The sequence below is a fragment of the Silene latifolia genome, unplaced genomic scaffold (genome assembly GCF_048544455.1).
Source record: "Silene latifolia isolate original U9 population unplaced genomic scaffold, ASM4854445v1 scaffold_160, whole genome shotgun sequence".
Lineage (NCBI taxonomy): Eukaryota > Viridiplantae > Streptophyta > Magnoliopsida > Caryophyllales > Caryophyllaceae > Silene > Silene latifolia.
In genome coordinates this window covers 27,132-169,765 of record NW_027413144.1, presented here as the reverse complement: position 1 = coordinate 169,765, position 142,634 = coordinate 27,132, and the positions used below count along the sequence as shown (strand labels likewise).

The window sequence follows — 142,634 nt, the reverse complement described above, 5'->3', positions numbered from 1 at the left end:
TCCTTGGCACTTTTTGATTACTGTAACTTGTGCAATTTATCTGTAACTTTGAGTTTTTGTCGAATTTATCGAAGTTTGAGGTTGAAATTCTTCTGTGGCTTTGTTATCTTGTTTCTGATATTGTTGTGGAGGGAATGCCAGCAAGTAAAGCTTTGTTATAGCTAAGTTTAACGAAGACGGAGTTATGTTGTAGAATCGGAGTGGTTTAGACTTTAGAGCAATTTATATGATAGAAAAACATTACCCTGGTGCTACAATGGTTCCTGCTAATGACAAGGTAAAGGAATCGGATGTCGTCTCACAGTGCATCAAATGATTGCTGGTCAACCAATTTTCTGAGCTTGTTTTGCTTTATTATATCATAATCTGAAACCAAAGAATAGAAAATCGGTCAGCACATCAGATCTGATTCACATTATGCTTCCATGCTTCCTCAGCTAGTCTAATGTTAGGAAGTTGACTACTCACTGTCAAATTGTTGCATTTGCTCTAGCTGTTTTTTTCGAATTTATTTTTATTCGAGTTTTCACAGTGTAGTGTATTTCAAAGTTTAATTCCCTTTCTGTAGCTGTGATTGTTTAGCCGCAAGCATGCTTCATCTGTTGAGCTAGGCAGATCCTAGGATCTTCCGTAGTTTTACAAGTGTTAAGTCAGGGAGCTAATATTTTGTCGACAACTGGTTTGGCGATTTCTGTTTATATTCATTGGACATTTTCTATAATAATGAAGAGCCTATCCATATGCCTGTTTAAATGGGTTAGAACACACGCTAGTTTGTAGGTTAAATTCTTGATGATGCGAACAGACAAATAATCGATGCAATGTGCATGTTTATTTCAGCCAAGAAATGTTCTTGATGCAGGACTGTTCTTTCTTTGAAAATATTGTAATTTTGAGTCTACATCAAATTTATCTTAGATCGAGGGTTTGTTAGCAGGATCCAAATTGCTGTCTTTTATTCGGCTTCATCTCTTTCTCTTGAAGTCGTTATCTAGCCTTTTTCTGCAACATTTTTGTTTCATTTACAAGCTTTTCTTATGAAAGATGCTCAAATAGAATTGTTTTGCATTAGGTTAAACCAATTTTTAGGTTTCTGAGCTGCTGAATCATAATTTTTTTTACGGGAACGTATGCAATGGGATTAGTGTTTAAAACCTAGCTTTTTTAAGATCAAGTTTTGCTGGTATGCAATATCAATTTATTACCAATTTAGTTCCTGCACATCTTCAGACAGCAGAAGCTCTTAAGAAACGGATAGTCGGAGTTGTTCGACTTCTGTAAGAGGTCTAGGGATTTCGTGGTTCAGAGTTCTCTGAATTGTGTAATGACTTCCGTGACAGTCTTTCTGGAATTGAAGTTAGAATCACATGTCAGTCAGTAATATTGATGTTACATCATCATTTATTCATTTTCTCTTGTCTACAGATCTTCCTCGGCCTTCAAAAGGGTTGGATGCGTTTGAATCATTTTTCGGAATTTCAAGGAAGACTTTCAAGTACATAAGCGCACTTGTAAAAGAAGAAATGTCGGCAAAAATAGGCCATTTTTCGTTTTCAAATGGCAAGCATTTGACTTTACAAGATCAAATAGCGGTTGCTCTCAGAAGGCTTAGTTCTGGAGATTCACTTGCATCAGTTGGAAGTTCATTCGGAGTGCACAACTCGACAGTTTCTCAAGTAACCTGGCATTTTGTCAAATCCATGGAAAAGTCCGGCCTCCAACATCTTCAATGGCCTGCTAATGATGAAGAAATGACGGAAATAAAATCCAAATTTGAGAAAATCCAAGGCTTCCCGAACTGCTTAGGTGCAATTGATACCACCCATATCACAATGTGCTTGCCTTTCTCCGATTCATCTAATAAAATATGGGTGGACCGTCAGAAGACCCATAGTATGCTCTTACAGGCGGTTGTCGATCCAAATATGAGGTTCCGAGACATAGTCACAGGTTATCCTGGAAAATTCAGTGATTCAACTGTACTGAAAAGTTCAACCCTTTTCACACTATGCAACAAAGGAAAACGGTTAAATGGAAAAACGTGTGCTCTCTCAGACGGGTCAGAAATAAGGGAATACATTGTTGGAGACTCGGGTTTTCCTTTGTTACCATGGCTACTCACACCTTTTACAGGCAAAAGTCTTCAAAAACCCGAGGTTGATTTTAATAGACGACATTTTGCTACTCAAATGATAGCAAAGAGGGCATTAGCGAGGTTGAAAAAGATGTGGAAGATAATCAATGGGATGATGTGGAGACCTGATAAACATAAATTGCCGAGAATTATACTCGTTTGTTGTATGCTTCATAATATTGTCATTGATATGGAAGATGATATTCAGGATGAAATGCCATTGTGTCCTGATCATGATGAAGGCTATCGACAACAGCTTTGTGAATCTGCCGACTTGACTGCTTCCGACATGAGACAGAAACTCTCTCTGTACTTCTCCGAAAATTTGCCATCTTGAGTACTTTGGATTTACCTTTCCGTCTTAGTTTTTTTAGCGTTTTTTAGGTAGTTTTGATTTTGTACTTCGGATTGTATATAAGACTTAATGCTTAGATTGCATGCTGTGATTACTGCATGCTTGAAGCGCCATTGCAGGAATGACCCACAGTTGAGAACTTGGGATAAACCATGATTTAAATTGTTTTTTCATACTCGGTTTGCACAAGTTCTTGTTCAAGACGGACTGTCAAATAGATACTCCCTCTGCCCCAGTCATTTGTTGTCCTTTTCCATTTTAGGGTGTCTCGGTCATTTGTTGTTCTTTCTATTTTAAGAATGAATTTGATGAGTAATTTGATGATTCACACTCAACTTATTCCACTTGTCATTTAGTAATTGGCCTCTTCCTTTAGTAATTGGCCTCTTCCCATTTCCTTGGTCTTTGTGCCAAAACCAAAGGACAACAAATGACCGGGACGGAGTGAGTACCATTTAACAAGATAAGTTACCTTAGAATTGCCAAAAAAAATTGTCCCTACTATCCTATTTGGATATGTTTTATAAATAAAACGGATATGTCCGTCTTAAGCAAGACATACTTGTCAGTTTTCCCATGGTACACAACTTCTATTCAATGATATAATCTTCAGTAAGTGATATAATTTTTGAGCATAAGATAAAGTTTTTGAGTTTTAATTTAAATTTTTTGAGTTTTATTATAAATTTTTTTGAGTTTATTTACTAAAATATTAATCTCAAAAAGTTACATTATAACTTAAAAAAAATTACATATAAACTCAGAAAAATTTGATTTTTGACGTCATAAAACTAAAATGTAATTTATAAACTTTATAGAACTCATCAAGTGTGAGGTAGTACATCTGATGTACAATCCTTTTTCTCTATAATCTTGCATAATGAGTAATGACAATAGGAAGAAAAATGGGAACTCGAGCATTCGAGCAGCCTCTGCCCTCTGTCCTCTGCCCAATCCTCTTATGGTTGCCATAGAATGGCACTCATGGCAGTCCCCAATTGCCACCGGATTGTCGTTGATACCGAGAAACTTGAACTACAAACCTTAATATAAGAATCACAGCCTGGAGAAACATAAATTACCATGATCATAGAAAGGCAGGTTCTGAACTGGCACTGAAATAGCAGAATAACTAATGCAGTGTTTTACATAGATCGTCTCGAGAAATCATGATGCTACCTATTATACAACTCAAAGCTTAAATAGCCTAGAAACAGGAAAGTTACCATAAGAGTTAGTCTGATAAAGCTTATTGTAGGTTTTGATAAATCCACAAGTCTAACACTGTACAACTTCAGCTCATAGTTCTTAGAAAATTGACAACGCGGTAGCTAACATTTACGACTAAGGGAATACTGATCTTCATTATTATATGCATTTGATTTCATCATCCCTGATTGTGCTCCTCCATAGTCAACTGCAAAATGAACACCATAAATTTGTGCGCGAATTCAAAAATCTTATAACGAAACAAGTTTTTGTAAAACAGTTCTGTAAAACTGCGTGTAATTTACCCAAATATTCTTAAAAACCTTTTATACGGTATCTTAGGTAATTAACGCGCAATTTCACAGTAATGCGTGCATAAAACTGCCTTACAACTTTACAAGTATTAGTGAATAATGATAGAGATCAGAAATTACCAGTGGAACAGCGTCCTTCCGTCCATTCATACCCAACAAAAAGGTTTCCGACCATTGTTCCATTACATAATTGGGGAGCACGCATTCCTCTACAAGAGGGCTCCAGTTATCTTTCCCGTCACCACTATAAACCCAGTTTATCTTTTTTGGAGGGCTCATAAGGTCTAATAGGGTGTCTTTGAATGTCGTAATTGAAGTGTTCTTCTTGCGCGGAACTGGACTTCGTGGAGCCTGTAAAAAGAACAATTTATTTCAACACTACTTGTATAGAGAATCCAAACGACTTGTACTCCGTATAAGATAGTCTTACATGTGAGACCAGTCTAATAACCATATAATGAAAGGAGGAATGCATATGGATACGAGTTGGTCTCACAGTCGTCAGACAATATAAAGCACAAAAGAATTCGGTTTTACTTACTGTACAACGGCTGTTTAGTGCTAATGCCTTCCGTTTTGGTTTATTACATCTTTCTATCCCTAGAAACCTTTGCACTTCTGGCATAGACCGAAATCTCTGCCCTGTTGCAGGATCGATATAGTACTGCAAGGGAAACAGTTTCATTTCTCAAGTAAAAAATTAATAAATCTATGAAATAAACTTTAATCTGCGAATATTTTGACAGTCGTGCCAACTTCAGAGAAACACCAATGTGTATTAGTTTCCACTTAAAATAACAAGGCGTGTGTAGATTTAAAGCGACTGACTACACAACACACGCCATGCCAACTTCAGAGAAACACCAATGTGTATTAGGTTCCACTTAAAATTTCTAATTAATCGTTGTGCTTGTTTTTATTAGGTTAAAGCATTGTTTAAGCAAACATTTAAAAGATGAAGGATGAGAAAGAGGCACCCTATCACTCCGGATATTGGAGCCAAGTTTCCGTGGAACATCCTCAACAATCCAGCCGTCAGGAAGAGTATTAGCCAATCTAAACTGTGATGTTTCAGGTTCAATGTCCTCCAAATTTGTGTAACGTGCCTCCTCCAATTCCTCCGGTGTCAAGACCTACAGGCATCAGCCATTGACAAAAGATAATTGAAGGGTTCAAAATTCTTTTGACACTTGTAAATTCAGAATCACTCCTACAATACTTCAAAAAAAAAAAAAAAAAAAAATATGAGACGGTCTCACAGGTGACATCACTAGGTGACATCAATAAAAATCCTCATAAATTTCTCAGTTAATTATGGGGTTAATGGGTTGGTCGCATGCACATGTACCATCTCATAAAATTTTTGGAGGTATTTAAAAGTGATTTTATATACTCCTATATATCAAGTCTCGCTTTACGTGCGTGAAAGAAAAGAGAAACTTTAATAGCTACGGAGTATAACTCGATAATGTCTGCAAAGATAAAAGCTAGACTCTTTGTACCTTGCCACCATAACAGATTCTCTTGACGGTACCTGCAGGCTTGTTATTGTTATAAGGCTGAAAGAACAACAAGCAGACACGGTTAGACAACAAGCAAGCGAAAAAGAAGCGTAATATATGGTGATTGTGCAAAAGAGACTCTTACCACAAGACTATTGCTTGGCCTTGGCCTTGGCTTTCTCGTTGGAGGGGGTTCTTCCTCTCCAAACAGGTGCCTCTTAACAGAAGCTAATGAACGGAACTTACGCCCAGTTCCAGGCTCATAGTAATACTGTTGCATTGAGAGGAAGCATGTTGATTTTATTTTATAAAACAAATCAAGGCAAATAGTTAATAGACAGCTACTTACAATTCGATACGTTGATATAAAACAGAACAAAGACACGAGTAAACAGCTCTATTTACGACTTACAAGCACAAGACAGAACCAAATTGAACTTTGAGATATCTATGGAACCTAATATCAGTGTACGCAACGAAATAACTATATTACCTTATCAATGAATTGCTAATGTTCGACTCCACAAGCTCGTAATTTTTTTTCAAAGATATATGCCCACCTCGAATTAGATGTCTAATCAATTGTATAATCAATCAATCAATGGAAAGAAAAAAAGGAGCTGAACAAACAAATTCCCGAAAAATGTTGGTACAAACTGCTAGTGTCTCAGACTAAGCTACAACATATGGCATGTTTCGACTAGTAGACCTTTGTGCATGGTGCATCTATTTTGCTAGTTTGACTGAGCTAAATTTACAGTAGATCAGGTAAAAGATCAAAAGATTCGCACAAAGAATCAGGATGTTGAAAGAGTGATCCTGCAGGATTAAACTTGGATGTACAAGCATTTTGAGCTTAACTTTAAACAGATTAAATAGCTAGTAGTTACATAAGTTTTGACAAAATTATATAGTCTGCACTCTGCAGTCGGCAGAATAACGTCCATCAGAGATTCACGTTACCATAAAAATCTTCAAACGAAATTGACCCTTCTAACAGATGCCCAAATAAACCGTCTGAATAACAACAGTTTAGTGATTAGACCCTACAAACGCTCACGAGTTAAACCTAATAAACAGTACGAAATGGCCAGTGGCGCAGACAAGCTTAACCAAGTTATCTTAGCTTCAAACATCAAATGTAGATGTCAAACACAGCTCAAGAAATAGGCCTACTTTGAAGTAGTACTACACTGTAAGACGGTCTTATTCTAAAATTCGTGTTTTTTTTTTTCTGCATAAACAAATTGAGCTAATATCATCCACACAAGTAAAATTGGTAAACATCATATCCTTCAATAAGATAATTTTAACTTTCAATCAAACTTCACATTATCTTATATTCTACCGTCATAATTTGTTTACCTTTGATTAAAATACTTGGGACGGAGGGATTATGATATATGTGACTAAACACTAATGCCATTTACTTAATCAAATCACAACTACAACACAACAATAATTCGTAAAACAAACACTACCAAGTACTCCCCGCTGTCCCAATCATTAGTTTCCCTTCGATAAAAAGGTAAACAAATGACTGAGACGGAAACCGTACTGACAAACTTCAGGTATATTTTTTCATCCAATTGATGAACACTAACATCATGCAAAAATTCAAACTAATTACTACATCAGACAGCAAACTAACAAAAAATACGACCATTCCATTGAATTGTATACGTTTTCCAAATACACGAACTTATACATTTATAAAAAAACGTATACAATCAAATAAAACCAATAAAATAATTCCTACATTGCAAAAATTGATACTTCATTCGAACAATATTAAATAACATTCCTTCCTTTGTCGTCTCAATTATTTATTTACCTTAAATTAAACTACTCATCACAGATTCACAGGTCACAACGAATAAATATAAAAGATAAACAAGTAACTGAGACGGAATCATAACAACAAAAAAATCGGAAAAAAGAAATAACCTTATCAGAACTAACAGAAGACTGGGGCCCACGAGGGCGGACCTCAACAACCCAATCAGACGGTAACTGAAACGGCGTCGTTTTATAAGTAGCCAAAACCATCTGCATTTCCTTAGGATCGTTCTCCTGAACCGGCGGAGGTTCGGAATTCTGCGACATTTTACTACGGCGGCGGTAAAAAGTGAGAGTTAGTGAGAGAGGGAGAAGAATCTTATTATTCTTGTGTTCCCTTTTTTTTTTTTTTTTTTTTTTTACTGTGTTTGGGTAGGTAGCTAGTGGTGTAGAATGAGGTAAATATTTACCCAATAGGGGTTAATAATTTAGTTGGGTTTTGACCGACCGAATCATGCTGAATTCCACGTGTTAATAATCAGGTTAACTTTACAGTTTAATGGTGATGTGATGGGCTGGTTTCCTAAGTCATTTTAATATGTGATCAAGTCAGTCAAATAATTTGGATCAAAGTACGATTAGTAATTATTGGATAAGACGATTTTACCGGTGATAAAGACTACAAAATATAAAATACTCGGTTTAGTGGATTAATTTTACTTAAAACCGTAATAATTTGAAACATTTTGTAATTTTTTTTTTTAAATGAGCTACAAAAATTGTATCCTATAATAAGATAAGAATTTGAATATACGACATACTCCCTCATATTCTCCATTTTGTTCCCCTATTCCTAAAACGGATTATTCAGGTTTTGTTCCCCTTTCCTTTTTTGGAAACTTTTAATCTTATTTTATTCATTCCTCTCTCCTATCACCAAACCCCACCCAACTCACAATTTCTTATTTAATTCCTAATTATTCATTTCTCTCTCCTATCACCAAACCCCACCCAACTCACAATTCCTTATTTTATTCATTCCTCTCTCCTATAACCAAACCCCAACAAAGGGGAACAATATGGAGAATAGGAGGGAGTATTATTTATTAGAATAAAAATATCATTTTACATCTAAGTTAAGGTGTTAAAAATGGGGATCGAAATTCAAATTTGGCAAATATCCCATGACACGATCATAATATAACCAAGGCTTATTATAGAATCGTACCTTTTGATAGTTAAACAAGTGTTGGTCTACAAGAACTTAAAACTTGTTCAAATAATCGGGATAAAAATAATAATTTTGTTAAAATTAAGGGGTGGATCCAAAAAAACTTTAACTAATTATAAGTCTATAATGCGCGAAGTTGCAACTCTAAGGATGTCTTAGCTTCCTCCTACGCATTGTACGAAGCTCAGAAGGAGGGGCGTCCAAAATGGTGAGTTCAGTGCCCTCCTCCCCCATGTTGCGAGGCAGTCAACGATTAGCTTCTTAATAGACATGCTCTATCTTGACCAACCATATGTATGTGTTTAATCAAATGAATGTAATTTTATATGTGAAAATGTCTATAAGTCTTGAAATTACTTGCAGTTCACTATCTTAAATAAAATGTATTTTTGTAGATGGATTCTTATCAATTTAAAGATGTAACTTATTAGGAAATTTAAATATCTATAGAATTATGACAATCACCTAAGTTTATTGAAAAAAAATATATTGCATGCACGGGTTGATTATTAATAGTCAAACATATAGTCTTTGGTTGACTTAACTCTACTACCATCCCCATCCAATCATCCCACCAAATCACTTGAACCACGCAACGATAATGTCATGACCTACGTTTTCAAATTAAAAGGTAAGCTTAATAATTTTAGTACCGTGTAGATCCGATTCTTTTTGGCTGAAACAAGTTGAATTAAATTGAATAGAGATGAGCTGAATAAAACTAAAATAAATGAAGCTGAGATAAAATGAATTGAGCTAAAGTAAGAGTTAATTTTGTGAATAAATAAGCTAAATAGAACTGGTTGAAATTAAACCGAACAGAACTAAATAGAGTTGTGCTAACTGAAATCAGCTGAAATTAAGCCGGAAAGAACATGGCCTATTATGGGTAACGGTAGTATGATGTGACGGATAAAAACTGATTAATATAGGATAATTAATGATCATTTTATGCCAAAACTTTACGACTCAAAAAATTGGTTCTTTCATATTTAAAATTGTCCACTTTTTTTTACCTTAAAATTATCAGTTTTAAGGGGTCGCATCATAGGATGGGTGGGGTTTGGTTATTGGAGAGAGGTAGGAATAATTAGAATTAAATATTAATAAAGTATATAGTGGGGTTTGGTGAGTGGAAAGAGGTAAGAGTATAATATTAATAAAAACTTTCTCAAAAAGGAAAGGGGAAGAAAACCTGAATAATTCGTTTTAGGAAATAGGGAAGAAAAGAGTGGATAGGAGGGAGTATAACTTATGTAATTAAAATACATACAAAAGTCAATTAAACAAGTTGTAATAATTCATTCTCTAGATTAAGTTTAACTATTTTTTTTTTTTTTTTTTTTTGAAGGTAAAGCCCAAAGGCTCTAATTTATTGAACGAGAATCAAACATAACAGCATTGTTTGCAATCGGAGGTAGCACATCCGACCACTCTACACGACCAACTACGTTATCTAAGAAATGAGCTAACGAATGAGCGACCAAATTGTTGTCACGCCTAGTGTGCGACCATACAACCGACAAAAAGGAATTGCATAAAAGGGAAATATCCTCTAAAACTAAATAAAACATGCTTCTGCCCGTAGCTTTCTTCTTAAGTGCCTCGATCACGCCTAAGCAATCGCTTTCCACCACGATCCTTGTGTGTCCACGTCTCAAAGCTTCCTTAACACCTTCGAAAATGGCGCTTGCTTCCGCAATATGGGCTTCCCAAACAATTTCCTGCAACATCGAAAACCCCCATAACACACTCCCCCTCTCATCACGGCAGACCACACCCACGCTCACCCCGACACCCTCTTTTACACCCGCGTCCACATTAATTTTGACGAACCCCGCCTGAGGTGCAACCCATCCCTGCCGTACCTCTCCAGCCGTAGCCTCCCTTCCCTGACTCCCTCGGCCTGTCACTAAGAAGCCACCCCCTTCCATCTCATCCACCACATCCTTGACCCTTCTACTCACCAATGTCGCATCAATCTCACAAGCATCGAAGATCACTTTGTTACGGTGCTCCCATATTGCCCAACAACCCACCATAAAGAGGACATGCTCCCTACACCCCATTTCCCTCCACCTCCCTTCCACCCAGTCACGCACCCCCCTCTCCTCGCCCTCATCCACTTTCAGGTCCAAACTCTCCCAAATCCGGTTAGCAAAAGCACAATCACGAAAAATATGTAAGCTAGTTTCATTAAACGAGTTGCATAAAGAACAAAAATCAGTCTCACCTCGAACTCGATTAAGTTTAACTATTAATTAATAATAGTAACATAGAGCGTCACCCTATGCGTATAATTGCGTGTTTATTCTAGATGGAAGAGGGAAAATCCAATTAGCTACCTAATTTCCTTTAATTTATGTAACTGTGCACGCAGCCTCATCATGTACATTGTACAGGATATAGAACAAAGCCCTCGTAAGAGTCGTAACATACCTCCCGGATTTGAACTTAGCGGGATAATAATATTAATGATGAAGTATAATGGTTAAAATTTGGGTGAAATACTAAAGATGGCAGGTTCAAGCCTTTTCAAGAACATTTGTAGAAGTATAATGATTTGAGACTATGTTTTCTAGAGTTTGGATTTACTCATTGTACAAAAAAGTAGCAGTCATGAGTAATATTCATGCTAACTTAAATTTAATGTTAATTAACTTAATTACTAAAGTTCTAAAAGATGGTATTTATGAGCTAATTTCAATGTTAATTTGCTAACTTAGCTGATCGGATAATTATCTATGGTCTATCCTCTAAAATTCTAAATAATATTGTATATGGCTCGAATATAGCTTTACTTGGTGGAAAAAAGTTTTAGATATTGTATCTGCCAACTTGCTTTACCCTCATTAATGAATAGTTGATCCCAATCCCGATCAACTTGGAAAAAAAAGTTGATGTCAACTTTTTTTTTGGTAAAGTCATGAGAGGTGTTATTCATGCTAACTTAATTAAGTAGTTTAATGTCAATTATTAGCTTAGTTACTAAAGTTGTAAGAGATGGTATTTTTGACCTAAGTTCAATGTTAATTTGCTAACTTCACTGATCGGATAATTATCTACCATCTATCCTCTACATAATATTGTATATAGCTCGAATGTAGCTTTACTTGGTGAAAACAGTTTTAGATACTATATATGCCAACTTGCTTGACCCTCATTAATGAATAGTTGATCCCTATTCCGAACAACTGGAAAAAAAAAAATCGATGTCAGCTTGTTTGCTGGTAAAGTCATGAGTGGTGATATTCATGCTAACTTAAATTTAATGTCAATTAATTTATAACTTAATTACTAAAGTTCTAAAAGATGGTATTTATGAGCTAATTTCAATGTTATTTTGCTAACTTAGCTGATCGGATAATTATCTATGGTCTACCCTCTAAAATTTTAAATAATATTGTATATGGCTCGAATGTAGCTTTACTTGGTGGAAAAATGTTTTAGATATTGATGCTAACTTGCTTTACCCTCATTAATGAATAGTTGATCCCAATCCCGATCGACTTTGAAAAAAAAAGTTGATGTCAACTTTCTTGTTGGTAAAATCATGAGAGGTGTTATTCATGCTAACTTAATTAAGTAGTTTAATGTCAATTATTAGCTTAGTTACTAAAGTTGTAAGAGATGGTATTTATGACCTAAGTTCAATGTTAATTTGCTAACTTAGCTGATCGGATAATTATCTACCATCTACCCTCTAAATAATATTGTATATAGCTCGAATGTAGCTTTACTTGGTGAAAAAAAATTTAGATACTATATATGCCAACTTGCTTGACCCTCACTAATTAATAGTTGATCCCTATCCCGATCAACTGGAAAAAAAAAAATCGATATCAGCTTGTTTGCTGGTAAAGTTATGAGTGGTGATATTCATGCTAACTTGAGTTTAATGTTGATGAAGTCATAAAAAGTACTCCAAGATATTAATGACTTGAGTTCAACGTTAATTTGCTAATTTAGCTGATCGGAATTGTATATGACTCGAATGTTGCTTAGCTTTATTCCCTCCCAAAATTGAATGGAATATAGTAATTAAATAGAATGTGCCATTGTAGAATGGAATATGATGAAGAAGTTGCAAGGTAGAAGGGAATAAGAAAGCCATGTTTGAATGTGACACATTCTGTTATATTAGGTAGCTCGACGTGAACTTCATGACAAGTTCATGTAAAGCTATAGAAAGACTAGAAACCGCACCGCGTAGATTCACTTTCAAGATTCCACTTCCTCTATTACTCGGACTCCCTCTTTTTACTTTTATACCCCTAAATAGGGCAAACCCTTTTTGTGTTGCGAATTTTTTACATATAATAATGCTAATTAAGCTTTTATATTTAAGAATCTTAGGGTAGCAGAATCGATAATCTTAAACGGTTTTTGTAAATTTGGAGTAACGAGTGTTATCTTTACTATTAGTTAGATTCCCCTTAAAAGTTTTTGCTTAAAAATTAAAAAATTGTTCATCATAACAATATAGGACGACCAAGTAATACAATTATTCAATTATTTGAATGGAACTTTGATTAAGTTTCTTGATTTTCTTTTTATATATATATTTTGCAATGCAAGTACTTTTAAAGAATCAAAGTCTCTTTTCGAGTCATTTTCTATCTACCATCTAGTTTATATACGTAATTTCCTTTTATATAAACATATTATACTAAACTTTTTATTTGTTCGAATTTCATAAATTCAGTATTCGCGTCCGTCTTGATCTTTTTAATTAGTAAGTAGATTTAAGGGGTATATATTTTCTAGCTCCTTGAACATATAATATGCAATTGATAAAAAACAAGGATATAATTAAAGGAATAAAATGACTTGGAAAAGGAGGAATAAATGTCATAAAAGATTTTGACTAATTTTTAGAGAAACAAAAACATTGAGAAATTTCCAAGTAGTTACTATATTGCGAAAAAAAATATTTGCTTGCTTGTTAGGTTAGCAAATATCGCAATAATACAGAAATAGTACATTACTTTCCATGCACAATAATGCACATACATCACTTACCTTACTAGTAGTTGAATGAATTTCCAAGAAATTAAACTATTCCTACTTTGTAAGTGCTCTCGATGCATGGTAAATAATTTGACAATTTGAACTTTTAATTCATTTATTCTTAAATGATCGAATACATTTCAAAATCATGCAAAATCGATTTAAATACGCTAAATTTATATTATAGAATGAGCTTATATACACATATTCGTGCCAAAGGATAAAAAATCAATTAAAATTTACACATCTAAGTATAAGAACATATCAAGGGGATGATCATCACTCTAATATATACTCCGTACTTTGCTACTCGTTTTATGAGACTTGTATTGTGGACTCTTTCTCCTCTGTTCGAGTACCGGTCAGGCCCGTTGTTGAATTTAACACCATATATAATATTAATAAAAAAAAACTTTTTTTGTAGTAGATGGTATTTGAATATATGGATATTTAACTACTCTCTCGTCCCGATCATTTGTTGTCCTATCCCATTTTTGGATGTCTCAATCAATTGTTGTCCTTTTTATTTTAGGATTGTATTCGATGAGCAATTTGCTCATTTACACTCAATTTGGCCCATTTGTCATCTTATAATTGGTCACCTCCTCTTTTCTTGGACTTTGTGCCAAAATCAAAGAACAATAATGATCGGGACGGAGGGAATACTAAATTAAGCTTCAAAAATTTGAAGTCTCGGTACTTATAATCTGATGAACTTGCTATTAGACAGCCCTGATGAGTGATGATCAACCCAAATCAAATAATTAGATTTTATCATTAATTCCCTTAATCAAACATTCACATTTCACATCTTAAATAGTCTCACTATTTCACTAATAGTGTAAGTACTTTAAATACTTAATAAAGAGATTAGCTTAAACGTGGGGCACAAACTTTGGCACGTAAGTTAAGCAATAAAAAGTGTAAGCATATGACGACACGAAATAGTTGAATTATTAGCAACGAAAAGACATTGGAATCTAGTAGTAGAAACCGAGTAAAGAGACTGTTTCTGGAAATATATTAAAACTTGAGAGAGACGGTCTCTCACTAAGTTATTGAGAGACCAATCTTTTGTATCTTTTTATTTGTTTTTCGTACCCCTTTTGTTGTTGATCGTGTCATAGTATTTTCGTACCTATTTACATAATAAATGTACCCATTTTATCATTAATCATGATTTATAACTATTTTATTATCTTTGGTATCACTGGAAATATTAGTCTTTAACCTAATTAAGACATGTAGCAAGGTGTAATAAAGACTCCACCCTTATTGACTTATTGTTGTTGATATATTCGGTTTATATAATAATATGATATTGTCTGTTTTAAGCTAAGCGCTCTTAAATTTATTTTTGGATTTCTAATTACCGATTTCACAATAGGGAGAGTTAATGTATATTGGAGGTCATGTTCCAAATATCAAAGAAATCGTATTTTACGTTTTTTTTTAAATCTAATTATAATTATTGTGTAAAGGTGGTCTGGATTTGTGGTCGATAAACATATAACTCATTTTGATGTGGCTTTTGTGAGAATAACGGCCTTAGGAAAATAAAACTTGTTTAATTTAAGGCTCTTCGTGTCAGTAGGTCTCATTTTTTATCGAGAACCTAATCAAACGCCTTACGAGCTGCCTAAATCTCACGGTATTAAAATTCATGTATGCTATAAAAATATTGTTTCATTTATACACTACCGACGTGGGATATGAGTTTCAGAAAACGTTTGCCTTTAACCTAATTAAGCTAAGGTATATATGTAGCAAGGTGTAATTAAGACTCCTCGTTTATAATTGGCTAATGCAATTGACTCGTTCACTTGGTTATTGGTCGTCTTACGCCATGTACGTACGGTTTGAATAATAATAACCTAATTCACATGACGTTTGAATGTATGATTTGTGTGTGTAAAGATATGGATGAAATTTGTGGAATTTTGTTTGCAATTAGCAATTTTTGTTGAACTTTTTAAGTAGTGTAGATGTGTACAATTGCCGGATAATTTGTACTTTGTAGGTGTACCAACTACCAAGAGCATAACTTTATATTTGTACTTTGTAGACGTGTATTTAATTTAATATTGTATTATTAATTTACGATATATTGGATTTGTTAGTTCACGTATATATTACCCGGTATTAAATTATCAAAACTCGTACAAAGCAGACATTATAATGGGGTAGTCGAATGAAATAATAGATATGAAGTTACAAATTTACAATTGTAAAAACAATTGTTTACGCTTATATTTTGCACGCACTATGATGACACGGGTCAGAAAAGTAGTGTTTATTTTGAGCTATTAGGCATACAAAAGCTAAATGGAATCATCAATCAATTACATGTGTTGCTACTTGTTAGAAGAAAAATAGATGACTATAAATATGCTATCTCATGTAAAAAATACTTACAAATAAAAAAGATACTCGGTAGAAATTAGCAAAATTAAATAAGAATAAAGTTATTGATCGATTATGTGTAATTAGTTAACATATATACCTTCGTATATTTCTTTGTAAAAAATGGTCGGATGCATATATTTTGTAAAAAAACGTTTTTAAATAATTAATATAGATCATAATTTCCTTGTAAAAAACTTGTTTAACATAATATTAATTTTATGTATAAAAATTCTTAGACAAACCCTAAACAAGCGCTCGTGGTTGCCGTTTTTTTAGGTGTCCAATAAGAAGCAAGGCAAGTATATATACTCTATAAATATAGGAAACTTTCTCGGACCTAATATCATAATATCTCCTACTAGGTTAACACCTCTTCGATAATGCTAGACCGTTGGTGATTATTAGTAAAGTACTAATAGCGTGAATATATTTTTTTTCCTAAAAAGAGAAGAATTAAAAAAAAAGTGAGATAAACACATAGAAGTGAATAGCACTCCGCTTACTATAACCGCGTAATGGATAATATCGTAATTATACTTACCAAAATACAACCTTCCTTACGGTTCTTGTTACCTTAGCGCCCAAGTCAATAAGGGCAAATCCGTAATTTCACATCACCTCACATAACACTCCTACAAGTCATCATACATACAAAGTCGGTTTATATTTTCACCTCACTACTTCTCCTATATATATAACCACCAAACTTAAACCTTCATATTATTCATTCACTTCTCTTTTACAAGAAAAAAAAAATCAATGAATTCGATAATTAATAATAGCGGAAATAATAAAAGTAACAATAGTAACAACGATATTAGTACGAAGATGAGTAGTACTACTGCCCGTTCGATACAGTTACAAGGCGGAGCGGACGATCTTGAAACGTTCGTTATGGGGAATTGTTTAATGCTACAAGCCGCCGCTGCAGCCGCCGCCGCGACTGCGGCGTCTGCTGCGGTGGGGCCGGGTGAGGGTGATGACGTGGGAAGGATGTACCCGTGTAAAACGTGTGGAAGGAAATTTAATTCTTTTCAAGCGCTTGGTGGTCACCGTGCGAGTCACCGGAAAGCGAAGATAGACGGCGGAGTTGACGGCGGGGAAGGCGGCGGGGTGTCGGCGGCGGGGAAGGTTAAGAGTCATGCGTGTTCGATTTGTGGGGTTGAGTTTCCGATTGGTCAGGCGCTTGGTGGTCATATGCGCCGTCACCGGCCGCCAGTTGTGGCACCGGCACGTGACGGTAATGGAAGTACGGTTACGTCGGAAGGAAGCGGTGAAAATAGCGAAAAGAAGCGAAAGAATGACGGCGAGGCGGTTTTGGAGGAGGAAGTGGAGAAGGTGGTTAAGAAGGTGAAGAAGGAGGAGGTTTGGTTGGAATTAGGGTTGAATTTTGATGCATGGGCTAATAAAAATAATAATAATGAGGAAAAAGAAAAAGAAAAGGAAAAAGAAAAAGAAAAGGTAAAAGAAGAGGAAAAAAATGGGGGTGAAGAAATTGAAGAAGGTGAGATTGTTGAAGAAGAAGAAGAAGAAATAAAAGAAGTAGCAGAAGAAGAAGAGATTGAAGATTTTCTTAGGTTGGAATTAAGAACACCATCAATTAGGTTTTTATTAGGGTGTAATAATTAAGGAGTAATTGCAATTGCAATTTTTTTTAGGTTTAATTCATTTGTTTTGTTAATAGTTTGGATTGATTGGTAATTAGTAGGGTTTAAGATTTTTAGGGTTTTTCTTTTTCTTACATATATGATATGAATTATGATGATATACATTGATACTAGATGAATATTACATAATTAGAGTGAATGATTTGTTAGAAAGTGGTTTAATTTTATTTGTTGTTAATTAGTGATCTAATGTTGTGTGATTTTGATTTATTGATGGGTTCATTGTTTTGATCTTAATTGATTCAACTCTAATCTCACAGAAAGTGTTTTACTTGTTTTTGCTGGAGTATACAAGTTTGCGGGTAGCGTGTCGTTATTTTTTGATTGATTTTCAAGTGGGGTGTGTTTATTAACGCGTTCTGTATTTGACTGGTTACAGATAATAATAGTCATTATAAATTACAATAGTTGATTATTATTTAGGTCAAGAGAGTATATTGTTGGTTTGGTTGCTTTCTTACATACTTCATATATGAATATACTATATGAGATTTGTTAAGAGAGATGCTTGGTATGTAGTATTGAGTGAATTGCAATTGCTCATTATTTGATTTAATTGAGTCAACTCTAATCAAATAGAGAATGTTTTTCTTGCTTTAACAAGATAAATTTGCGTATTGCGTGCCGTTTCTGAGATGGTTGATCGTGTGACTTTAAAAGTAACTGGATATTCACGTGATTGTGTTCAATTATACGTGTTAGTGTGTTGCACTTCTTGTGTGATGATATACATTAATTTTTGGGGGTTTGCAGTTCTGTGTTTGACAAGCTACAAATAATACATGTTATAGATTATGACACATGTGTAACTCTTGGCACAAATAGTAGTAGTCCTAAATTGTACTTTGTAGTTGTTTTCTTCGAACAAATATGATAGTGATGATATTAATAGTGAAAAAATATCAAGAAAATTTATTTCAATTAAGAACATGGATTATTGACAATTTGACATGAATATACCACAAGCATACAATTTATGGAACGTATAGCAATCTCAAATAATGAAAAATCATGTAAATAATGTTGTTACAAGTAATTTATTCACTAGACGATCATGGCAAGTATAGGTTGTCATAATTTCACAGCATCTCATTCAAGATTCCATGGCATTAACTTTTGCACTTCGAAAAATCATGCACTTGAATAAACAATTGCAGATGTCAACTAACTTAATTGGTAAATTTATGAAAGGTGCTGCTCGTGACCTCAGTTCAAATCTCGTCACCTATTAAACCACCTTTTGTGGCTCCCTTTGCGCCAAAAAAAAAAAAAGAAAAAATAAAGAGAACGATTTTGGTTTTTCGGCTATATATTTTAATAAAGGCTTTGGGCTTTGTTTTCCAAAAAGAGAAAAAAGAGTTTTGGGCTTTGTAGAGTTTGTAGTCAAGGATTGCAGTGGGTATTGTTTGATCTAGCTTTTGTTTTCCTAAACACAAATGACCCTGATGCGAACACGATAGCAGGCAGATCCGAGTATAGCATTAAGTGGCGGAGGCAGTGTGGAGCTAGAGGTACAAGCACAGACGAACGCCACTTTAAAAAATTCCATCCTCGACAAATCATAGATCCGCAATATGGAACCTGAATGCTATACGAAACTTCATCCAGTTTTGGAGTGAGTCGATTACATCATAATTTGGGAATTTGGGCCAAATAATTTGGGAACCCTTAACACTATGATTATGCTTTTTAGCAATCATGATCAAATGTCGTCGTTTTTTGGCACAAGGAAAAACGAAAATAGTTTTGACGAGTCAAGCTCAACAATTTACGTTAGCTGACATGCTCAAGAAAGCACTAATTGGGTATTATCCAACCATAATCTTGATAATTCGTCAATCTGATCTGAAAGATGAAAAAAAAAACGTCCAGCCATCGGGAACAAATTTCAGTAGTTAACAAGAAACTATCTTTCGCACACTAAAACAAGTTTGAAGGAAAGAATGATGGGAGTCACAAATATTACAAGTAATCCATCAATATTGTCATCACAATCAGAACCTATTGTTCCCGCACACAATTCCATTAGTATCGCCTTCTCTGATGAACTGCACCATTTCCTTAAGAACAGCAAGCTGATTTAGAAGCTGCTGCATTACCGGACTGTTGGTCTATTGGTTTAATTGTTATTGGTCCTTGAGCCTGTAACCAAAATTAATTCTTAGCAAACGATAATAACACGACCTAAACTTGTATGTAACAGTCTTATATGTAAGACCAATCCATCAACCCAACAATTATAAAAGTACGGTGTGTCATTTTTTGGCGGTAAATGGGGCCACAAGGGGAGTTTGAATACAGAATACCACTTCCCGATGACTTCATCAGCTAACTTAGCTAATATTCAAACCCGTATTCCAAATTCCCCTCTTAAAGGCAAATGGAACTGATAAGACTTGTATGCATACATCATACATGTGAGTAATGAGTGATTAATGGATAAATGGACCGGCCTCACTAAAAGTATTGTCTGAGACCGTCTTGTTTAAGATTTTAAGAAACTACTCCCTCTGGCTTTTAATTTTCTTCCCGTTTCTCTAATATATGTGAGGAGTATTATAATGAAATGAGAAGAAAACGGCAAGCCGGAGGGAGTAATTGAGTACTCGGTATTATATAGTGTATATACACATGTGAGACAATCTCATACAGATGTTACTGTCAAAAGACCGATGAAAATTGGGAAACAGAATCTGAAATTGATGACCTACCTCTTGCTTGGTATCAGAATCGGCAAGTCTTTGTTTGATGTCCCTGCCTATGGAAAAGAAAACCTCCTCGACATTTAGATTTGTCTTTGCACTCTGAGGAACAGAAGATCCTCTGATTAGAACTTCATAACATAAACCATTTAAATACTATAATAACATCTGAGGGTATTTACTCACAGTCTCGAAAAATTTAATTCCATACTCATCAGCTAGTGCTTGTCCCTTGGCTGTAGGCACAGCCTGTAAAAAAGTAAATCAAAGATCAGCAACACTATGTGCAAGGTTGGTAGGCAGAACAATTACTATTACAATTCTACAGATATAAGTCAGAATATTATTACCCTTTTACTCTCGTCCATATCAGCCTTGTTTCCTACCAATATCTTGTTGACGTTGTCAGAAGCATGCTGCTCAATGTTACGAATCCAGTTTCGGATATCTGAACAGAGCAAAAGAAAAATAAGTCACATGGTATACAGCATCATCTCTAACCCAACCAACCCCTAATTAATTGCAGAAATAACTCAGTCCCTGTCAACTGAGATAAAAATGTATAAACGTGAAAAGTACAATGATATTAAGAGTTTGAAAAGGATGGTATTGAGTTGCACTAACACTACTAAAAGCATTTAATAAGGAGAGGCTTACTGTTGAATGATGATTCATCAGTGACATCGTACACTAGAAGAATACCCATAGCTCCGCGGTAGTAAGCTGAAACGAAGATAATGAATGGTCAAATACAGAGGCTTAGCTCATCAACAAGTCTGGACCCTCGTTCACTGAGATCGATGGAACTATGTAAATGATAAAGAGTTATAAAGACAGAGAGGCTCAAAAGCAACCAGACTTCTACAAATCGTTTTTTTTTTTTTTGGGAACACAATATTTCAATCATAGTATGATGATGAAAAGAATATACCACTTGGTGTAAAACGCCTGCAACATAAAGATAGGTAACAAAAGAAAATCTACCACAAAATTCAAAATAATGATAGCATAGAATTCAGAAGAATTACCGGTTGTGATGGTCCTAAACCTTTCCTGACCAGCAGTGTCCCAGATTTGAAGCTTAATCCGCTTTCCATCAAGCTCAATGGTTCGGATCTTAAAGTCAATACTGCACAAGGAGTGGATTATCACAAAATGAGGAAAATGACCATCTTCATAAATGGTATGAAAAGTAGTTCAAGCATGAAACTCACCCTATGGTGGTAATAAAACTTGTTGTGAACGAACCATCAGAGAAACGCAGGAGGAGGCAACTCTTACCCACACCTGTAATTCCATATGACAAGTGCATATTGAGTCAAAGCTCACATAAAAGATCAACAATCTTTGAGGAAACCAACAATACAGGCAAGGGGAAACAAAAGTACACAAAGGCAACTTCTCTGATACTGACTTATTATTCAGGCTCAAAAAATGAACACAATAGCTTCACAAAGAAATATACTTCAGCTCGAATGTTTACCATGATGATAAAAAATTGAGTATGACGTCATGAATGACAATGAAGAAACCTGTTTGAGCTCCTCTTCCCTACTGAGTCAAGCCAAAATGACCTTAATTACAGATGAGATCCCCCCCACGAGACAAACCCCACCATGATAGTGAGATAAGAGCGTGACAAAAAGAAATTCACAAGACTTCTTCATTGCTAATTTGCTATGTTATTCATTTTATTTCATTATTAATTGACTTTTTTTTAAGGAGGAGGTGCGTTTTTTTATCTATTGAAGGTAAACAATAAAACTAGTATGCATGGAGGAGTTGTAACAAAGCATGGGAGATCCCAACCCCAAAATCAAAAAGGCATCTCGCTACCTCGTTAAAAGGGTCAATCATGTTACTGGATAAGAACCTTATCTCCAATCTATGTCTTCATATTCTCACAATGTACCGCCTTACAAGTTACAACACTACAAGCCCAAGGTCATATAAAAAAAAATGGTCGATCTAAACAAGCAAATCTAACAAATAACCAACTAACCAACCAATATATATTCACTCCTTAAATACCAACGATAGTTAGAGCAATGATGTTCTCTAATATCAAATTTTACAGCAGCAATAGTAACATCAATACAAGCATTACAAATCCCCCTTTATTCAGAATTTCAGATAGTCTTCACTGGTCGAGCAAAAGGAAATGAGAAATGTATTTTAAGCGTAAGAACCAAAGCTGAATCAAAAGGTTGGTAACAGAAGATACTGACTACAATATCCTTCAGCCAACACAACAAAAACATAGTTCAATTCTTCAGAAAGCCTCAAAAGGTTATTAACAAGTACTCACGTGAGTCACGTGCATGATTGCTAGTCCCACAGACCGCAATCCAACATGCATGTCTTCGACGCTCAAAAAAAGAAATAAAACACATGACAAATCCGAAGTTAGACACTCACTACAAACCAATATGCTCCAACTCCCTCACTGAAGTCACTGCGATGTGATCCAACAAGTGTACCACTTCAATCAGTTCTCAGTTCACCGATGGGAGAGCTCTTTGAAATCACTCTAACCCAAAGACGCGTGTTTATACAGAATAAAGAACTGCTCCATTACTCATCATCTTAACAACTTCGAAAATCCAAAATACCTACACCTTGTCAAGAATCGACTCACAAATATCGCCCTACCAATCAAGTCCACATTCCATAGCATTCATTCTCGCAGACTTGTATATCTATTTCATAACCAACAAGATAAAGAGCGTGACATTAAAGCAATTCACCGGATTTCTTCATTACTATGTTATTCAATTTATTTCATTATTACTTGCCTTTTTTTAGGGAGGATATGCATTCTTTTTAAACTAAGGTAAACAATAAAATGTGTATGCACGGAGGTTATGATCCAAACAAGAAGGAAATCCCAACCCCATAATCAAAAAGGCGTCTCACTACCTCACTAAAGAGTCATTCAAGTTACCGGATAAGAATCCTATCTCCTTTCTCTCTCTTCAAATTCTCACAATGTATTGTCTTATAACACTACCACTACCAGCCCAAGGTCATATGCAAAAAGGATTGGCCGAACCAAACAAGCAAATCTAGAAAGTGAAAGTAGAAACAAATAACCAAACTCAAAAAATATATTCTCTAATCACCTAAACAAAATGTATTCACTCCTTAAACCCAGAATAGTTAAAGCATTGGCGTTCTCTAATCTCTATTTTTCCCAACAGCAATAATAAGATCAAGAAAAATATTCCGAATCCCCCTTCCAGTTAGCTAGCATTCACTAATCAAGATGAAAAATTAAAGCAAACTCACTAAATAAGAGATGCAAAAGGAATTGAGAAATGTATTTTAAGCGTTCACGGTTTGAATGTAGAGTGGGGGCCAAAGCAGAATCCGTTGCAACACAATAAAAACATCCTTTCATTCTTCATAATAGCCTCAAAAGTTCATTAACAAGTACTCAAGGTCTCAAATGCATGGTTGCAAGCCCTGCAGCCCGCAACCCAGCATGCATGTCTTGGAGGCTAAAAAACCACCTGATAAATCCAAAGTTAGACGCTCACGTCGCTCACTATATGTCAATAGGCTCTCACTCCTTCATACTGATCCAACAAGTGTTACACTTCAATCAGTTCACACCTCAGCGATTGGAAAGTTCTTTGGAACCACTATATCACAAAATCGTGTGTCACGGAATAAAAGACTACTCAATCGCTTCTTATCTCAACATTCATTCGAAAAATCCAAAATAACCTACACCATGTCAACAACTGACTCACAAATATCACCCTAACAACGAAGTCCACATTCCATATCATTCATCCTCGCAGACTTATATATCTACTTCATAACCAATTGACCATCCTACAGAGAGATCAATCAACATCACCACAATCAAATTGCTACTCTTCAAGGTGGCATTAACATAAATCTGCAAACCTCACATTATCACGCGACATTATCACACAAAATTGATACAAAGCCGAAACCTCACATTATAACACAACATTATCACACAAGATCGTTAGAAAAGCGGAACCTCACATTATCACACGACATTATCACACAAGATCGTTCGAAAAGCGGAACCTCACAATATCACACGAGATTGTTAGAAAATCACAACCTAATATTAATCACAGGAGATCGTTCGAAAGCGAGTAAGGCACTGAAATCAATAATGAATCAAAGATCTACAAAAAAAAAAACAGACACAAAAACAAACACATTACCGCTATCGCCGATCAACAGAAGCTTGATTAGATAATCATAATCAGCTCTCGCCCTCGTCGGTTGAGCAGCCATTAATATAATCAATAAATCACCTCCGAATAACCCTAATTATTCAAATTACAACGTTTTCCTGAAAATTAACAACAAAATTACAATAAGTCAAACAAAAATCGAACAAAACAACGCAAAACCAAACCAGATCAACAATTTCGATTAACAAATCGAACAAAATTGCGAGATCATGCACAATATACGAAAATAATATATGTAAATGTATATGAATTTTTACCGAAATTTAGAAATATGAAGATTTGATAAAATTAAGAAATTTGCAAAGTAATTGTTTCGCACAAATCTCAAACAAATTGACGATCTCGCTTACGCTTTCGATTTCTCTCTCTCTTTTTTTTTCCGAATAAACAGTTAAAATTTGGCTGTTTTTTTGGATTTCGTCGATATTCTTCGGAGAGAGGAGAGAGAACAAAAATTGAAAGGAAGACAACCTTGTAGTAGTAGAACCAGCCCCTTGTTATCAGGATTTTCTTTTTCTTTTCCCTTTTTTTATGGAAAATTTTTCTGTTTTTTTTAATGTTTATTTATTGCAGGAAATTAAGTCGTAAATGAAATATTTAATTTACGTGTTGTTTGGCCTTACTTTTATGTGAAATAGTATTTGATGTTTGGCCATACTTGTAAAAGCGGTTTATTATAAAATTTATAGGTTTGGCCTAACTACTTTCATATTTTTTTTTTCATTAGCCATGTTATTTGTAGACTCATCATTTGAATACAAATTAACGTTCATTTGCACTTTATGTGAAAAGTAGAATTACAATTGGCAAATACTTACTTCTACTTTTAGGGGCTAATTATCAGCTTTTAACTTTTTAAAATTAGTTTTGAAACTCCATAAATTAGAGTATTTGGTCTAGCTACTACTTTTTCAGTTACAAAAACATTTCTAAAACTTGGTCAAACAACACCTTAATGTTATGATATTCACGCTTGAAATAAAGTGAAAGTGAAACGTCATCGTGGATAATAGGGTCTTACCGTCTTTAAAAGCCAACTGTAAGGAGTTAAAATGAGTTAAAACTCGTAATAATCGACGGTTAAAATGAAAAATTTGATTTAATGTTTTATATTTGTAATTGGTAATACTCGTAATAATCGAGGGTTAAAATAAGTTAAATGAGTCACCGATTGAGTTTGGTTTGGTTTCAAAACTTTACGAATCATAAGGGGGTTGTTAAGAGGGCACGGCCGATCATAGTCAAGGGGCTGACAGAATAACTGGACATGAGGGAATGAATGCGTGCGAGAATTGAGAAATTGGACCTGTCGGCGCCGACCGACAATCGATGATCGGAAGACAGCCTGACAAGTTTTGTTGGCCAAAGTTCACGTGATTTGACTTCGGTGTAGTGTTATAAGTTGTGTTTAAGATTTTAAGTAAATCTTAAGTTTTGTAAAACCTAAGCTTCTCATTTCATAACTACTCTTCATCTTCTACTCTCAAAATTCAAGCCTCTTTCTAAGGAGTAAGAGGCCGTTTGGTTCGAGCGTGGGTATGAGTTTGGAATCATGAATCATATCCGGGTGGTACGGGTTTAGAACTTGATTCCCCATACCTTGTGTTTGTTTCAATTTCGGGTGGAATGGAGTTGAACTTCATCAAAGTTAACAAAATCTACAATACAACATTAAAAATAATTATTTTTAATATTGAAAAATCCTGAAAATGAATATTTGATTAAATAAATGTAAAAAAAACCATTTAAAATGTTTCATATAAGTTTTATTATTATTTAAAAAAAACAGCGAAGTCAGGGATATATACAATACACGTTCTTAACTATGCATTATCAGTCAAGTAGCTTAGTGGAAAATATTTAAGTTCTGAACTTGGAAGTCGTGAGTTTGAATCCCCTTAGACACTTGTTTTTTTTGCTTCCCTTTGTTTTTGTGTTCTTTTTTTTTTTCATTATTGGTTGTCTATTTGTAACTTTTTCCCTTTGTTATTTCTTTTTTTCATTGTTGGTTGTCTATTTGAAACTTTTTTTTATTGTGAATTTTGATTTTTGATTACTTGTTGCTATTTCAATTAAGAATTTTGATTTATGATTACTTGACTTGTTGCTATTTCAATTAACTTAATTACATTGACTCAATGAAAGCGTAATTTAAAATTTCCAATTAAAATTATACACTCCAATTTGAGATTTCCTTTTTGTTTTAGATAAATGAAGAAAAACAAAAGTTTAGAATCTTTTAGAAATCATCTTTTAAAAATCCACATTTGTGTAAGACGGAGATTAATATGTGTAAGACGAAGATTAATACTATGTAAGACGAAGATTCCACAAAGAAATAGTACCGTGTAAGACGAAGTGTAATATTTAAGCATTTTGTTATATTGTTAAGTTTTTTTTTTTTCAATTGTGCACTCCCATTCCAAAAGCTCTGGGTCCGCCACTGACCTTATGGGTTTGAGGTATGAGTATAAAACCTCTATTTTGCCAAACAAACAGCTAATATGAGTTTGGCTCATTCCAAACTCATACCTCATACCATTATGAGTTGAAAGAAAAAACCCCTAATTGAGATTGGTTAGGGATTTTCTTACTAACCACTGTAGAATCGGTTTTGGGTAGGATAGTTTTAATAATAGAGTTCGTTAGGCCTTGTAGTAATTATGCAGTTAATTGTTATTGTAGATTTCGGATTGGTATAGTATCGCTTCTTAGCTATACTTGTTGATTAAGATTATTGCTAGTCAAGTAAGGGTGGATATTTACAACTATGAAAACAATTATTGTTTTTATGAATTGCGTGGTTATTCTGTCTGATCATAAAGTTAATTTCGTTTCAAGTTAAGTTAGCCTTGTTGGGTGTTGAGTTGATTTTGAGGTTGGTTGTCTTAAGTTGAGTGTGTATGTGGACTCGCCATAATTATTGTGGATATGATGATTGATTTCACAAGGACAAACCTGCTCGGTTGATCTCATATTCTCCATATAGTTATCTTTTTAGGGGTTAGCCTTAAAAGAGGTTTGCAATCTCAAAACGGTAAGAAAAGTTGGGAAAAGTATGAGAATATGCAACTGATTTGTAGTCGATATGGCACAGGTCGACAGTCGATAAGGGTGAATCCAGCCCAAAGGCTATATGGATTGGAGCCTAACCTCTTTTATAAGGAAGAAACAAATATATAATTTGTAAACTTTGGTTGTTTGTATTGTACTCTCTTATTTTTACAAGTATTTCTAGTTGTATCCTTGCATTTCTTGCTACTTAGCCCAGAGGCTATACAAAATTGTCTACCCGAATACCTTACACTCATAGGCTGTGTTTGGTAAAATTAGTTGAAAAGGTAGCTGAAACCTGAAAAGGTAGCTGAAAACTGAAGGTAACTGATTAGGTAGCTGAAAATTAGGAACTGATAAGGTAGCTGATTATATAAAAAGTGTTTGACAAACTAATTGAAAAGATAACTGATTTTGATAAAATGATGTAAAAAGGACATGATAATTATTTAATAGCGTAAATTTAAGGGGTAAAAACGGAAAATCAAATCGAAACAGGTACCTGAAATCTCAAATGCTACCCTATGTAGCATTTCATTTCAGGTAGCTTATTTGGTTAAATAAGCTACTTGTCAAACACTTACAAAAAAATAAGGTACCTGGAATGTTGGTCAAATAAACTACTTTGACCAAATCAGGTACCTAAAATGCCTTGCCAAACGGAGCCATAGTCTTTTATGACTTACTCAAATATCACAACAAAAGTATATTTAGCCTCCTTCCCACTTGTCTTTCTACTTTATCACAAAAAGTCAAAGTACTTTATATTTTTAGCCTCCTTCCCAGTTCCCACTCGTCTTTCTACTTTATCTCCCACTTGCTCCTTGTGAGAGGTAACAAGCTTGTGACGGAATAGTGTCGTCACAGATGAGAAACTGTGCCCAATTAGTTATAGTTGTGTTATGTCACTTCGTTATTTTAAGTCGCATGTCATCCTCGTTTGCTAATAGTTGTGTTGTGTTGGAGATCTTGGAGTTATTTGGTTATCGTTCAACCTGTCCGTGGTGCTTTTGTTAAGCTTGATTGAGACGGAGGGAGTATTAATTGGGTTAAATATTCCATTTTAGCAATTGATGCACATGGTAAATAGGAAAAAAGTGTTGACACATGCTTTACTAATCATAAATGAAATGAAATTTTAATATCATAAAGTTAATGATTAATAATCATAAATTATAAATTTCGGTCAATTACAGTTTATCAAATATACTTTAATCAACTAGTTTGATAGTTTATAAAATTTTAATAACATGAAGTTGATGATTAATAATATCATAAATTATAAATTTCGATCAATTTCAGTCTAAAAATAAACTAGATCGAAAAATATCCGTCCTATCCATCAACAATTCAACATCCCTAAAATTTCAATTTGCAACCCAAAAGGCCTAACTCCCAAATTCGAAAAACACCAACCAAAGTTGAAAAACTCTTAAATCCCAAAGTTTCACATCCCGCCAACTATTCCCGCCTTCATCCACCAATCTTAACCATCCTTCACTACAAAAATTAAATCAACCGTCTAAGACCCACACACGTCAGCAATCCGTGTAAAACCCCATCAACCAATCACAACACACCAACCACATCTATATAAACAAACCCTCCTCTCATTTCAAAACACACAATTCCAACTCAACTTCCCTCAACAAAAAATCTCAAACTTTCAAAAACACAAAAATGGCGCCCAAAGGAGAGAAGAAACCCGCCGAGAAGAAGCCGGCCGAGGCGGAGAAGGTACCAGCGGAGAAAAAGCCGAAAGCCGGAAAGAAACTTCCGAAAGAAGCCGGAACCGCAGCAACCGGAGACAAGAAGAAGAAGAGAAACAAGAAGAGTGTTGAAACCTACAAGATCTACATCTTCAAGGTTCTCAAGCAAGTTCATCCCGATATCGGAATCTCAAGCAAGGCGATGAGTATTATGAACAGTTTCATTAATGATATCTTCGAGAAGCTTGCTCAGGAATCTTCTAAGCTTGCGAGGTACAATAAGAAGCCGACGATTACTTCAAGGGAGATTCAGACTGCTGTGAGATTGGTGTTGCCTGGTGAATTGGCGAAACATGCTGTTTCTGAAGGGACTAAGGCTGTTACTAAGTTTACTAGCTCTTAAATGTTAGGGTTTGGTGTTGTAAAGGTGAAATTCATAGGCCTTTTATGGTGTTTTGATGTTCGGTAATTAGTTTCGGTATTTGGTAATGTTTTGGTTGTAATGATTCGAATTTGCTAATTAAGTAATGAAAGTATTTAGTTCTGAAAAATTGTCTCAAATAATTACTCTATTTTTGCACTTAATTTGTGTTTAATTTTGAATTATGAGTTGCGTTGTACTGCGAAACTGCATCACTTGGTTTACCGCCTATGCATAATCAGTCAATTTGATTTTCTGTGGTTAATTTTGAATTTCTGGTAATTTTTTATTACTCAAAGTTGTTAGCGTTGACAAGTCAATACATGTGCAATTGCAATACTATCAACCTTCTTTTATACGGAGTAACTTTTCGTGAGTCGGCCTCACCCTGTCGTTGAAACCTGCTTTCTAATTAGGAAGGCGAAAAATTTCAAAGGGGGTGAAGTGTTCTTCTGCACAATCATTGCACAAGCGGCTTATATTACTCAAATCATATCGATAAGTGGTAGCAAGCTGAAAGATGTCAGGAAGCCTAATTACTCGCGCTAAGGTTTGTAATCCTATGCCATCGTATTCCTGAAACTTCTACTGTTCCACTTATATAAGTATTGAGTTGTAATCCCACTGCCTAATATACACTGTAGTCTACCGCAGTCTTCTGATATGCATTTGCTGTAAGTAAACTTCCAAACACGTCCATCGAGTTGGGTTCTAGTCGGGTCAATTAAAGTTTTTTGTTTCAAATTAGTCATTGGATCTGGACAGTTTTTCTGGTGTAGAGTGCCTGTCACGACAAGCTTTCGTGTTTTTGGCTTAAAATGATGTATAATAGTGCTGTAAAACTAACATACGTTGATTGAATGAATACATGCTAGTTCTGATCAGCAACATGATAAAATTTAAAGATAACTGTTGAAGCGTATAGATGTATAATGGAAACAATGTTATTCATTCAATGATTGTGTGTACAAGATAACTACTATACTATATATACAAATTCTACACTTAGCTAATAAAGGAAGAATATAACTACTATAATATATTTACATTATTTGTACATTATTTGATAGAATTTCCTTCAATAAGAAGGATATTGTTGCCGTAATTGATGCTGAGCTAACGGCTCTTTTGTGGCTGGCAACGGCTCTGTTTTGGCTGGCAACGGCTCTGTTACGAGGTCGATAATATCCCCCCGCAAGTTGGAGTGTGGAGGTCCGAGACACCCAACTTGGAGAGTAATGTAGCGAATGAAGTGCGTCCAAGAGCTTTGGTGAGGATGTCGGCGAGCTGAGCCTTTGTATGAACATAGCTGGGATTGATAACCCCTTTTTGAATCTCGTCGCGGATAAAGTGACAATCAATTTCTATATGTTTCGTGCGTTCATGGAATACCGGATTCCGAGCGATATGAAGAGCAGATTTGTTGTCACATTGGAGTTGTATTGGTTGAGCGTGATGTATACCAAGGAATTGGAGTAAGCCTTTCAACCATTTAAGTTCACAAACGGTAAATGCCATAGCACGGTATTCAGATTCAGCGGAGGAGCGAGATACCGTTACTTGCTTCTTAGTTTTCCAGGAAATTGGGGAGGAGCCCAAGAAAACAATATAGGCGGATACGGACCTACGGGTTGTAGGACAAGAATCATAGTCGGCATCACAATAAGCGTTTAGGCATAGTGTGTTGTCGGACCGAAGTAAAATGCCTTGGCCGGGAGAGTTTTTGATGTAGCGGACTACATTGAGAGCTGCGGTCCAGTGATCGTTGGTGGGAGCATTCATAAACTGGGCCAGGATATGGACCGAGTAGGTGAGTTCGGGTCTTGTGATAGTAAGGTAGACGAGACGGCCCACAAGACGTCGATATGGTTGAGGATCTAACATGAAAGGGGCTTTAGATAGGCCGAGCTTGTGGTTTTCTTCCATAGGAGTGGCCATAGGTTTTGAGCCAAGGAGGCCCGTCTCAGTTAAAATGTCGAGAGCATACTTGCGTTGAGACATGAAAATACCTGACTTGTTTCTTGCTATCTCAAGGCCGAGAAAATACTTGAGTGTGCCAAGGTCTTTCATGTAAAAGCATTGACTCAAGTATGTCTTAAATTGTGAGATAAAAGCGGGATTATTACCGCAAATGACCAAATCGTCAACGTAAACAAGAATATGTACCTCGGTGTTGGGGCGTGATATGGAAAATAGGGAATGGTCATAAGGACATTGTTTAAAACCATACTTGGTGAGAGCGGAAGCGAGTTTGGCGTACCAACATCGAGGTGCCTGACGTAGACCATATAAGGATTTTCTTAAACGACATACTTTCCCATTGGCTGACCCGAGAAAGCCGGGTGGCGGTTTCATATAGACTTCCTCATTAAGGTCGCCGTGAAGAAAGGCATTATGAACATCCATTTGGTGAAGGACCCACTGTTTCGCGGCAGCAATGGCAAGAAGAGTTCGAACTGTGACGAGCTTAACGGTGGGAGCGAATGTTTCATTATAGTCAACCCCTTCAACTTGACGATTACCCATGACTACTAATCTTGCTTTGTAGCGTTCAATAGAACCATCGGCGTTATACTTGATCTTATAGACCCATTTTGAGCCAATAGCCTTTTTGTTGGGTGGTAAGTCCTCGAGTGTCCAAGTTTGATTTTTTTCAAGAGCATCGATCTCATCGCGCATGGCATTGCGCCATTCGGGGACCTGCATAGCATCTTTAAAGAGACTAGGCTCGTGGTGTTTAGTCACGGCCGACAAGAAAGCTTTATGATTAGGAGAAAATTTTGCATAATTAAGATGGTGAGAAATGGGAAAAGCAGTACCTGAAGATGATGATTCGGTTGTGAGAGCGTGCAACGAGGGGCGATGTTTGGAGAGTACGTAATCATTTAAATTCGAGTTGGGTATTTTTTTTCGATGGCCACGTCCCAACTCAGTTGTGGTAGAGTCGGTTGAAACTGGTTCTTGGACCGTATGGGAGGGTTGAGCCGAGTCTTTATTGGGAGGTTCCTCGGTCTCGGTTTCAGCAGTAGAAACTTGGTCAGAGGTTGGGTTGGATGTTGGATTTTGTGCATTGATGGGAGGCGGAGTAACTTCAGAGGACGAGGGAGAAGGAGTAGGCACAAGTATTGTGTGGTCGATAGGGTTGAGGTCATTGTGGATAAAAGAGTCAGGGTCATGATTGTCGTCATGGATGTGGAGATTTTTAAATGGGAATTCGTTTTCGATAAAGATGACATCTCGTGATTCAAAATAAGAGCCTGTGTCTAAGTCGAAAAGTCGCCATCCCTTTTTACCAAATGGGTACCCAACAAAGATGCATTTACGACTTCGGGAAGCAAACTTATCTTTTGACCGATTTAGGCTTTTAGCATAGGCGAGGCATCCAAAAATTCTAATGTTCTCGAAAGGTGGTGGCTTTTGAAAAAGAGTTTCATAGGGGGTTTTCCCATGTAAAAGAGGAGTCGGAGTACGGTTTATTAAGTAAACGGCACTTAAAACGCATTCTCCCCAAAAATATAAAGGTAAATGAGCTTGAAAAAGAAGTGCTCTAGCGACATTTAAAATGTGACGATGTTTACGTTCTACCCGACCATTTTGTTGGGGGGTATCTACGTTAGATGATTGAAAAAGTATGCCATTTTCTTTGAAAAAAGGTATTAGGGGTTTAAATTCAGTACCATTGTCGGTGCGTAAGATTTTTATTTTCTTTTCAAATTGACGCTCTATCATAGCGAAAAAATTCAACAAAGTTTGTTTAGTGTCGCTTTTGTGACGTAAAAGATAAACCCATGTTGAGCGTGAAAAATCGTCAACGATGGTTAAAAAATGACGCGACCCACACGATGCATTTTCAGAATATGGTCCCCATAAATCACAATGTATAAGATCAAAAGGAGAAATAGCATGACTAGAACTTAGATTAAAATGTTCACGAGTTTGTTTTGCACGTAAGCAAACATCACAACTTTTGCTATGAAAAATATCACGAGTTCGAGAATTATTATTAAAAAAAGGTAGAAAACGGGAAATATTGGAAGAGGGATGCCCCAACCTTCGATGCCAAATTTCAGCGGATTCAACTGGCTTAGCCATACACACTCGGGCTTGGTCATTTCGAACACCAGTTAGGTAGTATAGCCCCTCGTGCTGCTCACATGCCCCAATCACCGTCTTCGAGATACGGTCCTGAATAAGGCATAGGTTGTGAGAAAATTGTATAGTAAGACTTGTATCCATTAGAAGACTCGAGACAGATATTAAATTACAATGTAAATTAGCGGCATATAAAACATTTTTCAACACAAGTCGGGATGACAATCGTATATCGCCACTTTGAGTAGCTAACGTTAAGTCACCGTTAGGTAAACCAACGGATAAAGGAGAAATCATTTTAAGGTTTGAAAAATGAGAAAGACATCCCGACATGTGGTGGGAAGCCCCCGTATCAACAATCCAAGAAGAAGAAGAGATATTACCATTGAGACGGTCATTAGCCGAGTCACCCGTGCGTGCTTGCAAAATTGTACGTAGTTCCTCTAATTCTTGTGCACTTAAAGTATTAAGGTCAAGTTTATCAAAGTGAGGGAGAGGAGTGCTGGATGACGAGGCACTTGTGTTGCCGGCAGCGGAAATGGGAGCAGGAACAGATGGTTGTGCAGAAATCATGTGTGCTTTGGGTGACGGTCCAGGAGCACTTTGTTTGCTACGGTCGATTTGAGACTTACCCCGAGGGTCAGGGATAAAGATGGCCTTACTAAGGTCAGTGGCATTCGGGTCAATATGTATACGATGACGAGGACGGTCTCCCCACCAATCGGGAAAATTCCCGGTAACTTGAAAACAAAATTTCAAACTGTGGCCTGATTTTTGGCAGGCAATACAATAGTATTTGGAAGGTTCAGTACGACGACCCCCTCCCCCTGACTGGCGGGACCCCTGTTGGACGCGGGCAGCGAATGCCATGACATCGGGTGTGGTGTCGGACTTAGAAATAGATAAATTACGAACACCCTCATCTTGCAATAAGCGATTATAGATAAGGTCCAAAGAAGGGAGAGGAGTAATACCAAGTATTTGTGACCGAATATTTGCAAAGCGGTCATCAAGGCCAAGTAAGAAATCTCGTACCTTCTTCTTCTCCTGTTGTGCTTGAATGATAGTCAACCAGTCGCACGCACAAGGATTGCACGAGCAGGCCGGTAAAGTTTCGTGTTCAGCGAGTGCATCCCAAATGGCGGTAAGACGACCATAATAAGCAACCAGAGATTCTGATGGAGCTTGTCGACAGGCCAATAAGTCGGCCTGCAATTGATATATACGAGGTTCATTTGTTTGACAGAAACGATTCTTAATGTCAAGCCATACCTGTTTCGCCTCCGGACGAAGCGTTATTTGCCTTCTCAGTGAAGAGTCAAGAGTATTGAAAATCCACATAGTGACCAATGCGTTGGTCGCTTTCCAAGATTCGAAAGTGGCCGCGGTGCTGTTTGGCTTGGAGATAGACCCATCTATGTAACCGAGCTTCCCTTTAGCCATTAGAGCGAGTTGAAACGAACGGGACCATTCATCGTAATTATTGCCATTAAAAGCAATTGGAGTGATGCTGGTACCCGTTTGTTCGACATGAACAACAGAGACAGGCGTGGGTGTGGATGATTCCACGATTTGAGAATTACCAGGATTCGTCATTGAAGATATGAGATTTGAGACCAAAAAGAAGAAGACGATTAAGACGGCAGAAAAATTTAAAAGTGTATAGATACCATACTATATATATGGAAACGTATAGATGTATAATGGAAACAATGTTATTCATTCAATGATTGTGTGTACAAGATAACTACTATACTATATATACAAATTCTACACTTAGCTAATAAAGGAAGAATATAACTACTATAATATATTTACATTATTTGTACATTATTTGATAGAATTTCCTTCAATAAGAAGGATATTGTTGCCGTAATTGATGCTGAGCTAACGGCTCTTTTGTGGCTGGCAACGGCTCTGTTTTGGCTGGCAACGGCTCTGTTACGAGGTCGATAATAATAACAGATGCATCTGTTCATTTTCCTGCAAAAAAATCGACTAAATCACTTTCAGCATTTGGAGGCAGAGGACGCTAAAATGATATATCCAATGGAGTACAAGAAATGGACAGAAGATCTGTAGGGGTAGGGCCGGAAAGGTAAAGTTTATATATTGAATCTTATTCCTAAATCCAAATCGACGGAGAGTTCGGCATCAAACAATAATGTTTGAATTCAGAACGTAATTCATGTGGTTTGAGTAAAAGGTGACCAAGTGTTCTCACTTTAGATGGACACTATCCGTTTAAAGGTATAGATGAATATTGTTCTTCTCATAAAAATGAGAGTGGATAGTGCAAGTGGGTGGAAAATAGATACCCCACTTGCCCTCCACTTACATTTTGTGAGAGGGTCGCTATCCGTCTACAGCTTTAGACAGATAGTGTCCGTCTACAATGAGATAGATTGCTCCATAAGTTAGCACTTTTTCCCCAAATACTCTACTTCTCTCAACAATATTACCCGTACTTAACTGCTCATATCGCCTAGTCAGGAGTTCATAAAGCCACGATTTTTTTCTACAATTATAGATCTCGAAAAGACAATTATTTTGAAAAAAACTTCATTTTATGCATGTGTGATCGAAAAGTATAGTTAGTCAAAGTTTCTTGAATGAATAAATTTTGACAGGTCCCAACTCCCGTCTAAGATATCAGAAAAATGTGATGTTGTTTTTCAAATTGAAGATATTGTAAAGACGATCAACTTAGGAAAACAATTCACAGCTTTTAGATCCCGTAACTAAGATATATAACCCGTCAAAACTGTTTTTTTTCCTTTCAAAAATAGGGTATTTGGGGAAGAGAAATTCTTAGGTACACCGGGTGTACTATGTCATCATACACCATACCCAATGAGAATATTAGAATTGATTAAATTCTCCATAAATAAAAGAATATAATTTTACTAAAATAAAAACTAAGACATCTCATTGGTTAAGGTGTACGATATTCTTGTACACACGGTGCAAATCTGGAGTTCAAAGTATTATCCATGGGCCATCACTATTCCTTCATGTCCTTATCCACAACTTTAGGCCCAAATCCGAAACACAATAGTCAATCCACTCCCAAACAACAGGCGCGAAAAAGACGAAACAAAACAGTTTCAAACCACCCAAAAATTACAAATATTGCCATTCATTTACCACGTCACCGATCCGTGTAAAATCCCAACAACCAATCACAACCTTCCTCAACTTCCTATATAAACAAACCCATTCGTTCACTCCAAACACCAACAACAACAACAACAATCATCCGTCCTCCTTCATTTCAAATTCCCCTTCTTCATCACCCAAAAAAAAATGGCACCAAAAGGAGAGAAAAAACCGGCCGAGAAAGCCCCAGCAGCCGAAAAGGCGCCAGCCGACAAAAAGCCGAAAGCCGGAAAAAAACTCCCGAAGGAAGCCGGTTCTGCTGCAGCCGGAGACAAGAAAAAGAAGAGAACGAAGAAGAGCGTCGAAACGTACAAGATATACATCTTCAAGGTTCTTAAGCAAGTTCATCCCGATATCGGAATCTCGAGCAAGGCGATGAGTATTATGAATAGTTTTATTAATGATATTTTCGAGAAGCTTGCTCAGGAATCTTCTAAGCTTGCGAGGTATAATAAGAAGCCGACGATTACTTCCAGGGAGATTCAGACTGCTGTGAGATTGGTGTTGCCTGGTGAATTGGCGAAACATGCTGTTTCTGAAGGGACTAAGGCTGTTACTAAGTTTACTAGCTCTTAATTTTGTGTATTGTCGTGTTTAATAAAGTTAGGGTTAGGGTTTGTGTTTTAATTTAGATTGAAATCAGTGTTGTTTGATGCGGAGATATTAATGTTATGATCTAGTTTGTTATTCAGATTGTTGTGTTTCAATTAATTCTGGTTTTCAATTTGATGATTGACAGTTCGATTAATTTGATTCTTTATGTTTGATTAAAATTAAAACCGGTAAATCAACGATTAAAACCAGTTTAATCAGTGTTGTTTGATGCTGAGATATTAATATTAAGATCTAGTTTGTTATTCAGATTGTTGTGTTTCAATTAATTCTGGTTTTCAATTTGATGATTGATAGTTCAATTAATTTGATTCTTTATGTTTGATTAAAATTAAAGCCGATAATTCAAATTGATTGTTTCCGGTATATGTTGATTTGTAACAATTTAACACAATACTCTACAATATGAACTGTCTGTTAATTAGCTTTATTGATTTGTTTAGTTGATTAAATTCGTGTCGTGTTTGTGTTGTGTTCATGTTGATAATGATATCTTGTTCTGCTATCTTGTTATTTGAAGTACTAACTCATTAGAATTAGAATTAGAATTGGAGTGTATTTCCTATGTGCCTTTGGAATGGTTTGAAGATGTATTAAAAATAATCTTTGCTGGTGTATATAATGTCGGAGACACCTTCTTGATGCATTAATTACAGAATGATCGAAATGATATACGATGATGAGCATGTTAGCTGAAAGTTCTGTTTCGAGGGGTTTGATTGAAATTATTGAAATTGGATATTGGATATGATGCATAAAAAGATTAAATCTCTGGTGAATCTAGAATACTGGCGGAGCCGTAGTTTTCAGGGTGGGTCGTATTTTCATGTGTTGTCATTTGTAGAAAGATTAGTTCCTAACCCTCTGATTCAAAGAGCTAATGCTTCGACAAATATCGCTGTAAAAAGGTAGAACAAGAGCTATATTTGATGGCATGATTCATTCAAAGAGATGTCGGAATGAGGTTGAAAATGGTTGCTTCCTCTTGTTTCTTAAGTTGAACCGCATAAAGTATGTGTGTACGCCACACAAGATTCGTTTGTTTTTGTTGTGTGTTTTGAAGTTATAGTTCTCTGAAACCAAGTGAATTTAGCAATTTTAAATCTCATTTGTCCAATATATGTACATTTACCAAGTGATCTTAAGACCTCATGCACCTCAATTTGGCCACTGCAGCCATCCCAATGTCGTCGTTGTATGTAGATTTGTCTGTGGACCATATGCTGTATTCAGTTTTAATCGAATGTACTCATTGTTACTTCATATCTTTTATCTCATCTGTAATTTTTGCCAGATATTGATGTTGCAGTTTTATCTGAAATCCCAGTTGTAGACATGAACTATATACTATGCAGCAAATTACTGATAAATATTTATAACCAGAAATTCTGAGTCGAATATTTTACATCCTTATGAACGAACACTTGCAAACAAGATTAAAGATGTTGGGAATACTCGTTAAACAAGACACCCATATCCCTTGCCGGAATACTACTGTTAATGTTCCACTGAGCTTGCCTAGCCTCTTCAGCATATTATTTGGTGAGAATATTACTGATATATCCTATTTTTTTTTTTCCGATTGTCATCTTTTGTTTTCCACTTCATGACCAATTGAGCATTCATATGCATTGCAGGTCTATTTGCTGGTGTATTATTTGCCAGGGCCAAGATGTCTTGAACCATGGTTTGCACCCAAACATTCTGCATGATTGCAAAAACATCAGTTGGGCCAAAAAGGCATGTTTGACCTCTCTAGATTTTGTTAATTAGGGTTTGTGGTTTTCTGATTGTGTATTTTTGAGATTAATAAAGTTAGGGTTAAGGTTTCAGTTTTTGTGCTTTGAATTCGGAAGCATAGATATTAAATTAATACCTAGTTTGTTCTTCAGATTGCTGTGTTTTAATTTGTCTTACACTGTGATTAATTTGTTTCAACTAATGCTGGTTTTCAATTTGATACGTTCTCTCCAATCCGATTCTTTACGTTTGATTGAAAAATGAAAGCAACTCTGAGCAAGTAGTAGTTTCGAACAGGACTGTTTTATTGTGGAGGTAATTTTTCCAGTAGATGTTGATTTGTAACCATTCAACATAAAACTTTATGTAGAATAGAAATGGTTGATTTGAGATTTTACTTGCCCATGGTTTTTTAAGCAGCAATTAGTGCGACTGTTATGTTGTTCATGTGATTGTGTTTTACAGTTGATTGTTTGGTTGATTGAATTATTGTGTTTCATAATTATGATATGTATTGTATTTATTCATGTTGATGATCATATTGGCGGTTGTTCTGTTATCTTGCCTTCAGAATGGTTTGTTGGTGTGTTATTAGTAATTTCAAGTGTATATTCAATGTTATATGTAATGTCGGAGCCACTGTCTTGGCGCATGAACGGAATGCTTGAAATGGCTAGATGAGCATGTTAGCTGAAAGTTTTGCTACTGAGGGTTTTGTTGAAATTATTGAAATTGGATATGATGCATACAAAGATGAACTTTTTTCTGGTTCAGGACTAGTGATGGAGCCAGAACTTTTTTGAGTGATTCGATTTTTTTACTCCTGCTGTCATTTGCAGAAATATTACTGAGTAGCCTTAGTTCCTAATAGTCTGAGTCTCTGACTCTCTTAGTCAAGAGCTAATACTTCGACATTATTGCTAAGTATTGCTGTAAAAAGGCAAAAGAAGGGCAAGGTGTGCTGTACTGCTGTTACGTAAGATTCATTTGATTTGATGTCTGAATAAGGGAGGTTGAATATGTTTGTTTCCTTGTCTTCTTAAGCTGAACCTTAAAATGTATTCTCAACCCGACACAAGATTTGTTTGTTTTGTTACATGGTTAAATTATAATCCTAGTTTTCCAAAATTAAGTGGATTGGGCAATAAAATTGCTCGTTAGTCCAATACTGCAATATTTAGGGTCTCGAGACTTCGTACACCTCAATTTGGCCAGTGTGTGCGTACCAGAGTCCTCGTATGTAGACTTCGTACACCTCAATCTTCTTGCTGCATTAAGAATGCTTGAAACGGCATATGATGATATGAGCATGTTAGCTGAAAGTTCTGTTTCTGGGGGTTTGATTGAAATTATGGAAATTGGATATGATGCATAAAAAGATTACTCTCTGCTGAATCGGGACCAAAGGCAGCGCCATAATCTTCATAGTGAGTCATTTTTACATCTGTTATCGTTTGTAGAAAGATTAGTTCCTAAACCTCTAATTCTAGGGCAAATACTTCGACATTATGGCAAATTATTGTTGTAAAACAAGGGCTATGTGCCTACGTTTGATGCTATGATCATTCGAAGAGATGTCATAATGAGTTTGGGTACATTTGCTTTCTCTTTTCCTGAAGTTGAACCTCAAAGAGTATGTGTACGCGACACAGGATTCATTTGTTTTGTTATGTGTGGTTAAATTATGGTTTCTGAAACTAAGTGAAGTCAGCAATATGAATTCTCATTTGTCCAATAATATGTGGGGTCTTAGGACGTCATACACCTCAATTTGGCCACTGCCTGCGTCCCAGTATCCTTGACTGTAGATATGTCAGTGGACCATATGCTGTATTCAGTTTAATCTCAAGTATTCATGTAATCTTGCGTTTGGACAATCTGTTTTGGATATACATAATTACATATATATACACTATTTGTCTTTGGTGTGGCTGACATGGGCCATGAGTACGGATGCATACACTGCAATATGTGGGAGCTCTATGAGACACTGGGGTAATGTTGTTGTTGTTGTTGTCTTTGTTGTGGCTTTAAGTTGGTGAAGTACCATAGTTTCTTTGCTGTCAACTTTGGTGCAGTTTGTCTACAAACATCACTATGGCATTCAGGCAGTTTCACAATTGAAAGACTCAATCTTGCCTTGTTATTCATAATCAATATCTGTGAAGTGCTGATATCTGGGTTTGCGAGGGATTCCACTGGATAACATGAAGTAGTTCCTAGCAGAATGAGTGGTTCTGTTAATTTTACTGGTTTTGGCCTGGCTGATTTTTACTCCCGTTTTTTTTTTTTTTTTTTTTTTTTTTCTCATATGTTTATTTTTGCCAGTTATTGATGTTGCAGCTTTGTATGAAATCCAAATCATAAACATGAACGATATATTATGCTGCATATTGCTGGTAAATATGTAAGATCAGAAATTCTGTGAATTGAATATTTTACATCCTTGTGAACACATGGCTAATGGCATATTACTGATAATGATATCGGCGGTTGTTCTGCTATCTTGTTATTTGAAGTACTAATGCATGAAAATTGCAATGATTTTCCTATGTGCCTTCGGAATGGTTTGATAATTTGAAGGTGTGTTATTAATAAATTTGTGTCGGAGACACTGTCTTGGTGGATGAACGGAATGCTTGAAATGGCATATATGATTATATGAGCATGTTAGCTGAAAGTTTTTCTTCTGTGGATTTTGTTGAAATTATTAAAATTGGATATGATGCATAAAAACATTAGCTCTTCACTGGTTCCGGACTAGGGAAGGAGACATAACTTTTAGAGTGGTGAATTTGTACTTCTGCTGTCATTTGTAGAAATCTTACGGAGTAGTTCCGAGTCCTCTGACTCTCTTAGTCAATAGCTAATACTTCGACATTATGGCTAAGTATTGCTTAAAAAAGGCAAAAGGAGGGCAAGGTGTGCTGTTACATAAGAGTCATTAGATGGGATGTCTGAATAAGGGAGGTTGAATTTGTTTGCTTCCTTTTCTTCTTAAGTTGAACCTTAAAATGTAAGGTGTAGCCGACACAAGAGTTTGTTTGTTCTGTTACATTGTTAAGTTATAATCCTAGTTTCCGATGTGAAATGAGCAATTTAATTTCTCATTAGTCCAATACTGTAATATGTAGGATCTCAGGACTTCAGCATACGCCTCAATTTGGCCATTGTGTGTGTCCAGTCCTCGTATGAAGTATGTAGATTTGTCAATTGTCGGTGGAGGGATATGCTGCGTTGAGTTTAATCGAAGTACATTGGTCTTAGTTTCAGGTTGTCATATGTTGCTGCATTTTGTCACTATGACATTCAGTCAGTTTCACAATTGGAAGACTCGGTCTTGCCTTCTTACTCAGAAACAATATCTGTGGAGTGTTGACATCTAGATTTGCGAGCAAAGAAGCTCCTCACAGGTGAATTCCGCTCGAATATCCTGCAAGTTACTCATCAGAAAAGTGAGCACCCTTCTGATAATTTGACTTATTTTTGCCTAATTGATTTTGCATTTTTTTTCATTTGTTTATTTCCACCAGTCAATGATGTGGCAGATGTTGGTACATCCCAATCATTGACTGGAGCTATGCTCCATGATGGCATGATATATATTACTGGTAAACAAGTGAGATCAGAAGTTCTGTGAGCTGAATGCCTGAATATTTGTCATCCTTACATCCTTATGATCCCTGTGAGAGCCTGACTGCCCGAGACGCTGTAATATTTGTGATTTCCTTCTTCCAATTAAACCTAAATTTGAATCAATTACTTTCTATGAAACAATCGTGCTGAAATGACTGTTTACTGCATACTTGAATTTTATGTGTTGTGCAAGTTGAATTGGTACTCTGTATTGGGTTTCATGATACATATGGAGTATGTAAGTTTTATGGTTTCCGTCCTTCTACCCTGTTGCTTTAGTTACCAGCATTCTCATCTTCGCGCGTCTGTGGACATCTTGCATCGGTGGTTGGTAATGTTTTTACATAGCTCCAAGGGCTAGTGGAGCTGCAATATTAGGACATTGGGAGCTGGATAACTGTTGTCAGCATGGGGTCTGATAATTAATGGTATTTGATTCTTCATGCCGGTGTTGCCACTTCATTTTCAGTAGTCACGAGGCCTTGTGATTGCACATGGATTCCGAAAGGTTCCAAAATGTTGAATTGTGTAGAAGCAAACCCAGCTTTAGGGACCCAAGTACCAACAACTTTCTCAGTTAATAGAGTCCAGGGTAAAACTCCATGCATGTATTAACCTAGAATTTCGGTCCCTGAATCTTTCATTCTACTGCTAATTCCTGACTAGTGGCGGAGCCAAAATTTTCAGAGTGGGTCATATTTACTTCTGTTGTCATATGTAGAAAATTTACTGCCCAACCTTCTGAGTCAAGAGCTAATACTTTGAATTATTCAGAGTTAGGTTTGATGTTACATTGGATTCTTCGGTGAGATGTCTGAATTAGGGAGGTTGGATATGTTTAGTTCCTGTTTTTCTTAGGCTGACCCTCATAAGTGTATGTGTACGCCATAATAGATTTGTTTATTTTAGTTATATGTAATTTAAGTTGTAGTTCTCTGAAACTAAGTGAATTTAGCAATTTAAAATATCATTTGTCCAATAATATGTTATCTCAAGATCCATACACCTCAATTTTGTCACTGCCGGTGTCCCAGTCTCCTTGTATGTAGATTTGTCAGTGGACCATATGTTGTATTCGGTTTAATCTCAAGTACTCATGCAATCGTGCGGTTTGGACAATCTGTTTTGGATATATACTCCATTTGTCTTTGGTTTAACTAACACAGGGGTAAATATCAGTACATTCAACCCCCTTTCCCTGCAATTTGCAGATGTTGATTTTGATTTTGATGTTGTTGTTGTTGTTGTCGTCATCACTGTCTTCTTCTTAGTCATGGCTTTAAGTTGGTAAAGTACCATAGTTATTCCACCTGGATAGCATGCAAGTTATTCCTCTCAAATTGAATGCTGCTGTTAATTTTACTTGCTTTGGCCTGGCTCATTTTTTATTCCTGATCTTTTTTTCTCATCTATTTATTTTTGCCAGTTATTGATGTTGCATCTTTGTAAGCAATCACAATCCTATGTTGCATATTACTGGTAAATATGTATAAGACCTGAAGTTCTGTGAGTTGAATATTTTACATCCTTATGACCATTTACGAACAAAGTTAAAGAAGTTGAGAGTACTCGTTAAACAAGATACCCATATCCCTTGCCGGAATAATACCTTCAATGTTCCACTTAGCTTACCCAGCCTTTCAGAATATTATTTGGTGAGAATACTACTGATTCCTATTTTTTCTCCCTGATTGTCATCTATTGTTTACCACTTCATGACCATTCATATGCATTGCAGGTCTATTTGCTGGAGTATTCATTGCCAGGCCAAGATGTCTTGAAGCATGGTTTGCACCCAAACATTCTGCAGTATCGCAAACACATTAGGAGGGTCCAAAAGGCATGTTTGAACTCTCTAGAAGCTGTGTACCATTTACATCAGCTGGATTAACAACGATGAACAAGCAGACTTACACAACTCCAGCTTTTCTAATATTAAAGCTTTGGGTAATCCTTCCTTTAAATGGTTATCCTTGCTGTATTCTGTTCTGCTGAAAAAGTCGAGTTGATATGCTTCAGTAACGATTCAAAGCTCAAAAATTTTCTAAGATTGTATCCTGATTATTTGCTTATTTTTTATTTTTAATTGTCAAAAATTGTGGTTCTAGCTTGAGTTTTTTCTGACTGAACAAATTGACCTAGTTCGTCTCCTTTTAACATTCGTTTTCACTTCACCAGAGGAAAAAAAAACATGTATGCAATAGAAACAATAAGCTTTTATCAAATCTCAAATGCTCAATGATGAGTGATATGCGTAACTGGAATGTATACTTCATAAAAGAATAATAACAAATACGGAGTAATATTTATTGATATAAATAAAAAATAATGGAACTGTAGACTGTGCTACTTCTCCATATGACTAACTTCTATATAGCATAATGATATAATTCTAGGTTGTAAACAGTAAAACTATGGACTGCTAATTCTATGTTGATGAATACTATCAACAAACATATATTTATTCTGAACTATGACATAATATTAACTTGAAAGGGGATGGAGCGCCGCAAGAAGCTTCGACGTTTTGAAGAGTTGAACAGCATTAGGAAGTAACTGATTGAAATCTTCCTGAGTCATCAAGAAGGAATGGAAATCATTGGTTGTCGGAAGGGGTAGCAGGGGAAGATGGAGGCTGGCTTGGGAATGGGAACGGGTGTGGAAACCGATGTGGAAAGTGTGGATGTACGGGAAAGTGAGGTGGGAACAGGGGATGATGGTGTTCATGGAACGGGAATCGGTGGAATGGGAATCGGAATTTCTCGTCATTGATATCGGTGTTGATTTGCTCGTCGTCGTTGTTTTCTTGATTATCGGAAGGGGTAGCAGGGGAAGATGGAGGCTGGCTTGGGAATGGGAACGGGTGTGGGTGTGGAAATCGATGGGGAAAGTGTGGATGTGGTATGAAGTACTGATGTGGGATGAATGGGTGATGATGGTATCCATGGAACGGGATTCCGTGGAATGGGAAGTGGATTTTCTCGTCATTCATATCGGTATTGGTTTGATAATACTCGTCATAGTTGTTTTCTTGGCTGTCAGAAGGGGTAGAAGGGGAAGATGGAGGTTGGCTTGGAATTGGGAATGGGTGTGGAAATAGATGGGGAAAGTGTGGATGTAGGGGAAAGTGTGGATGCGGGAGGAAGTGATGATGAGGATGGGGAAGGAATGGGTGATGAGGCGGTCCGAAGAACCATGCTGGGTGAATACCAACTTCGGACTGATCTTGGGCGAAAGCAATGGCAAAGAGCACAGGTAAAAAGATGAGAATTCCCTTCATTATTATGTTGTGATTTGTGAAAGCTAATTCTCAATAAATTGATCCGATGGTTTGAGTTATGAGATATTCAAGGAGGGTTACGAGGTATTTATACTTGTGTATCGGAGTTATCTCAGACAACATCAAACTCTTAATAATAAAATCTAAGATTAATCTTCTTAAACTAGAGTTCTAACATAATACAACAAGTTTAGAGGGAAAAAGAAGCAGTTTGTGTCCTGATTAAAAACTGTAACTTTGCGGATTTTGCAGGTAGAATTTTGATACCCACCCTGATATCAGTAACCTAGTTCTGATGTAGTTGTAATTCATAAAATCAATATTTAATTTGGTCCGAGTTATGCCAGGAGAGAAAGATTAGGTATGGACTGAAGTCCTGTACGGACAAGGACTGGTACTAAAGCTAGAATCCTAATCCAATCCAAATTATGGTTAAACTAAAGACTCAAGGAACTCGTGATCTGAGTTCGAAGTTCAGTAGCATTAGAACTGTCCTTGTAATAACATAGAGTATTTGATGAGAAAGAGAACATAGGGTTTATCTCGAATAGTAAAAATATCCAAGATTACTGTTTCAGTAGACTCTCGTCTGAGACGGTATAATGATGCATGGAAATGTTTCACTAGGAAAGCAGGAATATTCCTTCACTTTCAGGAAAGTAGCATTTTCAATGGATTTAAACAAAAAATTATCTTGCTGCCATGCCTGTTAATGTGTGTTTATGACCCTTCAATCGTCCGTGAACATTATGCTATCAGTGAGACGGTCACACATGTGAGACCAAGTAAATACTCTAATACTGCTCGCTTGATAATAAGATTTGTTGGCTGGTGTCATATATGAGACCGTCTCATTTGATAAAATTCCTGTATATCAGGAAAAAGCTTCAAAATTTCATTTGACTACTGTTTTTATTTTCTCGTGAATTGTTCTTCGTAGCTTTGTCTCAGTTATACATTTCCTTTTTGGTGTTGTGTACTGGCTTGCAAGTTGGGGTTCGGTCTACTCAAATGCGCAGTAAGTATCTCAAAATTCTATGAGATTCGTTTCTTTGGCTTTGGAATATGATGGAATATAGCAAAATGACTTACTAGATTGTATGTGCTTCTCATAAGACGAAGCAACTATGCAATTTACAATGCAGTTTGTATTTTTTGAATCACCTTTAAACAAATTCTCAAAAACACAGGCGCAAGACTGTGTAAATCTGATCTCACTGCCCTTTCTTAAGACATTTGAGTAATTTCCACCTGTAACCATAAGCTATAATAATGGTATAAAACTTCAGTTTAAGTTCTAGGTCATGAAATGTTAGTCTGGTTTTCTTTCCGGATTCCGTATGAAAATATTAAAGCTACTTTTACTTATTTGCCTAAATTTTGGACAAAATACACGTACATTTGCATCCGCCATTGCTTGGGCTATCTCAGCTGTGCTCCATTATGGTTGGTACCCCTCAAAATGCTTTCATAGCAGCCTGTAAAACTTTTATACAGTAGCTAAAATAAGCTGTTCTGCTGTCGAGATTAAGTACCATGATTCTAATCCTGTATATGTGATCGTTAATTACTCTCCAGACGTGGTTATTCAGATGGAAAATCAAATTCCAGAATACAGCGTGTTGATTTTAGTCTGTTCTTTTGGTGAGATTTGAATTTGATTTGACACCATTGAACTTTTGTTGAGTGTAAATTTTAGCTTTAGATCCCTTAGTCTGCAACCAGCGCCAGGGAGTTGTGAACTTGTGGTAGTTGAATTCTTGTGTGGTTGATAGCAGTATGACCAAATTGCCAGCTTTGTTTTCGGGTCTCAGCACAACTCCTGTATTGTTTGTTCATGTCTCCCCTTTCTGCAAAAGCTCTGTTTTATTTTTACAAGCCACGGAAACTTGAGTGGCGGATTTCGTGAAATCCCAAACAGACAGTAATTATATTCTGAGTTACATTTTGCATGCTTTTTCCTTAAAGCTTGATGAGAATCAGTAATTTTTTTTTAGGACATTCATTCCCAACCAACTTAAATTTCATTCATGGGTTCTCTATTAAGTTTCACGGTCTAAACGAGTGGAATTACCACAGTTCATAGACTATAATCAATTACGTTTGATGCTTCGCTGCCACTTCATTTTCACCGGTCATGAGGCTTTGATAAAATGCCTGGGTTCCTAAAGGATAAAAAATGCTGAACTGAGGAGACGTAGTGTCATTGACCCGCAAACCAAATTCTTAAGTTTTGGGAATAATTCATAAGGTTGGTGTGGTCTATTTCGACTCAGACGATTACATAATTGAGAGTCTCGGGATTCTGCTTCATGATCTTATCGACTTTTGCCCATGGTTGGTCCGAACTTGCATCACCTCTGTCTTACATCTACAGCTCTTGGCTGTAGAGTACACAATCCAGGCATTGCTCTCAATTCTCAAATGTAGATGGTACTGGAGTACATTGTTTAGCTAAATCGTGGGTTTATTCCCTCCGTCTCATTCGTTTGTTTACTTTTTCGTATCTTAATCAAAGATAAACAAATGATTGGGATGGGAGGAGTACAACCCTTTTTGACAGCAGCAATTAGTACTTTCATTTACCACACGATTAGCTACTAATTGCAGCAGTGCAGGAGCGGTTCCATTCCAAGTTAAAGATCCATGAACATTCTTTTTTATAAAGTTCTGAATTCGGAATTTCAGTACTGTCATTGATCCATTACTTGGTGAATTTCGCCTTTTCGAGACAAGTTTCCTGCGGAATTTCCCTGCAATGTGTCGGAAGTTTCAGTTTTTTAGCCAATATTGAAGAGAAAGCAACACAATCATAATCCTGTATATGTTCTTGTTCCTGTTCCTGTTCCATTGACTGTTTTAGCTGCGTATACTGATGATCATGAGACTCATGACCTTAATAATGGGTTAATCGAAAATTTTGACTAGTTCTTTTAAGTATTAATGATTCAAGTACTTGCAAGTTTAGTGGGTTGTGCTAATAATCTTGTTTTGGTTGCAGAAATGTTGCTCCATCTAAGAGCTTTAATTTCGGAGAGGTTTCCGGGCTTTGGTTACCGGATTTTTCTTCATGTGAGTTGTTCTTGGTTCACTGAATCCCTTAAAAAGGTAGCATGATAATGTCCTTGGTTGTGTTTTTATGTTATACCTTTGTTTAGAAAAGCTCTTTAATTTATGCTGCCATGCTTGTCAATGTGTGTTTATGACCCTTCAATTGTCCGTGAACATTATGCTATCAGTGAGACGATCACACATATGAGACCAAGTTAATACTCGAGTACTACTCATTTGATAATAGGGTTTGCTGGTTGGTGTCATATATGAGACAGTCTCATATGACCCTGGAAAGACCGTGATTTGTTTTTGATTAAATCAGCGGTTTAATGTGCAGATTTTACTATCTTTTTCTCATAAATTTCTAATATGGTACTTTCTGAATGTCATCTTCAATATACTTAATAAGTTCCCATATCGAAAGTAAGTTCTTACCGTGTTTTAAGACATTTTTTTCAAAAACAAATCCTGTAGGAAGAGCTTCAAAATTTCATTTGAGTACTGTTTTTTTCTTTTCTCATGGCATGTTGTTCTTTGTAGCTTCATCTCAGTTATACATTTCCTTGTTGGGGTTGTGTACTGTCTTGCAAGTTGGGCTTTCGGTCTACCCAAATGCGCAGTAAGTATCTCAAAATGCTGTGAGATTCTATTCTTTGGCTTTGGAATATGACGGGATATAGCAGAATGACTTGCTAAACTGTCCCTGCTTCTCATAAGTTGAAGCATCGGTCAGTGCAATTTACAATGCAGTTTTTGTTATTTGAATCGGCTTGAACCAAATTCTGAAAAACACAGGCGCAAGACTGCGTGAATCTGATCTCTCTACCCTTTCTTAAGACATTTGAGTAATCTTCTTGTTACAGTATAATTTATAGTAAATGGACCGTTAAAAGGTAAATTTATAATCAGCTAATATGATCAATGTCGTAAATTGTACTTTATCTCAGTATACTGCAATGTTATTTTATTCTTTTGCATAACCAATTTGCAAAGTTGTGATCAAGTTAATCATGCAGCCTTGGAGCCATTCTTTAATGCAGCTGCTTTGCAGGTTGTTCTCAGCCATCATATACACTTACCACTGCGGTTGTCATTAGCGTCTGTTGTTACCGGTACTAAATTCACGGTCTCTTCTTTTCAGAATATTTTTTATATAGTTCTGCTATTTTCTAAAGCCGTAGCCCTTTCAAAAATGATTGAATTGGTGTATCAATGGCTTCTCTGACTGAAATGTTAGTCTTAATTCAGTGGTAAATCCAGAAAATTTTCTTTCCGGAGTCCGTATGAAAATATTAAAGCTACTTTTAGGTATTTGCCTAAATTTTGGACAAATTACACAATTTTTTTAGCTTTCCTGTGTCCTGGGACCCCGATGCTTACACTTGCATCCGCCATTGCTTGGGCTATCAGAAAATGTTCTGCTGCCAAGATTTAATACCATGATTCTAATCCTGTATATGTGATTGTTAATTACTCTTTAGTCTTCAGACGTGGTTGTTCAGACGGAAAATCAAAAAGTTCCTGGTTTTTCCCCTAAATGTTAAAAACAGACAATGCTAGATTTCGATGATAGATACTTTTGTTTTCTATAATTTTGTTCGATACAACAATATATGTCGAATGACAGACAGGAATGGAATGGATAGCACAAACGTTTACGCTTACAGTTCAGTCATTGCCCTGCTAGTTTGCCTCCCTCCTGCAGTACAGGTAAGTTTGCAGACCTTAATCGGATTATCTCTCAAACATTAATTTCAAGCACCTCCTGAATTTAAGTTGAGAATTCTAACTTTTCAGATTTGAGGGACCTCAGTTAATGAAATATCGGTGTAAGAATGCAATGCTACAGTTGGTTGACAGAAATGTTTATCTAATAGGATTTAAGTCATTTTTTGCACATTGAACACCTCCTTAGAACGTCGAGGTCTCTTAATATATAGTACCAGTATAATGTTGTAGTTTCTACAGTTTTTATCAAAAAATAATGCCAGATGTCAGTGATTTCTCTCATATTGTGAACGTGGAGTGCAATAAAAATCGGATGGAGTTGTTCAGATTGACAAGACTTTATTAAGCCCAAAACATAAGAGAAACGAGTTCTTAATAAGTTAGCATCAAAATTAATAGCTACAATTCTAGAAATACTCCGGAGTGAGTTGCACCCCTTGCACATTCTGCTGGAAATATGCAGAAGGGAGTATTCATCACTAGGTACTTCTCATATCAATTGATTGAACTTTCTTTTCAGAAACACATGCTACAAACAATGGAGTATGGAAGGAATATCAACAGGTTTGTAAATTGTACTTCTCATATCAACAAAGTATGGTTATACTCTGTACTGGTAACTGATAGAACGGTCAACGATAAACATACTGAGAGTTCACATCTAAGGATGAAATCATCTTGATAAAAAAAAAAGGGTAGAAAAAATTGAGACGGAAGGAGTTGAGGATAAACCAAACGAACAGAAGCAAATGACCGTACTTTTGGCATAGAGCAAACGTTCTGTAAGGCAAGCACTGTTCAGCATTATGCTACAATCCGAAAATACCAGTCTGAGAAAACAACAAACTAATCGCAGAAACGGAGTTGAAAATTCCGAATAACTCATATAACATGATTCCATAACAAAAACCTTCAGTAAAGCAAGCACTGTTCAGCATTCTGCTGCAATCCTCGACTTACAGAATGACTCTAACCAGTTACTTATACCTGATGAAACCGTAAATAGCCAAGGTATGGAAAAAAAAAAAAAAAAAAAAGATGAAACGATGAAATTGAGACGGAAGGAGTATCTAGAATAAATGCAATTGACAACAATTCGACACAGAAATTACGATGAAGCATCGGAGAAACTGAAATTCATATATCATCTAACTTGCAATCGAAACACTTGAGCAAATACAAAAGTCCAGAATCGATCAGAAATCGACTCCAAAACCATACCACTAAACAACCAACCATACTAACTAATCCCAAACCCTAATTAGCTTGATTACATACACAAATAACTTAAAATCACTCCTTAAGCAGCAGCTTTCTTTGGCGATTTAGCAGCCTTGGAAGGCGATTTGGCAGCCTTGGAAGGCGATTTCGGCTCCTTTGGTGACTTCTCAGCAGTCTTCTTAGGCAACAGAATTGGGTTTATGTTTGGCAACACTCCTCCATGTGCAATTGTCACTCCAGCTAACAGCTTTCCGAGCTCTTCATCATTCCTGATTGCCAGTAGCACGTGCCTTGGGATTATCCTGTTCTTCTTGTTGTCACGTGCCGCATTTCCCGCCAATTCCAATACCTGATTCAAACAATCGCAAAATTAATTAATAAATTAAAGTTCAATTGTAAATAACTTGTGAGAGGTAAACAAATGATTGAGGCGGAAAAATTAAAATTAAAGTTGAATTGTATATATACCTCAGCAGCAAGGTACTCAAGGACAGCAGCCAAGTAAACCGGAGCACCAGAACCGACACGCTGAGCATACCGGCCTTTCTTCAAGTACCTTCCAATACGACCGACCGGGAACTGAAGACCGGCTTTGATGGACCGGGTAACTGACTTCTTCTTTGGACCGCCGGCTTTCCTTCCAGCTGCTCCCTTCTTCTTTCCTCCGGTTGAATCCATTTTCTTCGGTTGGTTTGGTGTTTTTGGTTTGTTGGGTTTATTTTGTGAGTAGTGAGAGAAATGGATTGTGTGTTGTGATTTGGAAGGAAATGAGTGTGGGTATATATAGTGGGTTTATTTGGGGTGGTGAGATTTTTGAAGGCACGGATCGGTGACGTGGAATGTGAGATTAGATTAATCGACGGTGAAGATTTGTTTTGGGTGGAGCGATCCGTGTACTCCTCAAAATGCTTTCATATCAACCTGTAAAAGATTAACAGCTGCCGAGATTTAGTTTAGTAGCACGTACACTCCTTTTAACTAGCCGACCCGTATCTGATACCATGTTTGACACCCAGACACCCGACACTCGTCGGAAACACGACTAATCATGTTACTCTAGTTTACACGAGGAATAAATTCTCAAAAGAGATTGATTAGAAGATTGGTTTGGGTGCGAAATTAGAATTAGTTATAGTTAAGGTCGAAATTTATCTTCATTTACCTAAATTTAGTATCAAATACATTAAATTTTGAATCAAATACATTACAAAAATAAAATCATACGTTATTTACAACCATAAAATATGTTTTTTTATTAAATTTAAATAGCGTGTTCCGTGTCTTAAATTTCAAGAGATATCGCATCACGTGTCCGTGTCCGTTTTGGTACTACCTAGGATTTAGTACATGATTCTAATCCTGTATGTGGGGCAGTTAATTACTCGTCAAACGTGGTTGTTCAGACAGAAAATCAAAATGTTTCTGGTTTCCCTGAAATACTTTTTTTATTTTTGCAGCGGTAAAGAAAGGTACACCTAACTAGTTATAACTCATAACCTTACAAGCAAAGCTATGAGCCACATTATTAAAGACTCTAGGTATATAACTAAAAGCTAAACAATTAAAGGATGACTAAAGAGAGTGAATGTCGTCGAGGATAGTTGTAACGAGATGATGTGGTCGCTCAATCCCGACAAGATGACAAACAAGAGAAAGACAATAAGAGGAGACCTCCAAGTGGCGAAGCCATGGTCCCTAGCCCATAGAAGAACCTCTCGTACACCCAAACCTTCCTCCTGCAAAGCCGACGCAGCTCTAACACCTTTCCCTGTAGAAAAGAATCTTTCCCTAGACCCTGATCAGACGACCCACCCAATACATGCATTATATATAGATTTCCAACTTGCATCGACCATCATTCTTAAACAATCACATGAATTAAGGATCTCAACCACACATACAGTTTTACTTTCTCGAATCCAAAGAAACCGCTCATCTTCTAACACAGAATAAGCCGGCGAGGTGACTTCTTACCTTTTTTAACCATATCAAAAGCTTGATCAGTCGTCCCCACCACTTACGAAGAAAGCTTGATCAAAAACACAATCGGGCGAAAGGCCATCCTCTGAAAGAGAATACGATTTTGGACACTCCATAAACACCAAATTGTTGTCAGAAAACGGACCAATCGAACATCCGTCTCCTCAAGTTTCCCCAAATAAGTAATCCAATCAATGAGCCATTTCCCAATACTCAAGTTCGGCCCATGGTCGGCACGAATACCAACCTCTGAACAAGTCCACACCCTCCGTGACACAGGACAGTCCCGGAATAAATGTTCCGTCGTTTCCATAACTAGGGGTGTTAACGAGCCGAGCCGAGCCCGAGCTTGGCCTTGCTCGGCTTGTGCTCATAAAGTAAAACTCGAGCTCGAGCCGATCTCGAGCTTACCCGAGCTTGAAAAAATTGTGCTCGTTATCAAGCTTGCGAGCTTTAACACGAGCTCGAGCCAAATTCGAGTTCAACTCGAGCGTATATATAATTGTTGAATTTTCGTGTTTTTTCTCTCAATATTTTTAATAACAAGGCTCGAAAGTTTTATATGCAAATATTGGAAAATCAAAAAGACATTTTTGATATGTGTGATACAAATTATAATCATGACAAAATATTTTTATAAAATATGAGAAATATTTTATCTAATTATACAAGTTCGAGCCGCTCACGAGCTTTTCGAGCCGAGCCAACGTTAGCTCGGCTTGACTCGTTAAGCTCTCGAGCTGAGCCCGAGCCCGAGCCGGGCTCACACGAGCCGAGCTTTGACCGAGCTTTTACCGAGCCGAGCTCGAGTTGCTCGCGAGCTGTCTCGTCTCATTAACAGCCCTATCCATAACCATACCTTCATTCCCACAAAATTTACACCCCGGATCAATCCCAATATTTCTCCGTGCAAAATTACTCCTCACCGAGAGAGAATTAGTAATGATCCGACAGATAATAACTTTCCGCGTTTAGGGTCCTGGAAGCCGCCACAGTTTCCATTTACAAAAGTTACGGCCATCATCATTAAGCCTTAACTTATCCTTGTTCGAACCTTTCCGATCCATAAACTCGCCAAAGAGAACCCCGTAACCACTCTTCACACTATACTCACCAACACTATTATTCACCCAGTAGAGATCATCCCTCGTCTGTGACTACAAACGGGGATGGCAAGGATATGTTTGGCACTCTCATCTGAAAAACGAAGATGAATGAGCGATTCATTCCAAAAATCACCAAACCCATTGCTACCATGCCTCCTTAGATCCCTTACCTTTAAATTCTTAAGATCCACATACTCTAAAGCTAAGATATCCTCACTAGGCTCAGGACACTCACCACTAACTCACTAACCCATTTAGTTGTCCAAACATTCAAATCTGATTCCAGACCCGGCTTCCAGGCCACATGTTGACGAACAAAGTCCAACCCATGCAAGACACTCCGTGCCCCCCATGATAAGTTATTCCCATAACCTCAATTAATGCAACATCGGGTTAAAGATGCAATTGCTACAGTTGGTTTACAGAAATTTTTATCTGAACTTTTTTTGAATCGGCATGGTTTACCACTTGTACAATCAGGTAAAATAGTCGAAGGTTCAGTGTAAGTTAACATTAACACCCTTCTCCAGCTCGACATTGAGGAAAAAATAGGCTAATCTGTACTACTATCCTGGTTTCTTATCTCATGTCAGTCAATTTTCGCACATTGAAACAGCCCTTCAGACCGTCGAGTTCTCTTAATATATACCAGTATAATGTTGCAGTTTCTACAGTGTTTGTCAAAAAAATAATGACAGTGGTATGTCACTGGTATCTCTCATATTGATCGAGAAAGTGGCATATAATAAAAATCGGATGGGGTATTAGAGTATCGCAATGGTGCCTTGATTTACGAAGCCCCCAAATGTTCTTCTAAGAGTTGCTCAGATTGACGATACTTTCTGAACATAAGAGAAACTGATTTCTTAGTAAGTTTTCGTCAAATATTTCTAACTAGTGTCTAAATGCCTCATGCAGATAACTACAAAAACTCTGGAGTTAGTTGCCCCCAATTACATGGGAATGTGCAGAAGCAAGCAGTTGTCATTGGGTTCTCCATAGTCTTAACTGCACATGATTTTGGCCAAACGTGGGATGATTGAGAAGATAGATTGAGGTTATAATAGCTCCATTGAGGTATTAAGGGGTGGGTGGTTCTTCACATATGAAGAGAGTGAACTTTCTGTTCGGAAACACGTGTGCTACGAACAATACGTCTGTGAAAGGTTTCCGGACTGATAACAAAGTCCTGCTATGGAGTACCGAGTATGGAAGGAGTATCAACAGGTTGTACTTCTCATATCAACACACTGAACACAGTATGCTTATGCTCTGGAACTGATAACTTATAAACGGTCAACGATAAACATACTGAGAATTCACATGTAACCATGAATTCATCTTGATAGGAAAAGGGTATAAAAAATTGAGACGGAAGGAGTACAGAATAAACCAAACAAACAGGAGCAAGAGACCATAGTTTTTTGTATAGAGCCAACTTTGAATAAGTCTTGCATTGGTTAAACACAAATACCAGTCTGAGAAATTAACAAACTGTTCTGTAACTCTGTAAGCCAAGCACTGTTCAGCATTATGCTGCAATCATGGACTTACAGAATGCTTCTACTTCATAACTTACCAATTTTATCGAATCAGATTTCATTTCAGTTGATAAATCAATGCCAATGACAACAATTCAACAAAGAAATTAAGAAAAAACATTGGAGAGAACACTTCAGCAAATACAAAAATCGAGAATCGATCAGATATTGACTGCAGGACCAAAATACCAATGATACTAACTATTCCAAAAACCCTAATTATATCACAGAAAACAGTCAATGTAACAAAAGAGAAATGGCTCGATTAAACCTTCTGTAAGCCAAGCATTGTTCAGCATTAAAAGAGAAATGAAACGATGAGATTGAGACGGAAGGAGTATCGAATAAATCAGATAAACCAATGCAATTGACAACAATTCAACAAAGAAATTACGATGAACCATTGGAGAACTGAAATTCATATTTCATTATGTTGCAATCGAAACACTGGAGCAAATACAAAAGTCAAGAATCGATCAGAAATCAACTCTAAAACCATAACACTAAACAACCAACGATACTAACTAATCCCAAACCCTAATTAGATTGATTACATACACAACTCATAGGAATAAACACTTAAGCAGCAGCTTTCTTTGGCGATTTGGCGGCCTTTGAAGGCGATTTAGGCTCCTTGGGTGACTTCTCAGCAGTCTTCTTAGGCAACAGAATCGGGTTAATGTTTGGCAACACTCCTCCATGTGCAATTGTCACTCCGGCCAACAGCTTTCCGAGCTCTTCATCATTCCTTATTGCCAGTAGCACGTGCCTTGGGATTATCCTGTTCTTCTTGTTGTCACGTGCTGCATTTCCCGCCAATTCCAACACCTAAATCACGCAATCGTAAACAAATTAATAAATGATTGAGAAAAATCAAAATTAATTTAATTAAACAAATAATTGAGACGGAAAAATCAAAATGAAAGTTTGAATTGTATATATACCTCAGCAGCAAGGTACTCAAGAACAGCAGCCAAGTAAACCGGAGCTCCAGATCCGACTCGCTGAGCATACCGGCCTTTCTTCAAGTACCTTCCAATACGACCGACCGGGAACTGAAGACCGGCTTTGATGGACCGGGTAACTGACTTCTTCTTTGGACCGCCGGCTTTCCTTCCAGCAGCTCCCTTCTTCTTTCCTCCGGTTGAATCCATTTTCTTCGGTTGGGGTAGTGTGTTTGGTTTGTTCGGTTTATTTTGTGAGTAGTGAGAGAAATGATTTGTGTGTTGTGATTTGGAAGGAAATGAGTGTGGGTATATATAATGGGTTTAATTGAGGTGGTGAGATTTTGGAAGGCACGGATCGGTGACGTGGAATATGAGATTAGATTAATCGACGGTGAGGATTTGTTTTGGGTGGAGCGATCCGTGTTTGTTTGGATTGACCAATGAGAGAGTAGTTATTGTTATTTGAGGATTTGTTTATGGGTTGTTTTAGAGTTTGGGCTAGGTCGCAAGTTTTTTTACTCTTTGGGCTAAAATACGGCCTTAGTTTTTAACTAGACGATTTTACACAAGTTTATTGTAAATCGCTTACATTATTCACCTGAGTAGCTTTAAAAAAATTGTATCAAACGTCTTTTATAAAAGTTGTTCTTTTGATAATTATAATAGTAGGTGATTTAATACGAAGTATTCAACTTTGTGTAAAATCGTTATTACCCAATTATTTAGTTGAGATACGGTTATGGACTTATGGCAGTGACAGAAACATTGTCCAAAGTTATTTAAAGTTGTGTTTTACACCTCATTCCGGTGATAGTTACACCCGGTGAGGGTGTTTCAGTACTCCTTCCAAAGCACATGAATTGTAGTTCATGGGTTTTGTAAAAGCAATGAGATTTGTGTCTGCCTTTGTTAAGGTGCAAACTCATGTTTTACCTTTACTAGTCGTTGCGCCGCGCCCTCCCGGGCGCGGAGCCCCGATTTGTATTTCTGTGCGTAGTAAGTTTAAAAGAAGATTAATGTGTGTAATACGCAACCACTGTACAAAATAGATCGATCGGTTCTAAGCTCTGTTCTCGATGGCGAGTACTTGTTCTTGATTGCTTCCTTGTTCCCACTATATTGCTTTGAGACTCGGTTTGACTTTCTTCGACATACTTGCCGTCTGACCATTAGCAAATGAAGACCCTTTCATCTCAACAGTATGGTCCTCCTGAAATATTTGCATTTATTCAAGAAAACTTTAGAAATATTCAAGAAGCTAGAATTGTTTATTCACAAAGATATGCTATAGGATATAGGGCAAGCCAGAGCATTCATCAAATGACATACCTTCTTATTCGAACCAGACTCCACGTCTAAAGTTATGTTGTTGAAATTTCTTGCCAAAGGGTATAACTTGCTCCCCTACTCGGTGCCCTTGTTCAAGCCAAGACCGTTCTGCACATCAATTAGGAAACTATGCTTTAGAACTTGGAAGTACTTAGGGTCGTAAATAAGCCGAGCCCGCTCGACAATCCCTCGGAATTGGTTCATCAAAGCTTGGCTTGTCGAGCTCGAGCTTCGCTAAGCCCGACATCGGCTCGGCCTCGTTACACCCCCGTAAACACTAATTGTATACACATCACCAATAATGCACGCAGACTACGAAAGTAGAGCCATAGTATACCTCTCGTAGGATAATCATTCTGCGCCGCATCAAAACCATCCATATCATCTGCTTCACTTTGAAATCAATCTCTTCCGACTCCCGAAATAATCAATCACCCGATCAAAGAAGTTGCTTGCAACTTAATCGTGTAAATAACCATAATGAGGGGATAAATTTTGTTGAATCCTTCCCCAAAAAAGGGGACCGCATCATCAATATTTCCCATTCGCTACAAAACAATTTCAAGACGGGGCAAAGGTCAATCAAATAGTCGACATTGAGTAGCTCAGATTAAGCAGTAACATAAACATGTTAGATATGCCAGAAGATACATATCTCTATTAATCTGATTGCTAAAAGGTAAGCTGACGACCATCTATAAATGACAGGAAAGCATTTTCAATTGAAGTAAAGTGGCACGAAGTTAGGCATTCCCTCTTGGGTGCACGAAAAAGTCAATTCTCAAGGAATTATTATAGCAGTGAGTAGATAGTCTCATTTAAGCGCCCTATTTAATGAGTTGACCAAGAGATCTCTCAGGTTACTGCTGCTATTTCTATTTACACTCTTTGATTTCAGAGAAGAGCTATCCTACATCAAAACTCATTCTCTTTATTTGAAATCCCATGTGAATGCATAGCTGTCATTCATGTCAAACTTTCCCTTTATCACGATTTTAATGGCCGAAAAAATTGAACCTCTAGTATTTTTTTGAAGCCTCAAATAAGGAATTTCAGGCATAAGACCAGTACAATATAAATAAGAAGATTTGATCATTTGAACTTATTGTCTATCATCGATAGTATACCTCTGCCTAACCACAATGAGGCCTTATCGCTATTGACAGCTCATATAACTATATAGGAGTGTTGCGCATAAATTCACAAACTTCATTTTTTTAAATCATTCCATAAAACATGGAGATTTTGTACGAAAAATACGAAGATATACAGATTGGGCAACAAACAGTAGTTCTAATGTCCACTAATTAACCATTATAAGCCCTATATATTAAACTTGGGATAATTACAAAACTAATAAATGTAATACATAAATAGTAGAGTTTTCATGAATTGCCCTTCTGAATAATTCAAATCCAATCTCTCAAGACTCAAAATTAAATTCCAAACCAAATAATCACCACCCGCAATATAATAAGAAATCTAAACAAACAAACAAACACAGACCAGAAAAATTACAACCTGGGAATAGGAAATGCAATGAGAATGAAAACTGAAGTCTAATAGAGCTATCCAATGGTGGTCTAGAAACTCTCAACACAGCAAGTGATGGACAGTGTACCATTGTTGGCTGGACAAATCGAACTTCAAAACAAAGCATATTGATTTTTAAGCGTTAATAATTAAGTTCACATTTGACCTAAACGTCTTGATTTCAGACTCAAGTAAAATATTGCTCGATAATAATCATCAAATGATATAGAAACCACAATCAAATAAAACTAAACATGGGTCGAGAATGACAGATGCAGGTATCATATCGCAAGGTAATAATCATCAAATTGCCTGTAAAACCTTTTAAGAATGCTAAATTAACTCACTAAATACAGGGATTACTTACAAGATCAACAGTTTCACATCTTCAGTGAATGACGAACCATCTGATGGTCTCAAGTTAAACCTCGCAAGTGCACGATTTTATCGTTGTACACTTAAAAGGGTCGATCCCACAAGGAGTAGGTGGAGTACTAATCGTTCTAATTCACCGGTTTAGCTAAGTCGATAAATAACAAGGTAGGTAGTAACAAACTAGCGCTAAACTATCGAATTTAAAGACAAACAACTAGATAAGGTAAGAACAAACTAAAGATAAGGGGTAAATCAAATAAAGAGAAAGACTAGAACTCGGTCCGACCATAAACATGAGTAATTCCACATACTAATCGTCTCGGCTAATCAAAAGGGGTAGAAAGGTAAGGGGAGATGACTCTAATTCGCCTAGAACCTCCCTTCCTCCTCGCACTAGGACACTAGCTACTCCGACTAACCCCCCCTCCCGGGTTCGAAAGTCGGTATCCCTAACTCAAAACCCGACAACCCCAAGAACATGCATTTTCCCAAGGAGGTCAAGTGAATGGTCAAGGTCATTAAGCCCTCATCAAATTCCGGGTCATCCCACTCCCCCTTCCGGAGGTCGATTTCAAACACTAGCCTAGAGGCACCCTCCTCGGTTCTCCTTCCTGGTCTCAACCTTAGTTGGTGACAAGGGTTGGTCCCAAAATACCCGACTAAAGACCTAACCAACTTCCGTTGGTGGACAAGGGTCAAAAGTCGACACTACCCGGAAACCAACCCTTAAGCATGAAAATTCCCCAAGACTACCCTAACCAATTTTCCCCACAAATTAGCCTTAGTGACAATTAATTAGTGAAATTACCCATATCGGGTCAAACCGAGTCCTAGAAGGAGACTACTCACTAATCATGGTCCTAATTGCAAAATAAACAATAAAGATGGAAACTTTGGTCACAAACATGGTGGGAAGATGAATCTCACTACTAATCATGCACAAATCCAACAATAATCAAGAGAGAAAGAGATTTTATCTAATAACAAGGTTAACTAATCCAAAAGACACAATCTTTAACCAAATCAACCCAAAGATTAAGTCTTTGGGGACAACTATCCAAGGATGAACAAAAGAGAGAGAATCAAAGCAAAAAGGAACAATGAAAAGATGAACAAAGATGAAATTAACAACAACAAACAAACAACAATCAACAATTTTAACATAAACAATCAAATAAACTTGAAGGAAGAACAAAATGTAAACAAATGAAAATAAGGAAAGAAATAATACCAATCAACTAGCAAGAAAGGAATAATGATAGAATAAATAAGTATAAACTTTCAATCTTCTTCTTACAACCCAAATTCAATCACAAATTGATTGAATTACTAGTTTAATTAAGGAATGATTAGCAAAGTTTTAAACTTGAAGGGGAAATATTCTCAGATCTAGGGTTGTGTGTCAAAGGGTTTAAGGAGGGGGTATTTATAGGCTTTTACAAGATTAGGAAGAAAAGAGGAAGAAAGGAAGGAAAAGCCCAAAATCTCGTGCTGCTGCGTTTTGCCGGTGCACCGGCAGCCGGTGCTCCTGCCGGCAAAACCGTGCAAAGAATTAAAACATCTGGCATTCGTGTTTTGCCGGTGGGCCGGTTGCCGGCCTGCCGGCAAAACACACTCTTCAGGACTTCTTCTATTCTCTTGAGGTGTGAAATGCCGGTTGACCGGCTGCCGGTGCTTCTACCGGCAGCGAGGCCAAGCTTGTTTTTTCCTCCAATTCTTCTATAAATTCCAATTGCTGTGCTTTACCGGTGGGCCGGTTGCCGGCCTGCCGGCAAAGCACTCTCTTCAGCTTTTCTTCAAATTCCAAAGTAATTCCTGGGGATGTGTTTTGCCGGTGGCTAGACCGGCTGCCGGTCTGCCGGCAAAACACACCCTTCTTCATTTCTTCACCTCTTCTTCATGTAAAGGCAATGGGGTGCCTTTCTTGCCCCAATTCCTCCATACTTGGGCCGTTTCCTGCAAAAGGATGCACAAAGTAACAAGTACGGGCATTGGGCACAAAACGCAAGGAAAAACACCCGAAATCGACTCGATATGAGTCGGTATGCGTAAAAGAAAGAGGGAATTAGAAGTAAATTAATCGTATATCAAACCTCCCCACACTTAACCCTTACTCGTCCCCGAGTAAGTCCCTAACCCAAATGTACAAAGCATTATTATGATAGATATGGAGAGTGGATGCACAATATAAGCATCACTCAACTAAGCTACTACTTAAGCCGATCGAGTATTAGCGCACTCAACGCCCCTTCAACTCACAATTTGACACCCATGAGGGGAGAGTGCCCTATTGCAAGGCAAGTTGGGTCTTGCTACAAAACTTTCGACACATTCATCATGAAAGCACGTAATCAACAAGTAGAATGCATCTAACAAAATGATCCACTTTCCTCATCTAAGTGGCCGAATTTTTCAAATCACTAAACACGGTCTTGATCGGGAGTACCGTCTCAGAAGTGCCAATTGAGGTGCCAACCCCCTAAATGTGACAAAAGCAACCCTTGCGTGACCAATGCTCAAGAAACAAATTCAAGAGCGGGGAAAGGGAAGAAAGGGCAAGTCCGCTGAGATTTACAAAACCGACACAAGATTCAACCAAAGGACCCATGACTAAGGGGACCAAGGCAACGACATCCTCACGGTTTTCACTCGTCACTCAATGAAAGAACAAGGTGATTTTTGTGACAAAAAGTAACCAAAATCACTCAACTAACTCGACTAGCGAAAACGTGCCCGCAATCTAACGTGTAACACCGTCCTATGTCCAATGAAATGCAAACAATGGGAAAATGCACAAAACATGAAGCAAGGGTCACAACGGGGCTCGGGAGAAGGTCGAAACGGGATTGGTGCAAGCACCGTTTGGACATGTGGGGCTCAAATCAAGAATCGTCGACACATCACATCCCATCTCTTATTGCAACACATGAGACACGTCTATGCCCTAACATAGCATTGATGACCAAAACTATGCAAAAATTGCATAAACCCAACTCAAGTAGGAAAAATTTGATAAAACTCCTTTTATTTCAACAAATGGTAACGTCTACACCGTAACAACGACTCGGTTTCCCAAGTCATGCAAAAAATGTGTAAACCCGACTCATCTTTGGAAAAACATCAATTTGCCCTTTTATTTAGCAACGGCTTTTTCTACCCCAATTAATGATGAGGAGGGGTGTTGCTTTGCCTTTTTCTTGGCGACAAACAAATATATACAACACACAACTCATTTTTTTGGTTTTTCACGATTTTTTTTTTTTTTTTTTTACTTTTCTATTTTGTTTTTCATTTCTTTTTCGAAACCTCTTATTTATATATAATGCCAAATTCACATCGAAATCCGACCCAAGTGGACGTGCAAGCCATCCACCATCACGACCCAAATCACCTCCTACAACACAACTACAAAAACCGACCAATTCTTGATTAAGAAAGGATGGTTATGGGAATGTAGCTATTTTAAGTGGGTTTGCCAAATGAAAAGGCTAAGCTCAAAAGGGGGTGAATCAAAAAGGGAAACGATATAGGGGAGAAAACAAGGCTATTTGGCTATGTGAGGTTCATAAAAACTGATTTTTGCTTCATATCATGTGCACAAAAATGTAATGCAATTTCATGGTCTAAGGACGATGCGACACACTTATGCGTAATGATGTGACACGCCTCGCGAGGAGACCTACTCTCGAACCTAGATGAGGGCGGGGTATGAATGTACCCACCCTAGGAGGCTCTACCCTTACCTTTGAGTAGCTAAGTCGAGCCAAAGGTCTAGTCTACGGCCCTAGGTCTCACAAGATCGGTCTAGACTCATTGGTCAAGCCCTCCTTCCTCGGCTAACTAAGAGGCCACGGGTGCGAGTCACGAAGAGGGGAGAGGCACAATTGGGCACATAAGCTCATCATGGGGGTACTTGGTTCCCTTCCTTGACCATGTTCTTTCCCAAAAATTTATTTACAAACTCAATGCAAAAAGAAAGAAATGCAACAAGTATATACATGTGAACAAATGCATGCGGGAATTTAAACAAACATGAAATGAAACGTGCAACAAATTGGCTAAACCTAGCAGCACATCAACACCAAAATTCAAAACGGTCTCCCAAGGAGACACCCAAGGCAACAAAAATTCCCGTTCTCCTTCAAAATATCAAGATACCAAGAAGAAAGAATAGTAAAAGGAGTGAGAGATAGGAAGGATTATACCAAGCGGTCTTCTAGCTCCTTTTTGCCTCAAGTGCTCAATGCGCCATGCCAAAGATTAGACAAAACATATATATACAATGCAATTTTTTTTGAATTTTTTTCAGAAATTTTTCAATTTTTAGGCATTTTCTTGAATTTTCTCAAATTTACAAGCATATAATTATATGAACAAATATAAACAATATTCACAAAGTGGATATTTCCCTCCCCACACTTGAAATGTACATTGTCCTCAATGGACAAAAGCATAGGGAGCGAATAAGAAAAAGGAAGGAACATATTTTTGTATTTTTAATTTTTTGAAATGAAAATAACATGTTTTTGTGATTTTTGTTTTTGAAAAATTAAAAAGACATATTTTTGTTGATTTTTGATATAAGAACTCCCTCCCCACACTTATTTATTTACATTATTTCCAAATGGAAATAAATGTGTGGAGGGATTTCAAATTAAAAGCATGTTTTTGTTTTTTTTTTTTTTGTCCTCCCACACTTATTTATAGACATGGGAGGGCAATTTAGTGAAAGAAAATAACATGTTTTTGGTGATTTTTGGTCATTTTTCAATTTTTAGTTGGTTTTTATTTTGAAAATGCAATGCATGCTCTATTCTATATGCAAAATTTAAATGACAATGCAAGTTATGCTAAGTGAATGCAATTACTACATGTGACAATATATTACAAAATTGAAATCTAATGCAATCCTATATGATGCAACTAAATGAATTATCAACTAAATGCATGCGAAAAATTTAAACATGAATGAGAAATTTGGATAAAAGGGAGAGATCGTACTTGTCATTTGGATTGAAAAGGGAGGATAAAAACCATCAACTCGGGGACTAAGACCCCATCTCATCATCATCATCTTCATCATTGTTATCTCCGGTATTAAAGTCGGAGCCTTGAACTAAATCCTCTTGGTTGAAGGTGAAGTTACCTCCACCACCGCCGGTACCCATGAGACCTCCCGTGAAGTCTCCACTCATATTCATCACACCGCCATCACCTCCCGTGAAACCACCACCCGATGCCGACGCACCCGCATCACTAGCAAAATAAGGCCGGACCCCGAACCATTGGGCGTCGTGCCCTTCCGGGCCACGCTCGGGTTGAGGGGGAAAAATAGGGCCGGTAAAGTAGTCCGGTTGGAGGTTTAGACCTCCGTGAACCATACTCCCGTCCGTGGGATAGTTCCCGTCGGGCCATGTAAAATAGGAGGGGTGAGGGGCATCAAAGGGCACGTAGTCCCGTCTACAAAAGTCGTCGTAGACCGGGTACGTACCGGTGGCTTGATCATAATATATCCGGTCCAACTTCCTTCCCATAACGTCCCTCTCACTAGCGGCCTTGGCCGTGGCAATGTCCATCCTCTCCATCCACTCGGTGAGGGAAGGTGGCAAGGGAGGAGGGGTCGAGGAGGACGACTCACCTTGTTGAAATTGCCACGGAGGAGGTTGATGAGTTTGTGGCATTTGATATTGGAGGGTGGAAGGAGTGACCACTCGGCGGTCTCGTGAATAAACTCGAGTAGGATTAGGGGGAGGTTGGTCGGTGGGAGGGTCTTGTTCAATATCAAGGAGATAGAACTCCTTGTCCTTCTCAATTTTGACCGCGGTAACATTTGGAAGCCGGATGGAGTTCTTGTGATTGATTCGCCAATATTCAAGGCCGTCATTGGGGTTCTCTTTGAGCCACTCAAGTTTTGTGGTCAAGTAGTGCTTTGACAAGTAAGTGTCCCCGGGTATCCAATTCATCGTGGAAAGGTCAATCGGACGGTCCATGTTACGGGCAATTCGGGTGATCATGCCACCCACATGTATCGGGGTTCTATGCCCCGGAGAACTTGCAATCTTGGATAGGTTGAGGGCTAGGTAGTGAGCCACATTAATTCGGAAGGGGGTGGGTTTAGTGAACAAGTAGGACCCCAAAATTTCAAGCTCGTGGGTCCTAAACACCCATGGCTCATCCACCGCAAGAACGGTGCACCCCATACATCTATGCCACACCCGAATGACGGGATTATGGCAACTTATCGCGGGCCTTTTCACGCCGGGTTGATCATCAATGCCCGAAATCGCTTTCCAAACACGGGAATAGTGAAAATCAGCGGGCGGGGTATGCTCCGCCGCATTTTCCAGCCCAAAAATTTGAGCCAACCGACCCAAAGTGATGTTGTGCTCCCGGTTCATGAGTCTAAAGTTAAGGGTAGCCACCATCCCGGTTTGCCGGTGTTTGGAAATCTTAAGACTACTCAAAAATTCCCATGTGATCCGAGGGTAAGTATACTCATGCATGGTAAATATGCCCCTCATACCACACCCCGTAAACAAAGCCTCCGTCTCCCTAGCAATCCCAAGGGTAGACAAAGACGGATGATGAAGAAACTTAGTAGGGGTGAGGGGGCGATTTTTGAAGAGAATGAACTTACCCTTTTGAGTTGGTGTAGCAAACTCGACTGTAGGAAAGTCCGGATCGGGGTAAGTATCGGTCGCCGCTTGAGCAATCAATGCCGCTTGGTCCCTTGCTATGTCGGCTCTTGTTCTTCTTCCGGCCATTTTGATGATTGGAGGAGATTGGTGAAGGTTTGAGGGAGTTTGATTGAGTTTTAATGGAGTTAGGGTTAGAAAGGGGGAAAAATTAGGAGGAAAGATGAAGGAGAAATGATGAAATGAATTGGGAAGAAGGGGGTTTCGTGGTTTATTATTTGGTCTGCGTGTGCGTTTTGCCGGTTGGCGAACCGGCAGCCGGTCTGCCGGTAAAACGCACTCCCCTATTTTCAATTTTTCGAATTTCTTCTTCAAAATTTTTGACCTCGCTGCCGGTGGACCAACCGGCTGCCGGTCCACCGGCAAAACGCTCTCCTCAAATAATTTTTCCTAATGCCAGGTGTGTTCTGCCGGTGAGCCGGCTGCCGGCCTACCGGCAAAACACACTCCTAGTCAAATTTCAACTTCCCAGCTTCAATACATGAGTGTTTTACCGGTGGGCCGGTTGCCGGCCTGCCGGCAAAACACTCCTCTTCACCAATTTTCAAAGTTTTCCAAGTCAGCAGGTGTGTTATGCCGGTGAGCCGGCTGCCGGCCTACCGGCAAAACACACTCTCAATCATCAATTCTTCTTCTTTTTCATCTTGACAGGTGTGCTATGCCGGTGAGCCGGCTGCCGGCCTACCGGCAAAACACACCCTTACTTCAATTTTTCAAAATTTTGTTTGGCCTCGCTGCCGGTGGACCAACCGGCTGCCGGTCCACCGGCAAAACACAACACTCAGCTATTTTTCGTTGTGTTCTTCATTTTTGCTCAATTTTTCTTCAACTCAACTTTGAGCTTTTTCATTGACCAAGGGGTCCTTGTTTTCCGCAACTACTCCGACGCATGATGTCGGGATTTCGGGTCAACGAAAATAATGCTTGTGTTCTTCATAAGTGACCTCCGTCACTATTCCAAAAAGACAAAGTACGACTCCAAATCTCTCACAACAAATCAAAGATGCATGCTATATACAAATCATATGGGTTGCCTCCCATAAAGCGCCCTTGTTTTATGTCGTAGGCTCGACCAAGTAAACAAGCCAACAATTTTTCATGATGAGGACGGAAAAGAATCTTAACTCACTAGAAAGGTTTCAAGGATCTTCATTTCCTTTTGGACGGGATTGCCAACGTGATAATGCTTTAATCTTTGGCCGTTTACTTTAAAAGTTCGGTCTCCTTGGCTTATTTCAACCGCTCCATGAGGGAAAGATCGGACAACGGTGAAGGGTCCGGTCCACTTCGACCTCAATTTTCCGGAAAAGAACTTCAAACGGGTATCATATAGAAGAACCAACTCACCCTCCTTGAACTCTCTTCTAATGATGCACTTGTCATGGAATCTTTTCGTCCTTTCCTTGTACAACTTAGCATTCTCATAGGCTTCTAGCCTAAATTCTTCCAATTCATTCAAGTCAAGAAGTCTCTTCTCACCGGCCGTTTTCAAGTCATAATTGAGATGCTTGATGGCCCAATACGCCTTGTGTTCAAGTTCAACCGGCAAATGACAAGCCTTGCCATATACCAATCGGAATGGTGAGGTGCCGATCGGTGTTTTGAAGGCCGTCCGGTAAGCCCACAAAGCATCATCAATTTTCAAGGACCAATCTTTTCTTGACTTGTTCACGGTTCTCTCAAGTATAGTCTTCAACTCACGGTTGGAAATCTCGGCTTGCCCATTAGCTTGAGGATGGTAGGCAAGACTCTTCCTTTGTTGCACTCCATACTTTTTCAACAAAGCTTCCAATGCTCTCTCTCCGAAATGAGTACCACGATCGCTAATGAGGACTCTCGGGACCCCAAACCTTGGAAAAATGATCTTTTGAAGTAGCTTGATTACTTCCTTAGCATCACAAGTCTTGGTTGGGATCGCCTCAACCCATTTGCTTACATAGTCGACCGCCACAAGTATGTACTCATTTCCGAACGATGATGGGAAGGGACCTTGATAATCTATCCCCCACACATCAAAGAGCTCAACCTCAAGCATGAAATTCATCGGCATTTCATGTTTCCTTGTGATATTTCCACTCCTTTGACATTTGTCACATCCTTTAACATAAAAGGCAACGTCACGGAATAGAGAGGGCCAAAAGAAACCGCATTGAAGTACTTTAGCGGCCGTTTTCTTTGAACTTGCATGGCCACCACAAGGTAAGTCATGGCAATGGCTCATTATGGAGGTAGCTTCCTCTCTTGGAACACACCTTCTTATCATACCATCGGCACAAGACTTATACAAACATGGGTCATCCCAATAATAGTGCTTCACATCATGAAAGAACTTCTTCTTTTTGTGATAGTCATAGTCATGTGGTATTATCCCGGAGACCAAATAATTGACAATATCCGCATACCACGGTGCTTCTCCCAAGCTTAGGGACAACAAGTGGTCATCGGGCAAGTAATCATTGATAGGGAGCCCATTGTCAACATTGAGGTTGATGAGCCGGGATAAATGATCGGCCACCACATTTTCAACTCCTTTCTTATCCCTAATCTCCATGTCAAACTCTTGGAGAAGAAGTATCCACCTAATTAATCGAGGCTTGGACTCCTTCTTGATGAGCAAGTGTCTCAAGGCAACATGATCGGTGAACACTATAACCTTAGCTCCCACTAAATAGGTCCGGAACTTTTCCATTGCAAAAACCACGGCTAAGAGCTCCTTTTCCGTTGTTGAGTAATTTGTTTGAGCATCATCTAGAGTTTTGCTCGCATAGTGAATTGCATGCACCTTTCCATCCTTCCTTTGGCCTAATACCGCGCCCAAGGCATGATCGCTCGCATCACACATCAACTCAAACGGCAAGCTCCAATCCGGAGGTTGTATAATAGGAGCACTTGTCAAAGCTTCCTTTAACCTATTGAAAGCATCAAGACAACGGTTAGAGAACACAAAAGGAGTATCTTTGGCTAGCAACTCGGTCAAGGGTCTCGCAATCTTAGAGAAGTCCTTGATGAAGCGGCGGTAAAAGCCCGCATGTCCAAGGAAACTTCTCACCCCCTTGACATTGGTGGGGGGTGGGAGACTAGCAATGACTTCGATCTTAGCCTTATCTACTTCTATCCCACGATTGGACACTATGTGTCCTAACACAACACCTTCTTGTACCATGAAATGGCACTTCTCCCAATTAAGCACAAGGTTAGACTCTTGACACTTGCTCAAAACTTTCTCCAAATTCATTAAACAACTTTCAAAACTTTTCCCAACAACCGAGAAATCATCCATGAAAACTTCCATTTCTTGTTCAATGAAATCGGAGAAAATTGACATCATAGCTCTTTGAAAAGTAGACGGAGCATTACATAGTCCGAATGGCATCCTCCTATATGCATAGGTGCCAAAGGGACAAGTAAAGGTGGTCTTTTCTTGGTCGCTTGGATGGATGGGGATTTGGAAAAATCCCGAATAGCCATCCAAGAAGCAAAAATAGTTGTGTTGAGCTAATCTTTCTAGCATTTGATCCATGAACGGTAAAGGAAAGTGATCCTTCCGGGTGGACTTGTTCAACTTCCTATAGTCCACGCACATTCTCCACCCGGTTACCGTCCTTGTAGGAATCAATTCATTCTTGTCATTTCGCACTACCGTCATGCCTCCTTTTTTGGGAACTACATGAACCGGGCTTACCCACCTACTATCCGAAATAGGATAGATAATGCCCGCGTCAAGTAGCTTAAGGACTTCTTTCCTTACAACCTCTTTCATGATGGGATTAAGCCTTCTTTGTGGCTCAATTGAGGATGCATCCTCATTTTCAAGAAGAATTTTATGAGTACACAAAGAGGGACTAATCCCCTTGAGGTCACCAATAGTGTACCCAAGGACACCCTTGAACCTTTTGAGCAAAGAAATGAGTTTTGAGGTTTGGGTGTCATCAAGTGCACTATTGATGATGACGGGAAAAGTGGAATTATCTCCTAGAAATTCATACTTCAAAGAAGAAGGAAGAGGTTTAAGTTCAACCATAGGAGGAGGCGTGGAACTCTCCTCCTTCTTACCGACTTCCAAAACTTCAAATTTGTGAGCTTGTTCATGAATAGGAGCCGAATCCAACATCCACACATATGCAAGAGTCTCAATATCTTTGTCATCGACCTCATACCCACTAACAAGACAAGTCTCCAAAGGATCCATGGAGGAAGCTTTCGGGTCATGTTCCTCCATAGGATTCTCAAGAATGTCAACAATGCAACAAGTGTCACCTAGAGAAGGAGCTTCCATGGACTTGTGGAGTTCAAATTCCACCCTATCCTCACCCACTTGCAAAGATAGTTTCCCACTCTTTACGTCGATCATAGCTCCCCCGGTGGCAAGACAAGGTCGCCCCAAAATAATTGGCACATTGTGATCCTCGGGCATATCCATAACAAAGAAATCACAAGGTATGACAAGCTTCCCAACTACCAAGGGTACATCTTCAATCACACCAATGGGAAATTTGACCGACCGATCGGCGAGTTGAAGTGAAACTCTAGTAGGTTTCAAGTCTCCCAAATCAAGCCTCTTGAATATAGAAAGTGGCATGAGGCTCACACTAGCCCCCAAATCACACAAAGCTCTTTTAATCGCCACCCCTTGGATAGAACAAGGGATAGAGAAACTCCCCGGATCTTCTAGCTTGTTAGGAAGCTTGTTGGTGTGAGTGAGTATAGCACTACATTCCTTAGAGAGGTTGATGGTTTGCACCTCTCCATTCTTCTTCTTCAAAGTGACAAGTTCCTTAAGAAACTTGCCATAAGATGGAATTTCGGTAATCATGTCAAGGAAAGGAATCGTGACATTCATTCCCTTCAAGATCTCCACAAACTTCTCATACTTCTTCTCAATTCTAGGCTTTGCAAGCCTTTGTGGAAAGGGTACCGGTGCTACATACTCCCTTGGTGGTGGAGTACATTCTTTGGCCTTAGTTGCAATAGGCTCATCTTGCTTTGGAGGGTCAACCATCTCCACCTCCTTAGACTTCTCCACCATAATCTCATCTTCTTGCACAACTTCAACCGGGTGCTCTTTCACCACTTCACTTGACACCCTCTTCCTCTTCCAATTAGGAGATTTCTCAACCTCCTCCAATTGCTTACCACTCCTCAAAAACACCGCATTCATCTCCCTTGGGTTAACCGTATTCCCCGGAAACTTCCCCGGATTTTGAGCCAATTGACTCAATTGTTGAGAAATTTGGGCCACATGAGTTTCCGTAGCCTTTTGTGATGCCCGTATTTCATCATTCACCCGACTTTGTGAGGCAATGTGGTTATCAAGCTTTGAGTCGGATTTTTGATTTGCAATGACCAATTGTTCAAAAGCTTGTTCCCAAGATGGTTTTTGAGGGGTTTGGAAGTTTTGGTTTTGTGGTTGGAAATTTTGGGTTTGTTGTTGATTGAAATTTTGCCCCTTGAAACCCCCAAATGGTTGTTGGTTTTGGGTGATGAATTGTTTCCCTTGGAAACCGGGTGGAATTTGCCTTTGGAATTGAGAGTTTTGATTGAACCTCGGTTGTTGTTGAGGTTGGGAAGTGGTTGGATTTTGAATGTTTTGTGAAGCATAAGACAAGAAAGGGTGAGTTCTTTTTCCATTGACAAATTGGTTGTTGTTATTATTGTTGAACCCTTGTCTTGCACTTGTGGACTCCCAAATCCCATTTACTTGCTCATAGCATTCCTCACCTAGGGGTGCAATCAAGGGACAACCAATGGGAGTGTGCCCTTGTTCACCACACAACTCGCATGACAAGACTTGCCTCATGTCGGAGCCCTTAGGTTTTGAATTTAGCAAAGCAACTTGTTGGGTGAGTTCATCTAGCATTCCCTTGACTTCCACATTCAAAACCGAATTAGATTCCTTGCTCTTGCCTTTCCTCATTTGCCTATCGCTTCCCCATTCCATAGTTCTTGAGGCCATCTCCTCAATTAGTTCCTTTGCCGCTTTATGCCCCAAAATGTCTAAGGCACCTTTCCCGGATCCCGCATCCAATGAAAGCCTTAGGTCTTGAGTCAACCCTTTGTAGAAATTGTTAACTAGCTCGGCCTCGGAGATGCCATGGTGAGGGCACAACCGTTGGAGCTTCTTATACCGTTCCCATGCCTCATATAAGGTCTCATCGTCTTCTTGAGTAAAGCTTTGTAGTTCACTCTTCACTTTCGCCGTTCTTGAGGGTGGGAAATACTTGTTCAAAAATGCCGATGCCAACTCATCCCATGTCTTGAAGGAATCCGGGTCACAATTCTTCAACCAATCCTTGGCCGAACCCCTAAGAGAACGGGGGAACAACCTAAGGCGAACCGCGTCATCGGAAACCCCATTTGATTTGTACATATCACAATTTTCAAGGAAATCATTTAGATGATCATTTGGGTTCTCCAAGGGACCTCCTCCAAATTGGTTGTCTTGAACAAGGTTGAGCAAGGCATTTTTAATCTCAAAGTTATTAGCTTGAATTCTCGGCCTTTGGATGCTTGGATTGACTATGTGCTTAGGAGCCATAGTCTCTCTTATCGGAACCGGATCACCCATGGTGTTAGGTTCTTCTTCTAAAACCCCAAAAGGATTTTCAAACACTACTTCGGTAGCCTCTTGGTGATTAACTTCTTCAATCGGTGGAATATCAAGTAAACCCCTTCTTCTTAATGAATTAAGTCTTCTTGCCGTGGCTTCAATTTCGCGGTCAAGTTGATATATCGGTTGACCTCGTCTTCGTCGCCTACTCATGCAAAAGACCTAAGCACTTGAAAGAAAAGATTAGTAACAAAGGACTTAGTCTAAACACGAACAAAAACGATTAATATCAAGCCGTACTCCCCGGCAACGGCGCCAAAAACTTGATGGTCTCAAGTTAAACCTCGCAAGTGCACGATTTTATCGTTGTACACTTAAAAGGGTCGATCCCACAAGGAGTAGGTGGAGTACTAATCGTTCTAATTCACCGGTTTAGCTAAGTCGATAAATAACAAGGTAGGTAGTAACAAACTAGCGCTAAACTATCGAATTTAAAGACAAACAACTAGATAAGGTAAGAACAAACTAAAGATAAGGGGTAAATCAAATAAAGAGAAAGACTAGAACTCGGTCCGACCATAAACATGAGTAATTCCACATACTAATCGTCTCGGCTAATCAAAAGGGGTAGAAAGGTAAGGGGGAGATGACTCTAATTCGCCTAGAACCTCCCTTCCGGTCTCGCACTAGGACACTAGCTACTCCGACTAACCCCCCCTCCCGGGTTCGAAAGTCGGTATCCCTAACTCAAAACCCGACAACCCCAAGAACATGCATTTTCCCAAGGAGGTCAAGTGAATGGTCAAGGTCATTAAGCCCTCATCAAATTCCGGGTCATCCCACTCCCCCTTCCGGAGGTCGATTTCAAACACTAGCCTAGAGGCACCCTCCCTCGGTTCTCCCTTCCGGTCTCAACCTTAGTTGGTGACAAGGGTTGGTCCCAAAATACCCGACTAAAGACCTAACCAACTTCCGTTGGTGGACAAGGGTCAAAAGTCGACACTACCCGGAAACCAACCCTTAAGCATGAAAATTCCCCAAGACTACCCTAACCAATTTTCCCCACAAATTAGCCTTAGTGACAATTAATTAGTGAAATTACCCATATCGGGTCAAACCGAGTCCTAGAAGGAGACTACTCACTAATCATGGTCCTAATTGCAAAATAAACAATAAAGATGGAAACTTTGGTCACAAACATGGTGGGAAGATGAATCTCACTACTAATCATGCACAAATCCAACAATAATCAAGAGAGAAAGAGATTTTATCTAATAACAAGGTTAACTAATCCAAAAGACACAATCTTTAACCAAATCAACCCAAAGATTAAGTCTTTGGGGACAACTATCCAAGGATGAACAAAAGAGAGAGAATCAAAGCAAAAAGGAACAATGAAAAGATGAACAAAGATGAAATTAACAACAACAAACAAACAACAATCAACAATTTTAACATAAACAATCAAATAAACTTGAAGGAAGAACAAAATGTAAACAAATGAAAATAAGGAAAGAAATAATACCAATCAACTAGCAAGAAAGGAATAATGATAGAATAAATAAGTATAAACTTTCAATCTTCTTCTTACAACCCAAATTCAATCACAAATTGATTGAATTACTAGTTTAATTAAGGAATGATTAGCAAAGGATTAGCAAAGTTTTAAACTTGAAGGGGAAATATTCTCAGATCTAGGGTTGTGTGTCAAAGGGTTTAAGGAGGGGGTATTTATAGGCTTTTACAAGATTAGGAAGAAAAGAGGAAGAAAGGAAGGAAAAGCCCAAAATCTCGTCTTTGCTGCGTTTTGCTTAGGTGCACCGCGGCGGTGCTCTGCCGGCAAAACCGTGCAAAGAATTAAAACATCTGGCATTCGTGTTTTGCCGGTGGGCCGGTTGCCGGCCTGCCGGCAAAACACACTCTTCAGGACTTCTTCTATTCTCTTGAGGTGTGAAATGCCGGTTGGCCATTGCTGGTGCTTCTACCCGGCGAGGCCAAGCTTGTTTTTTCCTCCAATTCTTCTATAAATTCCAATTCTTTGTGCTTTACCGGTGGGCGGTTCTGCACCTGCCGAAAAGCACTCTCTTCAGCTTTTCTTCAAATTCCAAAGTAATTCCTGGGGATGTGTTTTGCCGGTGGCTAGACCGGCTGCCGGTCTGCCGGCAAAACACACCCTTCTTCATTTCTTCACCTCTTCTTCATGTAAAGGCAATGGGGTGCCTTTCTTGCCCCAATTCCTCCATACTTGGGCCGTTTCCTGCAAAAGGATGCACAAAGTAACAAGTACGGGCATTGGGCACAAAACGCAAGGAAAAACACCCGAAATCGACTCGATATGAGTCGGTATGCGTAAAAGAAAGAGGGAATTAGAAGTAAATTAATCGTATATCACCATCACAGCATTGGATTTTTACCCTGTTCATAATGCCCCGCGAACAATACGACAACGATACACCTAAGCAGAATCACACAGTACAACCAATTTCCCTCCACAAAACCTGAAACAGTCAAAAAACAAAACAAGCATCTTCAATATTCGAGAAATTCAGCACATATTCCCCTCAGGCTCCTCATCAACAACAATCCCATGACCCGTGATCGCATATACACAAGATATCGCCATAACAAAAGAAGAAAACGGCAATGGAAATAGCAAACAAATCAGACAATACAACAAACCATTCAATTGACTTCCTGTGAGATGATGTTTATGAGGGCTATTGAGTCTTGACTGCGTAAGGTGGGAGTGTATTTTTAAACCTAGGTGAATTTAAAAGACATCTGATATTTAAACACCCCATGTGTATTAAAGGTGAGATTAATAGACCTGAGTTTTTTAAAAAAAACCGATGCATATCAAATTATATGGACATAGTTTTTTTCAAAACGCTGATGTGTGTAGTTTAAACATCGGTTTTTTGAAATCTCTGTTGTCTATTAAGTGATGTCTATAATCGTTTTTGTAGTAGTGTCACCATTATTTTAGGCTTCCTCAGATTCTACCTTGTCTACCTCTTCTTCTTCCTCTTCTTCTGCTTCTTTCTGGCAAAACAGTTCACAATGAGATGTTGACTTGATGAAGATCACGCCATAAGATGTTGGAACCTGTCTGAAGGTACGAGGATGAGAAGACTCACCACTGCCTGCAGCATTCAAACAAAAAGGAAAAACATACACTGTGAGTGTTGTGAATGTTTGTAAATCCAAGCAGGCTCTTAGTCCTTAAATTATATAAACAAGTACAAAATGTGGTATATTAGAAAGTATGGCATATCCTACTTGTAAAAATCAGTGCATAATGGATTGCTCAAAAAATTTTAAAAACCCGACCAAACATATTCCTCAAACTGTTGGTTCAATAAAAAAAATGTGTTCAACACCATTCATACAATCATACACCCCTTGTGCAGTGTATCAGAAAGCATTTCAAGCCAATATGTAGCATAATATTGCAGACAGTACAGTAATTCTAGCCTGAAAACAATGCTAAGTATGTTGGTATACTAAACATTTGCATCAACATCTACAACAATACCATCAAGTGTGCACAAGACCAACAAACAGATCAAATTACCTCGTTTCAATTCCCCGTAATCACTCAAGCGGATTCAATTCCCTCATTGAGATATGATCTAATCCAACATTAAATGGAAAAAATAAACAGTCAGACATGGTAGACAGCCGGAAATTGAAGCTCCTAACCTGTAAAATCCGGACAACGGAAACCGATCATTAATGAGAAAATACAGGTCAAGATCTGGAACAGGGAATATAGGGACAACCCAGCACCAAGGAAAGACCAAGAAAATTAGGTATCAGAGCAGGGAATATAGGGACAAACAGGAAATTATTAGTTCGAGGAACAAACAATATAGGCCGGTCCCGTCATTCGACTTCTCCACCCACCAGAACCTGCTATCGCAATTAAAAACAAACGACAATAAAATCAGCCCAAACACAGTTGGAGCGGATTAAATAAATGGGAAAGAGTAAAAAAATAGACCATACTTGAAGAGGACCCATTCAACAGAAAAACTAATAGCTGGCGGTTTGTCCCGTGCCCAAACCATCATCCGGTGATGAGCTACCTTCCTTCAGCTTCTCCACTCCCAGGACCTGCTATCGCAATTAAAACAACATAAATATGAAAGCTGACCAGGAAGGACAACAACACTAAGCTTATTAAAACACAAGTTCACGTATAAGCAGAAAGCAATTTCAATTCCAATCCCAATCCCCTAAGCTGCCATACCTAGCAGCAGCGACCTCAGTGCCAGTATAATACCAACAACTCAAGCCTCAGCACATCACATGAATCGTCCTGGAAAACAACAATAAATAGGTTGGTAAATCGCTCTCCTCTTAGGAGTTATAGGGAAATTCCCCCCTAATTAAATGGTAACCAAAACTCAAATGTACGAATAACCCATTACGATCTCATCAGGAATACAAACAACTCGCCCCTTTTAACCAGACATAAGAATAGCCAACAACAAAATTACTTTAGGACAACAATAAATAGCATGTTAAATCGCTCACCTCTTAGGAACTTAGGAAATTTAAGAGCATCGCTAACTAATTAAATGAGAGCCAAAACCTGTAGATATTTACACACAAAGACGACAACACTAATCAGAAGACAAGTAGAACAACAAACCATTAAGACCGCTCCAAGAATTTCACATTTGTTGACCCATAAATCCCAAGAAAATAGAACTAACACCGAAAGCAACGGGATTCCTCAGGAGAAAAAAACCGTAAATTAAACAATCAACAAATTTAGCAACAAACATCGTTCTGATTCACTAACCTCTCAAAAGCACTAAAAGGCATTCCAGCAAATCCCGAATCTGAAGGGCATAGTAAACAACAAAGGGAATTACCAAAAAATCAACTTAAGATAGATCAAAACAAGATTATTGATGATCAAATCAAAACTAAAAAAGCTGCTAAATTATTGAACCTTAAAATGGAAATAGGATGAGACTGTCTCACAAACTAATGAACAAAAAATAAGGTAAGATGAGATACCCGAGAAGGCTCTGGTTTGTTGAATTGGAGCTGAAAGGGAACCACTTAGGTCGAATCACCAGTCTCAATTGCTGCGATAAGCTGCACAATTTAGCAAACAAACACATGCTTATAAGTAGCAGGCCAACGGAGAACAAAAAACAAACACCTAATATAGTGAAAAAAATCATTTGGACAAATGTGAAAGATCATTAAAGGAAACCAGACCTGCAAATACTCAGTTCGGTAGCAAGAAAAAGAGGGGCAAATGGTAATGGGACTAAATTGATAGGCAAATCGCTTACCTTTACCTTTTAGAATTGAATCAGAAGTTGGAAGGTATTCCGGGCCCAAGAGCATCTCCATGGCTCTAATCAACTGACCAAAATGCCAAAATGAGAAAGAGGAAGAGGTTAATAATCTAATCTGATATAAAAAGGGGGTGGGGGGTACAAACTAATAAACAACGAGAAAAAGGAAAAAATCAGGAAACGATGAGTAAACTAACCAACAACAACAAGAAGAATAAAATAGATAATGGAAATAAGAAAAAACCCAGAAAACAAGAGTAAACTTACCCAAAAAGTATAGCGAAAACTAATATGGTTCCCTTACCAAACATAAATATGACACGAGAATGACATGATTACACATCATGTTAAATTTAAACGCAGCACATCAGTACAAGTAGACTTGGAGTATTTTTTCCTTCGAGAAATAAGCCAACATGGTCATTATCATACTGACCTTTGGAGCACCAATTTCATACTGTTGTGACTCGTGTCTCTATAACATTCCCATGAGACTCTGCAAACCCACAGAAGTGAATTAAGCAACAATTATGTAGTTAAGGTCAACACATCATTACATGTCACATAAACGGTCAGCAAAGAAAACATAGGACATCATAACCAAATCTAAGTCTTCCAAGATTATGGTTAACTCTTTAATAAAATCAAGTGTCTAGGGAAAAACAGCTTCTATATGCAAAGCAAATAGTTACTAGCCTTGTCATTACAAACTGTCAGCTGGCCCTTGGTTTCCGACAGAAGTACAAAACCTCTAGGGCATCAATATTGAAATGACCACCAAAAAATCAAGTCACGTACTACATCAAGGTGCTGTTCTCTGCTAATATCTATAGCATCGACGCTGATAGGCGAACAAGGAATACAATTTAAAAAATCAAACACAAATTCCGAAGATAATTAAAAAAATAGCCAATGTTAGAAGGGGCACTTCAACGTCAATTAAGGATTGCAAGCGGTAAATAAGCAATTCAGAAGTAAAACAGTCTAAACTGCTCTGGACTGTAGTTTTTTGGAAGGCAACCAAGGCGTTAAACAGTAATAAGGAAGTGTTGCTTATAGGTTCGGACTGGAGCTAATGCACTCCACTCACTGACTTGCGTAATTAAAGTTCAGGCTGAGGAGACGAGATAACAACTTATCAACACTAAAAAAGCCAACAATGTATACTGAGTTAGGAGTTAATTGGAAAAAAAGCCAACAATTTATATTGAGGTACGAGCTAATTTGAAAAAAAAAGCTAGAGGCGATCTTAGTGGTTTTAGGTAAAGGTGACTGAGCAGGAGCAAACTTGACTCAGTAACCCTGAGTAAAATGGGCCAGGTCAGATCTAAAGCAGCACATAAGCGCGTTGGTGGGATCTGTTTTGATTCCGGTGTCTGTCCTGACAGGCCCTAAAACGACCAGCAGGGTAAGCAGCATTTGTTAGCCGCACAGGAAATCTAGACTAAAAGTTTGTTAGCCATAGTTCGATCCAAATATAGAGGTAACATTCATGTGAATCATCCATTTCCATTTCAGAAGGCATAGTATACAACTTATTTGGTGACAAAAAACGAATTTAAAAAGAAACACACAGTGTCACTGAAGGGCTCCCGATTATTTGCAAGTTAATGTATGGTTTCGAGGTTGTAGATAAACCTACACCCAAACATATAAATCAAAAAGTTTGTAAAAAAATATCAAAGCATTAGGTAAAGCGTTGTGTCCTAATAGCATCTGTACCTGAGCTGGTGATTACAGGTTACACATGCCTTATGGCGTGTGGGAGGCTAGCGTTGTACGGTAAACTTGCTATCAACGTTGATGTCACCAAACATTCCCATGTATTTTTCCAACAAATAATGTGTTTTCCTGGGGAAAAAAACATTTATAAATGCAAGGAACGACATCTATTTTAAAAATAAATTACTCTAAAGAGTTGCTTCCCCAAAAAGTCAGCTGAACAGCTAACCCGTGGCTGTGGCCAGCACGCTAGAGACTTCCGATCCCGGAAAAAAAAATGGCCAACATCGCAAACGCCGGTAAACTTGTTATCAACGCTGGCGTCAACAAACGTTCCCATGTATTTAACCAGCAAATAATGGGAATGCCTACCAGAAAAACCCTTCTATAAATGCAAGGAATGACATTAATAAAAAAAAAACAAAAAAACTATAAAGAGTTTAGGTGTCCCAAAAAAAATAGCTAAACAGCTAACGAGTGACTGTTGCTAGCACGTTAGATACTTCCGAGATTTGGAAAAAAATGAAAAACTCGTAAATCCAAACAACCACACCTGGCACAGGCTAGAAATTGCTCTAAAATTTTGTTTTCCTAAAACAAGAGAGGGGAAAAAAAAAAAAAAAAAAAGTAATCCAGGCGCATCCAGTTGCGGCATCATGTGTAGAAGTCACCAAACAGTCGCATCCCTCGATAGCAAACCATAATAAGACAAGCATTCCGCACTCTCAAAGTACCCAAATTAGTAATTAGTAATACATATGATAACGGCAACATCATTAGTAGCGTAGAAAAAAGGTTTTAAAAATTGGACAAGCTCAAACTCAAAAGCGCAAAATGATCATTTACCAAAATGGTTTACACCCAAAAGGAAAAAAAGAGCCACACCTTGAAAGATGTTCCAAGCTCCTTAGACCTATACGCAAAACAACGACGGAATCAGTGAAGTAATCACAACAGTAAAAACTATAGCAATGGAAACACCATCCGCAACAACAACAACAACACTGACGACAACAACACTGTTAGACATTAAGAATAAAGAACCAATACTTCGGTTAATAAGCCACACCTTGAAAGATGTTCCCAGCTCCTTAAACCTATACGCAAAACAACAACGGAACCAATGAAAAAAATCACAACAGAAAAATCAAAAACAACAGAAACACCAGCAGCAACAACAACAACAACTCTGACCATAACAAGACTGTCAGTCATCAGGAGCAAATAACCCATTCTTCGGTTAAAAAAATGTTTGAGTCCAAAATTTAATTAGAAGGCACACCTTTGAAGACACAGGTGCATCGAACTCTTAAACCCTATATGAAAAAAATGAACAACTCAGTGATAATAACAGCAGAAATAACCAACAATAGTTGCAAGAACAAAACTAACAGTGTCGGGAAGAAAGAGTCCAGAACCGCTAATTCATAAACCCAGATTTAACACAGAAACAACATTCACAACTGAACAATCTAACAATAATCACCCCGAAATCAAAAACCGACGAAGATAAGGTAAGCATCTACGATTTCAGACAACACCAACAACAATCAATACCCAATAAATGGACCATTATAACTAAATACTCAACTAAACGAAACTCAAACACATTAACAAAAGCAATAATTTAGTAGCTAATTCGCTAACCTTTTAGGAGAATTTAAAGCAACACATGTAGCACTATCACCGCCGTCACATCAACTCCCTGTAACCAGAACCACAAATAACAACAAAACAATTAGATTTACAGAAATAGCAATAATCACCAAAAGCAAATCAACAAAAGCAATAAATGAGAATCGGGAAAAGGGAGATGAAGGGTTAGAGAGATCGACGAGCTGTTGAGGAGTGAAGAGGACTGAGATGGAAAGGAGTGGATAGAAAGAGTGTTGTAAAGGAGGGGTTAGGAGTAATAGAGAAATGGAGGGAGAAGATTGAAAAGGAGAAACCAACGGAAGGTGAGGATTTCAGCGGCACTATTCATATGAATAGTAGTAGGGAGTTTAAACTTTTTAAGAGTTTAGGATAGTCTAAAAATGAAAGACTCTCTTTATAAGTACCACAAAATATAAATAGTACAAGGTCTAGGAAGAAGACCAAGAATAAATCTGTGAGGCTTAGCTGAAAACGAACAATATCGTACTATTATGAACCGTGGACACCGGTGCAGCAGAGGCCCAACATACAAAAGGTATTGACGCTTCCGCATAGCAAATGGTTTCAGAGCCCAAGGTTGACTTGGGTTAGACACAAGAAGAAGTATCAAGCCCAATACTTGAAGGGGACGTGCCCTGTAAGGCGTGGAACTCATATAGCTCGAGGGAAGACTAATATGTTTGGGATAAGCGACATGATTTCGGCCCAGTCCACGGCATATTGAATGCAGGTGAGTTTGATGCGTATGTGTAGCACGAGGCTTGTGAAGGGGCAAAAGCCCTGGTGAGACACATGACAATGTCATTTAAAAGGAGGTAGTTATCCAGGTTTGGTGATGTTAAGGAATGTCTAAAAGTTGGGGTTGCAGAGTATGGAGGGTTCTCCATAAATAATAAGGTCCAATTAAAAATGATGGTCCTTAATCCGAGGGAAGGTAGGGTGTATAACCATGTCCTACATCGCGAGTGTAAAGATGAAAGATCATCTTTATAAGTAACACAAAATATAAATAGTACGAAAACTTTTGGATATGAGCCCAGTAATAAATACGCGAGAGGACTTATTTTTTGAAGGAAGCGTAAAAAGTCGCGCTAAATCGCCTTTACAAGGAGAGCAATGGGGGGATCAAGAAGGTCTTAGAATGGGCTTGTGGACGTGGCATTCTTCATCTGGAAATCTCTTCTGACTGTCTTCAACTACTGACGCAGTGGGCAGGGAAGGCGCCAAGCATTACCAAATCAAAGGCATCGTGGAGGACATTTCTTACTTATCTGCTTATTTCCATTGTTTATGTTTCAGTTATGTGTGTAGGAACCTAAATGTCGAGGCTCACCGCCTTGCTCGAAGGGCTATGAGGTCTAATTGGAAATCTTTCTTGTCGAAAAAAAAAAAAAAAAAATACAACTACAACAAAACACCAATTATCTATGGATGACTTTGGTATTAAGGATACCAATACACATTTTAAGTTTTTAACACTGTTTTAATTTCAAAATAATATTTCCAGTCATTTTGTTTGCCTTTGCTTTTGGCATAAAAATTAAGAAAAAAATAGAGGTTTAATTATTACTTCCTCTGTCAAGGTCATTTGTTGTTTTTTTTCACTTTGGGTGTCTCAGTCATTTGTTGTCATTTTTATTTTAAGAATGAATTTGTTCACTTACACTCAATTTATTCAACTTGTCATTTAGTAATTGACCCCTTCCCATTTCCTTGGTCTTTGTGCCAAAATCAAAGGAAAACAAATGACCGGGACGGAGGGAGTAGATGACAAGTGGATTAAATTGAGTGTGGAGGAGCCAATTGCCATCAAAGACATTCTTATAATAGAAAGGAAAATAAATGACTTAGTCACCCAAAATAGAATAGACAAACAAATGACCGGAACAAATGGAGTAATAATTACTCCCTACTTCTCTGTCATTTGTTGTTTTATTCCATTTTGGGTATCTCGGACAATTGTTGTCCTTTTTATTTTAAGAATGATCATTCACACACAATTTGGTCATTGTCATTTAATAATTGGTCTCCTCCTATTTCTGTAGAGTTTGTATTAAATCAAAGAACAATAATTAATCAAGAAGGAGGGAGGCCCTGTTCTTTTGGACTTAAAGTCACTTAATTTAAGTTCACTTCAGATCCCATAAGTTCAGTTCAGATCCTATAGGTTCGATTCGATTCGAGATCCTATAAGTTCGATTCGATTCGAGATCCTATAAGTTCGATTCGATTGATTCGAGATCCTATAAGTTCGATTCGAGATCCTATACGTCACTTAATTTAAGTTCGATTCGAGATCCTATAAGTTAAGTTCAGTTCAGATCTTATAAGTTCAGTTCAGGTCCTATAAGTTCAGTTAAGTTCAGATCCTATAAGTTCAGTTAAGTTCAGATCCTATAAGTTCAGTTAAGTTCAGATCTTATAAGTTCAGTTCAGATCATATAAGTTTCAGTCGAAAAGAACAGGGCCTGAGTATTATTAACTCCTTATTCTAGAGAAAATGAAATTGTCCAAAATCTAATTATAGACGGCACACATCCGTATATAATTAAAGACGGGTCAAATATAATACCACATTCTTAATAGGACAAGCAACAAGTGGGGTGGCGGAGGCAAAAAAATGTTACCACTTTTAAATTATTTGATCCGTCTTTAGCTATAAACGATATATCCTCTATAACCAAACTAGCTCATGAAATTGATATATAAGGGGTGGATATTAAATTGCGATAAAGTAGCGCAATAAGACATTGGACACACTTGCACAAACACCGTTTAATTGCCTTGAACTTGGTTTATACGCAGTCTTCACACTCTTCATTTCCCCCTCAAATATCTCTCCCGCTATATTATCTAAATCTATCTCCTCCATTTTCACCGCATTCACCGACCACTTTACTATCTTTTCCACCATGGTAATTATTCACCGATCTCTATATCTCCGTACTTTTTACTGTTGAATATTTTACTGTGACTAATTGATGTGTATTCTTGTGTAATTTAGTCTACACTCTTTCCGTCTCAGTCATTTGTTTACGTTTTATATTCATTTTGAGAGATATTGTATTCAAAGGTAAACAAATGATTGAGACGGAAGGAGTATTAATTTATTTATACTCTGATTATCGGATTGCTGATTAGTTTATAATTAGATGATTTTACATGTAAATTATAGTTATACTGTAGTTCATATAATTAAATCGCCTACGTGTTAGAATTATCAGTAGATTCATGTAATTATCGTATTTAATTTAATGATTGATTAGCTGATTTGAAAATGATTCTATTAGGATTGAGCATTTTAATAATTGATTAGTTTCAATTAGATAATTTTACCTGTAAATAATACAGTAGTTCATATAATTATACCGCGTACTTGTTAGAATTGTCTGTGGATTCATGTAGTTCTTGTATTTAATTAGTGATTGGATTAGCTGATTGGAAAATGATTATCTAAGATTGAGCATTTTAATAATTTACTCCCTCCGCCCCGGTCATTTGTTGTCCTATTCCATTTTGTTTGTCTCCGTCAATTGTTGTTCTTTCTATTTTAGGAATGCATTTGATGAACAATTTGGTCATTCACACCCAATTTGGTCCACATGTCATTTAGTAATTGACTCTCTCCTCTTTGCTTATCTTTATGCCAAAACCAAGGACAACAAATGACTGTGACAGAGGGAGTAGTTTTTAAGCTGAGTGTTGGTCTAGGGTTTGCACTTTAGGTAGTTGTAAAGATCCGTAATTCAGTAATTGATTGATAAAGTCCGTAATTCAGTAATTGATTGATAATCTTGCGTCGCAGTAATGTCTGATTGTTGTGGACATTTGGCAAATTTTGGGCTGTATCAACTGAGTAGTTGATACTTGATAGGCTAGTGATCTAAAGCTAATCTTCATTGATCGGTTGCAATTGACTCGGATTAAGCTATGTAATTAATGGAATAGGAGAGGAATGTAAGTGATACAAAGAAATGATTCATTTACTCAAAAGAGAATTTCAAAAAGTAGCTTCACATTAGCCTCATTAGGCTTTCAGTTAGTCTCACTATAGACGGACGAATATATCCGTCTAAAGTGAAAGACGGGTCAAATATGCTTAAGTGGTGACATTGTTGGGCCCCACCATGCAACTTGTTGCTTGTCTTATGCTTAAAGTGGGTGAATATTTGGCCCGTCTATAACTATAGATGGATATCTCCCGTCTATAATGAGAATTTGTGTTAGGCTTTATATAGCTTACGGAAAAGGATAAACAAAATAGAAGCTAGAATTACTAAATAGCCCTTCCTCTGTTCTTCGTGTGTTTGGTGCGTTAGTGCGTATCAAACATAAATGTATTATGGAGTTGATAGCATATGAGATTTGGTGGCCCGATAATTTTGATTCCAAAATCATGCTATGCTCGATTATGAGGCAAGTAAGAGTGTCCATTTAGATATTATTTGATGACGAGATGAGATTTTTGTCGACCTTTTAGAGTTGAACTTTTGACATAGTATACGAGTATGTACTTTAGTATTTGTTAATATTCAAAAGTCAGCCTTTCATTGTTTCGCGATAATGTAGATGTCGGATTGTCCATTTTGATAATGAGAATGTATGTACCTTTTAGTATTTGTAGATAATGTAAATGCCAGTTTGTTAAGTTTTATGTGAGCGAATCGGTTCATGTTTGCTAAAGATATAGTGGAATTCAGAATTTCAACATGGGAACTAGGATGTAATAGACAGTGGCTTTTCGCCATAGTATGAAATGGTGGCGTTGGTGAAGAGGGTGTAACAGACGTAACTCAATTTAAAAAGGTTCTGAGCTGCACTGTCTTACTCACTCTAAACTGCTGTCAGTGTATTTGTTTCAACTTATGTATGGTCCTATGGATATACTCGTGTCATGGTGTGCCCTCACTGTCGTGCGTAAGTTCTTTTGCGATCCAATTAGATCTTACTCTCTTTTTTCTGCACAATTAACAGGCTAACGCAGCTTCTGGGATGGCTGTGCATGATGATTGCAAGCTGAATTTTCTGGACTTGAAAGCTAAGCGCACATACCGCTTCATTGTATTCAAGATTGAGATGGAGCAAAAGCAGGTAATTGTTGAGAAGTTGGGAATGCCAGCTGACACTTATGAAGATTTCACTAAAGCACTTCCAGCTGATGAATGCCGCTATGCTGTTTTCGACTTCGATTTTGTGACCGAGGAGAATTGCCAGAAAAGCAAGATTTTTTTCATTGCATGGTAAATTTTTGACTTGCATCTTAGTTAGTTCAATCCCTTGCAGAGCTACCAGAAGGTAAGTGATTTGGTTAGAGATAACTGTTTCCAATTAATCTTCCGTAACAGAGTACAACAACAACATTACCCTAGTGCCTCAATGGCTCCCGCAAATTGCGGGGTAAGAGGGGGTCGGATGTACGCAGCCTTACCCTTGTGTTAGCAACACAAAGAGGTTGTTTCCGAATGACCCAAGATGCATCGAGAACTGCATCGAAGGACCGCTACTTCACAAAAGAAAGAAGTGCAGCCACTTTAGTGAGTCATTTTGATTTATTCCATTATAATCCATAACCAAAGAGTAATGAATCTTTGGCTCCATTGGAAATATGGAAAGCTTCCGTAACACAGTCTCATGATGAATTAATGTGAGGCTAATTGCGCGGTCGCGCCTTTATCTAATAAGATGCAACCTACCTGAAATAATTAGAGTTATCTTATGTGGATCCGTCTAAGTGTCTTACTCGGCCATTTATGAACATTCAGATGTTATGGACTTTTACAGTTTTACTAGTGTCTTAAGTGTCGAGTGTATGTCAAAGGCTGCAAGACGTAATATGAGAAGTCTAAGTTGCATGGCTAATTTGGATTCTTTATGAAGGTCTCCCGACACAGCAAAGGTGAGAAGCAAAATGATATATGCAAGCTCGAAGGACAGATTCAAGAGGGAGTTGGATGGCATTCAGGTAGAGTTGCAAGCAACTGATCCTACAGAGATGGGTCTAGATGTATTCAAGGATCGCGCACATTGATTCAGCTTGCTAGTGATGAGCATGTTTTACCTTTCTTGCATGCTATTTCCAAACCTGTAAAGAATGTGACATTAATAGTTTGTTGATGGACGACGCCGGCTGTTATATTGCTTAAATTTTCTGAGTTTGACCTTATAAAGCTTGTGAACTGTGGCTATGCCTGCCTTCTAGATCAATATACTTCTGTGAAATGTACTTCAGAACTGTTTCCAGGGAGCGTTTCTTATGTGAGATGGAAATGGTCTGTATCTGTTTGATTACGCACGCAAATTCCAAATTTCCAGAATCCATTGCGTAAGTGTGTATTTTAGCCTGATCTTTTGTCGAAATTTGATTTGACGCCATTGAACTTTTCTCCAGTTGTAAATCTGAGTTGAATTGTTATGTAATCGATATCAGTATGTCCAAATCGCCAGCTTTGTTTCCGTGTCTCGGCACAATGCCTATATTGGACTATTGGTTGTTCAGGTCTCCCCTTTATACAAAATCTCTCTTCTATTTTAACAAGCCATATATATAAACTAGAGTAGCGGGTTTCTGTAAATCCAATCATACACGGTAAATATACTCTGTGAGGTGAATATTTTTCATTTTTGAAGCTTGATGGTTCATCTGTGAGTCTGAGAATCTGGAAATTCTCAGCACATTCCTTCTCTTCCAACTGAACTCAGGGAAAACCGCGCATAAATGACCAGCACACCAAATTCTTATAGTTTCGGGAACAGTTCTTAAAGTTGATGTCGATACAACTGAGAGTCTCATGATTATATTACAACTGCAATGCTGATACAACTGAGAGTCTCATGATTCCGATTCAGTCTTACTGACTTTTCTCAATGGTTGATCCGAACTTGCATCACCTGCATGTTACAAAAATCCAGGGATTGCTCTCAGTTATCAAACCTAGATCCGAAGTAGAAACGTACTCCAGGACTTCCGTTTATCTTTCTTTCTGAATGTAATGCAAGTAATACTTCCATTTACCATATACAATCGAGTATTCATTGCAGGAGACCAGCTCCATTCTTAAGTCATTGATCCATCAACATTCCGCTTACAGAGTTTCAGTACAGTGCAAACTCTGAAAAAAAACATTGATATAATTGAACACCAGTAGTCCGAACCACTCACCAGTAATCGAAAATACTAAGTGAATCACACAAGCGGTTAATTAACTGGTAAAACCGTCGCTGAGAAACATACACCGAAATCACATCTATTGTTCAACATCAATAGAAAAGAGGTCGATAAACAAAAGCAAATGACGAGAATTGAGAAGAAAATTCAAGAAAACATTCAACTCAAAAGCAAATGACGAGAATTGAGAAGAAAATTCAAGAAAACATTCAACTCAAAAGATGCCTGAACTGAAGTTTATATTTCATAAAAGTTTCATTCAGAACACTTCAGAAAAAACAAAATACGAGAATCGATCAGAAATCAACTCTAAAATAAGATACGACACCATACCAGTTACCACTACCGATACTAAACTATTCTGAAACCCTAATTAGATTGATTACATACACAAATCACTTAAAATCGCTTCTTAAGCAGCAGCTTTCTTTGGCGATTTAGTCGCCTTGGATGGAGACTTAGGTTCCTTTGGTGACTTCTCAGCAGCTTTCTTAGGCAACAGAATCGGGTTTATGTTTGGCAACACTCCTCCATGTGCAATTGTCACTCCAGCTAACAGCTTTCCGAGCTCTTCATCGTTCCTTATTGCCAGCAGCACGTGCCTTGGGATTATCCTGTTCTTCTTGTTGTCACGTGCCGCATTTCCCGCCAATTCCAATACCTAATTCAAACAATCGTAAATAAATTAATAAATGATTGAGATGAAATATCAAAATTAAAGTTACATTGTATATACATTGTAAGCAGAATTTAATTTAATCGAAGATAAACAAATGATAGACGGAAAAATCAAAATTAAAGTTCAATTGTGTATATACATTGTGAGCAGAATTTAATTTAATCAAAGGTAAGGAAATGATTGAGACGGAAAATCAAAATTAAAGTTGAATTGTATATATACCTCAGCAGCAAGGTACTCAAGAACCGCAGCCAAGTAAACCGGAGCACCAGAACCGACACGTTGAGCATACCGACCTTTCTTCAAGTACCTTCCAATACGACCGACCGGGAACTGAAGACCGGCTTTGATGGACCGAGTGACTGACTTCTTCTTTGGACCGCCGGCTTTCCTTCCAGCTGCTCCCTTCTTCGCCTTTCCGCCGGTAGTATCCATTTTAGGATATCGGGTTTGGTTAGGATATTTCAGAGAAGTAGAGAGAGATTGAGAGGGTTTGTGTAGAGAGAATGGTTGAGATTGTTGTGGAAAATGTTGAGGATGAAGAAATGTATTTATAGGGAGTGGGGAAGGACACGGATTGATGACGTGGATTTTGGTATGGATGAAATCAACGGTTGAGATTGAGAGTTTAGGTGTGGCGATCCGTGTGTATTCCACCAATCCACCCTTGATTCTATTTATCATTCTTTTTTTTTTTGGTGTTGACCAGGAGTATCCCCTCCGACAAATGAAATCTCTTTCGATCAAGGCAATTTAATGGGTTGACCCCTCCCAAGTTTGACTTTTTCATTCGCAAGAGTCAGGAATCGAACCTCTGACCACTTGTTTAAGAGATGAGAGCCCTTACCACTCACACCAGCCAACTTTGGTAAGATTCTACTTCCTCCATTCAACTCCACTCTACCTATTTCATTTTTCTACACTATTCACGAGTGAGTATTCAATTTCAATTTTCTCTCGATACGTAAGTGAAAATATATTCATGTGGGATCTTGTTTGATTCGTCTTTAGAAGTACATTAAAAATATATAACTTTTATAATTTTTTCAAATTCGTAGCTAACGATATTTAGCGCGTAAAACACGTGTTGGCAAACGTGAAAAAAGAAAGTGGTAGAGTGGAGTTGAATGGAGGAAGTATTTATCATTCTATCCACCAAAATATTGTGAATTAGTTTATGTAATGTGTTGTACAAGTTGATGTCGAAGGTTTTGGCTAATCGACTTAAAAAATTCCTGGGAAATATTGTTTTAGAAAATCAAAGTGTTTTTATGTCAGGACGTCTTGAATAGTGATAATATACTTATTGCTTTCGAACTATTTCATCATATAAAGAATTCAAGAGGTGAGGGTGGCGATATGGCATTAAAACTTGACATGTCGAAGGCCTATGATCGGGTTGAATGGGATTTTCTTGAGAAAGTTCTGGTTGGGATAGGATTTCATAATTGATTGATTGATAATGTTATGCGATGTGTTAAATCCGTAAATTACTTTGTGCTCATTAATGGTAAGCCGACTCATTCTTGGGGTTAACAGGGTATTACAGAAGACTTATACACAATTATGGTATAATCAGTAAACCTCTGACTAACTTGTTAAAAAAGGATGGGTGCCATTGGAATTCTAATGCACATGGGCATTTGAAGGATTTGATGACAACAACACCCGTCCTGGCATTACCTAATTTTTCTAAACCATTTGTAGTAGAAACAGATGCGTTAGGAGAAGGAATTGGGGTTGTGTTAATGCAATATCACCACCCCATAGCTTACATCAGTAAGGCTCTAGCACCAAGACACCAAACTATGTCTACTTATGAGAAAGAACTCCTGGCCATCATACATGATATCACCGAGTGGAACCAATACTTGGCAGAGAGACCATTTGTGATCAAAACAGATTACCAAAGACTTAAGTATATGCTAGAACAAAGGGTCACCAATCCCCTACAGTAGAAATGACTAGCAAAACCCATTGGGTATATGACTATCAAATTGTCTATAAGAAAGGGAAAGATAATGTGGCAGCAGACGCCTTGTTAAGGGTCAACATTGCAGAATTGGCTGAATTGTTTGCTACTCTTCGGAAGTTGCAACCCATTCCCATCTCACACACAATATGGACTGGAGTCAATATAGATTTCATAAATGTCCTGCCTAAATCTATGGGAATTGAAGTGAAATTGCAAAAAACACCAAGCTCCATTTTCCACGATTTTGGACCTCGTCATAATTTGAGGTCTAACTCCAAAACCGTCTAAGAAGTCATGGCTCCAACGTCTTAATTCTTATCTTGGGTGAGTTTGGGACGTTTTTGTGTAGGATCTTTTATCTCCTAGAGCTACCATTCAGAAATTATTTGAAGAATATTTGCAAACGTACAAGGGGACCCGGTTTTGAACAATGAACTAAATGTCGCTATCAATCTTTCCTCTTTTATTCCAACAAAGCTCAAGCGACTTTTTGGGTGTAGCATAGGAGGCATACACGGTTCCACAAACCTCCAATCAGTCCATATAATCATAAATAAGAAGTTGAGCTACAAACAAGGAAGACTGCACTATTAGTTTACTTTATAATTTCTTTGCTTTATGTCATGTTCAATTTCAGCATTGTAAGACCTTGGCTGCCGTTTTTTATGTCATTTAGCTGCTCATTTCGTGACCCTTAGATGTAGTTTGTAATCAAGGGTCAAGATTGTAAGGCTTGGTCTATATAAACGAAGCAAACCTAATGAGAATTGGAGATTTGAGTGAATTAAAATATGAGTTTGAAACTGAAGTTTTCAATCAATTTTCTTCTTGCTTAGTGCAGAAAACCCCTCATTACTTAGTGTTTGAGGCGGAATTAGCTCTTGCTTCGTGATCTTGAGTTTAATTCCAAGGCTTAAACCTGCTTCGTGATCTAGTTTAAGTCCTATCCCGGTTACTTGTTCTTGTTTTCGTGTCAAAACAGTCCCAAAGTTTATGTTTTCGTTGTTTTAAGTCCTTGTGGAAATTGTTATTTGAATGTTCAGTTCATAAGCATTTAAATTACAATCTTATTTCCATTGTTTTCATTCAAATTACTCAAGTTAATTAAGGTCTTATTTTCGTCCAAAACAGGCTGTTTCGTGCCTTGTTGTGGTTGAGTCGTTTCTTAGCTTTTAAAAATGTCCTTGTGTTGTTTGTTGGTCCTTAAAACAATCCATTCAAGTGTCCAAGTCAAGTCCTTAGAGTCTCTGTCAAAAATCATTGTTATTTGTGTTTGTTTTAGTCATTTTAATCACAACCAAACAGTCCGTTACACTGTTAAAATTCGAGTCCTAAGTTTGTCCAAAAATCGAGTCCTAGAAGTTTTACTCTAGGAATGGACTCCATTATGGTAGTGGTTGATAGACTTAGTAAATCAGCCCACTTCATAGCCCTACAACACCCATATAGAGCCACTAAGGTACACATGCCTATTTTGACAATGTCTACAAGCATCATGGAATGCGTGAGGAGAGAATTTGAGACAGGAATTCAATATTCCTAAGTAATTTTGGCATGAATTATTCTCCATCTATGGAGTGAACTTACACACGACTTCTGCCTATCACCCTCAATCTGATGGGCAAATAGAGGTACTAAATAGATGCCTTGAAACTTACCTTGGATGCTTTTGTAATGAGGCTCCTGTAGATTGGTGTAAGTGGTTACCATGAGCCGAATACTAGTATAACACTTCCTACCACACTACCCTAAGAATGACTCCCTATGAGGTACTGTATGGGCACCCACCCCCGTTACACTTGCCTTACATGCCTGGTGACAGTGAGGTCGATGCAGTAGAAAAGACTATGATGCCAAGAGAAGAGGCCATGCTCTGTGTGAGGATGAACCTTGCTAGGGCTCCAAATGGAATGAAGCAACATGCAGACATGAAAAGAAGTGACAGGAAGTTCAGTGTAGGAGACTATGTGTACCTTAAACTCCAACCATACAGGCATAGCACAGTGGCCAGCAGGGGTAATCAAAAGTTAGCCAAAAGGTATTATGGAACATCACACATTCTACAGAGAATTGGTAAAAAGGCATACAAATTAACACTACCTCATGGTGCAAAAATTCACTCTACTTTCCACGTGTCTCTACTCAACGGCTACTATGGGACTACACCAGCCAACACTGAAGATCCTCATGATTCACCAGAAGAACCTGAATTGATCATTCCAAAGAAATTTGTGAAAAGGGGGAGAAGTAATGTAACCAAGGTCTTAGTCAAATGCACTAACTATTCCTTAGAAGATTCCACTTGGGATTATCTCTATGACTTAAAGAAATTTTTTCCTAATTTTAATCCTTGGGGACAAGGATTTTCTCAAGAGGAGGGTATTGATATAGTCCAAACAAATGAAGTCGATGCAAACCTTAACCAACTAATTTGCGCGCCAAAAGTCATTCCAATGGGGGAGATGCAAATGTTACCAAATTTAGAGATGAGGGAATGTCAACTATGCATAACAGAATGAAAGAAGGGAATATATGTGCTCCACCAATAGGATTGAGCCAGCTTATGGAGTAAGGGTGGAGGCACCAGAAGTACTACCTCATTAGGACCACTAAAATAATGTAGCCGTTAAATTAGCTAAATGCCAAACACTAAGCTATCTTGGTACTATCATATTTTGTGATTGTGCTCCAAGGAAGCTTCACTATTTAAGTAGGATCCTAGGTCAGAATAAAGCATTTAGAAAAATTACTATTCTGGTGTATTTAAGAGTTAATTCTCAGGTGAATCATTCACTGCGGAATTTGCTATGTAATGCCTATCAATTTCATTAATTCAACATCTATTCTTCCCTTATTTACATTTATTTCCCTGCTTTTTGTTCTCTTTAGTCTCAAACTATTTAAGTAGTATCAAAGACATAGGGTTCCCTTGTCTCAATCTCTGCAACCTTTGAAAAACCCATGAGTTGCCCATTCAGAACAATAGAAAAACTAAGAGTACTCACACACTACACGATTAGATTAATTAGCTTAGGAGGATAATTGAGTGCTTCAAGCATTTGCTCATGGTTTCTTGCTGTAAGAATTTTCCGTGTTATGAAGGTAACTGTAATTCTCTCAAATGTACTTCAGAACTGTTTCCGGGGAGCATTTCTTATGTGAGATGGAAATGGTCTGTATCTGTGATTACGCATTCAAAATTTACAGAATCCATTGCGTAAGTGGTAAGTGAAACTATTGTTCGAGCACAATCAGTACGCTTTGAGATTAAGCATAAAACCGCGCATCAGTGACCAGCACACCAAATTCTTACAGTTTGCGAGAACAGATCTAGAAAGTTGACGTGCTGACAGAATTGCGTGAGAGTGAAAAATGACTCGGGCAATCATTACGGGAGACCAGTACATATTACGACTGAGATACTCATACAATTGAGAGCCTCATGATTCCGATTGACAGTCTTAGTGACTTTTCTCAATGATTGATGCGAACTTGCATCACCTGTATGTTACGACTGAGATGCTGATACAATTAAGAGTCTCATGATTCTGAATTTCCAATTCACGTTCTTACTGAAACTTTCAGTTATCCCTCTTTCTGAATCTAGTGGAAGTAATACTTTCATTTAACGCACATTAGGCATTAATTACGGGAGACCAATTCCATTCGTAGTCAAAATTCCATTCTAAGTCATTTTTCCATCAACATTCCTCTTATAGAGTTCATACGCCGGAGTTTCAGCACAGTACAAACTCCGTAAAAAAATATTGATATAATTGAACACCAGAGTCTGCAGCACTCACCAGCAATACAAAGTGAAATGCAGAATCCATCAGTTAAAACTCGAATCTGTTGACTAACTCAAGAATAGAATAAATAACTGATAGACCCATCACTGAGCAAAATACACCGGAATCACATCTACTGATCAACATTGATAGAAAAGCGGTTGATAAACAAAAGCAGCAAAATTAAAGAAAACAATCAACTCGAAAGAGGCCTGAACTGAAGTTTTATATATCATAAATGTTTCATTCATAACACTTCAGATAATACAAAATACGAGAATTGATCAGAAATCAACTCTAAAATACGATACCACCATACCAGATACCACTACCGATACTAAACTATTTCGAAACCCTACTTAGATTACATACACGAAACACTTAAAATCAGTCCTTAAGCAGCAGCTTTCTTTGGCGATTTAGCCGCCTTGGATGGAGACTTAGGTTCCTTAGGAGACTTCTCAGCAGTCTTCTTAGGCAACAGAATCGGGTTAATGTTCGGCAACACTCCTCCATGTGCAATTGTCACTCCAGCTAACAGCTTTCCGAGCTCTTCATCGTTCCTTATTGCCAGTAGCACGTGCCTTGGGATTATCCTGTTCTTCTTGTTGTCACGTGCCGCATTTCCCGCCAATTCCAACACCTAAAATCACACAATCATAAATTAATTAATAATTGAGATGAAAAATCAAAATTAAAGTTCAATTGTGTATACATTGTGAGCGGAATTTAATTTAATCAAAGGTGAAGAAATGATTGAGACGGAAAATCAAAATTAAAATTGAAGTTGTATATATACCTCAGCAGCAAGGTACTCAAGAACCGCAGCCAAGTAAACCGGAGCACCAGAACCGACACGTTGAGCATACCGACCTTTCTTCAAGTACCTTCCAATACGACCGACCGGGAACTGAAGACCGGCTTTGATGGACCGGGTAACTGACTTCTTCTTTGGACCGCCGGCTTTCCTTCCAGCTGCACCTTTCTTCGCCTTTCCGCCGGTTGTATCCATTTTACGATATCGGGTTTGGTTAGGATATTTCAGAGAAGTAGTGAGAGATTGAGAGGGTTTGTGTAGAGAGAATGGTTGAGATTGTTGTGGAAAATGTTGAGGATGAAGAAATGTATTTATAGTGAGTGGGGAAGGACACGGATTGATGAGGTGGATTTTGGTGTGGAAGAAATCGACGGTTGAGATTGAGAGTTTAGGTATGGCGATCCGTGTGTATTCCACCAATCCACCCTTGATTCTATTTATCATTCTATCCACCATAATATTGCCAATTAGTTTATGTAATGTGTTGTACAAGTTCGTGTTGAAGGTTCTAGCTAATCGACTTAAAAAAAAAAATTGGGGAATATTGTTTCAGAAAATCATAGTGCTTTTACGTCAAGACGTCTGATTACTTTCAAACTATTTCATTATATGAAGAATTCAAGAGGTGGGGGCGGCTATATGGCATTAAAACTTGACATGTCAAAGGTTCATGATCGGGTTGAATGGGATTTCCCTCAGAAAGTTCTGGTTCAGATAGGATTTCATAATGGATGGATAGATAATGTTTTACGATGTGTTAAATCCGTTAATTACTTTGTGCTCATTAATGGTAAACCAACTGATTCTTGGGGTTAACAGGGTATTACAGGAGATTTATCTACAACTATGGTATAATCAGTAAACCTCTGACTAACTTGATAAAAAGGGATGGGTTCCATTGGAATTCTAATGCACATGAGGCATTTGAAGGATTTGATAACAACGGCACCCGTCCTGACATTACCTAATTTTTATAAACCATTTGTAGTGGAAACAAATGCCTCAGGAGAAGGAATTGAGGTTGTGCTAATGTAAGATCACCATCCCATAGCTTACATCATTAAGGCCCTAGCACCAAAACACCAAACTATGTCTATTTATGAGAAAGAACTCTTGGCCATCATACATGATACCACCGAGTGGAATCAATACTTGGCAGAGAGACCATTTGTGATTAAAACAGATTACCAAAGTCTTAAGTATATGCTAAAACAAAGGGTTACCAATCCCCTATAGGAGAAATGCCTAGCAAAACTCATTGGGTATGACTATGAAATTGTCTATAAGAAAGGGAAAGAGAATGTGGCAGCAGATGCCTTGTTAAGGGTCAGCATTGCAGAATTGGCTCAATTGTTTGTTAGTACCCTAAATACTGATCTATACAACACCATTCAAACTTCGTGGTAACAAGATGAGAAGGTTGCCACCATTATCTCAGATCTCCAAAAGGACTTGTTGTTACACAGGAAATACACTTGGAAAGAGGAACAACTTAAAGAAATGGGAGGTTTGTCATAAGGAATTATGGAAACTTACCGCAAGAGCTTATTGCTATTATGCACAACACCCTACAGGGATGGCACTACGCATGGGGTTGAGGTCACAAATCAGAGGCTTAAGCAAAGTTTCTACTAGAAGGGAATGAAAAAGAATATCCACAACCATATCCAACAGTGCGAGACTCATGCTATTCCTGGGAAGTTGCAACCCATTCCCATCCCACACACAATATAGACTAAAGTCAGCACAGATTTCATAAATAGCCTACCTAAATCTATGGGAATGGATTCAATTATGCTATTGGTTGATAGACTTAGTAAATCATCCCACTTCATAGCCCTACAACACCCATATACAGCCACCAAGGTAGCACATGCGTATTTTGACAACGTCTACAAGTATCATGGAATGCGTGAGGAGATAACTTCAGAGGGATTCAGTATTCCTAAGTAATTCTGGCAGGAATTATTCTCCATCCATGGAGTGAACTTACACACGAGTTTTGCCTATCACCCTCAATCTGATGGTCAAATAGAGGTACTAAATAGATGCCTTAAAACTTACCTTAGATGCATTTGTAGTGAGGCTCCGGTAGATTGGTGTAAGTGGTTACCATGAGCCGAATACGAGTATAACACTTTCTACCACACTACCCTAAGAATGACTCCCTATGAGGTATTGTATGGACAAACAACCCCCTTACACTTGCCTTACATGCCTGGTAATAATAAGGACGATGCAGTAGAAAGGACTATGATGGCAAGAGAAGAGGCAATGCTCAGTGTGAGAATGAACCTTGTTGGGGCTCAGAATAGAATGAAGCAGCAGACAAACAAGAAAAGAAGTGACAGGAAGTTTAGTGTAGGAGACTATGTGTATCTTAAACTCCAACCATAGAGGCAGGGCACAGTGGCCAGCAGGGGAAATCAAAAGTTAGCCAAAAGGTATTATGGACCATATCACATTCTACAGAGAATTGGTGAAGTGGCATACATATTAACACCACATCATGGTGCAAAAACTCACTCTACTTTCCACGTGTCTCTACTCAAAGGCTACTATGGGACCACAGCAGTCAGCATTGAAGATCCTCATGATTCACTAGAAGAACCTGAATTGATCATTGCAAAGAAATTTGTGAAAAGGGAGAGAATTAATGTAACCAAGGTCTTAGTCAAATGGGCTAACGCTTCCTTAGAAGACTCCACTTAGAATATCTCAATGATTTGAAGAAAAATTTCCTAATTTTAATCCTTCAGGACAAGGATTTTCTCAAGAGGAGAGGAATTGATATAGTCGAAACAAATGAAGTTGATGCAGACCTCAACCAACTAATCTGCGCGCCAAAAGTCATTCCAATGGGGGGAGATGCAAATGTTACCAAATTAATAATCACCAAATTTAGAGATGAGGGAATGTCAGCTATGCATAATAGAATGAAAGGAGGGAATATATGTGCTCCACCTATAGGATTAAGCCAGCTTATGGAGTAAGGTTGGAGGCACTAGAAGTACTACCTCATTAGGACCGCTAAAATAATGTAGCCGTTTAATTAGCTAAATGCCAAACACTGAGTTGTCTTGGTACTATCATATTATGTGATTGTGCTCCAAGGAAGCTTCAATATTTAAGTAGGATCTTAGGTCATAATAAAGCATTTAGAAAAATCACTATTCTAGTGTATTTAGGAGTTTAATCATTCACTACAGAATTTGCTATGTAATAGCCTATCAATTTCATTAACTGAACAACTATTCTTCCCTTATTTACAATTATTTCCCTGCTTTTTGATCTCTTTAGTCTCAAACTATTGAAGTAGTATGAGAGACATAGGGTTCGCTTGTCTCAATCCTATGCAACCATTGAAAAACCCATGAGTTGCCCATTCAGAACAATAGAAAAACTAGGAGTATTCACACACTGCATGATCAGATGAATCACCTTGGGAGGATAATTGAGTGCTTCTAGCATTTGCTCATGGTTTCTTGCTGTAAGAAATTTCCATGTTATGAAGGTAAGTGTAATTCCGTAAAATGTACTTCAGAACTGTATCCAGGGAGCATTTCTTATGTGAGATGAAATGGTCTGTATCTGTGATTACGCATTCAAAATTTACAGAATCCATTGCGTAAGTGTTTATTTTAGTCTGATCTTTTGTTGAAATTTGATTTGACGCCATCAAACTTTTCTCGAGTTATAAATTTGATTTGTAGATCCATTTACCCTGCGACTAATGTTAGGAGTTACGGTAGTTGAATTATTGTGTGATCGATATCAGTATGTCCAAATCGCGAGCTTTGTTTTCATGTCTCGGCACAATGCCTGTATTGATTGTTAAGGTCTCCCCTTGATACCAAATCTCTCTTCTATGAGGTGAATATTTTTCGATTTTGAAGTTTGATGGTCCATCTGCGAGTCTCAGAATCTGGAAATTCTCGGGACATTCCTTCTCTTCCAACTGAAATATGAATCAAATTGGTTCTGTACTGGATTTCAAACTTTCATGTATCATGATATGTAAATGGGTGTGATAGCGTGCACATCTTAGAGGACTTGTGGATAAACTTTGCGAGTTTGTAGTGCCTTACTGCGTAATCTAAATTGTGAGTGAAACTATTGTCCAATCACAATCAGGAATGGATAATTGATGAATAGTTGTGATCAATGGGGTTTGATTCTTACAGTTTCCGCAATCTAAAGGATAAAATTTGCTGAACTCAGGGAAAACCGCAAATCAGTGACCAGCACACCAAATTCTTACAGTTTGCGGGAACAGTTCTTAAAAGTTGATGTGCTGACAGAACTGCGCGAGAGTAGTAATATTACGACTGAGACTCTGAGAGTCTCATGATTCGGATTCACGGTCTTACTGACTTTTCTCAATGGTTGATCAAAACTTTCATCAGCTGTATGTTACAAAAATCCAGGGATTGCTCTCAAACTTAAATCAGAAGTAGTAGAAAAGTACTAAAGGACTTTCGTTTCTCTCTTTTTGAATGTACTGCAAGTTCAGACGCCGGAGTTTCAGTACAGTGCAAACTCCAAAAAAATATTGATATAATTGAACACCAGTAGTCTACACCACTCACCAGTGATACTAAGTGAATCGAACAAGCAATTAGTTAAAACTCGCTTCTATAGACTAACTCAAGATTTCGTAACAACACTGGAATTGTTCAACACTATGCTGTAATATTATACTGCAGAAGAATAATTGATAAACTCGAAAGAGGCCTGAACTGAAGTTTATAAATCAAAGTCTCATTCATAACACTTCAGAGAATACAAAATACGAGAATCGATCAGAAATCAATTCTAAAATAAGATACCACCATACCAGATACCACTACCGATACTAAACTATTCAGAAACCCTACTTTGATTACATACACAAATCACTTAAAATCACCACTACTTAAGCAGCAGCTTTCTTTGGCGATTTAGCCGCCTTGGATGGAGACTTAGGTTCCTTGGGAGACTTCTCAGCAGCTTTCTTAGGCAACAAAATCGGGTTAATGTTCGGCAACACTCCTCCATGTGCAATTGTCACTCCAGCTAACAGCTTTCCGAGCTCCTCATCGTTCCTTATTGCCAGTAGCACGTGCCTTGGGATTATCCTGTTCTTCTTGTTGTCACGTGCCGCATTTCCCGCCAATTCCAACACCTAAAATCACACAATAGAAATTGTGAGCGGAATTTAATTTAATCAAAGGTAAAGAAATGATTGAGACGGAAAAATCAAAATTAAAGTTCAAATTGTATATACCTCAGCAGCAAGGTACTCAAGAACAGCAGCCAAGTAAACCGGAGCACCAGAACCGACACGCTGAGCATACCGGCCTTTCTTCAAGTACCTACCAATACGACCGACCGGGAACTGAAGACCGGCTTTGATGGACCGGGTGACTGACTTCTTCTTTGGACCGCCGGCTTTCCTTCCAGCTGCACCCTTCTTCGCCTTTCCACCAGTAGTGTCCATTTCACGATATTGAGTTTGTTTGGGATATTTCAGAGAAGTAATGAGAGAATGGTTGAGATTGTTGTGGAAAATGTTGAGGATGAGGAAATTTATTTATAGTGAGTGGGGAAGGACACGGATTGATGAGGTGGAGTTTGGTGTGGAAGAAATCAACGGTTGAGATTGAGAGTTTAGGTGTGGCAATCCGTGTGTTTTGAGATTGACCAATGAGAGAGTAGTGTGAATTTGTTTGAATTTCGTTTTATCCCGCCTTTTGTTTTTCACTCTTTTGAGTTTAAATTTTCGATTATTTTGATTTGGCTCTCATTCTCTCAACATGTTAATGGTCTTTTGTGGAGATATTAATAAATGTAAAATTACACAAAAAATTTAATTCATATATTATAAATTTATAATTAGTTAATTTGAAATTTAGTATAATTCTATTTTTTATATAATTTTAGTGGACTATTATTAATTATGATTTAACCATTTGATATGATAAGAGATTATATTCAATTAAGTTTTATCGTGCCTTCATATTAATTTCTCGTTGAGTATTTGATTGGTGCAATAGAACAAGGAGTACAAGAAGACTCTTAGCTATTCGATTTATCTTAACTAGCATTATCATTCCTTATGCATTGTCAGACTCGTTGCAACATGGTATTTTTTTACATGGTCAACTTCATTAATAACGTTCTGAACTTCTGACCGTGAGTCTGCTAAAGACAATTTTAAATATTAGATATTAAATACTTATTGCGAAATTATTTGAAAAGTTACAATATATTATGTTATTATCCTAGTCACTTTTTTCACTCTATAATCAATCATCAACCCCCACAATAGTTCAATAAAGCGTCATTAACATTCAAGTGGAAATCTATAATAAATGAAAACCATGTATTATTTAACCATTGAAAAGACAAATCGTCATAATAAGATATCAACAAGTAAGGTGTATATATATATGGATTTGAAACAAAATATATACATAAACATTTGATGGTTGAGTATGTAATACGACGTATTGGGCTCGTAGTCCGAGCCCGTAATATTGATAGATTTATATTGCTTTCTTATGTTATAAGAAACCCTCGACTTGCGATGTAATATAAATACCGATCTAATTATCAATGAGAAGCATATACTGTTCCGGGTGTAATTCCAGAGCAAGTATTGTTACCACCCGTGGCTTGTAGAATGATGTCTTGAGTTGGATCCCTCGTCTCTATCGTTCCTCTCGGTCTCTCCTGCAACAATGAACGAACTGAGGGCTTGGCTTTGTGCCAAGCGTACTCACTCCGACGCTCAAGTCAGCAAACTTAGAGGGATAAGTTGTTATTACTTGGCTAAGGATGTATTATAGAGAGATAAGGAAGATATTACCAGATGAATAGTGATTCTTAGGTTAATTTATGGATCCTTTCCTCAATGAAGGTTGAGGAGTTTTTATAGGCTTTCACCTTTTGTCACGTAGTGGCCAAGTGGCCAAGTGGCTAGCAGGTGGAAAGACCGTTCTACCCTCGGCCGATGGACCCATGGCAGGCCGGCCGAGGGTCTTGGATATGAGTACGCGGATATGCGTCCCTGGTGGTTGTTGACGCCGAGACCCCAGGTGACAGGCCGATGGGTTGCATCGGCTAGACTGTCTAAGTCGTTGACTTTGCTGTGGATATCCTTGACCTTGCTCAATATGTTGACTTGGTCAGCGGTGTAGAATATGCCCCATCATATACGATTGTTTTATACCTAATATACGATTTAGCATGGTATCAGAGATATTCAATTTTCCAAAATAAAGATCTTAAAAACCCTACCCTCCTCCTCCGCCATGTCTGGCGATACGCCGCCTCCACCTCTCAAAATCGAGCCTAATTCTCCCTACTACATTGGGAATCATGATAAACCTGGGGATCGTATAACTAATACCCGTCTTACCCTACATAATTTCGATGAATGGAAAAGCGATGTTCGCACCGCTCTCAAAGCACGACGAAAATTTGGCTTTCTCGATGGGACCTATACCGAGCCAAAGCCGCCCTGCACTGTCGAAGATTGGGAGACCCTACATTCGATGCTTGTTTCTTGGCTCATGAACCTCATTGAGCCCGAGGTAAAACTCCTTTTATCTAATTATGATGATGCTAAACGTTTATGGGACGATCTCCATGATCGTCTTAGTGTTGTTGATGGCTCTAGGATCCAGCAACTTAAGGGTGCACTCCGTGACTGCAAACAGACCGACACTATGTCAGTCGCGGTTTATTATGGCACCTTGAATCAGTTATGGGATGAGTTAGACACATATGAACCGATTATAACCTGCAAATGCACTATTGATGTCGGTAAACAGCACATTGAACGTAGGGAGAGTGACCGTCTTCACCAGTTTTTGCTCGGCTTATTATCTGTGCATTATGAAACCTTGCGTTCTGTCATTCTTTCACAAACTCCTCTGTCCACTGTTAGTCGTGCTTTTCAGTTGATTAGCCAAGAGGAGCGGGTAAAGGGGATTAATACATCCCGTGAAATTGTCTCTCAACCCGGATTGTCGACTTTTGCTGTTAATAATTCTACTCCGCGCTCACTATTGGGACCCCGTCCTTCCACGCAACTATCTCGTTCTGAACGACAGAAATTGGTATGTAGTCATTGCAAGAAGAAGGGTCATGATCGAAGTATGTGTTTTGACTTGATGGATGAAATACCGGATTGGTGGTACGAGTTTAAAGGCCTTAAAAATCCTAACCACTGAGGTTCGGCTGCCTCTCGTGGTGGAAATCAAAACAGGGGACGTGGTGGGGCTCGCCCCAATGAACAACCTGGACACGCACACTCGGATGCAGCCATGAATTCCTCTAAACCCGAAAGTAGCAATGTTGTCCACACTGGTGTTCGTCATGGGGAGTCTTCGCAGCCGCTTGTTTCTGTGTATGGGACTCCGTCTCATACGTTCTGTGGTAAGTGGTTAATTGATACGGGATGTTCTCATCGTGTTACTGGGCAAGTGAATTTTTTACATAATCTTCGTCAAATCCCGAGCCGTGTTGTTGGCCTTCCGGATGGCTCACATGTCCAAGCCTCTCACGTTGGTAGCGTGAGCTTATCTCCTACTATCACTCTTGATCCCGTTCTTTACGTCCCAAAGTTGCATTGTAACTTGATCTCTGCCTCCCAATTAAGTGATGCTATCGACTGTGTTTTTATCACTAATGCTACTCATTGTCTTATCCAGGACCGAATTTCGAGGACGACGATTGGCACCGGTGATCGGCTGGATGGACTATACTACCTTCGTCAAGAACCAAAGATTACCACAAGTGCAGTGGGTGTTGATTCTAGTATTAATTTATGGCATAGACGGTTGGGTCATCCTTCCGAGAAAGTAGTTAAATTACTTCCGTTTATTAGTAATAAAAGTACGTTGAATAAACCATGTGATATTTGTCACCGTGCAAAGCAAATTAGACATTCTTTTCCCTTAAGTGATAATAAAAGTGACGGTCTTTTTCATCTTATTCATTGCGATTTATGGGGCCCTTATGAGTCTCCATCTACTAGCGGTGCTCGCTATTTCCTTACTCTTGTTGATGACTATTCACGTGGTGTATGGATATATTTAATATCATCTAAGACTGAAGTGCCCGAAAAATTCATGAATTTTGTAGCCATGATTTCTCGTCAGTTCACTGCCGAAATCAAAATTGTTCGGAGTGACAATGGGACCGAATTCCACCCATTACAGCCGTACTTTACCTCACAAGGTATAATATTCCAAAGCTCTTGTGTTGGGACACCCCAGCAAAATGGTAGGGTGGAACGTAAGCATCAACATATCATTAACGTGGCTCGTGCCCTTTGTTTTCAAGCCGGTATGCCCATCACTTTCTGGGGTGAGTGTGCACTGGGAGTTGCTTATCTCATCAATCGCACCCCTTCAGTTTTATTGGGTGGTGTTACTCCATATGAAATAATATTTGGTAAACCTCCTCCATTTAATCATTTACGCGTTTTTGGGTCACTGTGTTATGCTCACAACCAACGCGCAAAAGGGAATAAATTTACCAGTAAAAGCCGCAAGTGTATATTCCTCGGGTATCCCTCCGAAAAGAAAGGCTGGTATTTATATGATATGGAAACTAGCGATTTTTTTGTTTCCCGAGATGTGGTCTTTTACGAGTCCCACTTTCCTTATTTGGATGAGTCACGCTCACCTACAGGGGGGGTGCCGTCCTCTGACAGTCCGGCAAGTGTGTTTTTTGATGATAGTGACGGTGACGAGGTTAGCCCGATTCCTAACCCAGCGGAGCAGGTTACTATTCCCGGTTCCACTCCGTCTCACGCGGGTCCCACACCGACCGAGTCCTCTCCAAATACAGAGGACACGCCTACTAGTACCGAGCAACCCATTAATACTGACGAGCCTACTGCTGCCAACGAACCACCACCAATGGGTCGAGGCTTTCGTCCTAAAATTCCCTCTACTGCACTCCGTGATTATGTACTTGAGAAGTCGGTTAAAGGTAGTCGTCCATCCGCTGCTTCTCACATCGTCGTGCCATCGTCCTCCTGAGGTACTCCATATCCTCTTATTAATTATGTTGATAGTAATAAATTGTCTGTCCAGCATCGCGCTTTCATGGCAACGCTTATGACTCACAAGGAGCCTCGTTCTTTTAATGAGGCCGTAAAGGATGAAGGTTGGCGAAATGCCATGGATGCAGAGATGAAAGCTCTGCACGAAAATGGCACTTGGACGTTGGTACCATTACCAGCGGGCAAGCGTGCTCTCGGGAGTAAATGGCTATATAAAATAAAGTACAAGTCCGATGGTTCCATTGAACGACTCAAGGCACGCTTGGTTATTCTTGGTAATCACCAGACACATGGGATTGATTATGAAGAAACATTTGCCCCTGTAGCTAAAATGACTACCGTTCGTACTTTTCTAGCTGCGGCAGCTGCTAAGAATTGGATATTACACCAAATGGATGTGCACAATGCCTTCTTGCATGGTGACCTTCATGAAGAAGTGTATATGAAACTACCCCCTAGGTTTCTTTCAGATGTGCCCGGTATGGTATGTCAGCTAAAAAAGTCCTTGTACGGGCTCAAGCAAGCTCCGCGCTATTGGTTTGCAAAGTTTGGTGCGGCACTGAAGAAATATGGGTTTGTTCAAAGCCTTGCTGATTATTCCCTATTCACTTATTCTCAAGGTACGGTACACCTAAATGTGCTTCTGGATGTTGATGATATGCTTATTTTCTCCAGTGATTCCGCTGTTATCACTACCTTTAAAAATTATTTAAGCTCTTGTTTCCATATGAAAGACTTGGGTGTTCTCAAGTATTTTCTCGGCCTTGAAGTTGCTCGGAATTCTGAAGGTATTTTTGTGTGTCAACGAAAATATGCACTGGACATCATTGCCGAGTGTGGTTTGTTGGGCTGTAAACCGTCACTTACGCCCCTTGAACAGAATCACCAACTAGGCCTGTCCACGCGGCCTCTTCTTCCTGATGCGGAGCGCTATAGACGACTAGTCGGTCGTCTTGTTTATCTCGCCGTCACACGGCCTGATCTTACTTATACAGTCCATATCTTGTCTCAGTTTATGCATGCCCCACGCCAAGATCACTGGGATGCTGCCCTTCGCACTGTGCGCTACTTAAAGGGCACCCCCGGACAGGGTATTCTCTTACGATCCGATACGTCATTGTCCCTAATTGGATGGTGTGATTCCGACTACGCCGCTTGTCCACTTACTCGTCGCTCTGTCAGTGGGTGGTTGGTATTTCTCGGCTCCTCTCCTGTGTCGTGGAAGACAAAGAAACAACCCACTGTCTCTCTGTCGTCTTCCGAGGCTGAATATCGCTCTATGGCGGCCATTACATGCGAACTAAAGTGGCTTCGCAGTCTCTTGTCATGTTTGGGAGTTCCTCAGTCCGTGGCCACTCCTCTTTTCTGCGACAACCAGTCTGCCTTGCACATTGCTAATAACCCCGTTTTTCATGAACGGACAAAACATATTGAAGTAGACTTACACTTCGTTCGTGATGCGATTATTGACGGTCTTATTGCTTCGTCCCATGTCTCTACTGTCACTCAGCTTGCTGACATTTTCACGAAGTCTCTCGGCTCGACTCGTTTTCTCTCTTTGGTTGGCAAGATGGGCGTCCTAAACCCATCCGCTCCATCTTGAGGGGGGGTAATACGACGTATTGGGCTCGTAGTCCGAGCCCGTAATATTGATAGATTTATATTGCTTTCTTATGTTATAAGAAACCCTCGACTTGCGATGTAATATAAATACCGATCTAATTATCAATGAGAAGCATATACGATCTTTTTATACCTAATATACGATTTAACAGTATGAAATATGAAAATAACAGAGTTTAAGATTAGGTAATTACCTTGCCAAAAAGTAGAAATAGGCATAAAAGACTACAAGGTTTACAACAATTAGATATAACAAAATGAAAATGGGAGTTGATCTCGATGGATTTTATCTACGGGTTGCCAATAATTTAGAACGGTAACATCATACTTTAGGTGATTGCAGATCAATTGATCAAGTGTGCGCATTTCATATTAATGAATGATATTTGGAAGAGAGTTAGTTGTAACTTGTAAGGACATATCTTGAAGCTTCATAAAGCTTTGAAAAGCATAACATAACACAAAAAATCGACATTTATCTTTATATTATGGCTTAAGTTGCAAGAGTCGTTATGAACACAACTTGAAGATGTTCCACCTTCCTCCTCTAATACTCCCCTAAACCTTCTAGCATGGATTATAAGCTTGGTTTTGAAGATGTTCCGCCTTCCTCCTCCTTCCGTTCACCTTGTGAGTAAGATCTACTACGTGTTCTTCCTCTTTTGTTTTAATCCTAACTTTGGGGCTTTTTTTATCGAAGTTATTAATCAGTAATTAGTATGAGTAACATGGGTAATAATAAGGGGGTTTACATAATAAAAGTATATAGGATGTGTCCTGATAGTTATTATGTAATTTATGTAGGATGAGACGGTTTATGAAGCGGGATCTTGCTTATTTCGAGTAGCTTATGGTGTATGTTAAAAGAAAAGGTTCTCTCTACTTGGTTTCAATGATATGGGTGTTTACATATGTCATTGTTGATGTTGTTGCATTAAAACATGATCATTTGATATTTGATGTTGGTTTCATGACATTGGTGGAATTTCCTTGTGGTTGATGTGGGTGATAATGGATAATTAGTATTGGTCTCATATTATCACTTAAGTTGCATTATAACATGATAGTTGACAATTGTTGTTAGTCTCATAATGTTATTGAGGTGGCATTATAACAAGTGAGCTATGGTGACTTGATAAGCCGATATGATTGCGGGCACATGCATTTATGTGACGTTGGTGGTTCATGTTAATGTAAAAGAGCCATAGTTAATATTCCTTATGTTGCATATTGTGATATACATGTGTGTGGTGGATGTTGGAGGTTGTTGGTAGAGTTGCGGCGGTGATACATGGTTGTCGAGGAGATGTTTGGGTCGCCTCTTGGAGCTTTCCACTCCAGGAGTAATGTGCACGTTAATGGCTTGAGTTATGAAGGGACTCGTGTGGTGTCACGACGTTTGGCAAGGGTCCGGATAGTGTCCGGACTCGGTACCACGGGTATGTCCCGAGTACCTGTTTTACGGGATGCGGTCCGACTGTTTGGTGGGCGGTGTTGCGGTGCCGTCACCGGGTTATTTGGTACTCTGTCTGTGTCCCCGTACCGATGAGGTGGATTTGGAGGTCGTGTGATTTACTCTTGTACTGCATTGCATATTCATATTTACATGTCATTTCATGAGTATTTGTATGATTAAAACTGACGCGTGTTCCTTGCGTGTAAACCGTCACCTGCTTTAATTGGGGGTGACCTATGATGAACCATATGATATTTTCGGTTATATGGGGAGCAGTTTGAGTACAAGTTTGGTTTTCCTGCCTTGTGGGAGACGGGACGAGCTACGGACACTTGGAGTCGAGTTGCATAGCTAGATGTTATACGACATATATAGTAGTTAATAATAAATTAGTGTATAATTCACACTTGTTAATCTTTTATTCATGTATGTAATTTATTAAACATATCATTTATATAAAATGTTACTTAATTGTAGTTCCGATTCACTGCCTCAGGAACCCGAGATGGTAACATCTCCCGATTACCTTGGGCGGATAAGAAGGGGGTGTTACAATACGCGATAGAGGCCATTCACGGGACCGAGCTTACCCGATCGGGTAGATCTTCTATCGAAAATATTTTCATTTATGTTTTCCCTCTTTTTGTAATATTATAAATACCCGTGTATTTTAATTAGATGTAAGTTTTACCTTAATTAGAAACCCTAAAACCAAAGGTTATTGGTGTGAGTGGCAAGGTCTCATATCTTAAACAAGTGTTAAGGGTTCGATTCCTGACATTTGCGAACAAAAAAAAAAAAAAAACTAAAGGCTTGCTTGGATTGAGGGTAATAGGAGGGGAATGAATAGGGGAGTAATATGTGAGGTGTATTTCCCATGTTTGGTATGTAGGTAATTATTCACCTCCTGGAATTATTACCCTTGTGAAGGGGTAATACATTACCCACCCTCCCCCCTGGGTAATGATTAAGGGAGTAAAAGATCTACTTAGTAATCATTACTCTTATGCCAAACATATCACCAAGGAACTCATTACCCCACTAATTAATTTCTCCAGTAATGATCGCCCAATAAAACTTACCCCCTTAATAATTCCATGGATTCCAGGCAAGCCCTAAGGAGAAGTCAACTCATTAAATTGCCTTCAGTACCCCGAATGAGATTGCCCCATCTGTTGATAGGGGATACTCCTTATCAACACCAAAAAAGAAAATAATGAGAAACCATATATCTAGAATTTGTCCCTAATCTCTCCTTAATTACCTTAATATTTCCTTAATATAGTTTAATTTGTTAAATTATTGGTTTATTATTGAAAATTTGGTGACAAGATCTTCGTATTATTCAAGGATCATTGTTATTTTGCTCATCTTTTGTTATCATTCTCCTAATTAGTTTGTATGTATAATCTCTTATCTCTATTTAATTACTTTGTTAATCTTTGCTTATCTTGTTAATTATTTATTTAGATCATAATGTTTAGCTCTGATTTTATGCTTTGTTCTTTCACTCTTATTATGTCAAACTTAATCATACGTGAGCATTGATGCTATGGGGATTTAACATGACACCTTGTGCTACTAATTTAGACTATCTACTTAGAAGAATCTACTTAAACTAATCTTCCTTAGATCAACCCCAATTTACCCTATTACTAGTTGAGCTTATGAATTTCATTTGATAACCTTGAAAGATGACAATTATCACCACGGGGAATAATTGACAGACTGAGCTTGTTTAAAATATTATAAAACAATATTATTTCATTCTCTAATTTAGTAGAGACAATTTTTTTTAAATAAAGATGTTAGCTTTCACAAAATAATTGTATTACTCAATTTATTGCTCGGATATATAAGTTATTTTAATTCCACACCACAGTCTACACATGTATTGTGGCATTATCACTTTTCTTATTTTTTCCCTATTAAAAATATTAAAACCAATTATAATTGTACTTGCATAGTTACATCTATATACATTGGGGCAAATATCGGAGAGGAATTACAAAATATCATTTGAGTTTGGTTTAAGTTTAAAATTTCATCTTGTACGGTACATGCATACATGGTACTAGAGCTGGCCAACGTGAAAAGCTAATTTGACTTGGCCCGCCATATTGGGGTCATTTTTGCTAGCACGACCGGGCCTCTGTGCAACCAGTGATCCTAAAGCTCCCGAACCTACCTAAGTCTAGATCTCGAAAACGGGTCAATCAGGTGGGGTTAATCCTATGTCGAGTCATTCAAGTGTGTAGACTTCGGGTCGTGTCAGGTTGAGTAATTCCGGGTTCGGGCCATCTATTATCAATTTATTTATGGATAATAAATTAATAATCAGTTTGCAACAATAAACATCCGGGTCGGATTATACTGGGTCGGGTCAATTGGGGTTTGGGTCGAGTTCATGTGTCGGCTCGAACTTAGGCTCGGGTCATTCAGGTTGGGTCAGTTTTGCCAACTCTACCTAATCCCCCTATACTAAGGCCTCGTTTGGTTCATGCGGGAATAGAATTCCTGTGGTAGTTTGAAATTCACCGGAATCCAACTCCTACATCCAATTCCCATGAAATGATAAAAATATGTTTGGTTGCCATGGGGGAGTTTGTTTTTCCCAGGAATTAAACTCCCATGCAATGTTTGGTTGAACCGTGTCAATTTACATGATTTTAGTTTCTAATTACCAATATACCCCTCCGTAATATTACTGACAACTAATTTATACAAATGGGCAAATGGGTAATTTTAAGGAAATAGGATGGGGGAGTTTCCAATTACCTAGGTAGGGGTTGGTAATCAAACTCCTACATCATGTAGGAGTTGAAAACTCCCTTGGAATTGTAAACTCCCCCATTTTGTAATATGGGGGGTAACCAAACATGTTATCAAAAACTCAATTCCTAGGAGTTTAGAATTCCCATGAATTCAGAGTGTAACCAAACGAGGTCTAAAAGAATAAGAGTTCTCAGAACTTTCCCGCCTAAATTAATTTGGCTATAATTAGGCTTTTATTATAACATACATGTTATTGGACTTTCATTATCTTATATCTACATTTGGATGATAATGAACTTTCCTTTTCCATCGATTAATACAAAATATTAATTATAATAAATTTACAATTAAATTTCAAATTGAGTTAAATATCATTTTTATTATTATTTTCTTTAATGTTTCTATTTAAAATACCGCGCATTAGTGCGGGATCTATACTAGTTCCCTTAAAAATAATAAAACGGAGTAATAATAAAATGGCTACCTAAGCAAGGCCCGAACTAGACATAAAGAAGCTCCGGTGACCCGCCCCGCCCCACCCCACCCCACCCCTCCTTATGGACAAGCTTAGGCCACATTTTCACAAGCTTAAGAGTCCTATCATGATTCATGAGGTTGGTCCGACCTGGCCCCAAATAGCTAAGGTCAATGTCCAAGTCTACCCGGTCCAGCTAAGACGGTCTCAAGTAAGACTAAATCGGGACTAGAGTCCTAAAATAGCGCATAAGGACACACACCTCCCTTGACTGCATCAAACTTGATTTGTACGCAGTCTTCACTCTTCTTCATTTCTCCCCCTCATATTTCTCTCCCGCTATATTCTCTCTCCTCCATTTTTACTGCCTTCTCCGATCACTTCACTCTCCTTTTCACCATGGTAGTTCTTCACCGATCTCTATATCTCCGTCCTTTTTACTGTTGAATATACTCAAAACTAATTTTGAATTTTATAATTTGTATTGCGGTAATTCATAATTGATGTGTATTTTTTTTTTTTGTGTAATCTAGTTCAATTTACTTTTCGATCTAGCTAAATTTTCATATTCTTTTTTAATCAATCATGTATAATTGATTTAGTTTAGGTTAATTTTATTATCTGATTATGAGATTGTTTTTTGAGTTTATGATTGTGTGATTTTTCCAGTAATTATTCTTTGATTATACTGCGTATGTGTTAATAACGTCAGTGAATCATGTAATTATTGTAGTTAGTTGATGATTAATTAGCTGATTTAGAAACGATAATTTATGATCAAGTTTTTCGATAATTTAGGTTTTAAGTTGAGTGTTGTTGCCTAGGGTTTACACTTTAGGTGGTGGTAAAGCTTTTTAGTTCTTAAATTGATCGAATTCGCGTCGTTGTGGTGTATCATGTTTGATGATTGCTGTGGAAATTTGGCAATTATTGATTGTTTCGGATTGATTGGATGTATGGAGTTGGTATGGATTAAAAACCAATGATTGCATCCGAGGTTGGGTGGTGTGAAGTCCTGATTCCAATACCGTGTTGTTCTGGTTCATTATGCAAAAGTTCGTTACGATTAGGTATTAGATGATTGTAAGATGAAATGTTTGTCCATCACACTCCTACAGGCGGTTTGATACGGAGTTGAACTTTTGAAATAGTATTTGATAATTCAAGTATTAAGCTAAGTGTTGGTCTAGGTTTGCACTTTAGGTCGCTGTAAAGCTTCGTAATTCAGTAATTGATTGAAAATCTTGAGTTGTAGTTGTGTATGATTTTTTTTGCGCTGATGTATATATGTTAATGATTCTTGTCGACCTTTAGCAATTATCGAATTGTATCGGATTTACTGGATGTGTGGAGTTGATATGGTTTAAAAATTGATGATTGCATGATTCTAACGCCCTGTTGAATTGGATCATTATGCCAAAATACATGCCATTCAGATATGCGGTGATTGTGAGATGAAATGTTAGTCACTAAACGGTTTACCTACAGTTTGATATAGAGTAGAGCTTTTTAAGTAGTAGACGAGAGTGTATGTACCCTCTAACCTTCTATGTCAGTGTGCCATTGTTTCTAGATAATGTAGATACTATACTACTCATGAGTCATGCTAGTTTGCCCATTTTGATAGGTTCTGAACCGCATTGCCTCACTGTCTTCAAGATGCCTTTGGCATATACTCCCTCCGTCCCGGTCAATTGTTGTCCTTTCGTTTTGGCACAAAGACCAAGGAAAGAGGAATAAGCCAATAATTAAATGACATGTGGAACAAATTGAATGAGAATGATCAAATTACTCATCAAGTTCATTCTTAAAATAGAAAGGACAACAAATGACTGAGACACCCAAAAATGGAAAAGGACAACAAATGACCGGGACAGAGGGAGTATGTCTCTGCTTATTCAAGGTCTTATGGATGTACTAGTATGCGTCCACTAGCGTGTGTGTGTTCTTTCGTTACTCAAGTTTTGATAATTTTATCTGTATTTTTCACAATGTGCAGGCTAACGCAGCTTCTGGGATGGCTGTGCATGATGACTGCAAGCTGAATTTTCTGGAGTTGAAAGCTAAGCGGACATACCGCTTCATTGTTTTCAAGATTGAGATGGATCAAAAGCAGGTAGTTGTTGAGAAGTTGGGGATGCCAACTGAAAGTCATGAAGACTTCTCTGAAGCACTTCCAGCTGATGAATGCCGCTATGCTGTTTTCGATTTTGATTTTGTGACAGAGGAGAATTGCCAGAAAAGCAAAATTTTTTTCGTTGCATGGTAATTCTTTGACTTGCATATTATTTAGTTCAATCCTTGTCAAATTTACTAGAGAGCAGGTAGGTAATTTGGTTAGAGCTAACTCTATCCAATTTGTCTTCAGCAAGACAGCTCAATTTAAAAAAATGGGCGGCTTACCACCCATTAACTAGGACATGCTCCTATCGTATCTGGGCACTTTTTAAATGTCTAGCCTGACAAAATTATGAAAATCCTCATGATTTGGCTTATGATAATGTCCAACTCTTATGACCATCTCCGATTGTCAAGTGTTGGACACAAATTCGAGACGTAATTTGATAAGTAGCTAATAACTCTGATCTTTTTTCCCATTACCCCGCTAGAACTACATAATTACCTCATTTTTTAGAAAGCAAAGGTTAACCTCGTGGTAATCGTATCATGTTATTGTCTCCTGAGAACTGGGGACCAGTTTTTACTTCACTTCTATATTTCCCTCACACATCTCTCACAATTAGTTGTGTTATCTATGAAGGTCTCCTGACACGGCAAAGGTGAGAAGCAAAATGATATATGCAAGCTCGAAGGACAGATTCAAGAGGGAGTTGGATGGCATTCAGGTGGAGTTGCAAGCGACTGATCGTACAGAGATGGATCTTGATGTGTTCAAGGACCGAGCCCGTTGATTCAAATCTCTAGTAACGGGCATGTCTTAACTTTCTTTCATGCTCTTTCTAAACCTTAAAAGAAAGTGACATTAGTAGTATGTTGATTGTGGATGTTGGCTGTTACTTATATCGCTTTAATTGTCGTAGTTTGACCTTATAATCTTGTGAAGTGTGCCTATCTAGATCATTATTCACATTTCTGTTGTCCGGGGGATGAATTTAATTCTTTGGGTGACTGACTGGTGGTCGGTGTGGTGTTTCCGGTTGTCAGGTTAGTATGTATTTGTTTGTGGGGTGGACAGCACAATTTTGCTGCCTGTTGAAAAAAGTTGCTGAAATTTGTCATGGTTTCTTGTTTGTCCTACTATGTGTTCTTTGGATTCTTCTCGAATATATACGTTACCATACTTATTTACCACGTTATGAAGGCAAGTTTAATTCTGTGAGATGTATTTGGTGTTTGGGGAGCATTTCTTATGTTTAGCGGAAATGATCGGTATCTGTTTTATTACGCATTCCCAGCTTCCTAAATCCAAAGTGACGATTTTAGTTGATAAACTTTTGTTGAGCTGTGAATTTGATACCGAGCCTAAAAGTTTTACCAAGCCTTGCTTTCAGGTCTCTATATGACCTTGGAGACCTATACACTGCCTGTATTATTTGTTTATGCCCCTCATCGTCGATTTTGTATTGCTAGATGGTGGTTGATGATGGTCGTGTTTAGATCTAAGATGGAGATTTTGAATTTAGATGTAAAGGCCGTTGTTAGGTACTTAGGTGTCTGTTAAGTTTTAGACTCAATGTAGGGACTAGGGAGTGACCAAAGGCAGTGATAAAAGTATGATTTGGGTGTGCACCTAACCATGAGCTTCTAAAGTTGAAATTGGGCCGGGTTGTTGGGGTTGAAGACGGCTGTTATTTCAAAGTGACTGGTTTGGTCAATAAAGTTGGTTGGTCAATGGGTGGTGTTTTGTTGACCAGTGATGTGATCCTTGGGTCAAAGTTGGTCAGTTATTCGGTAGTTGACCAACGTTCGGGTAGAAAGTGGTGATGGTTGGATACAGTATGCGTTATGATATGAGTTAGCAAGGGTTGATTTTAATCAGAAGAGGTTTGGACTGACGATAATGATGGTTGAGCTGAAGGCCGATGTGATTATTGGGATTTATGGAATAACTAAGGTATATTGTTGCCGAAGATGAAAATAGGAGGTTGATTAGTGTTTAAAACGAAGCACGACAATTTTTGCGTAAAATGCTACTCCCTTCATCTCGTTCTATTTGTTTACCTTTTATATTCTTTGTGAAAAATGTTTTAATTAAAGGTAAATAAATGTTTGTGACAAAAGTGAGTACTAGTAGTTTAATACTCCTACTTCGTAATTGCTATGTTGAATCATCATGAGCAGGTTCGAATAAGGTTGATAAGTCGGAGTATAAATCAAGTGATGAAATGGAATTTTAAAATTCAAAATTTACAGAGTAATCGACAATTTTGTATTTATGGCACATTCAGCGATTGTATATAAGCATTAAATTTTCCTGGTAATTAAAGCTAATTTAAACTTTTAAGAGAATCTAATATAACATTTATTATACTAATTAAATGCTAATTTAAACTTTCAAGAGAATCTAACTTAACACTTATTGTAAATAACAATTAAGATTCCAATTTACATGGAAAACATAACAGAATTTTAATAAAATTTAACCGATTAAAATAACATTGGAACAAACTTTAATTTCGAATACTCGTATTTCTTCACTAGACTGGAGATATAAGATCCAACTTTTGAGTGATGACAATAGTGCAGTACTGCAGTGAAAGTAGTTGATCAAAAGTCGGCTTGGGTGGGCATAGGTTGGGCTTGCATTGATATTTTGGCCCAATAGTAAGTGGGTTAGCTGGTTTGGACTGGTTAGTGGATCAAGCGCTTTTAAATTTATGAAAAATGCATTGTTCGTGTGCGCACTTATATATATTGCATGCCGGACGGGTTGGGTTTAATGGACCGGAATATTTCAACTGCGCTGTACTGCAAGGGCTAGGCAGCACGGATATTCCTTCTGAGTAGCCGTCCCATGTTCGATACCGTGTCGGACATCGACATTCGTCGGTCACAGCGGGCACGCCTAAGTGTGTCAGATACCTATAAAGGAGAAATGAGATGTCGAAAGACTGAAAGAGATTGATTAGAAGGCGAGTTTGAGTGTGAAATAAGAATAAGTTATGTCAAAATCAAGGTTTACCTTCAATTATTTAAATTTAATATTAATACATTTATATAAAAAAAATTGGTATGTTAATAATAACTATAAAATATACTCCCTCCAAATTTTATCAATCTTCCTCTTTGAATAAAATATTCCTCACATATACTATTAGAGAACGGGGAAGATACATATCCCTTTGAATGAGCATATTTTATTAAATTAAAATAACGTGTTCTGTGTCCTAAATTTCATGGGATGCAATGTCACGTGTCCGTATTCATCCGTTGTTTTGATAAAGGATGGATGAAAATAAAGGGGGAAAGATTTGCAAAAAATACATTCCCCTATTGAAGGCAATTCAAAATCTCGCCACAATAAGAAAAGTTTTGAGAAAAATTGTATCCAAACACGAAACACCCAATCTTATTTTCCTCCCCTTCTCTTCCAGACACGGTTAATCGTGCTTTCAGGTTGTGCCGTCCGACTCGCTTTTCCTACCCCCACCATGGCCCGCCCTTTGGCATGGGCAAAATCGGGTCGGCTCGTGCTGCCTGTCATGTTTAAGGTATTCTTAATAGTTTTTTTTATTATTTACCTCTAAAACTGTAGTGCCTGGCTATCGTGCCTTGTGCCGGCTAATGCCTAGGCACATGTTTTTTTTGGAATTTTGGCGTCGCGGTCCGTTCTTACCCGGTCGTCCCATATCCGGACCACCTCGTTTTTGTTCATCGCGTCGTGCACGTGGTGGATTCATGTCGCCCGCCTTGACTAAGCCCGAAATGCCTACTCTAAGCTAGATAGGAGGGCGTGGGGCGGTGGGCTACAAAAATTATAACTTGGGCTTGACCCGAATGGAGGAAATGGCTGTGTGGGGCTAGTGTGGGCCGTGCTAGCCCACATCTATGTAGTTATGTCTACCTCTAGTCTCAGAGAGTAGAGGTGTTCACCGGTCCAGAACCGGACCGGACGGACCACAATAACCCGTAGACTAGACAACCCCATATCCCAAACCTGGAGACTGGACCGTCTAGGTGAGAACCCAGATCGGACCGGAACCCCTTAGGCTCGGGTTTTTCCGGGTTTGGACCAGAATGGTTCCATTTTTAAAGGAAATCTAAGGTGATTTTTTTCTTGGACCGGATCGAACCAGACCGGAGACCGATCACAATATTTATGTGGACCTGGAGGCCAGACTGGATTGTATTCGGTCCAGATCAGACCGGATCGACCAATCCGGTCTTACTTTATGTACAACCCTATCTGGGAGAGTCAAGTGTTCATAACTTTACAAAAATGTAATCAAATGTTTTTGATGAAAACGGATAAACCGTTTATTTTACACTTTGAATTATAAAGAGCTTCAACAACAGTGTTTTGCTGAAGATAGTGGTAATTATTTATCTAAAGGATAAAGGCGTTGTTTGGTAAACGGCATATTGGTCAATTTTTAGCATATTCAAGGGTTTTAACTTGTTTGACCAATCAATATGCTAATTCTAGTGTTAGGTAAACAACATATTGAAATAGCATATTTGGGGTCAATATGCTGTTTTACAGTATGCTGTTTACCCCAACATATTGGTTAACATAGTGTAAAATAGAAAATTTTTCTTCCTTTTACAAAGAAAAGTAACAATCTACTAATCGTAATCTGCCAATTACCAAACACTCAAATTAATTCTGCTAATTATAATATGCTACTCATTCTTTCTGATAAAATCTGCCATTTATAATATGCTTTTGCAATCTGCTTATGTTGAAATTAATCCGCTGTTTACCAAACAGAGCCAAAATTGAGATGGAATGGACTATATCATATACGAGCATTATATTCATATCCATATACGGAGTGTATTTTACCCTTGAGGGCTTTTTGGGTTTCATGCAAGGTTGCAGACCACACGCGTTATTAGGGATGATAAACGAAAGATGGTACTATTTGTCTAGGACTCTAAGAGAATAACAAATTTGAGATAAAGAACTGTATCATACGAAATATTCCGTATACAATTACAATTATTATTATTATATTCGTATCCAACTATCCATATTTTACCTTCAATAATTTTGATACCTACAATTTTGACAACTACAAATTGAACGAGTTTGTAAATTGTAATAGCGCAATAATCTCCCGCGCACCGTAGAAACAAAAATATTTCAAATGTGCCAAAATAAAACATACCGCCATGTCACAGATCCGAGCAAGAGTAATTTACCCAATCACAGCACTCCACGTACTAAAAACCACGCTAAACTCCTCCTTTACTTCAACTTTACATCCACCCGTTGATTTACCTCCATCAATCAACGGCTCACAAGTCATTACCACACCATAAACCTTCCACGTCACCGATCCATTCCAACACCTCTAAACCAATCACAACACTCCTCCTCTCCCTATAAATAAACACCTCAATTCTCCCTTCATTCCACACCATTCACAATCACATTCCCCATCTTCCTCACATTCAAAACACCAAAATTCAAATTCAATGGCACCCAAAGGAGACAAGAAACCCGCTGAGAAGAAGCCGGCCGAAGCCGAGAAGGCACCAGCGGAGAAAAAGCCGAAAGCCGGAAAGAAACTCCCGAAAGAAGCCGGAGCCGCAGCAACCGGAGACAAGAAGAAGAAGAGAAACAAGAAGAGTGTTGAAACCTACAAGATATACATCTTCAAGGTTCTCAAGCAAGTTCATCCCGATATCGGAATCTCAAGCAAGGCGATGAGTATTATGAATAGTTTCATCAATGATATCTTCGAGAAGCTTGCTCAGGAATCTTCTAAGTTGGCGAGGTACAACAAGAAGCCGACGATTACTTCCAGGGAGATTCAAACTGCTGTGAGATTGGTGCTTCCTGGTGAATTGGCGAAACATGCTGTTTCTGAAGGGACTAAGGCTGTTACTAAGTTTACTAGCTCTTAATTAATTTAATTTGCTGCTTATGCTGATATATATTAGTAGTAGTAGAAGGAAATTATGTGTTTTTTCTTGATTTTGTTTTCGGAAATTGGACAATGTCGAATGCAATTGTGTTGATGTAACTATGGATTTGTAATCTGTTCCAACATTTTCATCAATGAATGAATTAATACTATCTGTTTTCTGAAATTTGTGCAATTTTTCTCATAAACAGTTGATGTATTTGTTTTAATTTTCTGAAATGTTGATTTCAGTCTCTATTCCTTTGTTGAAAATGTTGATTATCGTTTTGAGGCGGATTTGAAAATGTTGATTTTACAGATTTGAGCTGGAGTTGAAAATGTTGATCTATCTAATTGTCAGTGTCCTTGGAACGATTTCACAATTGATTATCCTTTTACACGATTGTTGCTATCTAAGTAGCGATAGCGATTTAATTGTGATTGTATTCTGCAGTTTATCGAGTTTTATTTTCTTTCGGCTTTTTATATTTTCATCTTGTGTTGAACTGTATTATCTGGAATGCTTACTGACTTGCATTCCAGTATGCTACTGGTTTGTATTCAGCGCTGCTGATCTGAACTCTGAGTTGTGTTCATCGTCGCTGATGTTGTGAATTCTGTACACATAAGATCGAGTTTCAGTTTTCTCGTCTGTGATAGAGTAAAAAGGTGATACATATTCACTTATAATACTCGGTATACTCTACAAGAGACACATGAGAAAAGTCCGCAACAAACCGCTTCTTATATTACATTACGAAACAATATACTCCGTATAACATTATAACATGTCAGAGCGTTTTTGTAGATATAATCACGTGGTACCTTATCCAAATACACGATAATTATTTATATACGTGGTATATTATATTACTTCAAGCAAATAGGAGAAAATACATGTTTTATATATCATACATATTACGTAGCCTCTGATTCCTGATTCAAACACACCTAATTACAAAGGGCACACGAGGAAATTAAACCTGCAGCCGAAACCTTTATATTACACTATGACACAAAATATAACATGCTCCCATGATTTGCGATGCCATCTATAATCATGATCTTCGTCAAGGCAGGTGATCATGTAATGGCGTCTATGGCGACGACTTGCAAGGTGGTAATAAACATTTACCCGGTTTCAGAATAACGGGTGGTTTCTTCTCAACCGGGTTGCTCTTTACATTTGTTCCATCTTTCGGTACGAATATTTGGGTTTGCCTAGCATGGATTATTGGAGTAACGAAGAGCAATAGTGTAACTAAGAGGAACGAGAGAAATATTTTGTGATTGCTTAAATTTGCCATTTTTTCTCCCAAGTTTTTACGATGTTGATAAGTTTTGCATATCAAATCAAATTTATACAGGTCATTTATGATGCTCAAGTCAAGACGTCTCAACATGAATGTCAAGATTGATAGGCGTCCAAATTTAAAAACGAGCACGAAAATATATGATTGTGGCCTAGCAAGTCAGACACGTCACCAAGTGCGTGGCGTCTATGCCACGGTTCCTTTTCCTGGTCCTTTAATATAATTCTGATAAAATACGGTTGTATATTATCTGATATTCAAATCTAATATTCATTAAATATTCAAATCTCCAAATATGATTATTTATATTGTCATGATATTGAACACTTAATCACGCTCAATTATATATTCATGTATCTAATGATAGCGCCTGCTATTACGACCCGTACATTTTTTGTACGGGTATAAAACTAGTTCTTAAGTAAAACTAGAATAAATTTATATTTTTATGTAGAAATTGGTTTTATGTTTTCCTTAGAATCCCGAAAAGAAAGAAAATTTCTTGGATTCGCTACTAACTTACAAATTGAAAATTTGTGTGACTGGTCCATGGTAGAGTGAGGTTGGGAACAAGCACTCAATAGATTCAATTCGAATTCATTACAAAGAGCAAGAGCTTTCGGTATTGATTTGAGAACCGATATAACCATAAAATTTGTAACCATGTCATGTATGACTAATATTATACACAAATTCTCGTTGAAGGCATTTACATATCCGTATCCGTCATGCGAGCATGCGACGGATACCATTTTACCTCACAACGATACTCCACTTTTTCTCTCTCTGCAACACTATTCATGTGGTCCTCTTTCTCCACTAACCCATTTTGTTACCATTTTATCTCACAAAATATCCGCCACAAATGGTAACCCGTCACAAGGGAGACCAATTGAATATTATATCGGTTCTCAAATCTCAATACCTCTTACGAGCCTTCTTCTAAACACAACTTTCGTAAGAAACACGACACACATACTCCGTACTTAATTATCGACGCTAGTAGTCTAGTACGGAGTATACTATTTTACATGACCATATTATAAATTTATAATATCGCAAGATAATCACCTACATATACCATAACATAAAGCACAAAGATAATCACCTACATATACCATAACATAAAAATGCAATTCAATCCTTGTAGTATCTTGGGCAGGGGCGGAACCAGAAACAAAATGTATCTAGGGCTGATTTTTTTTTGTTTTTTTAGTACAATTGATAATTTGTTTTCCTTTGAAAATAATTCGTACAATATACTCTTCATATGGGTCCTTTGTCTTGTCATGCAAAATTAATTTAAAGAACTTTATTATTGTAAAAAGGAAAAGAAAATACTAAATAAACTTTTTATTCAAGTGATGCTCACTCAATTCAACTTTAGGAGCTACTTCATCATTCCAATATTATTCTAAATTTTATTATTGCAAAAAAGAAAAAAATATTGTCGAAATTTCATTTATCTCTTGGTAAAAATGTGATGTAAATTTTACAATCAATAGTAAAGGTTGTGAGAAGAAAAATAATTAAGATGACACACACATTTTAGTATGACAATAGAGTTTAGATATTTTAGAAGATAAATACATTAAACCCCTTTTTTTTTTGGCAGCAGTAAAGACATTAACCCAAAAGTAAAATAATAAAAATGAGCATAATAACAGGCTATAGAGTTGAACTCTATTCATGCACCATAAGAGTCTTATATGCTACTCCTAGTACCATTATGCCACCAGACATACACTGCAAATTTGTATACCTAGAATTACATCTTGGGCTATAGCCCTAGTAGCCATGCCCTAAATCCGCCCGTGATCTTGGATAAGTAACACTCGAGACACCAACACTACACACCACCTTACATCTTAAACGAGACTAACTGCTAACTACAAGTAATACAAACCATCATCAAGGCGATGTATTATCTTGGCTAGTAAAACTCGAACGAGTTGATGACTTTGAGCAACATTTAGGAGGCAACAAAGGACCACTAGCTAGATTGCTCAATACGAGGTGGTTTAGTACAAATTAGTCGCTTACGAGCCTTCGGTATTTATCATCATAAAGTAATAAATTACTATCACGTTAGCTATTATTTGGGTGATGAAAAAGCTAATAGTCCTTTATCGCGTATTTAAATTATGTTGTAAATTCGGTAATGACCAACGAAATAAGTAAAATGACATACAAGATCTGGATAGAAGTCTGGATATTCGGTAATGATCTTTTTATGGACCCGATAAATTTACGCGAATATGGGTTTGGTGACATGTCATCTTACTTCTTCTTTTCATTTTGAGTAGAGTTGGCAAAAGCTGATCCGACCCGAGTAACTCGATCTATTTGAAATCCAACCCGATAAAACCCGAAAATTGGGTGAATCGAAACCCACCCGACCTAAACCGATAACCGATAGCAACATTATTTTTCCCAACCCGAACCCGCCCCGACCGTGACCTGATATTGAATCAACCGATGAATGACCCGATAACCCTTCATATCCACCGACTATCATCACTCAACCCCTCTCTCACCAACAAACACAGTAACACAAAAACAAAAACAAAAACAAAAACAACGAAACGAAACGAAACCACCATGAAAACTGCGATACACAACAATACAACTTCATCATCAATGAAAGATTCAACCACATTTCTCCACATTCTCAAATGCATTTGTACTTCAAACATTGATGTCTTCCAATTCCCATTGGTTTAACTAAACTCAACATGGTATCAGAGCCTTAAGAATGAGAAGACTGATAACCACATCATAAATGACATTTACTGAGGTTTATACTACTTCAGGACAGAGTTGAGAAAAGACCTCAACAAAACACTTCTTATATTACATTGCGACACAATACATTATATAACATTATAACATGTCGACTATGAGAGTTTTGTAGATATAAGTACTAACAGTACCTTATTCAAATTCCAAATACACGATAATTATTTATATACATAGTGTATTATACTACTTCAAACAGAGATGGAAAAATCCGAAAATACATGTTTTCTAGATCATACATATTACGTAACCTCTATTCCTTATTCAAACACACCTAATTACAAAGGGCACACAAGGAAACCTGTAGCCGGAACGTTTATATTACACTATGACACAAAATATAACATGCTCCCATGATTTGCGATGCCATCTATAATCATGATCTTCGTCAAGGCAGGTGATCATGTAATGGCGTCTATGGCGACGACTTGCAAGGTGGTAATAAACATTTACCCGGTTTCAGAATAACGGGTGGTTTCTTCTCAACCGGGTTGCTCTTTACATTTGTTCCATCTTTCGGTACGAATATTTGGGTTTGCCTAGCATGGATTATTGGAGTAACGAAGAGCAATAGTGTAACTAAGAGGAACGAGAGAAATATTTTGTGATTGCTTAAATTTGCCATTTTTTCTCCCAAGTTTTTACGATGTTGATAAGTTTTGCATATCAAATCAAATTTATACAGGTCATTTATGATGCTCAAGTCAAGACGTCTCAACATGAATGTCAAGATTGATAGGCGTCCAAATTTAAAAACGAGCACGAAAATATATGATTGCGGCCTAGCTTGTCAGATTCGTCACCAAGTGGCGTCCATGCCACGGGTCCTTTTTCTTGTCCCGGAACACCAGAATCGAATTTATTTTGAAGTATTTTTCCTAATTCTTAAATAAAAATACAATAAGTTTATATTTTTATGTAGAAATTGGTTTATGTTTTCCCTAGAATCCCGAAAAGAAAGAAAATTTCTTGGATTCGCTACTAACTTACAAATTGAAAATTTGTGTGACTGGTCCATGGTAGAGTGAGGTTGTGAACAAGCACGAAAATATATGATTGCGGGTTGCTGCCTAGCTTGTCAGACTCGTCACCAAGTGGTGTCCATGCCACGGGTCGGGTATGAGACGGATATGAGTCTGGATCTTCTAGTTTAAGAAAAAATATAGGTACCTGGGTCGAATATGAGTCTGGATCTTCTCGTTTAAGAACCAGACCCGTATCCGTGTAAATTATTCTAGACCCATATTTAACCTAGATTTATCGGGTCCATAAAAAATCTATATCCACCCATCAGGTCTGATCCTGCTCCATTGTTCACGAATGTTTTGGGTGTCTCTACACGTGGCATGTAACTATTGGCCAACTTAGTGTGTCGGTTTGGTGACATGTCATCTTACTTCTTTTCATTTTGAGTAGACTTGGCAAAAGCTGATCCGACCCGAGTAACTCGATCCATTTGAAATCCGACCCGATAAAACCCGAAAATTAGGTGAATCAAAACCCACCCGACCTAAACCGATAGTAACATTATTTTTCCCAACCCGAACCCGCCCCGACCGTGACCTGATATTGAATTAACCCGATGAATGACCCGATAACCACAATAGCGCCTTTATAAACCCTTCATATCCACCGACTATCATCACTCAACCCCTCTCTCACCAACAAACACAGTAACACAAAAACAACGTAACGAAACCACCATGAAAACTGCGATTAACCTTTTCACCAAGATTCGAAATAATCTGTCTCGAGATGATGCGTACGCCGGCGTCGTAGCTGTCACTGCAGGGTACTATATTTGGAATCGGAACCAGCAATTTTCGAGGATTCTGGAATCGGAAGCCAAAATCCAGAAATTGTTGTTCTTGATCTTACTAGAAAAGGGGGATGTTGTTCCATCGGACTTGGCCCTTTCAGTCAAATCGAGAGAATGATATGAGAAGACCTAATTCAGTAATATAATCTAATTACTAGGGTTTCATTTATGGTATCGGATTTTGTATTCCATGAATTATTATGCTATAATCTAATTAGTAGGGTTGAATTTTGGTAATTAGTAAGTATTTGTTGGTATTGTATCGGATTTTGTATTCCATGAATTATTATGATATAATAATGTTTTCTTTTAATTCCGTAGTTGTATGGTATTTGACCCGTTTTAATCTTGAAACGGATTTTGATGTTATTTTATTCCATGTTTTGTTATAATTCAAACAATTGTTGATAATATGAGTATGTGAATGCCATGGTTTCATGTTTTAAGGGTTAGCTCTTCTCCATCCCCCAACTTGTTTGTTCATACGCATCGAGACTCGAGAGTCTTGGAACAAGCAAGAACCAGTGTAGTTGACATACATTTTTGTGTTGCTATCAAATTATTTGATTACAGAGACGATCTTGTATGTTTTTCAAAGCGATCCCCTTTATAAGGTGTTAAATGAGGTGCTTTAGTTATGGTTTAAATGATTCTGAGACACCATTACCAATATGGATACAATCGAGAGAAGGCTCGTCTCCTCCTTTAATTTCACTACGCGTCTTTTAGGCACGCTATTAGCCTATTATTACAATGCTGCTTAAAGAAGTTAAGGAGTTGAACTGACTTGATACATAGCTTGAAGTATCGGGAGGACGTAATGTACATGTTTTGTTCTTGTACCTCTGGTAGCGGGTTATAGTTTATACAATGTCGTTGAAGGATATATCATGGGGTATCATGTTCTTGTTTGATCTTTTTGAGCGTATGATTTTGTTATGATCTGAAGTTTGTTCTTACGGTGTGGAATAAATCGATTCCCACTCCAGTATGTGTTGCTAATGTGAATTGCTGATTACATGATATCCTGCCTTTTGTACTCATGTTCATTAGGTTCTCTTGTGCTTTACAAGCATGGTTGCTATTAGTTGGCTTCTTCTCATTCCAGATTCTAATTCCAATCCAATTCATTAGTTGCTCTAATGAATATAAGTGCCAAAAAGCCAGCGCGCTTTTGAAATAGTGGCGATCATGGAATTTTGAAGTGCAATTCAAAGATTTAATTCTTTGTACGGTTTGGTACGCTTGAAATGTTCTTGTCTTCAGTTAGTTTAGAGTATGTTTATCGGGTTTGGGTCTCCTTGTTGACTTGTGAGTTGATTTGATGAATGAATTGAGGAATAAAGTTTTCGATATGGTGTCGTAGGTATATGTCATTTTAACCCGACTATTGTAGTCTAGGGTTATAGTGTTTCAGCTTTTAAATTAGTGAAAACTTTAGAGGATACAATATTACAATGTTAAATGAATGTGAAATTGTCGACCGACATTTCTATTGAATCAAGGTGTTGAATTCTGTAGGGACAGAGGATACAATGTTTACTATGCTTGTCATGAATTTTTAATTTTCTCCGTGCAATCTTTGTTGTACTTCTCTCCAGGTTTCGTATCAAACTGCCAACATAATCACGGGCTGCAGTGTTCTAGGACCTCAAAGACAACTGGGTGTTTTAAGGTACTTTAATGCTGGTTTAGCTTTTATGTTCATTTTCTCATAGATTTACGTCTGCTAATGCTATTTATGGTCATATTGTTATCATATGAATCATATCTAATCGGGTTGGCGGAGTTCTTGAATTTGCATTAGTCTTCACCTTTAGTCAGCTCAGCTTCTCGGTTTGCTGCTGATCATCATTAGTTAATACAGATATTGATTTCCTTCAGGTCACTTTGTTGTCCCAATAATTAGTAATAGGCGGAGTTCTGGAATTTGCATCAGTCTTCACCTTTAGTTGGCAGGAAAGTGATTGAGAAAATTAACAGCGGACATGAAATGGTCTTGAATGTCTCTTGACTCTCTTCAGTAATACCTGTTGTAGGTGTAAGGTTTTACGACCAAAATTAAAAATTGGCAGTAAGATAACTAAAATACTAAATCATGGAAGAACAAAAATGATTCTGAAATTGATAAATAGAGGGTAAGGAACATTTATTTTAGTGCTAACTAGCTTGCCTTGCCCTTGACCACAAACTCGTGTCTTCTGTTGCTTTCATTATTTTGATCACGAACTTGTGTCTTTGAAATGGGTACGTTTTTAGGGTTTAAGCGTCTAGGGTTTGTGTTCTTACAGCAGCAATGATCTTGTTTCAGGTACAGTTGTTGATGGGAGAGAAGATGTGGTCCAGTTTGCCATGTATGGTACTAATGTTGAGAAAATGTATATGCTACCCTTCCAGCTTGTGTGGAGGTATGTTAAATCCCCAGTTCATTGGTTCTGTTAAATAAATCCGCTGGCGTATCGTGACATTATAATTCATGGAGTTTGGTAGGAGTTTATTGAATATTTTTAATGGTGTGAAATGTAAAATGTTGTATGTTCAGATATCTGGATTGAAAAGTGGGCGTTAGGATGCAGATTTTCTATGTTCGTGCATCTGATGACTTGTAAAATTTGGTCAGTATCATGAGAATCTTCACTTTTGTGCATAGTATGCCTGAGGAAGTATGGCAAAGGGAAATGACTAGATGTGATATATTTCGCTGCAACAACCCTATCTGTTTAAGTTTTTGGCCCGAACAATGAGCTTACGAAGACAGTAATTAATTTAGCCAACAACTTTTCATTTTATGTAACGGCTTAGATGGTGCTGACAGTGTTTACTCAACATCTTATTGATTGGAAATGTTTCAGGGAGGCAAGTGAAGCTAGAGAGCCAGCTGCATGATATTTTTTTCATTCATGGACATATGTCACACGGCGTCTATAACAGGTACCGAGACTAATCAAATTTACATTTGTTTAAATCAAATGCACAGCTACACAACATCTATTATTTCATAAATAGCAGGCCAAATTGGATGATTACTTTGATATGCTGACAACATTTTCAGTGATAGATTGAGTCTCAATTTTCTAAGATAGAAAAGCTTTTGGAGAGAAAGAATGCAAGATCATAGTGGTCATCTTTGATTTATTTTTGTTGGATTAATATAAATGAGTTTACGTTCGCAAATTTACATAGAATCTACTCTTATTTGATGCTAAGATGGTTCAATTAATTGCGCAATCAAAGCTGTATTTTGCAAGGCAATTTAGTGTTGTAGCAAATCCGACAAACTTGGTGGTTAAACAATTAAACTTTATGTTGATGGGTTGCAATAGTTAACCATTACGTCGGTACTACTTAGTGTTTTTACTTTAGCCACTTCATGGGTTGCGTGATGATTTTTTTTGGATAAATTGTCGGTTAATACCTAATATTTAGGTCATCTGCTAAGAAATATTTGCTCTGTTTTTCAACTTATTACGTACTGGGTCAAATCGTGCCAGTGCAGTCTGTTTCGCAATGGGCCATTTCCGCGATTTTTGGTTGACTGGCAAAATGATTGATGCGTTCAACTACACTGCATCATTTGTGGTAACTGGTAAGGACTATTTCCCACTGGAACATGCTTATTTGTCGTCATTCTTATATACATCAGAAATTTAGAACCGAGTTTTGAGTAGGTGTGGCGTGGTTCTTTCAATGTTGAGATTTTGTGCTTGCATTTTCTTTATCTTGACATTATTATCTGGGAGCACAAGGCAAAGAGGTCCAAAGTAAGATCATGCTTGTTATGTCTTCTTGTTCTATACGGTGACCGGAGTACCATATTTCAAATCTAAGAAAGTTGGTTTTTTGCGCCATACTGGTTAGTCTGACACAAAACTAGCTATTCAATTTCCGGAAAATTTTGTTCCGGGACCCCGGAATCCCGAAAAACCGTGTATTATACTATTCAATTTCAGCCGTTCGGAAGGTCGTACCGGACCCTGTTTCTTTTTCTCCCTGTTTTTCAATCACGCGTCCGAGCTCATTTCAGGAATCAACCTGTTTGATTTCAGCCTCAAATAACGAGCGTTAACACATTTTTCACGATAATCCGAGTTTCGCGAATCTTCAGGCACACCCAAGACACCCCAAATGTCTTCCGTTGGTGCTCAAACTTTGCGTGGCCGCTTTATCGACCCGAGCAACCGTCATGTGATTTCCGGAGAATTTTGTTCCGGACCCTGAATCCCGAAACCGTATATTATATATACACTTCAATTTCAAATGCCCGTTCGGAAGGTCGTCTGGACCTGTTTCTTTTTCTCCCTGTTTTTCAATCACGCGTCCGAGCTCATTTCAGAATCAACTGTTCGGTTTCGACCTCAAATAACGAGCTTTATTACATTTTTCACGATAATCCGAGTTTCGGAATCTTTGGTTTGTGGCACACCGCACCCCAAATTTCTTCCTTTGGTGCTCAAACTTTGCGTGGCCGCTTTATCCGACCTAAATAACTTTCTATGTGATTTTCTGAGAATTTTGTTCCTACCGGATCCCGAAAAACCGTGTATTATATACTTCAATTTCAAATAGTTCGGAAGGTCGTCGGGACCACTGTTTCTTTTTTCCCTGTTTTTCACTCACACGTCCGAGCTCATTTCAGAATCAACCTATTCGATTTCAAATCAAATAACGAGCTTTAACACATTTTTCACGATAATCCGAGTTTCGGCGAATCTTTGGTTTGTGCACACCGCAAGCACCCCCAAATGTCTTCCGTTGGTGCTCAAACTTTGCGTGGCCGCTTTATCCGACCCGATGAACTTTCTATGTGATTTCCGGAGAATTTTGTTCCGGACCCCGAATCCCGAAACCGTGTATTATACACTTCAATTTCAGCCGTTCGGAAGGTCGTACGGGACCCCGTTTCTTTTTCTCCCTGTTGTTTAATCACGCGTCCGAGCTCATTTCAGGAATCAACCTGTTCGATTTCAAGAATCAACCTGTTCGATTTCAGCCTCAAATAACGAGCTTTAACACATTTTTCATGATAATCCGAGTTTAGGCGAATCCTGGTTTGTGGCACACCGGCACCCCCAAATTTCTTCCGTTGGTGCTCAAACTTTGCGTGGCCACTTTATCTTACCTGAGTAACTTTCTATGTTATTTCCGGAAAATTTTGTTCCGGAATCCCGAAAAACCGTGTATTATACTATTCAATTTCAGCCATTCGGAAGGTCGTACCGGACCCTGTTTCTTTTTCTCCCTGTTTTTCAATCACGCGTCCTAGCTCATTTCAGGAATCAACCTGTTCGATTTCAGCCTCAAATAACGAGCGTTAACACATTTTTCACGATAATCCGAGTTTCGGCGAATGCTGGTTTGTGGCACACCGGCACCCCCAAATGTCTTCCGTTGGTGCTCAAACTTTGCGTGGCCGCTTTATCGGACCCGAGGAACTGTCTATGGGATTTCCGGAGAATTTTGTTCCGGGACCCCAGAATCCCGAAAAACCGTGTATTATTATATACACTTCAATTTCAGCCGTTCGGAAGGTCGTCGACCCCTTTTTTTTCTCCCCGTTTTTCAATCACGCGTCCGTGCTCATTTCAGAATCAACTGTTTCGGTTTCGACCTCAAATAACGAGCTTTAACACATTTTTCACGATAATCCGAGTTTCGGCGAATGCTGGTTTGTGGCACACCGGCACCCCCAAATTTCTTCCTTTGGTGCTCAAACTTGCGTGACCGCTTTATCTGACCTGAATAACTTTCTATGTGATTTCCAGAGAATTTTGTTCCGGGACCCCGGAATCCCGAAAAACCGTGTATTATACACTTCAATTTCAAAGTTCGGAAGGTCGTCACGGACCTGTTTCTTTTTTTTCCCCGTTTTTCACTCACACGCCCGAGCTCATTTCAGGAATCAACCTGTTCGATTTCAACCTCAAATAACGAGCATTAACACATTTTTCACGATAATCCGAGTTTCGGCGAATCTTTGGTTTGTGGCACACCGACCCCCAAATGTCTTCCGTTGGTCTTTGAAACTTTGCGTGACCGCTTTATCCGACCCGATGAACTTTCTATGTGATTTCCGGAGAATTTTGTTTCGGGACCCCGAATCCCGAAAAACCGTGTATTATACACTTCAATTTCACTGTCGGAAGGTCGTACGGGGCCCCGTTTCTTTTTCTCCCGTTGTTCAATCACGCGTCCGAGCTCATTTCGAGAATCAACCCGTTCGATTTCGGGAATCAACTGTTCGATTTCAGCCTCAAATAACGAGCTTTGACACATTTTTCATGATAATCCGAGTTTCGGCGAATCTTTGGTTTGTGGCACACTGGCACCCCCAAATTTCTTCCGTTGGTGCTCAAACTTTGCGTAGCCGCTTTATCGACTGAGTAACTTTCTATGTGATTTCCGAGAATTTTGTTCCGGACCCCGAATCCCGAAACCGTGTATTATATATACACTTCAATTTCAAATTGACCGTTCGGAAGGTCGTCTGGACCTGTTTCTTTTTCTCCCCGTTTTTCAATCACGCGTCCGAGCTCATTTCAGGAATCAACTTGTTCGATTTCAGCCTCAAATAACGAGCTTTATTACATTTTTCACGATAATCCGAGTTTCGGCGAATCTTTGGTTTGGCACACCCAAGCACCCCAAATGTCTTCCGTTGGTGCTCAAACTTTGCGTGGCCGCTTTATCCGACTTTGAGGAACTGTCTATGTGATTTCCCGAGAATTTTGTTCCGGGACCCCGGAATCCCGAAAACCGTGTATTATATATACACTTCAATTTCAAGTTCGGAAGGTCGTCTGACCACGTTTCTTTTTCTCCCTGTTTTTCAATCACGCGTCCGAGCTCATTTCGAGAATCAACCTGTTCGATTTCAGCCTCAAATAACGAGCTTTAACACATTTTTCACGATAATCCGAGTTTCGGCGAAAGTTGGTTTGTGGCACATCGGCACCCTCAAATGTCTTCCGTTGGTGCTCAAACTTTGCGTGGCCGCTTTTTCTGACCCTAGAACTTTCTATGTGATTTCCGAGAAATTTGTTCCGGACCCCTAATCCCGAAAACCGTGTATTATACACTTCAATTTCAGTTCGGAAGGTCGTCTGGACTCTTTTCTTTTTCTCCCCGTTTTTCAATCACGCGTCCGAGCTCATTTCAGGAATAAACCTGTTCGATTTCTACCTCAAATAACGAGCTTTAACACATTTTTCACGATAATTCGAGTTTCGGCGAATCTTTGGTTTTTTCAGCACACCAAGACCCCCAAATGTCTTCCGTTGGTGCTCAAACTTTGCATGGCCGCTTTATCCGACCCGAGGAACTTTCTCGTGTGATTTCCTGAGAATTTTGTTCCAGGACCGGAATCCGAAAACCGTGTATTATACACTTCAATTTCACCCGTTCAAAAGGTCGTCTGGACCACGGTTTTTTTCTCCTTGTTTTTCAATCACGCGTCCGAGCTCATTTAGGGAATCAACCTGCTCGATTTCACCTCAAATAACGAGGTTTAACACATTTTTCACGATAATCCGAGTTTCGGCGAATCTTTGGTTTGTGCACACCAAGCACCCCCAAATGTCTTCCGTAGGTGCTCAAACTTTGAGTGGCCGCTTTTTCGACCGAGGAAGTTTCTATTTGATTTCCGGAGAATTTTGTTCCGGAACCCTAATCCCGAAAACCGTGTATTATACACTTCAATTTCGATCGTTCGGAAGGTCGTATGCAGGACCACATTTCTTTTTCTCCCTATTTTTCAATCACGCGTCCGAGCTCATTTCAGGAATCAACCTGTTCGATTTCAGGAATCAACCTGTTCGATTTCAGCCTCAAATAACGAGCTTTAACATATTTTCACGATAATCCGAGTTTCGGCGAATGCTGGTTTGCGGCACGCCGGCATTCCCAAATGTCTTCCGTTGGTACTCAAACTTTGCGTGACCGCTTTATCTGACCCGAGGAACTTTCTATGTGATTTCCGGAGAATTTTGTTCCGGGACCCTTTAATCTGAAAACCGTGTATTATACACTTCAATTTCAGCCGTTCGGAAGGTCGTACCGGACCCTGTTTCTTTTTCTCCCTGTTTTTCAATCACGCGCCCGAGCTCATTTAAGGAATCAACCTGTTCGATTTCAGCCTCAAATAACGAGCTTTAACACATTTTTCACGATAACCCGAGTTTCGCGAATCTTTGGTTTGTGGACACCACCCCCAAATGTTTTCCGTTGGTGCTCAAACTTTGCGTGATCGCTTTATCGACCCGAGGAACTTTCTATGTGATTTCCAGGTGAATTTTGTTCCGGACACCGAATCCCAAAACCGTGTATTATACACTTCAATTTCAGTAGTTCGGAAGGTCGTACCGGACCCTGTTTCTTTTTCTCCTTTTTTTCAATCACGCGTCCGAGCTCATTTCGAAGAATCAACCGTTCGATTTCACCTCAAATAACGAGCTTTAACACATTTTTCACGATAATCCGAGTTTCGGCGAATCTTCGGTTTGCGGCACGCCGGCATTCCCAAATGTCTTCTCGTTGGTACTCAAACTTTGCGTGGCCGCTTTATCGACCCGAGGAACTTTCGTGTGATTTCCAGGAGAATTTTGTTCCGGACCCCGAATCCCGAAAACCGTGTATTATACACTTCATTTCACTAGTTCGGAAGGTCGTCACGGACCCTGTTTCTTTTTCTCCCTGTTTTTCAATCACGCGTCCGAGCTCATTTCGGAATCAACCTGTTCGATTTCGGTAATCAACATGTTCGATTTCGACCTCAAATAACGAGCTTTAACACATTTTTCACGATAATCCGAGTTTCGCGAATCTTTGGTTTGTGGCACACCGGCACCCCAAATGTCTTCCGTTGGTGCTCAAACTTTGCGTGGTCGCTTTATCTGACCCGAGGAACTTTCTATGTGATTTCGGTGAATTTTGTTCCGAACCCGCAATCTCGAACCGTGTATTTACACTTCAATTTCACTAGTTCGGAAGGTCGTAAATGGACCACGTTTCTTTTTCTCCCTATTTTTCAATCACGCGTCCGAGCTCATTTCAGAATCCACCGTTTGATTTCGAGAATCAACCTGTTCGACTTCACCTCAAATAACGAGATTTAACACATTTTTCACGATAATCCGAGTTTCGGCGAATCTTTGGTTTGTGTGGACTGCACCCCCAAATGTCTTCCGTTGGTGCTCAAACTTTGCGTGGCCGCTTTTTCGACCGAGGAAGTTTCTATGTGATTTCCGAGAATTTTGTTCCGGGGGGACCCCGGAATCCCGAAAAACCGTGTATTATACACTTCAATTTCAGCCGTTCGGAAGGTCGTACCGGACCCTGATGCCTCAAATAACGAGATTTAACACATTTTTCACGATAATCCGAGTTTCCCCGAATGTTGGTTTGTGGCACACCGGCACCCTCAAATGTCTTCCGTTGGTGCTCAAACTTTGCGTGGCCGCTTTTTCTGACCCTAGAACTTTCTATGTGATTTCCGGAGAATTTTGTTCCGGGACCCCGGAATCCCGAAAAACTGTGTATTATACACTTCAATTCCAGCCGTTCGGAAGATCGTACCAGACCTTGTTTCTTTTTCTCTCTGTTTTTCAATCACGCGTCCGAGCTCATTTCAGTAATCAACCTGTTCGATTTCAGGAATCAACCTGTTCGATTTCAGCCTCAAATAACGAGCTTTAACACATTTTTCACGATAATCCGAGTTTCGGCGAATGCTGGATTGTGGCACACCAGCACCCCCAAATGTCTTCCGTTGGTGCTCAAACTTTGCGTGGCCGCTTTTTCCGACCGAGGAAGTTTCTATGCGATTTCCGGAGAATTTTGTTCCGGGACCCGTAATCCCGAAAAACCGTGTATTATACACTTCAATTTCACCGTTCGGAAGGTCGTATCGGACCCCGTTTCTTTTTCTCCCTATTTTTCAATCACGCGTCCGAGCTCATTTCGGGAATCAACTTGTTCGATTTCAGAATCAACCCGTACGATTTCAAATACAAATAACGAGTTTTAACACATTTTTCACGATAATCCGAGTTTCGCGAATCTTTGTTTTGTGGCACGCCGGCACCCCCAAATGTCTTCCGTTGGTACTCAAACTTTGCGTGGCCGCTTTATCCGACCCGAGGAACTTTCGTGTGATTTCGAGAATTTTGTTCCGGACCCTTAATCTGGAAAACCGTGTATTATACACTTCAATTTCACCGTTCGGAAGGTCGTCGACCTGTTTCTTTTTCACCCTGTTTTTCAATCACGCGTCCGAGCTCATTTAAGGAATCAACTTTGATTCGATTTCACCTCAAATAACGAGCTTTAACACATTTTTCACGATAATCCGAGTTTCGGCGAATCTTTGGTTTGTGGCGACAAGGCACCCCAAATGTCTTCCGTAGGTGCTCAAACTTTGCGTGGCCGCTTTTTTCTGACCCGAGGAAGTTTCTATGTGATTTCAGGAGAATTTTGTTCCTGGGACCCCTTTAATCCCGAAAAACCGTGTATTATACACTTCATTTCAAAGTTCGGAAGGTCGTATCGGACCCTGTTTCTTTTTCTCCCTATTTTTCAATCACGCGTCCGAGCTCATTTCGAATCAACTTTGTTCGATTTCGGAATCAACTTTGTTCGATTTCAGCCTCAAATAACGAGCTTTAACACATTTTCACGATAATCCGAGTTTCGGCGAATGCTGGTTTGCGGCACACCGGCATTCCCAAATGTCTTCCGTTGGTGCTCAAACTTTGCGTGGCCGCTTTATCTGACCCGAGGAACTTTCAGTGTGATTTCCGGAGAATTTTGTTCCGGGACCCCGGAATCCTGAAAAACCGTGTATTATACACTTCAATTTCAGCCGTTCGGAAGGTCGTCTGGACCTGTTTCTTTTTCACCCCGTTTTTCAATCACGCGTCCGAGCTCATTTCAGGAATCAACCTGTTCGATTTCGCCTCAAATAACGAGCTTTAACACATTTTTCACGATAATCCGAGTTTCGGCGAATCTTGGTTTGTGGCACCAAGCACCCCCAAATGTCTTCCGTAGGTGCTCAAACTTTGCGTGGCCGCTTTTTCTGACCCGAGGAAGTTTCTATGTGATTTCCGGAGAATTTTGTTCCGGGACCCCGGAATCCCGAAAAACCGTGTATTATACACTTCAATTTCAGCCGTTCGGAAGGTCGTACCGGACCCTGTTTCTTTTTCTCCCTGTTTTTCAATCACGCGTCCGAGCTCATTTCAGGAATCAACCTGTTCGATTTCAGCCTCAAATAACGAGCTTTAACACATTTTTCACGATAATCCGAGTTTCGGCGAATCTTTGGTTTGCGGCACGCCGGCATTCCCAAATGTCTTCTGTTGGTACTCAAACTTTGCGTGGCCGATTTATCGACCCGAGGAACTTTCGTGTGATTTCGGAGAAATTTGTTCCGGACCCGGAATCCCGAAAAACCGTGTATTATACACTTCAATTTCAACCCGTTCGGAAGGTCGTGACTCTGGACCCCGTTTCTTTTTCTTCCTGTTTTTCAATCACGCGTCCGAGCTCATTTCGAGAATAAACTGTTCGATTTCGGGAATCAACTGTTCGATTTCAGCCTCAAATAACGAGCTTTAACACATTTTTCACGATAATCCGAGTTTCGGCGAATGCTGGTTTGTGGCATACCGGCACCCCCAAATGTCTTCCGTTGGTGCTCAAACTTTGCGTGGCAGCTTTATCTGACCCGAGGAACTTTCTATGTGATTTCCGGTGAATTTTGTTCCGGAACCCGGAATCTCGAAAAACCGTGTTTTACACTTCAATTTCGACCGTTCGGAAGGTCGTCATCGACCACTGTTTCTTTTTCTCCCTATTTTTCAATCACGCGTCCGAGCTCATTTCAGAATCCACCGTTTGATTTCAGGAATCAACCTGTTCGACTTCAGCCTCGAATAACGAGCTTTAACACATTTTTCACGATAATCCGAGTTTCGGCGAATGCTGGTTTGTGGCAGACCGGCACCCCCAAATGTCTTCCGTTGGTGCTCAAACTTTGCGTGGCCGCTTTTTCTGACCCGAGGAAGTTTCTATGTGATTTCCGGAGAATTTTGTTCCGGGGGGACCCCGGAATCCCGAAAAACCGTGTATTATACACTTCAATTTCAGCCGTTCGGAAGGTCGTACCGGACCCTGATTCTTTTTCTCCCTGTTTTTCAATCACGCGTCCGAGCTCATTTCATGAATCAACCTGTTCGATTTCAGGAATCAACCCGTTCGATTTCAGCCTCAAATAACGAGATTTAACACATTTTTCACGATAATCCGAGTTTCCCCGAATGTTGGTTTGTGGCACACCGGCACCCTCAAATGTCTTCCGTTGGTGCTCAAACTTTGCGTGGCCGCTTTTTCTGACCCTAGAACTTTCTATGTGATTTCCGGAGAATTTTGTTCCGGGACCCCGGAATCCCGAAAAACTGTGTATTATACACTTCAATTCCAGCCGTTCGGAAGATCGTACCAGACCTTGTTTCTTTTTCTCTCTGTTTTTCAATCACGCGTCCGAGCTCATTTCATAATCAACTTTGTTCGATTTCGAGAATCAACTGTTCGATTTCAGATTCAAATAACGAGCTTTAACACATTTTTCACGATAATCCGAGTTTCGGCGAATCTTTGGATTGTGGCACACCAAAGACCCCCAAATGTCTTCCGTTGGTGCTCAAACTTTGCGTGGCGCTTTTTCCGACCCGAGTAAGTTTCTATGTGATTTCCGAGAATTTTGTTCCTGGTACCCTAATCCCGAAAACCGTGTATTATACATTTCAATTTCACTGTCGGAAGGTCGTGAAATGGGACCCTGTTTCTTTTTCTCCCTATTTTTCAATCACGCGTCCGAGCTCATTTCAGGAATCAACCTGTTCGATTTCAGGAATCAACCTGTACGATTTCAGCCTCAAATAACGAGTTTTAACACATTTTTCACGATAATCCGAGTTTCGGCGAATGCTGGTTTGTGGCACGCCGGCACCCTCAAATGTCTTCCGTTGGTACTCAAACTTTGCGTGGCCGCTTTATCTGACCCTAGGAACTTTCTGTGTTATTTCCGGAGAATTTTGTTCCGGGACCCCGGAATCCTGAAAAACTGTGTATTATACACTTCAATTTCAGCCGTTCGGAAGGTCGTACCGGACCCTGTTTCTTTTTCACCCTGTTTTTCAATCACGCGTCTGAGCTCATTTAAGGAATCAACCTGTTCGATTTCAGCCTCAAATAACGAGCTTTAACACATTTTTCACGATAATCCGAGTTTCGGCGAATGCTGGTTTGTGGGACCGGCACCCCCAAATGTCTTCCGTAGGTGCTCAAACTTTGCGTGGCCGCTTTTTCTGACCCGAGGAAGTTTCTATGTGATTTCCCGAGAATTTTTTCCGGGACCGGAATCCCGAAAACCGTGTATTATACACTTCAATTTCAAATGTAGTTCGGAAGGTCGTATCGGACCTGTTTTTTCTCCTATTTTTCAATCACGCGTCCGAGCTCATTTCAGGAATCAACCTGTTCGATTTCAGGAATCAACCTGTTCGATTTCAGCCTCAAATAACGAGCTTTAACACATTTTCACGATAATCCGAGTTTCGGCGAATGCTGGTTTGCGGCACACCGGCATTCCCAAATGTCTTCCGTTGGTGCTCAAACTTTGCGTGGCCGCTTTATCTGACCCGAGGAACTTTCAGTGTGATTTCCGGAGAATTTTGTTCCGGGACCCTAATCTGAAAACCGTGTATTATACACTTCAATTTCACCGTTCGGAAGGTCGTGCTGGACCACTGTTTCTTTTTCTCCCTTTGTTTTTCAATCACGCGTCCGAGCTCATTTCGGAATAAACCTGTTCGATTTCAGGAATCAACCTTGTTCGATTTCAGCCTCAAATAACGAGCTTTAACACATTTTTCACGATAATCCGAGTTTCGGCGAATGCTGGTTTGTGGCAGACCGGCACCCCCAAATGTCTTCCGTAGGTGCTCAAACTTTGCGTGGCCGCTTTTTCTGACCCGAGGAAGTTTCTATGTGATTTCCGGAGAATTTTGTTCCGGGACCCCGGAATCCCGAAAAACCGTGTATTATACACTTCAATTTCAGCCGTTCGGAAGGTCGTACCGGACTCTGTTTCTTTTTCTCCCTATTTTTCAATCACGCGTCCGAGTTCATTTCAGGAATCAACCTGTTCGATTTCAGGAATCAACCTGTACGATTTCAGCCTCAAATAACGAGTTTTAACACATTTTTCACAATAATCCGAGTTTCGGCGAATGCTGGTTTGTGGCACGCCGGCACCCTCTAATGTCTTCCGTTGGTACTCAAACTTTGCGTGGCCGCTTTATCTGACCCGAGGAACTTTCTGTGTGATTTCCGGAGAATTTTGTTCCGGACCCCGAATCTGAAAAACCGTGTATTATACACATCAATTTCAGCCGTTCGGAAGGTCGTCGGACCTGTTTCTTTTTCTCCCTATTTTTCAATCACGCGTCCGAGCTCATTTCGGGAATCAACCTGTTCGATTTCTACCTCAAATAACGAGCGTTAACACATTTTTCACGATAATCCGAGTTTCGGCGAATCTTTGGTTTGTGGCACACCTAAGCACCCCCAAATGTCTTCCGTTGGTGCTCAAACTTTGCGTGGCCGCTTTATCGACCCGAGGAACTGTCTATGTGATTTCCGAGAATTTTGTTCGGGACCCCGTAATCCAAAAACAGTGTATTATATATACACTTCAATTTCAGCCGTTCGGAAGGTCGTACCGGACCCTGTTTCTTTTTCTCCCTGTTTTTCAATCACGCGTCCGAGCTCATTTCAGGAATCAACCTGTT

General features: G+C 38.5%; 14 protein-coding genes, 2 long non-coding RNA genes and 1 other non-coding gene across 22 annotated transcripts; 7 read left to right on the top strand and 10 right to left on the bottom strand.

Moving 5' to 3' along the window:
- Nucleotides 1-3,553: 3,553 nt before the first annotated feature.
- Nucleotides 3,554-7,725, bottom strand: LOC141638027 (methyl-CpG-binding domain-containing protein 7-like). The gene is made up of 7 exons (XM_074447479.1): nt 7,462-7,725; nt 5,660-5,785; nt 5,515-5,571; nt 4,990-5,145; nt 4,554-4,676; nt 4,133-4,363; nt 3,554-3,906 (listed from the first exon to the last, which is right to left on the bottom strand). Exons 1-7 carry the CDS (start codon nt 7,618-7,620, stop codon nt 3,877-3,879), a joined length of 882 nt encoding a protein of 293 aa, XP_074303580.1. The 5' UTR covers nt 7,621-7,725; the 3' UTR covers nt 3,554-3,876.
- An 8,957-nt stretch (nt 7,726-16,682) lies between these two features.
- On the top strand, nt 16,683-17,769 carry LOC141638011 (uncharacterized). Its single transcript, XM_074447467.1, has one exon. It carries the CDS (start codon nt 16,700-16,702, stop codon nt 17,567-17,569), a length of 870 nt encoding a protein of 289 aa, XP_074303568.1. The 5' UTR covers nt 16,683-16,699; the 3' UTR covers nt 17,570-17,769.
- Nucleotides 17,770-19,408: 1,639 nt separating this feature from the next.
- On the bottom strand, nt 19,409-25,038 carry LOC141638024 (ras-related protein RAB1BV). Of its 2 annotated transcripts, none has more exons than XM_074447476.1 (9): nt 24,901-25,038; nt 24,518-24,648; nt 21,524-21,596; nt 21,338-21,438; nt 20,967-21,032; nt 20,660-20,757; nt 20,496-20,558; nt 20,319-20,411; nt 19,409-19,749 (listed from the first exon to the last, which is right to left on the bottom strand). In XM_074447476.1, exons 2-9 carry the CDS (start codon nt 24,588-24,590, stop codon nt 19,669-19,671), a joined length of 648 nt encoding a protein of 215 aa, XP_074303577.1. In that variant the 5' UTR covers nt 24,591-24,648; nt 24,901-25,038; the 3' UTR covers nt 19,409-19,668. The 2 variants fall into 2 exon arrangements, with proteins under 2 accessions (XP_074303577.1, XP_074303576.1); XM_074447475.1 differs by having other exon boundaries at nt 24,808-25,034.
- Nucleotides 25,039-29,207: 4,169 nt separating this feature from the next.
- On the top strand, nt 29,208-37,676 carry LOC141638023 (histone H2B.1-like). Its single transcript, XM_074447474.1, has 2 exons — nt 29,208-29,708; nt 37,146-37,676. Exons 1-2 carry the CDS (start codon nt 29,285-29,287, stop codon nt 37,559-37,561), a joined length of 840 nt encoding a protein of 279 aa, XP_074303575.1. The 5' UTR covers nt 29,208-29,284; the 3' UTR covers nt 37,562-37,676.
- Nucleotides 37,677-52,156: 14,480 nt separating this feature from the next.
- LOC141638018 (histone H2A-like) lies at nt 52,157-53,004 on the bottom strand. The gene is made up of 2 exons (XM_074447469.1): nt 52,725-53,004; nt 52,157-52,605 (listed from the first exon to the last, which is right to left on the bottom strand). Exons 1-2 carry the CDS (start codon nt 52,932-52,934, stop codon nt 52,336-52,338), a joined length of 480 nt encoding a protein of 159 aa, XP_074303570.1. The 5' UTR covers nt 52,935-53,004; the 3' UTR covers nt 52,157-52,335.
- Nucleotides 53,005-57,286: 4,282 nt separating this feature from the next.
- On the bottom strand, nt 57,287-58,108 carry LOC141638021 (histone H2A-like). The gene is made up of 2 exons (XM_074447472.1): nt 57,828-58,108; nt 57,287-57,711 (listed from the first exon to the last, which is right to left on the bottom strand). The coding sequence occupies exons 1-2, from the start codon at nt 58,035-58,037 to the stop codon at nt 57,463-57,465; spliced, it is 459 nt and encodes a 152-aa protein (XP_074303573.1). The 5' UTR covers nt 58,038-58,108; the 3' UTR covers nt 57,287-57,462.
- Nucleotides 58,109-59,574: 1,466 nt separating this feature from the next.
- Nucleotides 59,575-61,100, bottom strand: LOC141638016 (uncharacterized). Its single transcript, XR_012541974.1, has 3 exons — nt 61,060-61,100; nt 60,681-60,803; nt 59,575-59,707 (listed from the first exon to the last, which is right to left on the bottom strand). It is a non-coding gene; the product is annotated as an uncharacterized LOC141638016 (long non-coding RNA).
- A 7,782-nt stretch (nt 61,101-68,882) lies between these two features.
- Nucleotides 68,883-74,327, bottom strand: LOC141638009 (uncharacterized). Its single transcript, XM_074447465.1, has 3 exons — nt 73,555-74,327; nt 71,344-73,050; nt 68,883-71,139 (listed from the first exon to the last, which is right to left on the bottom strand). Exons 1-3 carry the CDS (start codon nt 74,325-74,327, stop codon nt 68,883-68,885), a joined length of 4,737 nt encoding a protein of 1,578 aa, XP_074303566.1.
- On the top strand, nt 73,849-73,955 carry LOC141638030 (small nucleolar RNA R71). The gene has a single exon (XR_012541976.1). It is a non-coding gene; the product is annotated as a small nucleolar RNA R71 (small nucleolar RNA).
- Nucleotides 74,328-76,699: 2,372 nt separating the features above from the next.
- LOC141637999 (uncharacterized) lies at nt 76,700-80,205 on the bottom strand. 3 transcript variants are annotated; one of them, XR_012541969.1, is made up of 8 exons: nt 80,067-80,205; nt 79,625-79,697; nt 79,341-79,421; nt 79,120-79,159; nt 78,562-78,630; nt 77,884-78,428; nt 77,313-77,452; nt 76,700-76,807 (listed from the first exon to the last, which is right to left on the bottom strand). It is a non-coding gene; the product is annotated as an uncharacterized LOC141637999 (long non-coding RNA). The 3 variants fall into 3 exon arrangements; XR_012541967.1 differs by having other exon boundaries at nt 77,884-78,425; nt 80,067-80,200; XR_012541968.1 differs by having other exon boundaries at nt 76,706-76,807; nt 77,322-77,452; nt 77,884-78,425; nt 80,067-80,199.
- Nucleotides 80,206-85,758: 5,553 nt separating this feature from the next.
- On the top strand, nt 85,759-89,300 carry LOC141638003 (actin-depolymerizing factor 2-like). Of its 3 annotated transcripts, none has more exons than XM_074447455.1 (3): nt 85,759-85,923; nt 87,983-88,248; nt 88,886-89,300. In XM_074447455.1, exons 1-3 carry the CDS (start codon nt 85,921-85,923, stop codon nt 89,034-89,036), a joined length of 420 nt encoding a protein of 139 aa, XP_074303556.1. In that variant the 5' UTR covers nt 85,759-85,920; the 3' UTR covers nt 89,037-89,300. The 3 variants fall into 3 exon arrangements, with proteins under 3 accessions (XP_074303556.1, XP_074303558.1, XP_074303557.1); XM_074447457.1 differs by lacking the exon at nt 85,759-85,923 and adding an exon at nt 86,819-86,965; XM_074447456.1 differs by lacking the exon at nt 85,759-85,923 and adding an exon at nt 87,732-87,814.
- A 1,096-nt stretch (nt 89,301-90,396) lies between these two features.
- LOC141638020 (histone H2A-like) lies at nt 90,397-91,374 on the bottom strand. The gene is made up of 2 exons (XM_074447471.1): nt 91,075-91,374; nt 90,397-90,834 (listed from the first exon to the last, which is right to left on the bottom strand). Exons 1-2 carry the CDS (start codon nt 91,285-91,287, stop codon nt 90,586-90,588), a joined length of 462 nt encoding a protein of 153 aa, XP_074303572.1. The 5' UTR covers nt 91,288-91,374; the 3' UTR covers nt 90,397-90,585.
- Nucleotides 91,375-96,824: 5,450 nt separating this feature from the next.
- On the bottom strand, nt 96,825-97,727 carry LOC141638022 (histone H2A). The gene is made up of 2 exons (XM_074447473.1): nt 97,415-97,727; nt 96,825-97,258 (listed from the first exon to the last, which is right to left on the bottom strand). The coding sequence occupies exons 1-2, from the start codon at nt 97,625-97,627 to the stop codon at nt 97,010-97,012; spliced, it is 462 nt and encodes a 153-aa protein (XP_074303574.1). The 5' UTR covers nt 97,628-97,727; the 3' UTR covers nt 96,825-97,009.
- Nucleotides 97,728-102,183: 4,456 nt separating this feature from the next.
- Nucleotides 102,184-102,975, bottom strand: LOC141638019 (histone H2A-like). The gene is made up of 2 exons (XM_074447470.1): nt 102,699-102,975; nt 102,184-102,596 (listed from the first exon to the last, which is right to left on the bottom strand). The coding sequence occupies exons 1-2, from the start codon at nt 102,909-102,911 to the stop codon at nt 102,348-102,350; spliced, it is 462 nt and encodes a 153-aa protein (XP_074303571.1). The 5' UTR covers nt 102,912-102,975; the 3' UTR covers nt 102,184-102,347.
- Nucleotides 102,976-104,727: 1,752 nt separating this feature from the next.
- LOC141638008 (uncharacterized) lies at nt 104,728-105,651 on the top strand. The gene has a single exon (XM_074447464.1). The coding sequence runs from the start codon at nt 104,728-104,730 to the stop codon at nt 105,649-105,651; it is 924 nt and encodes a 307-aa protein (XP_074303565.1).
- An 8,429-nt stretch (nt 105,652-114,080) lies between these two features.
- On the top strand, nt 114,081-117,065 carry LOC141638028 (actin-depolymerizing factor 2-like). The gene is made up of 3 exons (XM_074447480.1): nt 114,081-114,223; nt 115,821-116,086; nt 116,583-117,065. Exons 1-3 carry the CDS (start codon nt 114,221-114,223, stop codon nt 116,731-116,733), a joined length of 420 nt encoding a protein of 139 aa, XP_074303581.1. The 5' UTR covers nt 114,081-114,220; the 3' UTR covers nt 116,734-117,065.
- Nucleotides 117,066-121,365: 4,300 nt separating this feature from the next.
- On the top strand, nt 121,366-122,041 carry LOC141638029 (histone H2B.3-like). The gene has a single exon (XM_074447481.1). It carries the CDS (start codon nt 121,424-121,426, stop codon nt 121,853-121,855), a length of 432 nt encoding a protein of 143 aa, XP_074303582.1. The 5' UTR covers nt 121,366-121,423; the 3' UTR covers nt 121,856-122,041.
- Nucleotides 122,042-142,634: the final 20,593 nt, after the last annotated feature.

Excerpts from the sequence above, each read along its gene's own strand:
- LOC141638009 (XM_074447465.1), bottom strand. The coding sequence starts at position 74,327 with ATGGGTGATCCGGTTCCGATAAGAGAGACTATGGCTCCTAAGCACATA. Across the intron at positions 73,051-73,554 it reads CCTAAGGGCTCCGACATGAG|TCGGGTGAATGATGAAATAC; the intron begins GCAAGTCTTGTC and ends TGCCTCACAAAG. Across the intron at positions 71,140-71,343 it reads ACGGTAACCGGGTGGAGAAT|GAGGATGCCATTCGGACTAT; the intron begins GTGCGTGGACTA and ends CTATGCATATAG.
- LOC141638029 (XM_074447481.1), top strand. The coding sequence starts at position 121,424 with ATGGCACCCAAAGGAGACAAGAAACCCGCTGAGAAGAAGCCGGCCGAA.
- LOC141638021 (XM_074447472.1), bottom strand. The coding sequence starts at position 58,037 with ATGGATTCAACCGGAGGAAAGAAGAAGGGAGCTGCTGGAAGGAAAGCC. Across the intron at positions 57,712-57,827 it reads TTGAGTACCTTGCTGCTGAG|GTGTTGGAATTGGCGGGAAA; the intron begins GTATATATACAA and ends TGCGTGATTTAG.
- LOC141638008 (XM_074447464.1), top strand. The coding sequence starts at position 104,728 with ATGTCTGGCGATACGCCGCCTCCACCTCTCAAAATCGAGCCTAATTCT.
- LOC141638024 (XM_074447476.1), bottom strand. The coding sequence starts at position 24,590 with ATGGCTGCTCAACCGACGAGGGCGAGAGCTGATTATGATTATCTAATC. Across the intron at positions 21,033-21,337 it reads GTTTAGGACCATCACAACCG|CTTACTACCGCGGAGCTATG; the intron begins GTAATTCTTCTG and ends TCTTCGTTTCAG. Across the intron at positions 19,750-20,318 it reads ATTCTGATACCAAGCAAGAG|GCTCAAGGACCAATAACAAT; the intron begins GTAGGTCATCAA and ends TTTTGGTTACAG.
- LOC141638022 (XM_074447473.1), bottom strand. The coding sequence starts at position 97,627 with ATGGATACAACCGGCGGAAAGGCGAAGAAAGGTGCAGCTGGAAGGAAA. Across the intron at positions 97,259-97,414 it reads TTGAGTACCTTGCTGCTGAG|GTGTTGGAATTGGCGGGAAA; the intron begins GTATATATACAA and ends GTGTGATTTTAG.
- LOC141638003 (XM_074447455.1), top strand. Across the intron at positions 88,249-88,885 it reads AAGATTTTTTTCATTGCATG|GTCTCCCGACACAGCAAAGG; the intron begins GTAAATTTTTGA and ends TTCTTTATGAAG.
- LOC141638018 (XM_074447469.1), bottom strand. The coding sequence starts at position 52,934 with ATGGATTCAACCGGAGGAAAGAAGAAGGGAGCAGCTGGAAGGAAAGCC. Across the intron at positions 52,606-52,724 it reads TTGAGTACCTTGCTGCTGAG|GTATTGGAATTGGCGGGAAA; the intron begins GTATATATACAA and ends TGTTTGAATCAG.
- LOC141638027 (XM_074447479.1), bottom strand. The coding sequence starts at position 7,620 with ATGTCGCAGAATTCCGAACCTCCGCCGGTTCAGGAGAACGATCCTAAG. Across the intron at positions 4,677-4,989 it reads CCAATATCCGGAGTGATAGG|TACTATATCGATCCTGCAAC; the intron begins GTGCCTCTTTCT and ends TTTCCCTTGCAG. Across the intron at positions 3,907-4,132 it reads GGAAGGACGCTGTTCCACTG|TTGACTATGGAGGAGCACAA; the intron begins GTAATTTCTGAT and ends TTCATTTTGCAG.
- LOC141638020 (XM_074447471.1), bottom strand. The coding sequence starts at position 91,287 with ATGGATACTACCGGCGGAAAGGCGAAGAAGGGAGCAGCTGGAAGGAAA. Across the intron at positions 90,835-91,074 it reads TTGAGTACCTTGCTGCTGAG|GTATTGGAATTGGCGGGAAA; the intron begins GTATATATACAA and ends TGTTTGAATTAG.
- LOC141638023 (XM_074447474.1), top strand. The coding sequence starts at position 29,285 with ATGGCGCCCAAAGGAGAGAAGAAACCCGCCGAGAAGAAGCCGGCCGAG. Across the intron at positions 29,709-37,145 it reads GGCTGTTACTAAGTTTACTA|GAGAGAAAAAACCGGCCGAG; the intron begins GCTCTTAAATGT and ends TGGCACCAAAAG.
- LOC141638028 (XM_074447480.1), top strand. Across the intron at positions 116,087-116,582 it reads AAAATTTTTTTCGTTGCATG|GTCTCCTGACACGGCAAAGG; the intron begins GTAATTCTTTGA and ends TTATCTATGAAG.
- LOC141638019 (XM_074447470.1), bottom strand. The coding sequence starts at position 102,911 with ATGGACACTACTGGTGGAAAGGCGAAGAAGGGTGCAGCTGGAAGGAAA. Across the intron at positions 102,597-102,698 it reads TTGAGTACCTTGCTGCTGAG|GTGTTGGAATTGGCGGGAAA; the intron begins GTATATACAATT and ends GTGTGATTTTAG.
- LOC141638011 (XM_074447467.1), top strand. The coding sequence starts at position 16,700 with ATGAATTCGATAATTAATAATAGCGGAAATAATAAAAGTAACAATAGT.